This window comes from Sander vitreus, chromosome 8 (assembly GCF_031162955.1).
Source record: "Sander vitreus isolate 19-12246 chromosome 8, sanVit1, whole genome shotgun sequence".
Taxonomy (NCBI): domain Eukaryota; kingdom Metazoa; phylum Chordata; class Actinopteri; order Perciformes; family Percidae; genus Sander; species Sander vitreus.
This window is the reverse complement of record NC_135862.1, coordinates 35,108,165-35,252,343: the sequence shown is the minus strand read 5'-3', so window position 1 is coordinate 35,252,343 and position 144,179 is coordinate 35,108,165. Positions and strand designations below refer to the sequence as shown.

Here is a 144,179-nt window from a genome sequence, read left to right as displayed (position 1 = left end):
TTTCCTTTCTTCAAAATTAATGCTCATGCCTACCCTTCAAAGGCCCAGCAGGTGTGTATGACATGTTAACTAGGGCTGGGTATCTTTGAAAATGTTTTCATACCGGTACCGATTCCAATACCGTTACTTCGATACCGGTTCCTGAACGATGCTTTTTTCTATACTAATTTTCTGAAATCCATTTTAACAAAAATAAATTACAACATTACACATTAAGGCACACATCTTTTTATGTATTTTCCAGCTCCTACTCTGTGAGCCGTCTCTGTGTAACGTAGAGTTTTTCCTGCGTGTCTCTACCACGTGTAACTTTAGACAGCCAAGCACAGACATTATTAGATCTTGGTAGGAGCATGCTGCGTGCTGATAGGCTTACTGTTGTAGATGAGAGTTACTCCTTTGGTCTTCAAATTTAGTATTGAATGATGAGACATTTTTCGATACTTGATACTTTAGAGGCAATTCGGTGGGTGCCTAAAAAGTATTGAATTTGGTACCTAGCCCTAGTGTTACCACACCAACGTCTTGTTAATTTGGTTTTATTTGTCGGCTGCTGACCGGTCATGTCTCTGCACAGCTGCACTTCATCGACAGCTACCTGCGTGAGTCTGATCGAGGGTTCGACAACCTGAGTGAAGAGGACCAAATGAAGCTGAAGGAGGAGATGTATGTGGAGGTCAACAGGTGAGCTGTTCCCCATTAGGATGCTCTCGATGATGCAGGAGGAGAAATTCCTCAGTAATTTAGTCAATACCCACATTTCCCTCAGGCGTGTCAGGTGAAACCATCTCCGCCTTGCCTTTCTTACCACTAAGGGAGTTTCCCTTTGTTTTTGAATGTAGGTTCTCCCTGGCATCACACTTTTTTTGGGGCTTGTGGTCCATCATCCAGGCCCGGCTCTCCACCATCAAGTTTGGATACCTGGTGAGTAAAAGTGGTATTACTATTCTGCTGGTTTTTTAATTGTTTACTTCAAATGGATATAATGTATGAAGGAGACTATAAAGTATATGCTGCACTAGGGCTGTGCATTTAAACCACTTTTTATTCGTGATTACTTTTTGTATTGTCTTTTCATGTATCTCAGTATATATTTGTTGTTGTGGCTTTTTGCCTGTAAAGCACTTTGAATGACCTCTGAGAAGGTGCTCTATAAATAAATTTGCCTTTGCCTAACTGTTTCACTGTTTTTTAACTTCAATTATTGCCACGTCGTGTTAAATAATCGCAATTTCAGTATTGACCAAAATGATGGTGATTAGGATTTTTTGTGTGTGTAGGACTATGCCCAGGCCAGATTTGATGCCTACTTCCAGCAAAAGAAGATCTGGGCTGTGTAATGGAGCCAAATGGTTGGATGCACTTCCAACATTTTCAGCCAAACGGCAGCAGGAGGACAAGCAGGCTGATAGAAGACAGAAGACTCCACCATCAACGCTTTACTTATGCTCCCTGCTTTGAGAGGATTTTGCTGGCTACTGTCGGTGTTGTGTTGAACGAAAGCCAAATCTCGATCACAAGGCTAGGTGCTTATGGTACGTCCCGCAATCCATTGCAGCTCCAAAGTTTACAATGTGTAACTCCCTGAGAGCCAAAAAAAAAACGATGACTTGTACTAACCTTCATCACTGGTCAGAGCTGCTCTCCGCTTCTGCCTTGTTGGAACCATATCACTAACACAAGGGTTACGCTTTGAGCAGAAGAGAGGTGGCTTTCGGTTACAGCTAGATTGGAAATCTTAACATTGCATCAATGTATATGTGTTGATCATTCCCTTATGGAAATGTTCTGTAAATAACCAACATTTGAACTTCTCTTGGTAGATTCCTGCTTACTGAAGGAGCCAGTGGCTAACTATGTATATTATATATAGACCACAATGTGCCAGTAACCTGGCCCTGTCTGTTAATGATGGGCTAATTTGTTGGCTAGTGGAATCACGACTTGATTTTCTACACTTCTATATATTGCACACTTGCTGTTTGTTTGATTTTCTTTTTTTAAATGGTTATATTTTACATTTTCTTCAGGTTAGGGCAAAATACAGTTAGGTGGCATTGTCAAGTATGTGAATAGCTGAGGTACCTTTTTTTTCTGGGTGGCTGGTTAAAACTTGAACCAAATCAAACATCAACCATCAGGTTATAGGTATTTCCATTACAATTAGGTCAGGTTGTTTGTGTCTTCCTAACTAATAATGCAGTTACACTGATCAGCTGGGAATTTTCTCAACCAGTTTAATTCTTACTGACAGACGTTTGGTAGATTTATGGTATTATTATGGATAACTGTGAAAATTAGATCGACATCTCTATGTAGTTAACACATTGGGTATTAACATCTGCATTGTGTGATTTAACCAGAAAGACATTCCAGCCATGCTTTATAAGCCAGTGAAAGTGTTGCTAAGTGCTTGTCTTTTGGACACGAGGGAGCGAACTGACCATATTTCTGCTTTTTTTTAACTTTTATATAGAATCACTGCATTAATGAAAACGTCACACAAACAGTACATATGACAACGGTTCCTTATGGTGTTAGTGGATTCTTTGGTGGTGTCACTGGTTTTTTTTGGCCTACTGCCAAGTTGCCTCATCATCATACCCATAATCCAGAAAAATCTAAGCACAATGCTGCACAGCTGAATGTTGCAGAGATTACTTATTGAGACAAGTTGTAGCTGGACAGCTGGCAAGTAACTCTGTAAAAGGGGCATTTAATACATTTGGCTTTTACTGGATCTATCAGTGAACAAGCCACTCTGCTACTAAGAGCTGAGTCATTGCTGTTAATCACCTTGTCAAACCCAAACACAGTGGCTCACATTGTGGCTATTGTCTGCTGCAGCATGGTAAAAGTCTTACTTAATACACATGTAACAAAGGACGTCAGCACTGGAACAGTGAAGCACTGTGCCCTGTGTGCATAGGCGTAGATTTTGGGGGAGAATGCAGGGGATATGCCCCCCCCCCCCCCCCTCCTATATTTGGAAGACATAGATTTGTCCCCCGTAAAAAAAAATTAGAAAGATAACCCACTGCCCAAAAGAGGTAAAAGATAACCGTTCAGGGGGCTAAAAACATGTATATATCCTTCTTACCTGTAAATATGTTTCCCATTGATTTGAGACACCCCTATAGTGGACCAAACCACCGTAACCTTGCAGCGCACGTGCAGAGGCACAATGCAGCGTCCCTCCGTCTCCTTTCTTTCTCTCTCTCTTTCTCCGTGAAATTAAGCTGCCTTCAAGTGCGGTAGGAAATGTTGAGATCTGTAAACGATCTGATGGATCGGCATCCTACAGCTGGAGAGATAGTCTCTTCACTCAGAGAACCAAGGTTACAACGTAACCGAGTGATCTGAGGACCTGAAAAAAAAAAAAACCTACACATATGTACTTGACTGTTTTCATACAGTATGTGAACCTGTGGAGGGTTGTTTAAATGTGACTGGTATATGTATATGTATACATATATGAAATATGAGTTTTATTGGTCTAGTTTTATTGGAGTTTTATTTTACATGCAAGTGTATTTGATTGTATATTTCATTGTTATATTTCCTTTGGATTGTGTTTTAATGTATAGTTTTACATTTATTCTGACATACAATGGGACTAGGGATGCACCAGCAGAATGTGCAGTGGATTATACTGGAGGACTATTGAAATAAAAAAAAAAGTGTTACTGCTACATTCGCCGTGTAGCAATGGTCTTTACATTAGCACCCATTCAGTGGCTCTTCCTTCTACATAACCTGAATTTGTATTAATTTTGTTGTCTTTCATGAATGAAATATATTTGGCCCGACCTTACACTATTACTGGTATTTCTGTCTCATTTTCCATGATTTTCCATATTACATGTCTATTATTTGTTATATGGAAAAATGGATACCATCATGTGTAACCATAGTACATTCCATAATTGTTACTTCACCTTCAGTATCGTGTACACTTGACCAAAAGAACGAAGTTTTGATCTGATTGGTTCTTCCAAAAAAATTGTAATTTGTCCCCAGTAGAGAACAAACGCCCTCACTTCTGTTTCTACGTGTAATTTAATGTATGTAATATTCACTAACAAAAATATATTCGATATATACAGAATGACAAACTTGTAACCTATCATTCTTATGAATGCATATTGTGTTAATGTAATACACTTATATTTTGTTTAAAAAAAGCATTTGTTTGTGATAGCACCCACAACTACACTATCATGTGACTCACAGTGATAACCTTTGCAGCTGTACTGGATGCATACTGTATGTACTCATAAAAATATACTGTGTAATTAAAGAGGTTTCGGGTGAACTGCTGCAGCATAGAAATTACCTTAGCTGTACATTTACTTTTCTGCTGTGCACAAACAAAAATTAAAGAGTAAACAACTGAATGAACGGTGGTTTCTTTTCTTTCGACATGTAGCCTATTCATGATTTAAAAGAATGACAGACATACGCATGTGACACAGCTTTTTATTATTGGAACCATAAGGGTTAATGGATTTGTAATACTTGACACTTGAGCACTTTGGTAGCCACGGGTGGCCGTGAGAATTGAATATTTTAGTTTTTAGCCACACCAGTGATGTGGCTCTAGAAATGCCAATGTTGATCCACCGCTTTGAACTGAAATATCTTAGCAACTATTGGATGCATTAGCTTGAAATTTAGTGCAAACATGTATTGTCTCCAGAGGATGCTAGTCCATAGCATAGCGAGTCAATATTTAAATTTGTGAAATACTGGTTCTGCAAAACTTATGTTCCCATCAGACTCCCACAGTAGTGGTTTGAGCTAAATGCTAACAACAGTGTGCTACATGCTTATAATGACTATGCTAACATGCTGATGTCTAGCTATGTAGCTAGACATCAGCATGCATTGTACCATGTTCAACATCTTAGTGTAGCGTGCTAGCACACTAGCGTTTGTATATTAGCACTATAGCGGAGGCTGATGGGAATGATAAAACATACATTAAACATTACAGTCAACACAAAAGCCAAACATAAGATATCTATTAGAGAGTAACATTATATGTATGAGTAAAAACTTACCCTGATGACTAGCTAAACAAAGTTCCCAGGAGCAACTACAAACCCCATATGCATAGCATCCTACAAATATGATGTTCTAAGGTGTTTCCCCACTTACTCTTACTAAAAACCTTTTTACAAATTTGTATGTATGTATGTACATAAAGATGGACGACGCGTCTCCACTTCCTCCCACTGTACAAAACTGAAGCCAAAATCTCCCGGATACGGGCGCTGCCATCTTGTAGTTTTGGAGCCAGAATCTGCGCAGGAGTGATTGTGCTGTGGCGCCCATACACCTGCTCGACCAATGACGAATCAATCCCAGCTGTCAATCATGATGTTTCATCACATTTGTATAGCATCAAATAACTAATAAAAACCAAACAGATCAGAAAAATGAACCCTTGAACAAACAGCATGATCAGAACTACCTAAAATGACAGAAACCATCTTTGGGGAAAATGTGTATTTAGATTTTGTAGTTTGGTCGGTCTGCTGATGTGTATGGGGTGAGATTTATGACCTATCCTACAGCCAGACACCAGGGGGCTATCGAGACATTTTTCTTTCTCTAAGGGGACTTTCACACCTACCTCATTTGGTCCAGACTTTCGGACTTTTCAGTTTGATCCGAACCAAAATTATAGGTGTGAAACCTCCGCCGGACCACACTAAATTTGGTCCAACCAAAAGACGTAGGCCTAGTCTCGGTCAACAATGGTCCAGTTCGTTTCTAGTTTGATTTTTTTTTTGGATGGTTTGGACTTTCAGACCAAATACAGGAAGTTCTGGCAATCTATCGTTGTGTTATAAGCTCCTTTAGGGTACAGGTCAGTTCTTAGTGTGTATGTGAGAGAGATTTTTTATTTATGTATTCTTTATTTATCCAGATAAGTTGATTGAGAACAATTTCTCATTCTCATGCTGCAGCTCCTCAAACCCCAAGTAAAGCCTGGGGTTTACAAAAACATGAACCTTTTTAGGTGTGAAAAGGCCCTTATACAGTCTGTGCATCAACCCCTGGTTTCCACCTGCAAATTAAAAATGTGCATTAAAAACAGGTGGATGGAAACGCACCTTTACAGCCAGCTTTTCCCTCCTCCTACGAGTGTAGCCATTTGGAACAACTATGTTTTTGATTTCCAATGTGGTTTGACATTATGTCGTACAAACCACTTACATTCTCATATAAACCCGGCCCTTATAGTGGAGTGAACATACTGGAGTTTATGGACCGTTCCAATACCACGTAATTTAGCCCAGAAGAAAATGTACTTTAAAGTAGTTTATTTATGTTCATACAAACCACTTATTTTCTCACATATGAATTTGTAAACAATACAACTCCAACTTAATGCTAGTGCTATTCTGTGTCTGCTGGAATGTGGAATAGTTTAACATTTTAGGAAATGCGCTTATTTGCTATTTAATAGTTAGTGTTTGTGGTTTGCTCTGCTTTCTTTTTGTGTTGAATCCTCTCCAGGTGTGTGCCAGTGTTGGTGACACCGCTCTCCAAGCTGAAGCCACTCAGCCCTAATGAGGGACAAGCATTCAGCGGCCAATGTGTGCCACGCAGGTCTGGAGACAACTGGAGAAAGTTGAGAAAGCCAGAGAGCGAGCGAATGCGTGCCAGTGCGAGACTCACCGAGCCAGTAGTAACCTGTTCTTTTGTTTAGTTTAGCTTGACAGTAAAATATTTGATTTGTAATTGTACTGCTGCCACCCCGCCCTTGTTTTTCCCCACCAGGTTATTTTCCACCGATTGACGTAATAGAGACATAACAAGTTAGGTCAGAAGATTAATAGTACTCTCAGGTGTGGAGAGTTGTATCAATGGTCTCATCTAACTCCAAGATCAAGTGAATCAACATATTTCCCCAAATTTGAATGGAATGAAGCAACTGTTTGCTGAGGCGTTAACTACAACAACTGTGCTTGTTTTAATGATTTCTTCTGACCAAAAATAGAAAAATACAACTTGTAAAGTAAAGAAGTAAAAGACTACATTCCAAATTCACACAAAACATAGTACAATGTAAAGCCACACACTGGTTTTAACTTGAGCAATGGCTGTTGAATAGAAAACTTAACGCTGTGGCTGGAGTTGCTGCAGTAATCAGAGTGAGTAGTATACACGAGCAAGCCAAAAAATAAATTGGATTAATAGTACAAAACCCTTCAGTATGATATACGGTTGGTGCTTTCTTCATCAGTATCTTTATATAAATGTGTACTCACATTCAGCCACTCAATTAAGCTGCAACAAGTTACCTCAACTTAAAGGCATAGTGTCTTTGAACATTGACTTTTTTGTCCTGTAACAGCAACTACATGGATGTGCACAACATCGTCTTTTTTTGAACAGGACGTAGTTATGTCACGTAGAGTTCTTTAGTGCGCTTGCATAACTGCAGTGTGAAACCAAAAACTAAGGGAACGTTCGGTATTTATGGAATGGACCACCGGAGGAAAATAGGGGAGGGTCATGTCTTTTTATTCTTTGTTGAGGGGAGGGTCATCCATTTTTTTTTAGTCTAGTGGGGAGGGTCATCCAACTTTTGTATTCATCAGAACAGCAACATTTCAAAGTGTCTTGTTTGGTGCAAAAACATCCAGAATTCAGACGCAAGCTTTTATTTTGAAAAGTCAAAGCTTGCGGACTGCACCAAGCCGGGAGGTATATATATATATATATAAAAACGACAGCCTTTTCAAGGCATTTGAGAAGGAAGGAGTGGTAGCATGCAAGCTCCCAAATTGACGCTCATCTGAGAAATGGAGTTTTGGATAATGTTCAGCTTTGCCAGCTTTACCTATATGCTAAAATATACAATGACTGAGAAAGCCTAGTGACGAGTCCATAGCAACCAGTGTTGAATTACCCAGTGTGCTTTGCTGAATGGTCTCAATGTTTTATTGTTTTTCATGTAAATACTAGTTCACTAGAGGAGTAACTTAGTATTTGAAGTAATGCAGTAATGCAGGAAGTGTGCATTTAGTTTCCATACTTATTGTGTTTCCAGAACAATGTTAGTGACTAAATCTACCGAAATGGCCCCCACACCATAACAGAGGAGTGGGATGCGTAAGATGAGAAAGCAGAGGGTTAGTCACCATGGCAATCTGTATGTCTTTACCAAGTACAAACCAGTACAGAAAGCATCAATAAATTACTGGAGAGGGTCATCTCATTTTTCCATGTTATTTTAGAGGGTCATCTAAAATGTATTACTGGTATAGGGAGGGTCAAGTCTATTTTGACTAAAGGTCCCAAAATGTGTCTATATGAAGGCTATGTAGAGTGTTACAGGCTAATGGGGTTGCATGTTATGAAATTGCTTTGTCGTGTTGTCTCTGTGTTGATCATTGTGTATGGATATGGGTGGGTTGCTGTGTGTGTGTGTGTGTGTGTGTGTGTGTGTGTGTGTGTAAAGGTAAAACGAGTGGGTTTCTTTGTTTTTTGCGCTTCATTTTTTTTGCAGTGGTTGTGGTATATGCATGTGTTGATGCTCGAGTGAAGCTGTGAGGCTAGACAGGCAAATGAGGTGGGTTGATAGGTATAAAGATAATAGATAAGTGTGTATAGATTTTTCAAAGATTCCTATCGAATTAGAAAGAGGCAAAGGTGACAGGTGATAGTTAATGGAAAGTAAAAGGGGGGTGTGTGTGTGTGTTTATAGGTGTTTGGGATTGAAAGGAATGCAAAACCAAAGCATGCAGAGACTGGGGGAAGGGACAGATGTCATTGGCCACTGCATAGGGGCTGGAATCAGACAAGGGGGCAAGAATGCAGTGTAGAGGAATGTTAACAGAGAGACAAAGAGTAGTGGGAGGCTAAAGGGTTGGCGTGGTCAGCTGGGGGCGTTTGCTCTGGCACGTTGCTTGTTTACATCTTTTGGCGCCTACCCACTGCTAGTGCCTGCTCTGCTCTGCTCGGCTCAGCTCGACTCAACTCGGCCACGGTGCCCTGTCCTCCATTTTCTATTGCAGATTTTGCACCGCGAGCGTGGCTGGTCGTCTTAGTGACAACGCAGGAAACTGTGACCTAACGCGACTCACACACAGAACGTCGAAGGTGTGTTGTTTTTGATTCTCGGCATGTGGCTGTTTGCCAGAAGACACATTTAGTTTCAAAAGAAGCTGGAGGCAGCAAATAATACACCGCTGGCTAAACTATTTTGTTTGTTCAGGACACCCCTGTCTGTCGCTAGCAATAATGACGCAGTGATTAGTGACAATTCTCTCTGACCAATCAGCAGTCTGCAGGTTTTCACGTTACCTTTTGGTATCGGATCAGCTCGCTTGAACATCGACGAAGGTGATACTAAAAAAAGTACCTGTTAGCAGGTACCAGGGACTTTTTATCATAATGGAAAAACAAAATAGGTGAGTAGAGTCGAGGTGAGTCGAGCAGGTACCATGAAATGGAAAAACGCTATCTGCGACTGCCTGCAGTCGTGCTTTTGATAAGATAAGCACTGATTTTAAAGGAAGCTATGCATAGCATTTTCCACCACAGGGACAGAAAATCGGTTGGAATAAATAAGGAAATTACATGAATAAGCATACTGACAGCTGCCAAGGCCAAATAAAGAATAACATTTTCAGAAAACTTGCAAAAGAGAAAAAGTGCAGTACAAATTTTACAGATGACCATGTTAATGCAACAGAAGTTATGTTCTACTGTATAGTTTTGTATTAAGGGGTCCCTGCTCTTTTTCAGCTAAGGGGTCCTTGGCTTAAAAAACATTGAGCTGATATCAGGCAGTCAACCGAGTAGAGTTGCAATGTGTACCTGATAGAAGTCCAACACTGCCATCTAGTGGCTGGTGAACGTTATAGCCTTCCATCCCAAAATTGGCATGGCACAACAGTTTGAGCCTTGGAGCAGCATTTCTCTAAGAATGGTCTGTAAGCAACCCTTGGTGGTTTGCGAGTAGATTTGATAAAATGTTTTTAATTTAAATGAAACTGTCTGCAAGTGACTCCAACGCCTAAAGTTGAGCTGCATATGTGTTGATTTCAATATTAAATATACTCATATGTAAATTCAAACATTATTGTTTGAATTGGCTGTTGTCGGACTTGCAATGAAGCCGACCTTTTTGTGACACTGCTTCCAATTTACATCACAAATAATCAGTGTGACATTTGAAGGAAATGCGGAGGAATACAGTTTACGGTTAGTGCATTCTCAGCATAAGCAGTGTCCATAGAAATAAAATGGATAGAAAGGTCATTGAACAATTTCCCGTGGTCATTTGATTGGTACACAACAAAATGGTAATTGTTGTTAGTTGTCATAGTGACAATTTGCGTCAGTGGGACCGTAAACTGTGTCACAGCTCGCTGGGAGGAGAACTGCCCGACGCAGCTCGGAAGATGTTCTAGAAGTTACAGGGAGTGAGGAGGGACAGTTAGACCCAGCGGCAGTGGGTCAGCGGACCGCTAACGTTAGACCGAGCGGCAGTGGGTCAGTGGACCGCTAATGTTAGACCCAGCAGCAGTGGGTAAGCGCACCGCTAACGTTAGACCGAGCGGCAGTGGGTCAGTGGACCGCTAACGTTAGACCCAGCGGCAGTGGGTCAGTGGACCGCTAATGTTAGACCCAGCGGCAGTGGGTCAGTGGACCGCTAACGTTAGACCCAGCGGCAGTGGGTCAGTGGACCGCTAATGTTAGACCCAGCGGCAGTGGGTCAGCAGACCGCTAACGTTAGACCCAGCGGCAGTTGGTCAGTGGATCGCTAAGGTTACACCCAGCGGCAGTAGGTCAGCGGACCCCTAACGTTAGACCCAGCGGCAGGGTCAGCGGACCGCTAACATAAGGTGCACAGATTTCTGAGACAAAATCCGGCAACTCACGTTAGCAGTTGTTGTTTACGCTATCCGCCATTTTCTCAGTCAAAAAGAGTCGATCTCCGAATGTGAATGAACGGACCCCATAGGAGGAAATGTCATTCTTATATGAGGCACCTTTTTCAACTACAAGGTCAATATTGTTTTTCACTAATGACAAAACAATAAATTATCCGTGCATTTATATGGAACTAAGCTTTAGGAGCTTTACATCTTTACTCTCCTCCCTCAAAACCTTTCTTTTTAGTAAACTCTGTTTACACAAACAATGTTGTCAATGCTGGAGTTCATGTAAAGAGTACTTTTACTTAAGTAAAGGATCTAAATACTTCTTCCACCCCTGTTCATTTTAGATCAACAACGGTCAGTTTAAAAGATTTTCGAAGTTTTCGAGTTCGACAACAACCTTTTTCTATGTCCACCACCAACATTTAAACCACAGGACTGGTAGTTGTCTACCTCCTACGGAGAACAAAGAGACACTGAGGAACCATATGACTTCAACCTGAACCCAAACCCTGGATAAAGAGGTTCACTGAATGTGGTGTTGAAAGTGTGGAGGTGGATCAGTTGGTCAGAGGAGACTGTGTAGAAGGACAGAGTGCCAGCGGGATAGTCCACATACACTGCTACTCTGTTAGAAACAGAGACAGAGGAGGAGGAAGGAAGGACTTTTTCTCTGTTCTTGTGACAGACAGAGTAACCATCATCAGAGCAATTCAGACTCCAGGACCGATTATTTACTCCAAACATACAGTCAACACTGGGTCCTCTCTTGGTGACTCTTCTGTAACTCACTGCTACGCGAACTCTACCTCTCCACTCGACCTCCCAGTAACAGCGACCAGTCAGATTGTCGCTACACAGCAGCTGTTTCCAAAAGTAAAACCTTTCTGGATGAACTGGATATGGCTGCTCCTCCTCCACATATGTCACCTTCCTGTTGTTTTCAGACAGGTTTCTGTTCACTGTGTTTGTGTCCACCGTGAGTTCACAGAAATCTGATGGAGAGAAAGAGACACACCACAGCAGCAGTTTACCATCAGACACATTGGAAGGGTTTATTACATGTTTGTGTGCTGATGTTCATTTCTATAAAGTGTAATGACACATGTCAGTAATGTTTTAATGTCAAGTTGTTATAACACAAACATCTCAAACAATGCCAACCTTGCATTAAAAATATCACAATTTACCAAATGACACAACATTCACAAAGACTCCTTCATGTGTCATGTCAGACCTGTGCACAACCCTTCAAAGTGTTACCCAGCTTTGTATTTAAAGAGAAACAGTGAGTTGGTTAGCCTTCATTAGTCAAATTTAATCCAAACTTACACTTCTTCAGGCCAGGTTTTAACCTTTGCTCTCCACCATGGTCCACCCTGAAGACAGAAACATAGAATGAATTTTTATCCAAAATGAGTCATAACTGCTGTTCAACATGAAGCAGTCTTCCATCTATTGCCAGAGTGATGGAGAAACAGGCTGAAGATAGGAATTAGGAGCAATAAGAAGTCCTTAATACTATTGGGCCAGAGCAGAAAGACATGACATTAGAGAAATTAGAGGCACCTGCAGTGCATGAGCTATTGTTGTCTGCCCATACCTGAGAGTGTCCAGTCTCCAGTGTGGATCCTCCAGTCTAGCAGACAGCAGCTTCACGGCAGACTCTCCTGGATGATTGTAGCTCAGGTCCAGCCCTCTCAGATGGGAGGGGTTTGAGCTCAGAGCTGAGGCCAGAGAAGCACAGCATTCCCCTGTGATCAGACAGCCTGACAGACTGGAATAAAGACAATTTTACAGATGTTGACCATCTTCTTTAATATGAAGCTAAAACAGGATGCGCAAGACTTTGAAAATCAACTGTTTAACAATCAGCTTAATACTGACCTGAGAGATTCCAGTGTACAGTGTGCACTCTCAAGTCCAGCAGACATCAGCTTCCCTCCGGAATCCTGCAGGTCGTTGTTACTCAGGTCCAGCTCTCTCAGACTAGAGGACTGGGAGCTGAGAACTGAGGACAGAGCTTCACAGCTTCTCTCTGACAGGTTACAGCCACTCAACCTTGAAAGAAATGTTCACATTTTACAACATTGCTCTTAATATTTAATGTGATTAAAATGCATGTTTTCAATTAGGCAATATTTTCAAATTTCTCTGCCTTTGTGTTTATCTGAGCAGCTGTGTTTGTGTTGGTTAGTCAGCCATTACAGAGATGTAAATAACAGACAAATAATAGAGACCTTAAAGGTCTTAAGGTCTTAAATGGTATTCAGATTTTTGCCTGTGTTTTGTTACACACTGTCATGAAGACAGTTTTTAAAAGTCTAATAGATTTAAGAGATTTTTAATTTCCCATTTGATAAAACTACACAACCACCGTGACACTTTAAATCAGCCGCCTGCACATGATAAGAGGTAAACCGTGAGGTAAGGGCGCAGAGCATATTGCAGGCACAGAGGCAAAGCGTAGCGCAGGTATACGTCATCATTGCTTCTGGTTTTGGTTGCGGGCTGACAGGTCAGTGGGAAACAAGGTCAAAGTTGAAATAATATGATCTTTGAGTGCAGTGCTCAGTGGCAATTTTGAGTGGTGCACCACGCCAAGAGTAACACTTTCTCAATTTGTCTTCACGGCTCTCCCCATAGAAAAACAATGGCACAGCCAGCGCAAAGCAGTTTTACCACAGATCATGTATAATTGGCTTAATACTGACCTGAGATTTTCCAATGTACAGTATGGACTCTGAAGTCCAGCAGACAGTAGCTTCACTCCTGAATCGTGCAGGTTGTTGTTACTCAGGTCTAACTCTCTCAGCCTAGAGGACTGGGAGCTGAGAACTGAGGACAGAGCTGCACAGCTGCTTTCTGAGAGGTTACAGCCAGTTAACCTGAAAAGAAAGAAATGTACACATTTGACAACATGTTAATGTGATTGAGAGCCATGTTTTCAATTATACAATCTTTTCATTTTCTTTGCATAATGATTAGTGTTTATGTGTTTATCTGTGCATGTTTGTGTTGGTCAGTCATCCTTATCAGAGATCTAAGTAATAGAAACTACTGGTCATAAATGTTAATCTTATTTTACCTGTGTTTTGTTGCACCCTATTTTTAAGATAGATCATGTGTAATTGGCTTAATACTGACCTGAGATTTTCCAATGTACAGTATGGACTCTGAAGGCCAGCAGACAACAGCTTCACTCCTGAATCGTGCAGGTCGTTGTTACTCAGGTCTAACTCTCTCAGACTAGTGGACCGGGAGCTGAGAACTGAGGACAGAGCTTCACAGCTCCTGTCTGACAGTTTACAGCCAGTCAGCCTGAAAAGACATGTACACATTTGACAACAATGCTCTTAATATTTAATGTTATTAAAGGTGCAGTAAGCGATGCTAATCCAATACACTTTTTAGCAAATTCAGTGAATGTCTCCCCACGGTCACCTATTATAGCTCTCTGTTTTCTGTGTGCGCTGAAAAAAACTCCAGTGTTCCTACACAGCCCTGGCTGTTGGGGGCATGTAAATGTGCTGGCGCCGGCCAGGAGTTATCAAGATAAAGAGATCACTGACAAACAGCAATAGAGGAAAAGGACTGAAGAAATAAAAATTAAAAAAGAAGTATATTCAATTCAACTCACTTTATTTGTCATTTCACTGAGTACCTGCATATAACAAAATTGTTTCTCATCGGCCACAGTGCAAATTAATAAAACATAAATAAATACTTATAAGTAAAAAGAAACAACGGGGAAATGTATGGCCGGGAAAAGAAGAAGAGTCTTGTTAACATCAGTAAGGGGTTTCAACGCTTGAGAAACCTCAAAGATTTCCAAGGAAAACAGAGGAGGTTCCTGTCTTACTGATGGACAAGTGAGTAAAGTTAACTTTGCTGTTTCACTGTTAGCTGTTTTCAATAGGTCAGTTTATCCTCGTCTGTTTGCTATTGTTTGTAATGGCTGTTCCCAACTGGTTGGCTTTACAGCAGAAGCAAGAGTTTGCTAATCCACAACCTAGCTAACATCGATTCTGCCATATTTTGTTTAGTCAGCAGAGAGTTTTCGCTATGGCAATGGGAGTCCATGAATCTGGGGGCCAGAGATTCTGAAGGGGGGGTTGTATTTGTTTGGCAGTTGAGCTCAAATGTCAACAATCTTTGCACAACATTGCTTACTACAGCTTTAAAAGCCATGTTTTCAATTATGCAAGCCTTTCTATTTTCTTTGCATAATGATTTGTACGTGTAGAAGAAAAAATCTAAACAGCATAATATTGTGATATTTTTCGTGGCAATACTGTCTAGATGAGCCTAGAAATCTAGAGGCACCCTAGCGGCAGCAAATGCAATTTGCAGCTAGGGTCAGTCTAGTAACTCTCCGTTGGCTTGCCAGCTGGAAAAACCAAATTCTGGTCAGGCCAATCACATCGTGTATAGAGTCGGTGGGCGGGCTTAACATAAGGACAGCAGAGTTGCGACGGTCCCGCGTGAATTCCCTGCTACTTGAAAACAAGGAAGATGGCTGCTGCTGCTGGCGAACAGCAGTCTTTCGAATCGGCTTTGGCCGTGACTCTGGAAGACTTAGAGTTAAGCACTGAAGTCATTCTTAAAAAAGGAAGATGTGTTTGAAGTTTTGCCGAAGGGATAAGGCAAAAGTTTAATCTATCAACTAGCGTTGCTCTGGTTGGCTATGAGTGCAGAGGGAATTTGAAAGACAACCGTTTATCCGGCCCCTCGGATTGAGCCCTGCCAATGGTGAGTTCCCAGACCCAACATCTTGATGTGGGTCTGGCTTGTCAGGCTAGTCTAGATATGCAAACGCCAAGTATCAATCTTTTATTATATAAATTGCACATGAGAATTGGACTTTTTTGTACTAGAATAATAGTATTAATTGCTGTTTGAGTCCACTAGATGGTGCAGTTGAGTTTACATGATTTGAAGTTGAAGTTGTTTCGTAGGAACTCTGGTGATTCCGCACCTTATGATTAGATTCTTTGTGTTTGTCTTAGCACGTTTGTGTTGGTCAGTCGGCCTTAACAGAGATGTCAAAAACAGAAACCACTGATCTTAAAAGTAAATCTGATTTGAGAAGACATTGTTTAAAATTAAAAGATTTTTCATGTCCAATTTTATGAAACTCTTCAAACCCACTGTGAACTTTACAATCAACTTAATACTGACCTGAGAGTTTGAAGTGTACAGAGTTGATTCTCCAGACCAGAAGACAGCAGCTTCACTCCTGAATCCTCCAGGTCGTTGTTACTCAGGTCCAGGTCTCTCAGACTAGATGACTGGGAGCTGAGAACTGAGGACAGAGCTTCACAGCTTCTCTCTGAGACGTTACAACTAGTTAACCTGGGGAAGGATTAGCAACAAACACAAAAAAAACTTTTTATTTGTTGTGTATAAAATTAGAACTATTTGAAATTGTTCATATACTTATATCCACCTACAGAGCTTTGTTGGAGGCTTTGACCACAGGTAGCAGCCTCAGAAGAGCCTCCTCTGAAGCAGAGTATTGATTCAGGTCAAACACGTCCAAATCTTTTTCTGATGACAGTAAGATGAAGACCAGAGCTGACCACTGAGCAGGAGACAGTTTATCTGGGGAGAGACTTCCTGATCTGAGGTACTGTTGGATCTCCTCCACCAGAGAATGATCATTCAGTTCATTCAGACAGTGAAACAGATTAATGCTTCTCTCTGGAGATTGTTTCTCATTGATCTTCTTCTTGATGTATTGGACTGTTTCCTGATTTGTCTGTGAGGTACTTCCTCTTTGTGTCATCAGACCTCGTAGGAGAGTCTGATTGGTCTCCAGTGAAAGACCCAGGAGGAAGCGAAGGAACAAGTCCAGGTGTCCATTTGGACTCTGTAAGGCCATGTCCACGGCACTCTGGTAGAGATGTGTAGATCTGTCTTTAAATGGATTAGACCACCATTTTGCTTTTGGCAGCAGATTGACACCATAATTGGTGAATGTCAGATGGACATGAAGAGCTGCCAGAAACTCCTGAACACTCAGATGGACAAAGCAGAACACCTTGTCCTGGTACAGTCCTCTCTCCTCTTTAAAGATCTGTGTGAACACTCCTGAGCACACTGAGGCTTCTCTGATATCAATGCCACACTCTGTCAAGTCTGATTCATAGAAGATCAGGTTGCCTTTCTGCAGCTGCTTAAAAGCCAGTTTTCCCAGAGACTCAATCATCTTCCTGTTCTCTGGACTCCAGTGTTGATCTATCTCAGCTCCTCCGTTGTACTTGACGTTCTTCAGTTTGGACTGAACCACCAGGAAGTGGATGTACATCTCAGTCAGGGTCTTGGGCAGCGCTCCTCCCTCTCTGGTCTTCAACACATCCTCTAGAACTGTAGCAGTGATCCAGCAGAAGACTGGGATGTGACACATGATGTGGAGGCTTCGTGATGTCTTGATGTGGGAGATAATTCTGCTGGCCTGCTCCTCATCTCTGAATCTCTTCCTGAAGTACTCCTCCTTCTGTGGGTCAGCGAACCCTCTGACCTCGGTCACTATGTCAACACACTCAGGAGGGATCTGATTGGCTGCTGCAGGTCGTGTGGTTATCCAGAGGCGAGCAGAGGGAAGCAGTTTCCCCCTGATGAGGTTTGTCAGCAGCACACCCACTGAGGTGGACTCTGTAACATCAGTCAGGATCTCAGTGTTGTGGAAGTCCAGAGGAAGTCTACACTCATCCAAACCGTCAAAGATGAACAAAACCTGAAACTCGTGAAACCTGCAGATTCCTGCTTCTTTTGTAATACTAAAGAAGTGATGAACAAGTTCCACCAAGCTGTACTTTTTCTCTTTCAGCACATTCAGCTCTCTGAAAGTGAATGGAAATGTGAACTGGATGTCCTGATGGGCTTTGTCTTCAGCCCAGTCCAGAGTGAACTTCTGTGTTAAGACTGTTTTCCCAATGCCAGCCACTCCCGTTGTCATCACTGTCCTGATCGGTTCATCCCTTCCAGTTGAGGTTTTAAAGATGTCTTCTTGTCTGATTGTTGTTTCTGGACTGTCTGGTTTCCAAGATGCTGTTTCAATTTGTCTGGCCTCATGTTCATCATTGACCTCTGTAGTCCCTCCCTTTCTGATGTAGAGTTGTATGTACATCTGATTCAGAACTGTTGAGTTTCCTGCTTTAGCAATCCCCTCAAACACACAGTAGAACCTTTTTCGTAGGTTGGATTTGAGTTTTTGCTGGCACTTTGAAGAAGAGTCAAGAGTCTCTGAATGAATAAAACAATGAGGGGTTGTTACAGTGAATGTGAATCATTAAATCTATTCAGCTCATTTTAGAACTAGGTCCTGAATAGCGTAAATATTGGAAAGTTACTTAGTATCCCTCAGCTGCAACAACTGATAAATTGTTAAATGGGGAATTGAATATATATGATATTGTTATATTTTGGCACTTGCTGTTTTTTTTTTGTTACTTACTGTCTTGTCTCATTCCAGATCCCTTTACTTACGGTATTTGTTTGCTTTCCCGCTATCTGTGATTACACCTGTCCCCGCCCTAATGTGTTTCACTTATGTCTAATTGTCTACCCGGCCCCGGTGTATAAATACTCACCCTATTTCCTGTCAGATCATCTTGTCCTTTGTGCCATCATTCCAGCCTGATTTCTAGTGTGTTTCCTAGTGTTAGTTTAGACCTTTTGCTATACCCCTGACTTAGAGCTCTGCCTAGTGATTTTGATACCTTCGCATGTGAGTATTTGAACTTTGTTCAAGTAAACTACTCAAATAATTAGAATTTTTAACTGGTACAGAGAACGTTAGTTTCATTCATTATTTATTTAAGATTTATTTATAATTTTGACACGGCAGGGAACAGTATAGTTTTCAAACTATGATAAATGAAACTGGCCATTTCTTTACTTTGTGTTTAAATGTAGGCTATTATATGGCTATTTAAAACATATGTCTGGAATTCTGTAATATTAACGCCCATATTGATACAGTGGGAGACGGTTCAACAGAAATGCAAGCGCTACAACACAAATACAAAACCACAACACAAATGCAAAAGCCACAACACAAACACAAAAGCAACGACGGAAGTGAGCGAAAACAAAAGTGAGCGTCTGCGCAGCGGTGTCAGCTCAGAAAATAAAGAGCAAATCTCTGCTCAAAGTGTATTAACTGTGCTTTGTAAACTGTGCCCACAAAGTTGTAAACTGTGCGCACGGATTTACGATAGGATTTCATTTTGTGCATTTAGTTTTTTCTACACAGCAGCGAATGGAGTTTACCATTCTGCTAACCTAACTAGGGATTTAAGTTTTTATTTTTCTAATTTTGACAGTATAACTCATGACACCACAATGGTTAAGGTTCTAAGGGGTATGACCATTGGTAGTTGTAATTGGTTTTGTTCCAAAATGTCCACTGGCCCTTGTTGCCATAGCTTATTGGAATGCTCATGTGAATATGTTTTTGGTTCCATAGTTTGCATGTGGGATTCTGGGGTATCTGATTCCTAAGCTATACAAACCCTCTGAAAAGACATATTCAGGCACTACGTTCATCAAACCTGTTTACTGTTTTTCTTTCATTTTAAACTTGACTTCTCTTAAAGATGGACACCAACTTCATTTTTTAACAAGTCCAAAGAATAAGACCGTCTACTTTCTCAGAAGAAGAGCGACACTGCTACAAAGCAGAAGTTACTAAATGTAAAGGTGCACTGTTAATATTCATGTTACATTGTATTACATTGTATAATATGGTGTTTCTGTGAGCTGCTTCAAACGGCTGCACTCAATCTCTGTTGCAGAAAATGATGCTGAGGCAGTTTCTGCTCATGAAGCAGCAGGATCAACTTCCCGATTATTTATCTGTCAGAGACATGAAGACCTGGCTGCTGACAGGAAGAAACTTCCTGGAAGAGTGAGTCAAACTGATGATTGATGTGACTCATATGAAAAATTACATTAGAGCTATTTTCTGAATGTGTTCAAGTTGTAGAGTTACCACAATCTTTCTAGGTTTACAGGTTTCGGGAAATAATTGAGAGGACTGGGATTGATCATCTGTTCATGGCTGAACTGGTGAGTAAAATTTAGTGGATCTTCAGATTTACAGTGATATTCAAATGTTAAATAGTTTAAAATGAGTCAGCTACAATCCTGTTGAGACTAACCAAAGAGTGGTGTTGACAGGCCTGGACCACAGCGAGACACTTCTGTCTCAGTCAGATGGAACAAGAGCTCCTGGAAGAGCTGGACAAAGAAAAGCGTCTTTCCCACCTGTTCAACAAGAAGGTCACACTGGAGGGCCTTCAGATGTTTGTTTCAGTCATCCACCCAGAAGCAGAGAGGGACGTACAAACCTTCCTTCCAGCCCTTCACAGCAAGCTGCTGAAAATCTTTGGTGGCATTCAGATCGCCAGCTATCTGCTTGCTGCAGAGGACGCTAAACCAGCAGAGTTCTTGGAGTTCGAACAGAGTGCTGCGGCCCTGGTACCAGAGGTGGTGGACACTGCTCTCAAGTTCCTCCTGGAAGAACCAGAGCAGGTAATGAAGAGTGAAGCTGCCAGTGCTGAGATTGGCAAACACCAAATAAGTCCGATCTACAGGTTTGACAAGTGCTCCAAGTCCTTCAAGCTGATAGACTATGATGAAAGCTACTACCATGCCACGGAGGGCGTCATCTCCGCCATCCAGGACATGGACTATGAAGTGCAGACTGATGCATCCAGCCAGGCTCACCATCATCTGGAAGAGGAACTTCTGGAGAAGAGGGAGGCTTCTTCAGAGGTCTCTTCCTCAGAGGAACTGGAAAAAGAACTTGTGGAGGATAGGGAGGCTTCTCCATGAGTATCTCTGGATGAAGAGGTAGACACTTTCCCTTATGATGTGACGGAGGACACATACAGGAAAGAGGGAACCCTGGTTCAGGACTCTGTCATCCAGGATATGGACCATGAAGTGGAGATTGGTGTATCCAGTCAGGCTCACATTCAGCCGGAAGAGGGACTTATGGAGGAGAGAGAGGCTTTTCCACGAGTCTCTCTGATTGAAGAGGTGGACAATATGCTGAATAATGTGATGGAGGACACATACAGGAAAGAGAAAACCCTGGATCAGGACTCTGTTGTCCAGAATTTAGACCATGGTGCATCCAGCCAGGCTCGCCTTCAGCTGGAAGAGGGATTTCTGGAGAAGAAGGAGGCTTCTCTTGAGGTCACTTCCTCAGAGGAGCTAGAAAAGGGGCTCATGGAGAAGATGGAGGCTTCTCCTCGAGTCTCTCTTGTGGAGATGGCCACCATGGTAAGCCTAGCTGATAGGGACACATCTTCGGTCAAACTGGAGACCAATGTTGCTGTCCACTTGGATGATGAGCTGAAAGTACTACAGCTACAGGAAGTAGAAGTATATGAGAAACAGGACTCCCTGGTTCACTTTTGTAATGATAAAAAGAAGAAGGAAGTGCATGCCTTTTTCTGTGGTTTCCAGAAAATGATGGTATGTTGCTTTCGTATTTCCACTGAGCAATAAATCCAATCCCTCTGCAATTATATTATTTAATACTTTCAATAAATACTATTCATTTTAAGTCATTAACCATTTTCAGTATTTATTGTTTATGTACTGTTTTTATAGGTGTCAATGTCAGTAATATTCAAGAAATCTATTCAACATGCCTCATGAATGCACATGAAAACATGTGAAATGTTACACAAGTGGACATCAGTGTCCAAAGAACCCCCATAATTTTCAAAACAAATTCCGAAAACTGAGCTGACACTGCTGCGTAGACGGTCACTTCCGTTCAAGCTAATTTCCATTGTAGCTTTTGCATTTGTATTGTGGCTTTTGCATTCATGTTGTAGCTTTTGTATTTGTGTTGTACAGTTTGCATTTCTGTTGAACCATCTTGGCCACAGTACATTGGCCATAAAAAAAGCACTCAAGCGTAAACCCTAGCCGCAACAGGAGCGATGCAGTGGGCTCAGCGGAGCCAATGACACAAAACACAAGTTTGACTAACTTAGTTGTGATTGGCCAGAGAGCCCAGTCCCGGACCACGCACGCACAACATAAAAACGTTTTATGACGGTCCACCAGATCAATATTGTGACGGCTAACAGTATGCTAGGTGGCCAGTACACCACTGGAGCGAAGTAAAAACAAAGTAGGATGTTGGCGACATACCACCTATGTAAACAAATGTTGGACAACATCTTGACATCTGTGTTAGTCCCGCCAATGGTGCTGATTGGCAAATCGTTAATCCCCTGGCGGCGCTCAGTGGCTCGATTGCTTCTTCCTTTTGGTCCTGCAAAGAAGGAGAGAAAAAGCCAGTTACACAAAATGACAATAATAGTGATTTGTTGCATTGTGTCAAAATTTTACAGTCTCTCAGCATGAGTTGAGTGCTTATGAAGAGATTTGTTCCTCACCAGTTTCTTCAGCACTTCATGGACAGCGTCATTAATTGCATGTTTGTACATCTTATACAGTTCTTCTGTCTCAGTTGTACACTCTGTGGTACACAACATAGAGTAAAGGTGTGACATTACAGCCAGGCATCTCAAGCTATTATAATTCTGTGCCAGTGCAGTTTTAGTAAGTGAAGAAGTTTCCACACCAAGTGCAGGGGGCCTTCGTTTGGGTATATTGTCCCAGCATCTCTTCATCAGTCCTGTCAACTCTGCCAACCCCGCAGCCTGGCCCCTGATATCGTCCAGCAGTGGACGCTGTCCCTCTGGGATGAGAAGTTGCACTCTGGTGGGCTTCGCATCTACATTGGAGGAATGATTAAAAATGCTGTCAGAGTGGCCTTGGGGTTAGTGAGACCTCGGATATACCTGAAGAGACGGTCCGGAATGATGCTTATATTAAGGTTCAGGTAAAATCCTGCTAAATGGGACAACTATGCTAACTGCTGATGTAAATGTGTACCTGCATTGTAGCATTAAAAATCTTTGTTTGAGTTATCTGATATTGATTGATATCTGAAAATCGATCTTTTAATATATGCATTTTCACCATGGATGTATAAGTAAAAAATATTTGAGGGTTGCTTCTTACAATTTACATCATTTACATACATTTTCTGGGAATATCTTTTATATCCAAGCAAAATTGCCATTTTAACTAAAAATTTCCATAACCTAATTGATATCAAATCCAAAAATGTAATCGAATCGGGACATTTGTGAATCACAATCAAATCGATTCGGGACGTCATTGGTGATACCCGGCCCTAATGGGTAATTCTCAAAGCAACAGACGATTCACTGCAAAGTCTGACACTGGACAAAATAATGTGAACTTGAAAAGCACAAAAAAGTTGAGATGGCAGTCTATAGTAATATTTTAAACATGCAGAGGATGTATTTTTGATGGTTTCCTTGCCGTGTTCTTTTGTTCCGTGTCCTCTATTTTCTTTTCCTAGATCCATTCCTTGTGTATGTTCACATGCTTTACTACCTGTATTACTTTGTAGTGTTGTGTTTTATGTGTCTTTCTCTAGCTTGTTTCCTGTTGAGTCCCTAATGTGTTTCACCTGTTCCTCTTCAGCCAAATTAATCATGTTAGTGTTCTCTTGTTCAGTGTCAGATTGTCTGGGTTCGTTCCAGGCTGCGTAGTCCTAGTGTGTAGTATCCTCCAGTTAGTTGTTTTTCTAGTACTTCTGGATTTCCCCTTTTGCTTGTCTGATTTTGGATCCAGCTTAAACCAAGTTTAACTAGCACTGCCAAAACCTTTCTTGATAAAGCTCGCACTTCAGAATTTCTGTTCCGCGTGTGCGAGTAGACGGCATAAATAGACTTTTATGACGTGTTTGGGTCATAGGGCACACCAAACCAATGTTGCATACCATTCCGAACATCCTATACCAAAACGGTTCGGAATGAATACACGTACCGATACAGCCCTACTAAAGATACAACAGTCACTTACTTCCATATGGCTGTTTTCCTGTGACAATAGACCATAGGAGTATACCATAACTGAAAGACAGACAGAGAGAGTTACATGTCAGGATTACTATTCATATTATAACAATCACAACCTGGTTTATTGATGGCTTGAGTTGGTTTTCATTCATTCAGCATTCAATGACAACAATAAAATTTGTCCCAGAATGTTAGTCCTGTTCAGAGTGGAGTTGGAGTACCTCAGTACACTCTTCCCTGGAAACAATTCCCTCACCTGTTAACTACATTTTTTGAGAAAGTAGTCCAATATATTTTCCACCTGACACAATGATCTACAGTTTTTGAGGAAGTAGGCCATTCTGATACATAGTTCCTATTTGTCATGATGAACTACCCCTACTTTAACTACCTTGTTTTTAACTACATTTATAGAGGAAGTAGTCCATTCTTATATGTCCTACCTGTCATAACGAACCACCCTACTTTAAAGGACTATGCCACTGATATTTTGACTTCCTGTTGAGACTGAACCTTTGTTAAACAAGTGTGCATAAGTATATAAAGTGTATTCCTTACGCCTATATTCCATAAGATTCAGGGTTAAGTTGCAACACAAAAGTCACAGTTTTTATTTGGTTGGGTTAGCATTCACACTGCACTTTCTCAAGTGCACCAAACATTGTAAAGAGATGTCACATGGTCGAAAATGTCGCTTGTCTATTTGACAGACTATCCAAATTAGTTTTTTAGTAAAGAAATTAGTTTTTTAAACTAAAATATGTTTACTATAATCTTGCATATTGATTAATCAATTATAAATAATGTGTTTTGGTTTACTTTCTATATTTGGGTTGGATCATGTTCTCCCCTAAAGTGAAGCGAAATCTAATAGCCTTTATAGCAAACTGAGACCCCTTTTCAAGCGGACCAGCGTTATAAGCTTTTACATCTCCCCAAACGAAGCGGACTATCCAATGATACGCTCCAGGGTTGGGTTAAAACAGACCAAACTGTTCAGGTGCACCCTTAGTGACACTTCAAAAGTGCTTGCTGCTGATAAATGACCCTTGCTATATGTTTAATCATACTAGCTTATGTTCAATCGTACTATTACTATTGTTACTACAAGCAATTTGTATTTTCCCTTTAAAAAAAGTCAAAACTAGATCTGTATGATCATGTAAAGCCTGTTAATCTAAAATTTGGTGGGACAGCATGTGTGAGTGAGTCGGTCTGTCCATCTGTCTGTCTGTCTGTCTGTGTTATTATTTACTATATGATGAATAAAACAGTCTTATTAAGTGCTGGTTCGATGCTCTCTCACCTGTAGATATCAGAGGCTCGGTTGGGTTTGTATGATAATTCAAACGCCTCCGGTGGCATGTAGTTGACCGTCCCCCCTCCCTCTTCATCATCCTTCTTGGAAACCCGTGAGATGCTGCAGGAAATCCGGGCAAGGCCAAAATCTGTAAGCTGCAGAGCGAATTAGCAAAGAGGCTAAGGGGAGGTTTACCTTACTTGAGTATTTTCTTTTAATGCCACTTTCTTCTTCTACTACACTGCATTTATCTGACCACCTTAGTTACGTTTGTCAAGATGTTTGCACACAAAACATACTAAGAGCTTATAAAACATGTTTTGCAGTTCATACAAGTACAGCTGATCAATTGACCAGTGATTCATTGGCAGCTATTTTGATAAGCAACACTGTCTGAAAATGCCTAATACGATCCCTTTAATGATCTTAAGAGGACATAGAAGACGGAAACAATCAGAATCAGAAATACTTTAATAATCCCAGGGGGAAATTATTTTTGTTACAACTCCAGATATACAAACAACATATATTATCCAGACTTTAACATATGTATTAAAAACAATATACATTAATAATATATAAAAGATCAAAACAGTATGTTTTGTCCAAAAAATTATCCAGAACTTTTATTACACTTTTTCAAATTATTAGTAATGCTGCAAAACAAATTACATAAAAAGTTTCCACTGGATTTGATAGTAAAAATTGTTACTTTGAGTGCAAAATGAGACACAAAAGTGTGAATATGCACAATATGTACAAATGTGAAATAGGGCTGGGTTTAAAAAATCTTCATTTGAATGCTCCGATACTGACTCATAAAATCCGGAGATCAATCTTTTATTATTTACCTTTTCCCGTACATAAGTGAAGATTTAATCCCATCAGTCTCGCCTGGCCAACCAGATCTGGCCACGTTAATCTAGAGTAAAACCCTTTCACCAAATGTCATTTCTGCCTATTATCAAGTTGCAACATTTTTGGGAAAACGGCTTGCTATGCTATGCTTATTCGTCTCCATAAAGTGTCCAAACTATTATAACATTACAAAGTAGGCATTAGGCCCAGCCTCCCCTGAAAGCCTGGGACCCACTGTAGTCTATATTAACGACATTTCATTTCCGGGATTGCTCCAGTGCCGACTGAAATTCCGCCGGATGTCCCTCAACTTCAATTTTCTTTGTGTTGGCATTCTCAACTCCGGTGGATTTATGAGGACTATGGCTACAATTACATTGCTACGTTTTGGTTTTCAAGCAGAGCCAAGAGTGAACTCTGTACACAAGTGTTTTTAGCTCCAGTAGAAGAACTAATCTGTGTTTAAACTAACAAGCCCAAACCTCATATCTGATCAACAATCTCGTATACTGGGCATGCGTGTGCCGGGGTAAACAAATGTCAGCATGTATACTCCGCCTGCTGCTGGCAGCTGCTATGGTAACGTTAGTAGCTTAGTCTCAGAGAACAAGACGTCATGACCCAATCAGGTGGCAAAACAGTGGCATCAGTGTCAGTGTTGCCAAAGGTCTCAGTTTGCGGCCGTTGAGACTGCAACATAACCCTGCAGATTCCAAACCAAAACGGGTCAGAAGTGTTTCCAAATTTCTCCAGTTTAGGGGTTCGGAAATGCCAAGCAGGGAGAATGAGAGGGAGAAACGCCAGAGCAGGGGGAATGAGAGGGGGAAACGTAGCAGTAGATATTCATTTTTAAACTAAAAGGTAGCAATGTAAATGTAGCCTGTGATTAACTGCTCCTCAGATCTCTGCAGGGTAACTCCAGACAGCTAGCTAGACTATCTGTCCAATCTGAGTTTTCTGTTGCACGACTAAAACAACTTTTGAACGTACATATGTTCCACCAAAACAAGTTCCTTCCTGAGACTATTTTGCAGCGGCACCGTGGCTCCGTCCGGTGCTTAGAGCAGCCTAAGACGATGATTGATTTAAAGAAATGCCAATTAACCAGAGCACGTTTTTCTCCCATCCTGGAATGCTGTGTGGACTAGCCAGACCTTCCTCCATAGCACTGTGGAGGAAGGTCTGGCAATGCGAGACTATATACTGACCTTGGCATTGAGAGTGTCGTCCAGCAGCACGTTGGGGGGCTTCAGGTCCAGGTGGAGCACAGGATGGGGCAGACTGTGGAGGAAGTTAATACCCAGAGCCACTTGGTGAGCTAGTCTGAAGACCAGCGGCCAGGGTGGTGGAGTTTCACTCAAGGCCTCCTGTAAGATTGTTTCCATAGTTACAGATCGACAAATAGTGGAGATTGTGACATCGTTTAATCGTTTGTTTTATAAAATGTCAGAAAATTGTGAAAAATGTCCATCTTAGTTTCTAAAAGTCCAAGTCTTTAAATGTCTTGTTTAGTCAGTACAAAACCCAAAGATATTAATTTTAATATGGTATAAAACTGAAAAGAGCAGGAAATTTACATATGTGAGAGGCTGAAAATGTTCTGCCATTTTTGTGTGAAAGATTACTTTTAACGAACGAATTACTTTTAAATCGATTATCAAAATATTTGCCGATGATTTTTTTGTCGACGGACTAATGGATGAGTCGACTAATCGTTGCAGCTCTAAATTTAGACACCAAATGTATGACTCACATCTGATGGTATTACTATTGTGGAAGTAAAAGTTCTCTCAGGTCCAATACAGTGGCTGGTTCAGATGAGTTTTATTCACTGCGCAGTGGAGACAGAAGCTCACTAGAAGCTGTAAGATTTATCCAAGGTTACAGGAAGCAACAAAATATGAAAGGCTGAGAAGACATTCATTCAGAAGACTATCTGGGTAGATTTGCATAGACCCAGCCACCTAGCATACCCACAGTCTGCTCAAACTATTGAAAAACGGTCCTTTGTTTAACCATCATGTTGTCCTCGGGTCAAATTTTACCCATTTTTCAAAGTTTTTTACATCAGAAATATGGGACATCGAAATAAGGGCCGAAGATGTAAAAACAAAAAGTGACAAGATGTTGGGAAAAGTGTCAATTTTTTTTTTTTTAAAACAATGATACAAACTCAAAAACTCAGTAAGAAAACTTCAAAAATGTCTAAAAAAGCATCAAAAACCAAAATGACAAAAACATTGGAAAAAGTGACAACACATCAGACAAAAAAAATGATAAAATTGTTGAAAAAAATGACCATAAGGTTGAAAAAAACCTACAAAAACATAAAATAAAAACTTTGAAAAATCCAACAAAGAAAACGTTTTTTTTTCATGGTTGATGGGAAGACAGCACAAGGGTTAAATGAGGTGTGAATCCCGCTGGAGCCAACCTGGCATCTAAACAAAAGGTCTCACTCACAGTGACCAAAGTAAAATGCTTTGTTTTAACACTAAGCTAGACCAAAGGCAGACTGACTTAATTAACACAGGAGACACTAAAAGTAATAGAAACTTAATCAGTGAACAGGAAAGAGGATATCAGGATATAATGAGACTAAAACTGTTAGGTTATTCATATGCTTTTACACTACTGTTAAGTAAAAGATATGACTACTCCTTCCACCGCTGGATACCTGTAGGTTGGCCAGTGATCCTCTCTCCATGAGCTCCATGACCACACCAAGCTGCATTGATGGGCCAGAGTGGGGCGGTCGACCCTTGAAGACCCCTCGGACGCGAATAACATGCGGGCTGCTCGCCTGACGCATCATGTCGATCTCACGCAGCAAAGACGCATTGGTCCTGTGTGTTTGTTAGCATGAGTGATTCAGATAGGCCTGTAACCATTATTACAATAATTGTCTTTTTGTCAATTCTTTTGCAACAAAGTTTCTTTATTTAATTAATTGTTAACATTAACCAAGGTCTTAAGGCGTATGACTGGTAACTGTTGATTTTGTTTAGATATGCAAAATTGTAATTGTATAAGTGATTATTGGTCGTACTATATATTTTTATTATTATTTCAATTGTTAGTTGTTGGCACTTGATCCTATACACGTTCATAGAAACAAAAATAACATGGGGAGGATACAGTTAGACAAAATGTTTTATGATAATAAATAGCTGTGGTATACTTTATAGGCTGTGTATTTGTGTTACTACATTATCTGGGTCACATGACAGTGATTCATAACAAAAGATTTATACTGAAAAGTCATTCATAACTTTAATATTTTTTTTAATTAATACATTAATAAATCTTTTTAAATTTAACTGAAAGGGACAATGAAATTGTTAATCGCAATTATTTCTGAGACAATTAATTGTACAGCAAAATTTGGAATTGTTACAGCTCTAGATTTACACAACTTTAAACAGAATTTTATATTGTAACCAACTTACCCGTCGTCATGACGAAGCAGTTTAATGGCCACATCACAGGCCCACCGACAGTGCCTGGCTTTGTAGATTTGTCCGAAACCCCCAGAGCCAATCACCTCCCAGCGCTCCAGGCTGGAGTCTTCAACAAACGTTTCCATAGTTCACTGGAGGAGGAGATTATTCATGATAACTAAACCCTTACAGGCCAAAAGAATGAAATGCATTGCTCCTCTAAAATAAAGAGGATCTTATCAGTCACTTAGTCAAAGCAAGGTTGCTTCATAGACTGTTTAAGTGAAGCCAAAACATCTGGATCGCCCCCTGGTGGCTGGCTGCAGTATAGGTCATAATGATCGCCCCCCCCCTCCACGTTAAGATAAGATAAGACAGACTTTATTAATCCCACACTGTTGAAATTCCATTGTTACAGTAGCTCCAAAAAATTCACACCCATCAGAATAACACAAATACATATTACATAGACATAGAAAAAATAGAATAAGAGTTATAATAATAATAATAATAATAATATGTACTCTGTAAACACCACCATTATAAACAGACAAAAAATATACAGTATATACACAGATATACAGATGAGTAAGGTGCGGATGAATAGAAATGACATATTGCACAGTATAGGTGACAGTAAATGCAGTGTGCAGAATATTATCAAGTGATGGCTCATGTTGCTGAATCAGCTAGCAGTGCTACATTATGTTGTATTAAAGCAGGAGTCTTCAACGTTTTTCAAAGTGCTCATATTATGCTCATTTTCAGGTTCATAATTGTATTTAGCGGTTGTACCAGAATAGGTTTATGTGGTTTAATTTTCAAAAAACACCATATGTTTGTTGTACTGCACATTGCTGCAGCTCCTCTTTTCACCCTGTGTGTTGAGCTCTCTGTTTTAGCTACAGAGTGAGACATCTCACTTCTGTTCCATCTTTGTTGGGAGTCGCACATGCTCAGTAGCTAGGTAAGGACTACTAGCCAGTCAGAAGCAGAGTATGAGGGCGTGTCCTGACAGTACCTAGGTAAGGACTACTAGCCAGTCAGAAGCAGAGTATGAGGGCGTGCCCTGACAGTACCTAGGTAAGGACTACTAGCCAGTCAGAAGCAGAGTATGAGGGCGTGCCCTGACATTAGCTAGGTAAGGACTACTAGCCAGTCAGAAGCAGAGTATGAGGGCGTACCCTGACAGTACCTAGGTAAGGACTACTAGCCAGTCAGAAGCAGAGTATGAGGGCGTGCCCTGACAGTACCTAGGTAAGGACTACTAGCCAGTCAGAAAGAGCATTATAACGTGTGTTACAAAGTGCCGCACGTTCATCATGGAAGTAAAGGCTGGACTACAATGGAGCTGTTTGCAGCAGTTTGTGAACAGTGCTTTCTGTTGGAGATGGTAAGTCCCTTTGGGGGGACTTTGGGCTTTTTCACTTTGTAAACCTATAACGTGCACAAAAAGGATATATAACACAATAAAGGAAAGGGAAAAAGCCAAAATGGATAATATGAGTACTTTAAGCCAAGGAGCCCTTAACTGCGAGATAGACAGAGCAGGGACCCCCCACTACAACTTTTGACCTACTTATCCCCCTCTGATGCACCTGTCTCACGTTATAGATGTGTGAAGTATTTACCCCCCTGCAGTAACTCTGAGGACCCCCTAGCGGCCCCGAACCTCCTGTTGAAGATCTCTGTATTAAAGATTCTGACTGCTGCAGGAATAAAGGACCTGTGGTAGCGCTCCTTGTTGCACTGAGGGTGCAACAGTCTGCTTCTGAAGGAGCTGGAGATTAGTGGATGGGACATGGGCCGAACTATAAAAATCAATAATATGCTGTCAGTAATGTCGTTAATAATAAATAACTGAATAGGATTTGAATATAGTAAAAAAAAAGCCTAAAAGTTTGATGAAACGTGCGTATGACCAAAAATAGGCGTAGGACGGGTGTACGCCGATTCCTACGCAAAGCAAGGGATTTATCCATTTGAACGTGAGCATAGGCTGCGATGAAATCTCAGTTCTGGTCTGAACTTGTGTACGCAATTTTTCGAGTCAGTGTGGACTTGCGGTGCAGCATATAAAAAGTTTAACAGAAGAAAGAGCCATCAGTTGATCACTTATCAGCAATGGCAGATCTGGCTCTTTTAAAAGACCTCTATTCGCCGGTACAACAGTGCACACGTACGCGCACGGGCCACGGTGGAGCGCTCCATCGGATTGATTAAGGGCAGATGACTCATGGTCTTGCATCAGCGGGGGGACCCTACTATACACGCCAGAAAAATTCTGCAACATTGTTTTAGCCTGTGGGGTTCTGGAGCCATATGACCCGATGCCCAGAGAGCAGAGTCCATCCAGCACAGCCCCAACTGGGGCTATACAAATGAGACAGGATATTATTCCTCACTTTTAAAAGGTATAGTGTTATGTTTGGCAATGATAGCCTACTCAATACAGGAAACATGACGATGCACAACGTTTTTATTTATTCTTCAGGTTTTCGTTTCTCTTTTAAAGTTTTAATGGCCACAAGTGAACGATTTATTTCTGCCATTGACCGACATATTTCAGCTTGTTTTTCCAGCCCCTCTGCTGTCAGGAGACAGGGTCGGGGTGGTGGTCCTGCACAGGGGAGCAGAGGACACGCGCTCTCCCTCACAGCTGTTGCCTGGCTCTGACTCATGAAAAAAACAGTAAAAGTAAAATAAAAGACACTGCATAAACTCCGCTACTGTGTGTTTATTTAAATATAGGTAAACCATATAGGCCTAAGAGATTGCAATATAAGCCTATATATTACTATTAGGACTAGGCCTATAAAGGCCTATAAATTAAATAAACTTCAGCTGGAGTCTGATTTACCACGGCAACACTGCATCAGTGATCTCTTTCCATTCCCCATTCTTTCTACAGCCTTTAATACCAGTTTTCAGGCTGCCAAATCTACAAACGTAAGTGCAAATGAACCTGAGATATCAGGGTTTCAATCTCCACCTCTGAAAAGTGCCGCTTCTTAGCTGGATTACGTATCTCCATGTCGTAAATTGTAGGGGCGAGGCCTCAAAACCGACAATATATAGGGGCGTGATATTTAAATTACAATCATTTCCAGCCGCTGCATTTATCAATGTACGACCAGTCTTACACTCTGATGGTGGTGATACGAACGTTTCATGAATTACACGTGAAGCCTGTCGTAAGATGATTTCTGCGCTCATATCTGCGCTGGTTTCTACGTTAGGTTGATAAATGAGGGCCATAGCCTCTCAAAGATGATGATGATGTCAGATAACACTTGATATCAGGTCATGACTCATGTTGCCAGAAGCTTTCAGTTTGCTTTTCAATGGGAGCAGCTGCACTGTTAATGGTCTCTCACTTCCCGCACTCACCCAGAGTCACTCACTTTGCTTATTTATTGCTTACTCATTCTGTTTGGGGTGTGTTCACTGCAGCAAGTCATTCTGAGATCATGCAATGAAAAGAAGGGCAAAAACAACAGAGCACTAAAAGATCTTGGTTTGTGTTTGTATGAATAAGTGCTCTTAGGTAAGCTCTGCCAACCAATGTGTCCATCAGTACAAACAACGCCGTACAGAAATACATTTCACCCATTTTTATTTAATTTGTTATAGTTTTTTTATTTCGTTTTTTGTACCATTTTTTTCCAGGGTGAATTATGGAGAAATAATGCACAACATATATGTAGTCATTAACTCGTGCTGCAGTCAGAAATGTCAATTTTGTATGCAAGTGTAAGAAATGTTCAGCTTAACTTGGCTAAGTACACTTTTTTTTCATTTTGGCAGCTTTAATAACTGTAACTTTGAATAGTTAAAATAAATAACTGATTTGTTGATTGAATGTTTCAAACTTTATGAAGATGGTAAAAATGTTTTAAAATCAGACAATTTTGCAGATCATTTTGAAATATTTGACATGTAAAAACAAGCAATTGTGGACAGTTTGTATGATGACATGTATATTGATACTTCATTTACTTATAGGATAATGTGCTATTTTTGTAAAAATATCCACCAAATATAATTTCAATATATTAAGGTATATCTAAAATACAACTTTAACGTATTTAGTTCACTTGAAATGATTGTAATTGAATACAAAGTGTGCTTATTTTCAGCACATGAAAGCATACTCAAATGCTTTTAGAAAATATACCTAGTATACTTTTTTCATATTTCCAGAATGCACTAAAATGATGTTAAATTGCACAAGTTTGTTTTCTTCAAAATATATTGGTAATAGACGACACATTCAAAATCAGTAGCCTTTGTCTTTTGTACCATTGCAAAATTGTACTGCTGATACTTCAAGTATTTTTCAATCAATCACTTAATCTTTGTTTATATAGCACTTTTCATGCATGTCAATGTAGCACAAAGTGCTTCATACAATATATACAATACACACACACACACACAGATATACACACATAACACAATATTCCCCCTCCCCAGCCCCATTCACCCACCCACCCCTAAATCGATAAAAACCAAAAGATAGGCTGCCTTATTATATTAATAAAAGCTGTAAACGGTGACTAAAGAGTACATAAACTGTAGATTATTAAAAAATGATCCATAAAATACAGATACATAAATAAGTAGAATAAAAACAGATAATAAAAGACTTTTTATTATTTATTTTTAAAACAAGTGTACTATTTTGGTAGGTGAAAGTACTCAAAAATTAAATGGTTTCAAGACCTACTCACCTGATCAAACAGGACCCATCTATTCTCCACTTGTTCCATCAACTCATCAAACCAGCCAGACCCCGGAACCGACAACACCGACTACTCCCCAGCTGCTGAGCAGCTCTATTCCTGACCGGATGCTTACTCAGATGGGTTTCCTTGAGCTGCTGCTTCTTCTTCTTCTTCTTCTTCTTCTTTGAAGCTTTATGGCAGTTGGGCATCCACAATGTTGCATCACTGCCTCTTTCAGGTTTTGCTCTGTATTGATGGACAGACTGACTCTTTTCACGGTATTGGTTCCTTCAACTTGATATGTGTAAGTGTATCGAGTCTTTCGACTTTTGATACTTTTTGCAAAATATTGCGTCAGTTTCTCTGTAGTCTAAAATTATCAGCTCTATCTCCACAGCGCTGTGGAGGAAGGTCTGGCTAGTACACACATACATTCAAGCAAAGGAGAAAAAAACTCTCTGGGTTGTTTGCATTTCTTTGAACCAATCAAAGTCGTGGGTGGCACATAGCTTCGGACGCAGCGACGGTGGCTCTGCAAAATAGTCTTGGGAAGGAACTTGTTTTTGTGGAATATTTGCAACACCACATATTAAATTAAAGGTGCTGTAGGTAGGATTGTGAACAAATTCTCAGTACCTCCCCCCCTTTCTGCTAAAGTCCAAACGGTCTCCTCAGCCCCTCCCCCCACAAGGGAGAATGAATGCGCGTGCATGAGCAGTGATTGACACACAGTTAGACACCCCCCCTGGCCCTGATTAGTGTATCTGAACAGGGAGCTGTGGATTTTTGCAAATCTCACTACAGGCTGTAGGTGGAGCCAGAGGAGTTGGATTTATTTTTTTATTACCTGCTTCATGTAGTTCTACTGGAACATAGGGTCAGTTTCAGCAGATATGACAGAAAGTTAGTTTTATAAGTCTTACCTACTGCACCTTTAAGTTAACTGTTACAATAACACAATACAGTAACGTGAGCTATTTAAATTAACTAAATACATGGTTAAATGCCATTAGCTCTTACCAGTGTATCGCCAAATGAATGAGGTCTCTATTCAAAATTTTGAATCGACCAATTGGTATTAGTGCATCCAATTTTAGATTACTGTCTTTCCAAGATTACTTTTAACAGAAAGGGAGGGACAGAAAGTGTACGCCAATCCTGAGAGCGAGTGTTTTGAGTATGGTGTCTTTGGCCAAGGAGTGATCACAGGTAGGGGGGCAATTTTTGTAACACTCCCTTAAAGATAAATAGGTAAAAGTGCTGATCTTGTCTGACAGAGAGGAAGGGCCATCCTTCCCTCTGATATAAAACACAGTGATGAGTGCCATATGGGTCCCAAGTTATAAATCTAAGAGCTGAATGGTAAACAGAATCTAGAAATTTGAGGTTAGAGATGGGGGTATGCCTATAAATAATGAAAGTAATCATTAATTGTACCTGCGAAGAACGTTGTATGGAACCGATACGACGTGCATCCATGCTTGCATAATATTTTTGGGCAATTTGGTTGAAAGAAACACATATTTCTGATATAGAAAACTTTTAAAACGGGTCAAATTTGACCTGAGGACAACACAAGTGGTTCATTAACTTAATTTGACTGGTGTACCCAAAGCTGTGGCCATTGTTGTTGAAAAAGCTGAGTTACAGTATGTGAACACAAACACCACTTCCTTCTGTTTCCTGTGAGAACTGACCTTTGACCCCTACATCTTGCTCCCAGCATCGAGTCAGACACATGGACTCCCCCGGGAGTTTGACGGCATGTGCTCTACAAGGTCCCTGCTTTCCTCTGCCTCGACTCTCTGTGTATTTTTTTTACTCTTAAAAGTCTAAAAATACACCCGAGTGCGGATGTTGCTGCTGTGTTACATAAGCTTTTGGGGACTGAAGTGTCAGGAATAAGAGGTTGTACAGAAAGTTTCTGGATTTCAGTTCTCACAAAGTAAACAAATCATGGAAGAAAGGACAGTTTCCTGGAACGGCTTCATAGAGGAATTTCTACACAAAATGAACTTTCAAGCTTTATGTTTTGGTCGCCTTTTTAATATACTTGATGTTTCCTGGGCTCCACTTTTAAAAGCTAACATAAGTCAATCACTCATATTGTATTTAGTCTATTTTCCAGAGTGTTATGTATCATAGCAGTGTGATCCTTCCCACAGTAAGAAAGAACATCCCTTCATCCCCAGAAACATATCCTGGATCTGTCAATCTTTCTTTCTTATACAGTACATTCCATATGCAATGTAGAGTACAGGAGAAATGATTATCATCATTTGGATTTCTTGTTATGTGATCTAATAAATATAGACCAAAATGTTTCTGGTCCTAGGAAACAGCACTTAATATATTCACCATCATTTTGATTCATTTTTGGTTGAGGAATATCCATGCTGTAGTTCTAACTAGACTTTTTCATTATATTTCACTTAGACCTGTAACAATTCCAAATGTTACTGTATAACAAATTGTCTCAGAAATAATTGCAATTAAGTAAATAAATCCAGTTTCTTTATATAGCACTTATCACAGACAGAGTCACAAAGTGCCGCAGAGGCAAAATCAATAAGTGCATTAAATCAAATCGATAATCGATAATCAATCAAGACACATAGTAATATAGTCAACAATGTAGCTAAACGAACGCCTGACTGAAAAGATGCATCTTTAGCTGCTTTTCGAAGATTTCAACAGAGGCCGTCACTCTTAAAACATGTGGCAAACTATGTCATCCGCATTGCTGTGTTATGAAATACCTTTACTGATAATGTGTCCAAAAGGAAGCATATAAATGGAGAATAAAATCTGTCCCAGAACCGAACCCTGGGGCACCCCACATGATAAGGCAGCGAATTCAGACATGTAAGGACCAACAGCCACAGAAAAAACTACCTAACAAATATGAAGAGAACCATAACAAAATAATTGTCTCCTTTAGTTGAACACAGGTACACAGCTTATGAAATAAAACACACCTCTTTTTTTCATAAAACATTGTATTGTTTTCTTAAATGAACATATTGACAAACCCATCAACAGTCATACCCCTTAGGACCTTAGCTAATGTTAGCAAATAATTGTGGTTTATTACTAAAGAAATATTGCAATTACACAATTTAATTGTTACAGGCCTAATTTCACTGTCCTGGGGCCTCATTCATAACACTGTGTGTATAGGATCAAGACCAAAAGTAAACTGCACAGCCGCGTTGGCTGGCATCCCACCAGTAACGCCGATGTGCAGGAAGGTATTTTGAGGTATTTTGTCCATAGCGAATCCCTACCAATAGGTCCCAAAACATCCCAGTTAGAGAGTAAATGCTGTAAACGTTTTCTTTGTAAATCTTTACAATCATTCCCTGAAAGAACCAAGCAGGCCTGCCTTGTTGCACCATCCAAAACTTTCTTCATAGCTTGCCAGTTTCAGCGTGTAACATTGCTCAGAGGTTCCAGTTAATGTTGCTCGATGCAACCAGAGTTTAAAGTAAACTTAAAGAAAGCAAATAGTTTACTCAAGTACTGTACCTAAGTCCAAATGTTGAGGTACTTGTACTTTACTTGAGTCTTTTCTTTTCATGCCACTTTCTACTTCTACTCCGCTACATTTCAGAGAGAAATATTGTACTTTTTACTCCACTACATTCATCTGTTCCAGCTTTAGTTACTAGTTACTTTAGTTACTCCACTACATTCATCTGTTACAGCTTTAGTTACTAGTTACTTTAGTTACTCCACTACATTCATCTGTTACAGCTTTAGTTACTAGTTACTTTAGTTACTCCACTACATTCATCTGTTACAGCTTTAGTTACTAGTTACTTTACACATTAAGATTTCTGCACACAAAACACATGTAGTTTATAAAATCTGATGTTTGATTCTAAAGTAAACTAGCCAACAACATAACGGCTACAAGTCCAGCTGAGATGATCAGACCATTAAACACACAACATGTTGGATCCTTTACACTTTCTACAATGGAGGATTGATCTTTACTTTTAATACTTTAACTACATTTTCCTGATGATACTTAAATACTTTTACTTAAGTCAAATGTTTAATGCAGGACTTTTACTGGTAACAGAGTATTTCTACAGTGTGGTATTAGTACTTTTAGTTAAGTAAAGGATCTGAATACTTCTTTCACCACTGAGTAATACACATGCACGGACGCACACACACACACACACACACACACACACACACATACACTTCTGTTGACTTACGAGAGTGTTGTTTGGGAATGTTTTCAGTTTGGGTGCCATGTTGTCATTTGTTTTACATGGAATGCATCACATTTGATTAGTAGCCGTTGGCAGAGAGAGAGAGAGAGAGAGAGAGAGAGAGAGAGAGAGAGAGAGAGAGATGTTGGCTGTGTGTTGGGGCGGCTGATCTTGTGTCGTGATTACAGTTGAGTAGAGACTGAGAGAGTGAGAGAGGGCGCCTTGCGTTCATCAGAGTTTTATCGTTGTCTAAGTTTAGATCTTGGCTCACGGACGGCTTCTCAAGTAACAAGGCTGCAGGCTTGCTCCGGCCACTCCACATTGACACAGACACAGAGCTCCACACATAGCTTTAAAGGGAGCAAAAGCTACAGAAAAAGTGGCAAGTCACAAGAAAATAATAGGAGAGGCAGGGGAGAAAGCCAGATACTTTCATGTAACATTTCAAACAGGAGAAACCCAGACAGAGAGACAAATCAGACATATTCTGTTTGGAAACAAGTCTTCACCACATCACTTCATCTCTGCCTTTTACCTGCCGGGACTGGACAATGACAGAGGAAGCAGAAGTGTCTCCCACCTCTAGTTCTGACCAACAGGCTCCACATTTTCTACAAGATGTCATCTTCCACGGCAAGTTTAAGGTGAGTGTCTCCAAATGAGACTAACAGAGTTAGTTCCCTGCCACAGTCAGACTGATGGCAAAAACATATAATAAAATACTGAACAATTCACTGTGATAAAATGTGCTATAATCCTCACTACTTCACTCTACTGTCAACTACTGAGCAATATTAGCAATATTTATTCTCGTGACAAATGCAATATCCTCCCCATAGTTGTATCCTCCAGTTGCAGTATTCATAATTTCTAATACTTTTGTTGCACTCTTTGTACACTATCTACGTTTTTTTTTGTTGTCTCATTTTATTTTGATTTATTTATCTTGTAGCCTATACTCTTTTTCTATTTTAGTCGGTGAGCTTTTCTTTGCCCTTTACTATCTTTACTTGACTCAAACAGCATGCACAAGGATTCTTATGTGCCTGGACTGTTTAGTGTATGCACAAATTGCAAATACAAATCTTGAATCTTGAATCAGCGCTGACAGAGACTGACAGCGTTGGAGTGAAAAGAGAAGAACACACAAGAAAAACTGAAGCTACTGAATGAAGTCTGTTCAGAGATGTAGACAGTACTGCAGATACTTGTTACAGGTAACACTATTACAGGAAGGATATTGTAATTTTGAGGACAAAAATCCCCCTGTCAAACATGTAGATTATTTTAAGGTAAGAGCAAACACATTTGTTAGTTTTACAATACATAAATGACTTGACGTGAATCTTTAAACCTCACTGACCTGTTGTGTCAGTCAAAACACACTCATATTGTTCGAACTCACAGAACTTGTGAGTAGAGGAAAACGTTTCCAAAGATACAAAATATGTCAGGCTGCATTTAAACATATCAATGAAACATAACATTAGATAAAAAAAATTCTGTTTATGGAATGATGCAGTCAAAAAAAACTAAACATGAAGTCTTCTGTTTAAATATTTCACACACAGATTCAGACTTTATTGATTCATGATTACGACACAGGCAGTACAAATAAGAACAAAACATTTAGGACAACGAGGATACATTTAGGATTCCCGCTGCCCTTTTTGCTCACAAACACAGCCTTGTAATCCTAAAGTCATATAATACCTGATTCATTGCACAGCATTGATGATCTGTCACCCATGCACCATCACTGCTAACCCAACTCATGAGGAAGATCAAAAGAAAGTTCAACGTACATATCGACGGGGGAACTCCCACTGCACTCAACTGCAGCTAATGTACGACTCTTCTCTGGTGGTCCGGGCAGCAGAGAGCTCATTAAAGAAGAGCTGGATTAGAACGGCGAGAGATAGGGCCTCCTTCATGAAACAAACCTACACACAAATTTTTTCTTAACTTGTATGTACGCAGGGGCAGGGCCAGAAGGGGGGCACGGGGTGGCACCGCCAATACAGTAATGTAAGCTGTACGTAGCTGGATACATGGTTAAACCTCATTGGCTCTTACCAGTGTATCGCCATGTGTATTTCGTACACAGCAATCCCACCAATCGTTCCCAAAACATCCCAGTTAGAGAGGAAATGCCGTAAACATATTCTTTGTAAATCAGTTGAGACATCAGCTGGTGTGCTGGCTTAGGAACTGTCAGCTATGAGCTGAGATAATAGCTGCAGCTGAGCTTGACTCCGTGACCTGCCAGATTTTACACTATGCTTCATTTGAGTTGCTGAAGATCTGACTGTGCTACCTGGTATTTGCAGTGGAAGGTTCTCCGGTGCTGCAGGTGTGACTCCATGATCAGTGTCCTGTTCCTGTGTCCTGTACGCTGCCTGACAGCTGACAGATGTTTTCAGTTGCTAATTTTATATATAACACTGCTATTTTCACTTCCAAACATATGATAGGTGCACAGGCACGTCGGCCTACTGCTAGTCTCACATTGCCAGACCTTCCTCCACAGCGCTGCAGAGGAAGGTCTGGCTAGTCCACACAGCTTACCGTGATGGGAGAAAAACATGCTCTGGTTTATAGGCATTTATTTAAACCAGTCACAATCGTCATGGACGGAGCCACGGCGCCTCTATTAAATAGCCTCAGGAAGGAACGTGTTTTGGTGGAACATGTACGTCAAAATTTGTTTTAGTCGTGCAACAGAAAACTCAGATTGGACAGATAGTTTAACTAGCTGTCTGGATTTACCCTGCAGAGATCTGAGGAGCAGGTAACCAACCGCTGAAAAGAGGTGCATCTGGTGGAATTTCCGGTAGCACCGGAAGTGGAACGTGATGGATGTGGACTAACCTACTGCTAAATATCCACCGATCCAAATAGTTTATCTCGGTCAGGGTTGTTTGAAAAGCTGGCATAGAATGTACCGTCAGAGTTATAATCTTATGTTTTGATGAAATTGTAACTGCTTGTGTTCACATATTTAACATTTAACTTCCTTTAGTTAAATAAAAATAAAGAGTTTTGTAGGTTTTTCCTATGTAAGGCATAAAAAAATCGTTTTGGTACCAATACTGAAACTTGGACTAAAATGAAATACAATACAATAATCAACCCTATTTAGTGCTAATCTCGAAGGTTTGAGCGGAGGCTCTGAGAATTTAGCACACCTAAGTAACTGAGGTGTCAGAGCTACTCTCAGAATCATGGCCATGTAGTGAGGATGAGATCAGTTTTCCAGTGGTTTATTTTTGCACTTCACAGAGTCAGGTTACTCACAAGAGACAAAATAAGATAAGCGAATGATCAAAATTAAAGCAGCAGAGTCCAATATACATGCATCTTGACTTTTAGTACCTACTTTATTATGGATCAAAGCCTAAAAACCCTGGATCCTACATTTCCCATAATACAACCAATAGCATTTTTAAATTACACCCTCTAAACCATGTCTTTCAAACTCTTTGTTTATAACACAGACTTTCTGTTAAAGGTCCCATATTGTAAAAAAGTTACTTTTTATTATAAAGCAGGTCGAGGTGCTCCATAAACACTATGAAAGTATCAAAACGCTCAATCCACAGAGAAATGCACACAGCCTGAAACTTTGCCTTTAAACGGACTTTGGATGGTTGTGGTGTCTCAACTATATCATATGTAGGTCGAAAGTGCCATTACAGTCATTCCCCCGGCTGCTGCTCCAGCTATTGGAACCCAACCCGACCCGGGACTAGTAAACTGATTCAAGTGTCTTCAACTGTAAATTGGGTGAAGTTCCCCTTCAAATATGGTTGCGTGTTCTCTGTGTAGTTTGATCTGTAGACACCTTCCGTTCAGATCTGCAGCCAGAAGTACATCTCACGGAGAGATATCGAAGGCTCATGTCACGACACAGCTCAAGCTATTTATGTCTCCAATAGAATTTTCTATAAAGCACTGGAGAGTCTCATTACTGTGCATTTCAATAAGCTCCAACTGAATGCAGGTTTGAGAACAGGTTAAAGAGCCCCTATTTTGCTTTTTTGAATTGTTCCCATCTCCCACAGACAGCACTTTTTCTCAACCTGAAACGCCTCCCCCACATTCCTGTTTGAAATTCCTCAGTTAGTGATGTCCCTGATTGAGAACTCCGGCCCAGTTTTTCATATGTGCTGCCCATAGGTGCTGCATTGAGCAAGCACAGCCCGCCCAGTGGCACAATGGAGTGGGCCAGCTGACCAATCAGAGAAGACTGTGCTTTTCAGGAAGGCGGGCCAAGAGCTCAGACAGAGTGTTTCAGACAGAGAAGCTGCAGCGATGGGCAGTATTGGAAACATAATGTGTTTTTTGAACATCAAAGCATGTTAACCTATTTTGGTAAACCCCACGAGTACAAATATGATGCTGTAAAGGAGTACAATAGGGCTCTTTAATGGTCTTCTTAGTGGCAGCAACATCTTTAAAGTGCTGGTTAAATTTTGTAATCAGTGCTGTGAGCACAGTCACATATTTTTTCACAGAAATGTTGGCTTTTGTAAAACTGGAGTTCCTGCAAAGCTGTGTGCAGCATTGCCGCCTCACAACTACCTGTTTTATTTGAACAACCCACCCTTGCAAGCTTTTGTTTAATGTGTTCAGTGTTCAGATGGCCAGGGAGATACAAAACTACACAGCAAACTCAAAAAAGAAGGTCTGACAAGCACTCAGGCATTTCAGTTTCAGATCTCACAGGGTAGAACAAGAAGGCTCAAGAAGGCTCAAACATTGGTTGACCTTTGTGTACAAATCAATAACTGGACACACTCCTTCATATTTAACTATACTTTTAGCACCTAGTAGCTCTGAATACAATCTAAGATCAAGTAGATACATACTGTATGATGTTCCACAAACTAAAACAGAGTTTGGCAAAACTGCTTTTAGTTACAGTGCTCCAACTTCATGGAATGAGTTGCAAAATCAGCTAAAACTGCAGGTTTTTATTTCACATACTGAATTCAAGTCCTACCTAAATCAAATATATCAACATGTCTGTGCTTGTTTTTAAAATGTGATTTTCTGTTTTTATTTCTTATTCCTGTCCATCCCTGGCCCCGTTATTTGTTGTCTGTTCAAGTGTATCCTCTATGTGCTGCCTTCTTGGCAGAATCACATTGAGATTACAATCTCAATGTGATTCTCTTCCCTGGTTAAATAAAAAAATAAAAATAAAAAACACTCCAGCAAACATCTGAGTGAATTACATGTGAGTATTGAAATAAGATGTTGGGCTGCACCTGGCCACGCGGGCCGTAGTTTTGACACCCGTAGCATAGAGTATATTACACCAAAGACATTAAGATGTAATGTTGTAATGTGAATAAAATGTTTGATGTGTGGGCTATGTAGGCACATTCATGGATTTTGTTGTAGAATATTGCTCAATAATACTATAAACAATTGCTGCAAACTAAGCCTCTATATCTGAACAAGAACAGTATATCTTAGACTTGATTTTTACACACATGTGATGAAAGCTATTTAATTATCAAGCCACCCTGGTAAATGTAAATGGACTGTATTTATACATTCATACACTGTGGCTGCCATACAAGGTGCCACCTGCTCATCAGATAAATATTCACACACAGTTACACTCCGATGGCGCAGCATCGGCAATTCAGGGTTCAGTGTCTTGCCCAAGCACACTTCTACATGGAACTGCAGGCCCAAGGATTGAACCACCAACCTTTTGATTGGAAGGCAATCGCTCTACCACCTGAGACACAGCCGCCCCGGGTGACCTAGGGTCCCTGGTTTGAGTCTGAAACTTTTGTTGGATGTCATTCCCCATCTAGTTAGTGTTCAAATGTATTTATTTGATTACACCAGTGGACAGATGCTGTCGTATCAACCCTTCATTTAAAAGAGTCTCTATCTGCTGTCTCTTGCTAGTTGTCCTTGATGAAAAGTTTTTACTTACTTACTTACTAGGTAGGAGACTGGAAAATCTTGCGGGATGATTTTTATATATGCAGTAGCCCTTTCATACAGGAGATGACAGCTTGGTATTAACAAAGCTTAATTTGGCTAAGTGACTCATTGCTAAAGTGTTTCACCTCTAACTTGTCCGGCCTGGGACAGTCGAGGTTTCAGGGCATCTGCCCAGGGAACTCCTGGTGACCTATTGAGTAACACAGGGGCAGCTTGTTTTCCTTTGACATGCAAACTGAAATATTACCAATGAAATAAATTTAAAATAAATACATTTTTATCAAATTTCTATGATCCTACCAAAATGTTGTAGGCTAATGCAACATGTGTGTTAATGAGTGAAAATAAATAATAGTACTGGTGGATTCTTAAATGAGATGAAATACAATGATACAAGATGGTTAAAATAACTGTTGGGTCTCAACGAAAGCTAGGACTACATCCAAGAAACATAAGAGATACAAAACTGCTCACAAAAAAACATCTTCCTCCCTCCTCCCTGTCTGTCCCCATGTGCATGCTGCAGCTGCTGAAGGCTCTAACCCCCGAGGAAAACACCCTCTGCCAGCACGGCCTCTACTTCGAGGACGGTCAGCGGCGGGTCGACTACATCCTCACCTACCATGTGAAGAAGCCGGCCGGGGGCCGCTCCGGCCGACAGTCATCGCACCTGCTCACTGAAAATGCTGTCGCCCGCAGCCTACGCCGGGGCCCCCAGAGCTTTGGTGAACATTTCCGACATCAACAAGCACAAAGGGCGAGAGGCGCGTCGTCCCTGCCATCATCACCGGTGGCTGACGTGGAGCTGGGCTGTCCCGGAGAGACCTTCAATGGTCAGGAGGATCACAAGATGTTCAGGAGGAAGGAGTTTGAGGGGAAACTGAGAGACATGGGGCTGGAGCTGGAGAAAGATGAGGATGTGAGTTTACATATTTATCCATTTATTCTTTCCAGACACACTCTCAACGCCACCTAAAATCTATTTATGATAGTATTTGGAAACTACTGTACAGAATGTTTCTGCATGAAAGACATTCCATTTGCAAAGGTCACACATTTAGCACAAGTCAATGTAGCAAAGTAGGAAACACTGACCTTGTTTACATGCAAACACATTCTGGTTTTGCCCCTATTCTGAAAAAGACAATATTCTGACTAAGCTGTTTACATGTTAAATAATAATAATATATAATTTTATAATAATAATAATGGAATAATATTCCACCAATATTACTATTAACATGCAACTGGGCAAAATAGGATATTAGGATAGAAGTTTTCCACTTGTTCGACCGTGCGAACACAGCCTCCCTCCTTCATTCCTTCAACGACGTTCTTGGTTGGTGTTGCATTGTCTGCTCATATTCAAAAATCTATTGATATTTAAGTATTGCGAGCCGGCATATAAGACGACCAGCCACGCTGAGGCGGTACTAAAATCTGCAATGGAAAGCGGACGCACAGTGTGTCGAGTTGAGTCGAGGCGAGGCAAGTCGAGCAGGTACCATGTAATGGAAAAACGCCATTAGACACAAAAACATAGGAAAATAGGGTCCAGGTTGAAAAAAACAGTACTTGCCCTAGGTAGGTGTGTTTCTTTTTCCAACCATAGATGTGGTCTTTTGGACATGCATCTCTACTGCAGCCTTAAGCTGTAAACAGGCAAGAGGCCTAAACCAGCCTGTACACTGCAATAAAAACCCAGATTGAGATGCATATTCCGAATGCACATGTCCAAAGAATGCTTCTAAAATCGCAATAACACCTGCATATCCCACGTGTCCTAATCTCAAAATGCTATAATCGACAAAAGGCCTTATTTGGGATATCCAACCGGAATATGCTGTTTACATGACCCGTATCTAATTAGGAATATTGTCATATTTGGAATAATAGTGGAATATTAGTGTACATGTAGCTAAACATAATCACTGTTGCTTAGTAACTCCACACAGGATTTTCGAAGGAGGAAAAAACTAAGTTGCACTGGCCTCTGGAGGGTTGAAGTCTCTTGTACCCAGCTGTGATGTTGGGTGTTGTGGTCTGTTGTGAAAAAAAAAGCATGTTCTCACCATTGATTGGCAGTGCAAGCCAAATGATTACACTATGCGAAGGTACTTTTTAACCTCGGATGACTACAAGCTCAGCTAAAGACTGACATAGCAGAGCAATGACAAAAGGCCCTGTATGGCTATGATATCAAGGAGCAAATCAGATGTAAGCTAATCAGAGAAAGGATAAAAGGGAAAATAGAAAAAAAGAAGAAAGTGGGGTTGTGCATCATAGGTCACAATGCATACAGTTTAAAAAGTAATTTTCCATGAAACTGGAATTATACACTGCTATTTCAGGCCAATTTGGGTCCCATCCAGACTTCCTGTGTTTAGATGTTTTTTGTAAAGCTCTCCTCTCCTTTTTCCTCTACTCTCTCTTTTCCTCTCCTCTTCCATCTTCTCTTGTTCCCTCTACTGCTCTCATCTCTCCTCCTGCTGCACTCTCTCCTCTGTCTTTCCTCTCTTGTTTTAGCAAGCAATGTATTAAGGAAGTGGATCAGAAGATTAATCGTAGACTGTCGGAATATGTTACCAAAGGATCCACTGGTACTTTACTACTTGTGAAGCTGTTTTATTACAAGTAGCCTTTTTACTAGTAACATTTTGTTTGGATGTGTCCTTCAACAATTAAGGAGGCAGCCAATTTTTATAAAACTATTTGCAGGGTTGCAGCTGGGATATATCTGTGTATCAGGCGTGTAAAAGTGTAAACTGATATTCTGTCTATGTATTAGGTGTCCTGATGCCAACATATAAATAGAAAATACGGCTCTCCACAGCAGTGAATTGCAATGGCTGACCTGAGGTTGCAAGTACCACATAGAATGGCTTGATTCCTATTTTCCTGAAACTGTGCTCAAGGACAAACACAAACTCCCATTGCAAACACACACACATGTGAGCAACTCTTCTATGATATTTTGGTGCCTATCGGTGGTAGCACAAACTATGCTGAGTCCAATGTAATGCTTAGAGAGGCTGAATACATTATTATTAGGAGGTATACAAAATCAGCTGGTTGATACAAATTTCAGAGATGTCCAATCACATCAGCTCCTCTCATTCCCTTTAATAGGTGAAACGTGGAGGTCTCTGAATAGCATCACCAATAACCAGGGTCGGACCAGGGTTATCTGACCCTTGATCAACCCTTCTTTTGTCAATTCAAACCAAGCCAGTCAACACGGGTTGAACCCTGGTCCAACACAGTCTCACTCCCAGTGCATCAAAAACCGACGCTTGGTCCGTTGCCTTTGGTGTTAGTTACTGGCGCAAAATGTCTCTTTTAGTGTCTCAGTCCATTGCAGGGGGCTTTTAACTAATTCCAATGCAATCCATGGCGATATTTGACGCTCTGGCTACCCCTTTGGCGTAATTTTTCAACGTGCGTGGTCGGGACCCTTTGCTTCACTTGACGGGACTTGAGGCTGAGCTCCTGGCATTTGTGGAATTGCGGCTATCTGGCACAGATAATTGACATCTCTGGACTGAGACCTGACTTGAGACCATCGTCACTCTTTCCAACCAGCAGGTGCATTTAAATTGGCAAAAATAACTTTAAATGTGGAAAAAGCAGGAATGCTTGTAAATTAGTCTGCATTTATTCATACATTAATATGGGTGATCCTTATAGTATCTGTTATCTGCAGCTGCTTATATTTATTATACTATATACTTAAAAAAAACAAAAAACTTCTCCTTCAGGTCATTAAATCCCTGCAGCTGTCTGAAGGCAGCAGGACGCATGTTAATAAATCTGCTACCATTAGGTGCTTATATGCAGATGACACCAGGCTGCTACTAAATAAACACACACATCTCTACACACATCAGACTGGTTGGTTTTAACTCAGTATTCTAACTCTACTTTGGTACAAACACTGCTGTGTCACATTTTGCAATATGATGTGACAATTTACATGTCCTCAACATAAAGTAGAATTAAGACTGCTGAATGACGCCCACCTACCCAGCCCAATAGCTCTTGTGTACCACCACTGATTTTCAGTCTCCCCTGGCATGATGTTCTGTGCCGGCTTTAATTGAAGTATTTCAAATTATGTGGCTCTGACAATATTCGCAGTGAATGTGGCACAAAAGGAAGTTTGACTCTGTAGAACTTTATCCAGTCATGGTCCAGATTGCCTAGAGCAGCGGTTCCAAACGTTTTAGGCAACGCAACCCCTTCCTCATCCTGACTGGGTTGATGCACCCACAATTTGTTTTTGATCTTTTCTTTTTATGGCCAAATTAAAGTAAGGGGCTTTTGACTTACATTGGCATGCTTTGTGTTCAGGTGGCGACGTAGATAAGAGGGCTTCATACAACTGTTGAGGCAGAACCTCACTGCACACCACCCACTGTGGTTTTGGACAATCTGCATTGCAAGAAAGTGAAGCCCAGACCCAAATAAGTTTCATCATATTCCCTTTGTTTTCTTCCAGTCTGATGCTCACTCTTGTTGCCTCTTTTCCCTACTTGCCTGGATGATGAGCATATGTCCTCTTGATTTGCCTGTGCTCTCCGGTCCAGGTCCTTCCGGCCTAATGCATCTCTCTGTTTCTCTTGCCTCCGATTCCTCACTCTCTCTCTTTCTCGCTCCTCTTTCATGACTTATAACTTTAGATGTTCCACCTGACAGTTTCCCTGTTGTTAGTCAGTTGTGCATATTTGCGTAATAAACTATTTCAGCTAGTAGGTCTATATAGGTAACGTTAAAGCTAGCAATGTTACGCTACACGTACGTTACCTAAAGACAGGCTGACTGGTAGGAACTGAAGTGCATTTTGGGTACATTTATTCATTTATTAAAATGTAAGTTTTTAATTTAAAATTTATAAAGCAAAGTTTTCAATTTTAGGTTTTTATTTCATGAAAACTTCCACTAAAAAGTATTGGTGTAGTTATTACACCATTACATCTTTCCTCTCACGCACCCCCTAGAGGCACCTAAAGCACTCCAAGGGGTAGGTGCACCACACTTTGGGAATCGCTGGCCTAGAGGGTTGTCCACAGTGTACGTAGGTTTTTGCTCGCCCCACCTGGTATGTCATTTTCTTGACATGCAACATTCTAGTCTAAGTTTCTGTTTTGTATTCATAATGACATCAAAACATGATAGTTGTATACAACTGAGTCATATTTGTTTGTTGTATGTCTCTTAGACCAAGATTGCAGGGGTGGGCTTTGTGAAGATTCACGCTCCCTGGAACATTCTTTGTCGAGAGGCCGAGTTAATGAAGCTAAAGATGCCCACCAAGAAGGTAGTAACTCATGTCTCCGTCTTTTGCTCTGGGTAAAGAATGAAGAAGCCATTTTTCTTCTAATGCTATTTGAGTAACCCAACTTTGTTACTGTCTCTGTATGTGTGCAATGTTAAAAGAGCCTGTTTCAAATTGCATTGTTGCTGTGAACAACTGGAGCTTTGGTGATCGCAGTGACTGTGCAGTAAATTAGGGCAAGCCATCGTTTTCACAGTCAATTCTGTCCAAAAATGACAGCAATATACTTACATCCATTAAGTGGGCCTATAAATGGTGGCACTGAGATGCAAAACACAACATTTAATAAAAACACAATAACAAAATGAAAACCCAAGAATATTACAGAAAACAGCCATCATGCCCCTCTGAAATTCCTGCCCTGGTGAGCAGTGAAGTTTATATACAGTATAGGAATCGCCTGAATACATATGTACTTGTTTTGGTGAAAACCATAATAAGTTGCTGTTACCTAACCTCCACAAGCATGCCGTTAAGCCGAGTAGAGCTAATCTGTGTGTGTGTGTGTGTGTGTGTGTGTTGTGGGGATTTCTAGGTGTATGAAGTCAAGCAGTTGAGTGGTGTTGTGGAGAAGATCAGCTCCCTGGTCAGCAAAGTTGTGGAACCTCTCCACCCTCATGTTGAGGAGCATCAACCCAAGAACTTCAAACACCTGTCACACACTTTTTCCAGGGAAAAACAACACCTGTAAGTGCACCGTTTACACTTTGATAGAAAAAGGTTGGACCCTTGTAGCCTAACATGGGTGTACCGGCCACACAACAGTAAAGAGGCCACCTGCAGTGAAGGTTTTGTCCAAAGAAACCACACAATTCATCTGCAAAGGGTGAAATGCACCCCTATCTGCGCTGCCAATCAAACAGCATTTCTGTACTCCTGTTCTATTTGCACATATTTAAATGAGGTAACATGCATACACTTGGCAAAAGTGGCACATTTTATGCAAATGAGTAGCATTGCAAAAATATATACAGGTTCTGTAGAACCCTGGATTTTCATATTAAAGGTCTACCAGATATGCCCATTGAACTGCTGGAAGATATTTAGTTGGAACATGGCAGGAAATGTTTATTTCCTTTGGCTGTATCTTAACAGTGATCCAAAACTGGCTGACTGGAAGCACCATGAAGTTATTTTCAAACTGTACTAATACTGTGGTATACACAATATTAAGATGTCTGACCTTTAACAGACAGTAACAAGTATGTGTGTGTTTGTGTTTTTAATTAACAGGTTTGACCTCTCAGATAAAGATGACTTCTTTGACAGCAGAACCAGGAGTTCAATAGTAAGTCCACAGAAGTTTTCTACCAGGGGTTGATGAATAGACAGTCCTTCTCCGAACTGTCAACTGTCAGAACCATTTTTTTTTAACAGAAACCACCAGGAATTTGGTTAAGGTTAAATATTGCGACTGCAGAGAAGAGCAATATTTCAATGAATATTTTCTTCAGGAGCATGGTAAATAAAGTTAAGTTCTTCTGGTTTTTAATTTCCTTTCAGGTTTTTGAAATACTAAAAAGAACAAAATGCAAGGCCAAGTACAGCATGGGTAAGTCTGGATCTCTGTCAAAGGCCACCAGGCCTCCTTTTGTAGAGTGGCCAGTTTTATTCTCAGTGTCTTGTTTTTCCAGTAGAATTTGGAGATGTAGGATGAATCTAACGATTGGACCAGGTGAGGGAGGGTTAAGTTGAAATAACTGACAATAGTTTATTTATTTTAGGCTGAAGCTGTTCTATAGCTAATGGATAGTGGTAGGTTCATCCAGTGCTGAGGTCGCCATTTATTGTTTGGAGTAGTGGAGTGAAGTTGAGTTTGAACAGTTCTGACAGCCTGGGGAAATATTAATGCCTAAATAAGTGATGTGACATGTGCATAAAGGGATAGAAGGTGTATGGGCTGGCTCATACCAGCTGTTGCTACGTAGTGGAAGAATGGAAGAGTAATTCCGGTAATTAGAGTAGTCTGTAATATTGGAGTATAATTCAATAAGTTTACTTGTACCTTGTGGTGATGAGGTGAGGTTTTGTAGGAACACCAATATATCATTTGTGTAGAGACTGATGGTTGGATTCCTTTTATGTAGATGTTGTCAAGAGTTTGAAAATGGTGAATAGATAGGGAGAGAGTGGGCATCTATAAAGGGCTGTTTAGGACATATATCAAGGATGCATGCACATACTCCACTTTTACTTCACACACACACACACACACACACACACACACACACACACACACATACACACACACACACACACACACAGACACACTCACACACATAAAAAGCATGCACGTACACTGACAAGTACAATACTTTTTCTCTCACACAAAGACATAAAGAAAGCATGCACATACACTTCTTTTTCTTGCCCACACATAATAAGCATCTACATATACTACTTTTTCCATGCACAAACACCACTTTCACCTCGCACACTTTTTGTGCAAGCTATAAAGTTGTCTGTGTGCAAGCTAAATAGTTCTCTGTGTGCAAGCTGAAATGTTATCGGTGTGCAAGCTACAAAGTTGTCTGACTGCGAGCTAAAAAGTAATGTGTGCAGTTTATATTTCCTTCCAGTTTATAAGTGTCCTTGGGCAAAACACTGAACCCCAAATTGCTCCTGATGCTGCCCCATCAGTGTCTGTGAATGTAAAAGTGTGCTCTTGAGTACATGAGAGAGGGTGAGTGCGTGCACCATTGTGGCTGTCTTGAGTACTGTAGAAAAATGTGACACAGGCAGGGCTAACATGACTGCTAGGATTATTTAGGTTATAAAAAAAGGACACATGTAGGGGCATAGTTTATTATCATGAACACATACTTATAAGAAACATAATTCAGACGCCTGCAAGCTACAATAACTCTGCCGTGGTCACATTTACTGAGCTAGGGTGTAAAGATGTGGAACCCACATTAACACCTGCGTCTGTGTTTGTTTTCTCTCGGCAGGTATCACCAGTCTCCTGGGAAGTGGTATCTATACAGCAGCGTATCCTCTTCACGATGTGAGTAGTGTAACCCTGGCAATAATAGCTTATTATTACTATTATTATAGGTCGTAGTAGTTCCAAATCATGTTTATATGCTAGTGTTTTGGAGCCCATATAATCAGTCACATTTTTGTAATCACTAAAAGGTAAAAAGATGCCAGCACTAGAAAACTACTGTAGAGCCACCTTTTCTTCAAACTAGTCTTGTCTCGTCTCGTCTCGTCGTAGTCTTTAAACCCATCTCAGATGGTTAAACCCAGTTTACAGTCTCCAGTCAGTGTTCATTGTAACTAGCTTCAGTGTTTCTCTTTCCTTTTTCAGGGAGACATTAATCAGGAGAGCTTCAATGACAGAAAGGTGAGAGTTTTTCTAAACTTATCAAAGCCACTAACAAGTCTTCACAGACATGTTGTTTTATGTTTTGGATTCACATGTACAGCTTTGTACATGTACAGTCCACAAACAGTTGACATACACACACTAGGACCACAAAATCTGTAACGCATGTGAAACACATGCTGCTGGTGTCCACAGGTACACTATGAATGTATTTCTTTTTAACATGTATGGAATCTCCCATTGTATAGCTCCACACACAAGTAGCCTCTGTTTTTTCTCATTTGTGAAAAACTAATCCCAATTTAAAAGTGTAATTACTGGCTTTTTCTGAGCTAGAACTCTACCCAACCATTGTATTAAAGACAAATATGGCAGTAGAAAGGCTTAAGGCATGATCAAATTGTACAAACAATTTAACAAAATACTGTTGAATGTCTTCCATAGCTTTTGAATGACGAGTGGGCAAACTACAGTGTCTTCTACAAGTACCAGCCCATCGGACTTGTGCGGTAAGGACATATCTCTTTAGATATATCATTTACTGCCAATCAAGCAACTCTGGTCATCCTACTATTCTGCCAAGGCTTTTTTTTTAAGGAACGTCATTCTAGCTTATTGATTTGTACATATTCAACTTGTGCTGTATCATATTTTTTAATATGACCATAATTAGCAGTGGTGAGTGGGTGCTGTGTGGAAAAATATTTTACTTAGAAATACCTTAGACTGATTTTTAAGCATGTAAGCATTTTTCTGTATGTTGTACTTTTGCAACAATACAAACAATTATGAGCACAGTTGTAACATAAACCTTGCGAATTATGGCCATCCCGCATACCACGCTTTCCAATCAAGTGTTGGTTGTGTGCGTCAAATGAACGTTAAGGGGCCATTTACAGATACAGACTCCAAAGCTAGGAGTGTGCTTCTGCTCATTGTAAATGGGACCTGGGGTTTCAGTCCAGCGCTGCATGCTGAGCTACAGAGATTTAAAAGGTGCTCACCAACACTACAGGGAAAAGTTGAGAAAAGCTTAACATTTGCAAACTTGTGTCCCTTTGACACAATGCTAGTAAAGTAGGAATTACTTCTAGCGCATATACAGACCGCAATACCAATCTGTCTTGCCAGCGTAGGCACCATCGTTTCATCAACAAGTACCACATTAAAAACAGGCTGCAAACAAAGCTATACTGCACTTGGAAAAGTGTAAAAGAAATTAACTGCCTTGTGTGTAGTACGGCGGCTATGTCAGAGCACAATTGTCCAATTGAAGCATTGTATGTTAAATTATGGCAACACACACATTGCTACAGCAAGGCCAGAGAATGGATTTTATCCTTAAAAAAGTACGGATCGTATTATGAACTGAGCATTTATATATAGGATGCAGATGTTGTGTTTGAATGCAGCAAGAACTTCTTAATCAAGATCGTATTTCTCAAGAAAGCCATTTCAGTATAGGCTAAGATTGATCAGCTTTGATCGGTCCCCTATTGGATATACTTTTGAATCCTCTAGGGACACACAAAGTAGGTATGTTAATATTTAATACTGCTGCTCGCATCACAGCTGCTTGTCTATTATTACTATTATTCTTATGTCTAGTATATCGTGAGCCTTATAGATATGATATGACGGGATGATGGCTCCTAAAATAAGAAACATTTCTTGCTTGAAGTTCTTGCTGTTGTTTCTGTACATACCACTGTGACACTAGAATAATTTCCTCCGCCAAGGTGGTTATGTTTTCGGCTCGGTTTGTTGATTATTTTTTGTCTGTTTGTCTGTGTGTCAGCAGGATTTTGGAAAGCTACTGGCTCGATTTTCATTAAACCTAGTGGAAGGGTGTACAGTAGCATGGGTCAAGCAAGAACCCATTTAAGTGAATCTGAATCACAGGGCGGATACACAAACGTTTCACGGGCATTAGTAACCAGTGGCGTTGGTAGGTGGGGCTACGGCTCTATAAGTAGCTCTGTGTATTTTGGCCATCTCCATCATGCTAACTTTTGCAGCTGCGACTCGGGACGCTGCAGACAGACAAAGAGTTAAGTCTCCAACGATCATAACAACTGTCGTTAGAACAGCCATGAGCACTAACAAACGAAACGCTATTGATCATTTTGACAGGGGGTTTAATAGAGGAAAGCGGTTAAATAGCTGGGTTTCCCTACCTTTCAGTCAGATCTGAAGAAGCCCTCGGATGGGAGACGAAATGTCTTTGGAGCACCACTCACCATGTCTAGTTGCCCTTGAGTTTAACCCTTCCCTGGACACCAGTACCTTAAACAACATGCACCCAACAATGCAGCCCCCTGTGCTGTTTAAATGCAAGGCTGTTTTCATTATGAATCTGTGCTTACATTTTACTTTAAGATTTGATAACCCTGTAATAAAACTTATGGCGGAACAAGGGAGAAGAGTAGATGAAGACGATAGCGAGGGGAAAACGAGGTGGCGTCCGATTACGGCTGAGGAAGCTGCGGCTCAAGCAGACTCCGCTGCCTTCGATGATCCTGGGGAACGTTCAGTCTCTAAGGAATAAAATGGATGAACTCCAGGGGAATGTCCGTTTTCAAAAGGATTTTAAAGACTGCTGCGTGATGGCGTTCACAGAGACGTGGCTCATCGGGCGCAACCTAGATTCCGACCTGCAGATTGAGGGCTTTGGAGCACCGCACCATCTAGGAACGCAGAGGTGACAAAGAAATCCCAGGGAGGAGGGGTATCCTTGTATGTGAACCAAAGATACTGTAACTCTGTTACTGTCAGAGAGTCTATCTGTACTCCAGATGTGGAACTCTTATCAGTGTCTTTGCGTCCTTTCTACCTGCCCTGCGAGTTCCCCCAACTCTTTGTCAGAACCGTATATATTCACCCCAAAGCCAATGCTTCTTCTGCATGCAAAATTATTTTTGATGTAGTACAAAAGTTACAGTCAATTTCGCCTGACGCCCCAAACTTATAAATATTGGGTTATTTTAACCACGCTTCCATCAAAACGACACTTCCAAAATTCTATCAATACATATCCTGTCAGACAAGGCGGGATACAATTTTTGATCTGTGCTTTGGTTAGTAAAGGAGGCTTATAAATCACGCCCTTTACCCCCCCCCCTGGGCTCTGGAGATCACAACTGCGTGCACCTTCTGCCCACATACAGAAATCTTCTAAAGAGGGGAAAAGTAATGTAAGCGGGTCAAAATGTACCCTAATAATAAACCTTGGGTCAATAAGTCTGTTAAATCTGGCATACAGGCTAAGAAACGTGCCTTTAAACATGGAGCAACTTCTGAATTGCAAATAGCCACTAAGGAATTGAAACTAGAGATTTTGAGAGCAAAACATAACTATAAATGAAAATTGGAAAACAAGATGGCTTCAAATAACCTTGGCTCACCCTGGTCAAGTATGAAAGCCATTGCAGGCCTCAGTAAACCAAAAAGCCGTAGTACTGTCACTTTAGACGGCTTTGATTCAGATTTTGGTCTCGCGAATGCTCTAAATTGTTTTCATTCTCGGTTTTGCACTTACATCACTCACATTTGGTGAGGTCTCAAATTTTAAAGAAAACCAAGTATGTTTTGGATCCAATGCAGTTTGCCTATAGGCCACTCAGGGGAGTCAAGGACGCCTCAGTCACTTTAATGAATTTGCTTCTTAAATATCTGGAAGGAAGGGGAACACATGCCAGACTTTTATTTATCGACTTTTCATCCACATTTAATATAATTCAACCCCACATTCTAACAGAGAGACTTTTAGAACAATTTGATCTAAGTCATAATATTGTTGGCAGGATTCTGGACTTTTTAACTAACAGAACACACAAGTGAGAGTGAACAGAACACTGTCTGACGAGGTATGCTCCTCCACCGCTCCCCACAAGGATGTGTGCTGTCCCCTCTCTTGTTCATCCTCTACACAAATTTGTGTCGCAGTAATAGAGGGAATAGAACAATGTTAAAGTATGCAGATGATTCTGTAATTGTTAGTCTGCTGCAAGACCATGAAACTGGCCATGGCTCAGTCATCCAGGACTTTGTTGAATGGTGTGAAAAATCCTTCCTCCAGATGAATACCTCCAAAACAAAAGACATGCTTATTGATTTTCGAAAACTCCCCCAGGCACAAGAAGTCTCCAACATAAAGGATCAAATAGTGGAGTGTGTTCAAACCTACAAATATCTTGGAACGACCATTGACAGCAAACTGACTTTTGAGGCAAACTGTGACACTGTGTATAAAAAGGTAAACCAGCGATTGTTTTGCCTGAGAAAACTGTCCTCCTTCCATATTGACAGAACCTTGATGACCCTATTTTATCATGCTTTTATTGAATCCGTTTTGTCTTTTTGCCTGGTGTTATGGTTTGGGAACTTGTCTCTTAAAAATAGGAATCGTCTGAATCAAATTGTGAAGTGGTCCAGTACGCTGATAGGAAAGCCACAGCTCAACCCAGAATCCCTGTATTCTAAACAGTTACAAAGAATAGCTGGAACTATTTTGAAAGACCACTCCCATCCTTTACATAGTGAATTTCAGCTCCTACCGTCGGGACACAGGTATAAAGTACCACCCTGTAAAACGAAGCGATACAGAAACAGCTTTGTCCCAGCGGCTATACGTATATTAAATAAGTATTAGCAATACAGGTCTGCTGCCTCGTTTATTTTTATTCATTTATAGATTTTTATATTTTTCTTTGTGTCTGCGGAACTATTGATTTACTGTATTTTATTAGTAATGAGCAATGATGTCTCCTTTGTCACGTTACATTCTACAGTCTGCTGCTGATTGTGTGTATGTGTGTGTAAAAGGAGGCTGACCCACTCAACTCCCACTGTAAGCCAAATCTACCTTCGGGTATTAATAAAGTTACCTTGACCTTACCTTGAGCTTGACCTAATTTTGTCTGAAAAATCTAAATGATTTGCGTCTTTTTGTGGGTTTAGGAAGTATTTTGGCGAGAAGATTGGTCTGTACTTTGCCTGGTTGGGTCTGTATACCCAGATGCTGATTCCTGCCTCTGTCGTGGGAGTCATCGTGTTTCTGTATGGATGTGCAACAGTTGATGACAACATACCAAGGTAAACACACACACACACACACACACACACACACACACACACACACACACACACACACACACATTTGATTGTCAGCCTATTGTGGTTAGGGCTAACCCTAACCCTTCTTTAACCAATTATTTAGTGCTGCTGTTTGTCTCGCTGAAGCTAATTTGACATGTCTTGCTTTTGGGCATCAATCTCATTAGTTATGGCAATATTGTACTCTACAATCCCAGAGATCTGAGGATCTGCAGAGAAATCTTTTATGACATCCAGAGACATCACAAGAAGGTTTAGATAGTTGTAAAAAAAACCCTCTTATTATAACAGCTTAAAGGAACAGCTTCACATTGTGGAAAATGTACCTTTCTTGCTGAGAGCGAGTTGAAAAGATGGCTTTCAATCTCACGTCCGTGCATTGAATAGGAGCCGAAGTCAGACCATGCTTAGGCTAGCTTAGCATAAAGACTGTTAGCAGGGGGGAAACAGCAAGACTGCCTCAGCCCAAAGTCAAAAAAATACACCTACCAGCCCCTCTGAAGCTGACCGATTAACATGTTGGATTGTGTTTGTTTAATCTGTACACAAACGTAAATGTAAAAACAGGAGTTTGGGGGTTTGTCAGGAGGTGCAAACTAATTCTTGTTGAACAACAGCCGGGCACAGAGACACAGACTCTGTTTGCTTTGGGAAACAACAACCAGAACATCCAAGCTACCAAGCTACACGCTGAAAATGTCAAGTTTTTGAAGAAAGTTTTGATCGTGCAACAAGACAGGCCTGCTTGGTTCTTTCGGGGAATGATTGTAAAGATATACAAAGAATATGTTTAGGGCATTTCCTCTCTAACTGGGACTTTTTGGTGGGATTGCTGTGGATGAAGTACACACAGAGATACACTGGTAATTTAAATAGCTCACATTACTGTATTGTACGAACAGTTAACTTAATTTCAACACGTTCAACCTCCAAAACAAGTTCCTTCCCGAGACTATTTTGCAGAGCCACCGTCGCTGCGTCCGGAGCTTAGCGCCGCCTAAGACGATTGTGATTGGTTTAAAGAAATGCAAACTGTTTTTTTTCTCCTGTCCCAGAATGTATGTATAGTGTAGCCAGACCTTACTCCTAAGCGCTGTGGGGATAGGTCTGGCAATGCAAGACTAATGCTTTACTGACCACTTACAGCGCATCCTTATACTTATCTTATTGCCATGAAAGCCAATGCGAGACTAATGCCCTAACATAGGCTCCTCAAACACAGACGCTAACCTAAATCTTGTTGTTTTGCAAGTCCAGTGTGTGTGGCCCTCTAGCCTGTGTTCTGCTGACTTCCAAAGCAGACAGTCCCGGAACACAACATTCCCTTATCATGCAGCTGCCTAGACTCCCTCAATCTCTAGAGACACACAAAAATTCATACTTGAACACAGGACAGGTTTAGTGATGGAGTATGGCCGAATAGATGTTCTCGTCCCCTATCCTGTGACCCGGCAGTAACCTGATATTACCTAATTCTCCCCCTTGTCTTCTAGAAATTCCACCACATTGGTTAAACTACAATTGTGTCTAAGAGTTGCTATGCAGGTTTAAAATATAAAATGTCACTGTGATCGTAGCCTTAACATGCTGTCGGAAAATTAGACTCTGTATGTAACGCACAGACATGAGATTAATCAAAATCAAATAAGAGTAATTTCCAAAAGGTTAGACCATTCTTTTAGGTAAATCATTTTTTTCCTTAGGTCTGTAGAAGACGTGGCGGGGGCTTTAGGGGTCCTCCATCAAGAAAATGTTTGTTTCACATAATTTCGGACCATTATTATTACCATATCTGTGTCTAAAACGTTGGGAAAGCTAGAGCCCATAATAAAGAAATAAAGCTCAAAAAGCTTAAAGACAAAACTTGCTAAAGAAGTCCACTGGGGACCAGTAAATAAAATAATGGACATAATGAGTTGCTAATATAAACTGTGTAAGCTACAGGGTTAGAGCTAAAACAAATCAAAGTGGATGGAGAAATGAGAGAGGACGAAGAGGGAGACAAAGGAAGAGGTTTTGATGAATATGTTGTAAACCAGGGTTTCCTCTCCTTCCTCAACCTGCTTCTCATCATCCACAGGATATTATGACACATGCTGCCGGCACACACTCATGCAGACACACACCACACACGCTCAGTGCAAGTGTTAATGTCAGAGTCTCACCCGGACTCCGAACCACACAGTAAGACAAACCAGACCCCCTGTCTGTCTGTTTCACAATAGGCCCATTGTGTTCATTCATTGTGTGACTGCTTATTATAATTGAATCAAGCTGAATCACATGACGTAGGCCATGCCATTTTCGCGAAAGACTTTCTTCTTTCTTCTTCTTCTTTTCATCAATGTGCAAAACCTACTTTTTCAAACTCCTAGTGTTTTTACCTGATCAGCCTGAAACTTGGCACATAGCATACTCAGATGGCCCTGACAAAAATATATTAAAAGAATCTTGCTCGGTTAACAAATGCTTAAATTACAAACAAGCTAGCGTCTAAACTTCTAAAATGACCTTATCTTGGCCGAATCAAATGCTATGAACTTACAGTGTGATATGGGCTGTGTGAATGTGTGATTGTGTACAAGGGTGTAGGCTTTGTTTCACATTATAACAGGGGTCCTTCTTCAATTCCTGCATCTGAAAGAGTTGGAAAACATACCTTACTAAGCTTTGCGGTGACGACCACATCGAAAATGATAAGAGTATACTAAAGGAAAAGCTTCTGTAACTATGGGGAATGAAACCTCAAAACCATGCGAAGCATCTGGACCCATAGTGGGTGAGATGGTTGGAAAATACGGACCGGATTGCATGAGATGTCTGCCATATTGGTAGTGACATTCTCTTGCAGAAACGGATATATCTCTGATTGTTTCTCTGATGCAGGCATGGAAATAGAGTGACAGAAGAGACAGACGTTGGGCTGGTCAAAAAGTTGGTTAGCAGAAGGCCTAAATAGAAGAAGAAAAAATTGTCTATCAACACTCTGAGCGAGTTCTTGACTATTTAGAGACAGACTGCAGAAGAAATAAAATAGTTTAAGAATACGTTCTTGGCTATTAAAAGATTTTTGTCTGCAGGGCTGTACCGGGTTTTACAAGGTTTGCCGAAGAAAAGAACTAAGCTTCTGTAACTATGGGGAATGAAACCTCAAAGCCGTGCAACGCATCTGGACCCATAGTGGGTGAGATGGTTAGAAAATATGGACCGGATTGCATGAGATATCTGTCATATTGGTCAAAAAGCGTTGGCTTTCCAAAAAATGGATCACTGAGTCCAGGAAAGTTATTTTATCTGCTTTTATATATTTAACTGTTTTAACTGCTATTCAATGTTTAATTTCTTATACTGCACTGTAACTTTTAATTTTTTAATCTGTTTTCATGTAAATCTGTTTTTAATTTTTTAATCTGTTTTATGTAAAGCACTTTGAATTGCCCTGTTGCTGAAATGTGCTATACAAATAAAGCTGCCTTGCCTTGCCTTGTTAAAAAGTAGGGCATGATCCAAATATTTGACTATATGGATATTCGTTTGTTTGGTAGGTGTTCGATTTTCAAATTTCTGTAATGAAGTTGAGACATATTCTAAGAAATAGCCTAAAGAAGGATATAAACTGTTAGGATATAAGAAAGTTTTGAGCCCTCTGAATGGGGTGTGGGTTGTCTTATATATTTTTTGTGTGTGTGTCTGTTGTTTTCCAGCATGGAGATCTGCCACCCAAAGAACAACATCACCATGTGTCCTCTGTGTGACAAAGTGTGCAGCTACTGGAAACTTAGTACTGCCTGTGCAACCGCCCGGGCCAGCCACCTGTTTGACAACCCTGCCACCGTTTTTTTCTCTATATTCATGGCTCTGTGGGGTGAGTGAACACACATCAGCTCGCCCAGAAATGCATAGATACAATCAATCATCCACTTTATGAGGTTAAACTTTGTGGTCAAAATGGCCTTCTTTATTTTGCCAGCTGAGATGTCACTGGCGGATTTTCCCACACAGGGAATATTCAGTCATGAACTGAGTGGTTCCTAAGGTAACCTGTGATACAAAATAGTTAGCTAATGTTATGCTAACTCTTGGTATCACTTGAGCCCCTTTCACACATGCACTGCAACTCTAAACTTATCTCGACATTACCCAGAGGACCTGTATGTGAAAACAGATTTCTGAACCAGTTGGACCAGACAATAAACGGTCTTTACCCTGCCTGCTCCAGAGTGCAGTCTGTGTAATGTCCGATTGAGCCCGTGTGTGAACATAGCAGCTTGCTGCCTGGAGAATTCAAATAGCATGATGAAATTTCTATCATGCGGCTTGTGCCAAACCGGAAGAATAAGCACAATTCAGACATAAGATTTGTGACGAGACAAAACCATTTTAGAATATCGCAGAGAAAAGTTTCAGCGGTCTGAACCGGCCCGTCTCAGCTCGACTCAAACCAGCTGATGGTGTCACTGCGACTCAGCTGGTCGAGTCTCTAGATGCTGGTTTTACAACGTAAGAGACGTTATCTTCTAAAGTCAGCTACAATAAAAATGATCCAAAATCCATTTCATTTCTGTTACAAACTGCAAACGGAGGCTTAACATAGGCCTGCAGCATGTACGGTGGAGCGAGCTAGAGACTGAAGAGAGGGAGCGCCTAGGACAAAGCTGTCAATCAGAGAAATAAAATGTGTTTTTCAACGATTCATCACTAGAAATGTGACTGTAGCAAGCATCTCACTATTACTAACGTTGTCCACATTCATATTTATACACAACAAATTATATATTTAGCTACAAAAAAGCCTGGAAGTCGGAAGTTAGGTCGTTTTCTGTGTATGAAATGATACACCGTCTCGTCTCGTCTCATTGGTGTAAACCGGCAGGTTTTAGAACGCTGCAGACCGACGCGTTGCAAGTTTCAACTCGTCTTGTCGTAAATCTTTGGTCTGGACTGGGCTTAAGGTAAAAGAAGAAGGGAGATTTACACATAGACATCAACGACAACTTCTAACTGGACAGTTTAGCGGTCCTAACAGTTAAATTTAGCCGAGAAAAGGTGACTGTGAGCTGGGTCCAGGGCACTGGCGGTCCTTTTAGCGGCTGTTGCAGTTGAGTTTAGCCTACTAAAGGAGAGCATCATGTGGTGACGACAGTTAAGTTGAGGCAACAAAACGACTGGTTAAGATGAGAAAAAAAGAGTGTGGTTTGGGTTAAAACACCGGTCCCCATGAGTAGTACTTTTGGGGACACTAACAATCGTTTCCTGGGTGAAAATTTTGTTTGTTCCCCTTAACTTCTTCCGGGACATGAACACCACTCCCCGGCTTGAAAGCCCTGTGTTTTAGGACCCAAACATCCACTGTCATCTCCTTCCATTACAGTGCTTTACTTTTCATAGCAATATGTACGAATGGCTCATGAGAACTGCCTGACCTATGACCACTTACTCCTTTACCCAATGCACCTGGTAACCCAAGTGCCAAAGATTTAAAGTTGAAGCGTGATGAAAAGTGTAACTTTCTACGTTTAAATCCGATATAAATTCAGCTTTTTTGTTTAACTGTGAGCATGAATTAAATGAACTCAAACCTCGTAATACATTTGAGTGTCTGGGCGCCTCTGCGTATTTATCTAATTATATTCTGGTTCATAGCTGCCATGTTCATGGAACATTGGAAGAGGAGGCAGATGAGACTGAACCATGAATGGGACCTGACTGGATTTGAAGATGAGGAGGTGAGTGCTGCCCAGATAACATAACTGGAAAGGAAGAGGTGAGCTACACCTGTGTGAAGAACACCATCAGCTGTAATATACCATATAGGTGTGATATATTTTGATACACGTCAAAACTTGCTAAAGAAGTCCACTGGATACACGTCAAACAAGCTGGTGCGAATTTAAAGCTGGTTCATTTAAATAAGATTTAAGTACTAAATTGCCCCGGAAAAAGCAACCACAATACACAATGTCCCAGCCAGGTTTCTAACGAATGAGAGAAATGTACATTCATTCTCATAATAATTAGTTCTTTTTAGGTTTTCAACATATTTATGCTGCTTTCATTGCATTTTCGTCAAAAGCGAGTTTTTTTTCTTGGTTAAATTAATGAGTATATCACCATTAGTAATAGTTAGTTGTGGAATATGAAATCAGTTGTGTTCTGGGGCATGTGTCAGCTTTTCAAGATAAATGAATACGTTAATAGATTTTGTGCAAATTGGTCAACTTCTGTAATGTTTTCTAAAATGTATACACATGTGGCCATAACCTCTGTACCAAATGTGGTCTGCTGTCACTGTTATGGTCGCTCTACTCTCGCTTTGCCAGACCTTCCTCCTCCACAACGCTGCGAAGGAAGGTCTGGCTAGTCCACATGACATTCTGGAATGGGAGAAAAATGTGCTCTGGTTTACTGGCCAATCGTCTTGGGCGGCGCTATGCGCTGAACAGCACCACGCTGCTGCTTCAAAATAGTCTCAGGAAGGAACTTGTTTTGGTGGAACATGTGGACGTTCAAAAGTAGTTTTAGTCGTGCAACAGAAAACTCAGATTGGACAGATAGTCTAGCTAGCTGTCTGGATTTACCCTGCAGAGATCTGAGGAGCAGTTAACCATAGTCCTCACAAATCCACCGGAGGTTAGAACGCCAACACAAAGGGGACGGACATCCGGCTGAAAATGAGGGACATCTGTCAGAATTTCCGGCGGCAACAGAGCAATCCCAGAAGTGTAACATCGTAGATATAGACTATGGTCACTGGTTCCATTCGCCTGTGTTTTTTCCCCCAAAATAAATTTGACTAACTGTCCGACTGCATGTCTTTCTTGTTGTACGGGGGCAGCAAAAACATATTCTCTGTATACTCTGTAGACTTTTAAACACTTAATAGGAAAAATCACCCCATATCAGCTGGACAGGTCTGTGGTGTGGATTTGCACCGGAATGGTAGTCAAGAAAATCGTTAAAATTGGAAGCCAGGTCACCAAATTAAAAAACAATCCAGTCGGGCAATAACCTTGTTATTGACTTTATGTGTGTATGCTTTTGTGATCCTCTTTAATCTATAGTATTTTCAAAACATTAACATTTCTCTTCAACACAGTAAAAACATGTAGTGATATGAATGTAATAATCTGAAGTCATCTTGGCTGTTTTTACTAACAATCCCATCTCTCTCTCTCTCTCTCTCTCTCTCTCTCTCTCTCTCTCTCTCTCTCTCTCTCTCTCGGTTTATTTTCCCAGGAAGCTCTCAAGGTTTGGATGAATTCCTATTACTAGATAAACTCCTCTCTTTACTCTTGCAGCCTTCCTGCTGCTGCTACCAACCTCTGATCATAACACATCACACAAGACTTATGTGTGTTACTATGAATGATTTCTGCAAATGGAGTTTTTGTTCTACTCACGCAGCGTACAACTCATGCAAACAGTTCTAAATAATTTCATTAATAAATTGTAGCCCTTAAAACAAAAAACAAAAAAACAATTCCAAATCTAGACAAACTGAACCCTAGGACAGACCCAGGCCACAGAGACACTGCTACAGATATGGAGAAATATGTAAGCACTTATATACAAGTAACAAGCAAACAATTGAACAAGTGCAAAAGACACAACACAGTGCCATTATAGCACAGTGTGATGCTGTACAAAATAGTAGAAAAGAAAGAGATTCTCAAAAAAACCTGTATTTGAAATATATTTAGTTGAAATACTGCCCATCTCTGAGACGCACACGGCAGTCCAAATTCCCCCAACCAATATATATATAATATAATAATTAATAAATAAAAAGTGAAATAAAAATTGTTAGCCCTTTTTTTTGTTTTAAATCGCACTGTGGTTGTGAGAGCTCATACTAGAGAGGAAAGGACTTCATGTTTGCTAACTTTATCACTGTTGCTTCTCTCTCTGACAGTCACACAGAGTGGAGCCTGGGATGGATGCCAGAGACCATTTACTACCACAGGAGATGGACAAAATAAGGCAATTAGGATCACCTTAAAACATATTTCTGTCAGATACAACAACACACAAACTACAACCTGGAATCACACACTCTGACAAAGTAAAAAAGAGAAAATGGATTTTTACTTATTGTCCGAAATTATACAAACACATTGACTTACCCATATAAAATACATATGATATTTGGATTCATTTACCAGTAACAACACCTTTTTTTTAGGATAAGAATACAAAAAGTTTTATAACATTGTTCATTCCAGAAAAATCCCACTCCCAGGTTCCATAAGGTGCTGTTATCATCCTTTCCAATATGATCATTTTTCCTGTCTCTCTCTGTGATTATTTCCTGGCCTTTGACGCCTCTTTATTTTTAGCTTCTTTTTTCTTCTGATCACTTTTACTCTGAGTACACTTTAAATAATGTGGTCTTGCACATCACATGTGTGTTATGTGATTGGTGTATTTTATTTCAAATCCTTTTTTAAAACAGCTCTAAGACACCCTATCCTCCTCTACCATGGGCTTACATCGATCTGGCATTCCACTTGTGTTTCACTCTCTGTCATTTCTGTTTGTGTCACCATCACAGGACCACCCCAGGGCGGAATATGAGTTCCGGGTCATGCAGAAGTCTTTGAGCAAAGATAAAAAGTCACATCACAAGGTAATTATATGGTAGGCTCTACACATCTTTCAAGTTGTATGTGTTACAAGTTCATTCACCTTTTGTATAGCCTTTAAGTTGTTTTTCACCCCTACATTATTTCACAGATGGGGTAGTACAGATAGTGTTTAGTAGTTACTGGGCTGTACATATCTAATTAATACATTGTTTATCCGGGATAGGCTCCAGCCCCTTTTGGCCTTGTAAAGGTTAAGCAGGTAAAGATAATGAGAACTGTAATTTTACAGAATTATTATATTTTATTTGACAGGTTTTTCCATTATTTATTAATAACATGAACATTTCCAAACATTACAAAAATAGACTGTTGATTAACATGTCTAAGGTAAAAAAAAAAAAACTGAAAAAACCTGTAACTGTGAATAACCATAACATTTCCATTTTTTTAAAGAAAATTCATTTGTTTTCACATAACAAAATATTTGCAAATGTATCATTATTTCACAAATATTTATCTTTTATATCAAAGATACAACTGTAAAATACTAGTTTATATTAGGGTAGAGGTAAATAAAATTAGTAAATAGAGAAAGAGTTTTTAAAGGTGTAATTATATTTCATTTAACATTAAAAAGCCACAACAAGATTTCTTGTCAAATGAAAACTACAAACTGTATATATTTACCAATATTTTACTGTATTTTTTGGCACGCCACTGCCACACTGTATTATTTTTCACAGGGTATTGTACTGCTAAAATACTGCACAAGGCGCATGAATTAACTCTGCTTTTGTTGATTTCCACAACCCATAAACTCTCAGATTAACAGTTAAATGTAATGCTAATACCAGGGCTGTAGTCAAGTCCACCTTTGTCGAAGTCCAGGACTAGTTGAGACCGAGTCAAGACCGAGTCCAAAAAGGATTAAAGTCCAAGTCAAGACCGAGTCCAAATGAGAGACAGTCAGTCGACCAATGTCAATGCCTGTTCTAGATGGATTCTGAATTAAACTAATACCTGTTTTCTGAATGAGCACGCTCATCAATGGTTTTGTTTTGAAGTTACTTTGGAAAAAAGCACATAGTGTTAGACTCGGTCGAGAACAACTAGAATATTTGGTGAGTCCAATGGCCGAGTCCGAGACAAGTCGGAGTGTAAATACTGACGAGTCCAAGACAAGTCCGAGACTAGGCCTAGTCGAGACCGAGTCCAAAGAGGTATAAGTGCAAGTCAAGACCGAGTCCTAATGAGAGACAGTCATGGCCTAGACAGAAAAAAAAGAATCCTGAAAATGATTGATGGCTGATGATTTTGGTATATGATGCAGCCAGGCGTATCTCAGGCAACCAATCTCGACGCCTGTTCTAGATGGATTTTGAATTAAACTAATATCTGTTTTCTGAATGAGCATGCTCATCAATGGTTTTGTTTTGAAGGAGGAAGTTACTTTAGAACAAAAGCATTTATTGCTGGACTCAGCTGAGAACAACTAGAATATTTGACGAGTCCAATGGCTGAGTCCGAGACAAGTCTGAGTCTAAATACCAATGAGTCCAAGACAAGTCAGAGACAACAGAAAAACGTATTGAGTCCGGACTCGAGTCCTAGTCCATACTCAAGTACTGTAGCTCTGGCCAGTACTAGAAGTTCAAGAATCAGGTTTCCATCAGGATTTAGATTTGCATTCAGTTCTACTGGAATTTAAGCTGCACAACTTCTGGTAGGTTTTCTGGTGAGAAATTGACATGCTTCTGCTTTAATAGTGTCTGTTCAACACTTCACAAAAACATATACAGTTACAGTGCACTTTACTACAATTGCATATTGCAGTTGTAGTGAATATGTTTTTAATATGATTTGTTTTTTAGACTGAAAAGCTCACATGTCAAGACCGCTTTCCAGCCTACATGACTAACGTTGTCATGATGCTATTAATGGTAAGTAGAACCCTATACCCTGCATATTGTACATCAATGATGATTTCCAGAAATGTTTTGGAATGATTGTCACATCACTTTTTCTGTTGTAATCTGTTTATAAATGTTTGCAAACCTTTTTTAAATGTCAGATTGGTGTTACGTTTGCCATTGTGTTTGGTGTGATCCTCTACCGGATCTCCACCAAAGCCGCTCTTCATATGAGCTCCAATCCGGTCACCCGGAGCCATGTTCAACTGACGGTTAAAACCACTGCAGCCATCATCAACCTGGTTGTCATCCTCATTCTGGATGAGGTGTACGGAGCTGTGGCACGCTGGCTCACTGTGTTAGGTAGGTTAGGTTTATAACTGGCTCAGGCAGTTAACAAGGTCAATAGGTCTGTTATAACAGTCATCTTAGTTCTTTTTATTGGATGTGATAATGTACATAGATTAAGCCAAGGACCCCCTGAGATAGAGATGGAGCAGGGACCACCTTAAAATTAAGTTGCATATTAAACTGGGCCTAAAATAAAAGCCTAAAGCCTTTATACTTACCTTTTAAGTGCATAGAAAACTAAAATATAAAACAATTGTTGGCATGATAACACATGTTTTAGTGTTAAACATACATGTGACAGTGAATACTTAGTGAACTGTATCTGCGGATGGCTACCTTGGTGACTACCTCACCTATAGACCAGTAAGCCTATCAGTTTTTTTTTCACAAATAGGCTGATTGATATTTGCTAGAAATATGTTGGATTCATGTTAAGACATTTAAATTTTGAAAAAAACTTTCAGAAGTTGCAAAGGAACTCCCTTCATTCATTTTGCCAGATGATGGTCTAGTACCGAAACATTGCCTACTATTACATTTATTTTTTGCAAGTTAGACAGTGTGCGTGAGTTTCTCTGCAACTTTTCACCTACTTATCCCCCTCCGACGCACCTGTCTCACATTATGGATCTGCAAAGTATTTTTCTGTACTGACAAAAACTTTTAAAAAATGAACAATAATTTTGCGACCCCCCTGCAATAACTCTAAGTACCCGCTAGGGGCCCTGGACCCCCTGTTTAAGTTCTCTGGTGTAAACAATGTGTAACCCACACAGAATTACAAAGCAATGAACAACAGCAGACAAATACTATCAAATTACACTGAGTATGACAGTTTGAAGCGGTAGGTTTATAGACGGAGCTTCAGGTTAAACAACACATCCCTTATCCGGTGGGAATATTGAGCCTAGTTATCAGTAAAATTTGAAAACTATTGTTGTTAATAAGACCAGGTTAAAAGAGGACCCTGCAAATACTATAGGTTCCCTTTAATTGCCTCGTACCCCCACAAAAGGACAGCAAATAGAGGAAACTTATGAGAGGACTACTGGATGTCCATGAGTCCTCTTTAAAGAGCAGCTTTTATACTACTTTTCTGTTTTTACTTTTTGATTAAGGACTTCTATAGAGCAACCTGACATGATTCACCACACAATAAACTATGGAGATCTTCAGGAAACTCTTCCCGTCATCGGTGCACTTTCTGCAGCTCCTCTGACAGCTTGGTTTAGGATAATACTGCCCCTGTGTTTTTTAATCGCAAATTGCAAAAATATCTAATGAAAGTGTCCGTTCATTTTTAGAGGTTCCTAAAACAGACAAGAGCTTTGAGGAACGACTAATCTTCAAGACCTTCATTCTCAAGTTTGTCAATGCGTTCACCCCCATCATCTACATTGCTTTTTTCAGGGGAAGGTTAGTAACTTCATTGCATTTTAAAGTGCCATTTTGTAGCTTTCAGCTACTTTGTTTTTAATTCTAATGTTTAACCACATCATTTTAATAAATAGCCAAAATGATAAATAAATGTTTGAAGATGAAGAACACTCTATATCTCTATATAGTCATTATTTTTCCTTCTAGACTGGTAGGCAGACCTGGCAGCTACCTGTATGTGTTTGAATCCTACAGAATGGAAGAGGTAAGGTTTACACTTACACAAATTATCTAAAAACAAAACCTTTTGTAATCTCACACTAATTCGACTCAATAATAAGTACCCTTGTACTCAACTTTGTTTACTTTAACATTGTTCACTCTTATCTTGGTGACCAACCTTTGAAATATTTCAGAAAACACATACTTGCTACTGCCAAAATTAAATACATGCAAATTGCCCGCTTCGTAGTCTATATCCATGACGTTCCACTTCCGGGATTGCTCCGGTTCCGCAGGAAATTCTGCCAGATGCATGTATTTTCGCCGATTTCCGTTTCCTTCTGTTTTCTTTTTTGTTGGAATTTTAAACTCCGGTGGATTCATGAGGACTATGGTTTACTGCTCCTCAGAACTCTGCAGGGTAAATCCAGACAGCTAGCTAGACTATCTGTCCAATCTGAGTTTTTACAGCGGCTCCATCCGGCGCTTAGCACCGCCCAAGACAATTGTGATTGGTTTAAAGAAATGCCAATAAACCAGAGCACTTTTTTCTCCCATCCCTGGAGTAGCCAGACCGTCCTCCGCTTCGCAGCATGTGGATGGTCTGGCAAAGCAAGACTACCTGCCTTGTCACTGCAACACTGTTCCACGAAAACACTAAAGCTTCACAATTTGACATTATGAAGGCCAAATTTAAGAAGGATAATTTTACTTGCCCAAACACAGAGTTTGCTTTCCACAGGCAAGCGTTTATGTCAAGGCTTGCATTGCCGCGGACACATGCAGCCACTCCCACAATGGAACTGCATGCGCATCCGCATGATCGGTAAAAGTCTGCAGCTGTAACGAATGTCTGAGCCTGTTTCCGCCACATCCAAATGCAAGGTTTTTATCTGTGTGTCTGCCTGATGTACTATGTGTGTAGGACCACTGATTTAACCCACTAGTCCTCATCGATATAGTGGCATGTGTCACGTAGCTGGCCGTTGTGAGTACCGTCCAGCAATCAGTCGTGAGGGCTGCAAACAAAGCAAACAACCTAAAAGTTAGTTAAGACATTTTAACCAGAAAAGTTAATTTAAGATTTTGGGATGTTAGGATTAGGGCCGCAACTAACGATCATTTTTATTGACGATTAACATGTTGACTATTTCCTCGATTAGTTGTTGGGTCTCTCAAATGTCAGAAAATGATGAAAAAATGTGGATCAGTGTTTCCCAAAGCCCAAGCTGACATCCTCAAATGTCTTGTTTTGTCCACAACTCTATGATATTCAGTTGACTGTCACAGAGGAGAGAAGAAACTGGAAAATATTCACATTTAACAAGTTGGGATCAGAGGATTTAAAAAAAAAAATTAGTCAAACGATTCATCAATTGTCTAGTTAGCATGCTTGTGTAATACACTTTTAGGACACTAAGTTAGGATACGAACATGGATTTAGGAGCAGTTCAACTTTGATGTTTTTTTTCCTAAATCAGGTCATACCCTAATTAACACGGTTACCAAACATCTGCAAGTTAAAAAGTATCTGAAATACAGCCCCAGATACCCAAATGTATGTGCACAAGCACTGAAAAAGTGAGTCTTTTACTCAAAATACTGTGAAAAAAAAACATTGTAAACTTAAAGTTCTCTTTACTTCCCAGTGGTTCTGGAATAGCTAAGTGGTACTTGGGTTAAGAATTTACTTCAGAACAGAAGTCAGCGCATAGCCAAATGCTGTCATTAATAAGCCATTATACGAATTAACAATCCTTTAAACCCTTACATACTGTATATGTTGTCATTTTGCATTGGGCCTACATGTTAAAATGTATTTTTGCTGTGGTTGACTGTAGTTTTGGACTGTTTTACAGTGTACTCATGGAGGCTGTCTGATGGAGCTGTGCATCCAGCTGAGTATCACCATGTTGGGAAAGCAGCTAATTCAGAACAATCTTTTTGAGATTGGAGTACCGTGAGTACGCATCACTGTCGTTTATCATCACAAATCACATTGTCATTAGCCTTGCAACTTAATTATTTTTGTTAAATACATTACTTTGTTTGATCCTTTAAACTTGTGCATCTTTCACATTTGTATCCCGGACGAGCCCCCATTTTGTCATAACCAGGCTCTTTGGCCGTGCCTAAAAATAAGAGATGCACAAGTTTAAAAAATCAAACAAAGTAATGTATTTAACAAAAGTAATTAGGTTGCAAAGCATAACAAAGGAACACATAACATGGGATGTGAATATCAGTAATATCAGTATTGTATGGTGTGCTTGTTTGTTGTGGGTGTGCATGTTGTAGAGCACATGTGTCAAACTCAAGGCCTGCGGGCCAAATCCGGCCCCTCGCAAATTTTGACCCGGCCCGCATATCAGTTTAGGTTCACAATGCGTTTTGGCCCTCCTAGTTGTGGGCCAGACCAAAAAGACAGGAAAACTGTTTTTTTAAAAGCTGGAATTACCCAACACTCAAAGCAGAATTTGATGGCGTTGCTGACTTTCACTTTTGTTTTGTGTTTTTTTCACTTTTTTGTTGACTTTTTTAGGGATTTATGTCAAACAAACTGTAAGTGAGAAGACTATATGGGACATGCAATAATGCAGTCAAAGATTGGTACGTTAAACATTAAACATACATGTATATACATGTCTGGCCCTGGATGTGATTCTCATTTTCCAGTGTGGCCCTTAGTGGAATTGAGTTTGACACCCCTGTTGTAGAGGGTACAAAATAGGCACAAAAAAAAACAATGATAAACTAAAGAGAGAAGAAGTAGCAGAGCCTACATTTATAATATCGACCACTGAGGCCAGGGGCCACCAGAGGCACTAATAACTAGCCTATCTCAGAATCGTAATAATAGTAATACTTGTTATAACCCCCTAGGAGGGAAGCCTAGCTCAACACAAAAATCAGACGCCCCTCTTTTCAAGCTCCAAACAACTATTAATCAAGAAGATCCAGCCATAGTGGGTATCAGCAAAATAATAAACAAAACACAATGAATCCAAACTGGCTACATATGACAGAAGAGAGAAAAGGTCTGCATGCTTGTGTGTTCATATTGTGTGTGCGTGTGTGTGTGTGTGTGTGTGTGTGTGTGTGTGTGTGTGTGTGTGCTCCTCAGCAAGCTGAAGAAGCTGATTCGCTACATTCGCTCCAAGCAAGGGGCTTTTCAAGAAGAAGAGAGACAGAAGAAGCTGCAGAGATACGAAGCTGACCACTTCCTGGAACCATTTGCTGGGTTAACACCTGAATATATGGAAATGAGTCAGTACCACACTTTGTGTCCTCAGCACTAGACAGAAACACAAGCAGAACATTCACAAGAAGGATTTGATGTTAACCTTTTGGGGATACAGACCATCTATATAATTAATACCAGACTTACACCTAAGAGAGAATCAAAGACCACCAATGTTTTATTAGTCTTTTAAGTCAGAATGATGCAATCACAGATATAAGTCTGACGGTTAGTAGTGATGCCTTTGTAATATATTATTCTCTCTTCTTCTTTGTCCAGTCATCCAGTTTGGTTTTGTGACATTGTTCGTGGCATCCTTCCCCCTGGCTCCGCTCTTTGCTCTGCTCAACAACATCATTGAAATACGACTTGACGCTAAGAAATTTGTGACGGAGTTGCGAAGACCAGTGGCAGCAAGAGCCAAAGACATTGGTGGGTTGTATTCAAACATACTGTAGCTTGCTTCCTGCTTTCTTACAGTGCACAGAATTTGCTGCTTACTCTTGCCTCTGCTTGTATATTTCTACTGATAATCTTGCTTTTCCTCTGTGAGAAACTATGAGCAGCGGCTCCTGGATACTTATAAATCACTGGACTATACATTTGTTGTCGACATAGTAGGCTATCGCCACATTTCAAAATTTTGCTGACCTCCTCAGTACTGCGTGAGCGTGGCTTACCAATAGCACAAGCCTGTCTTAAAGTGACTGGAAACGTGGTACTTAGCTAAAGCTAATTTGCAGCAAGATGCTTCCCTTCTCCGTGCATGACTACTACAAAATCTGTGATATGACTGACTGGCCTGCATTATCATCCAGGCAGAGCAGGCCTCTTTAACCCCTGTACTTAGTAGGACACAGCCGTGGACAACTGCAAAAGGGAGAATTAGCAACAAAATGCCTCCCCAACAACCAAGTGTGCAACTGGATAACAGATTTGCTGCACTGCTGTAGGACCCTGGATCTCCGTGTGATGACCTGGATTATGTCTCATCGTCACACAGCAGGGTAAGGACTGAGAGCAATTCAAAAAGTAAAAAGCTACAGGGAAAGCTAACGAATGGGCCTCAAACTCTGATTGTGGGTGACTGCTGTAAGAGATGTAAAAAGCATGTTCAGTAAAAACACCAAAAATACTCTCTCTCTCTCTTTCGCAAAGACATGGTGTCTGACTTGGCCCAAAGAATCCCAGAGCAAACCCAACTGTGAAGAACATTATACTGCATATAGGGTCACATGATGTTGTAAAGCATCAGTCTAAATTGCTGAAACTGGACTTTATGGATCTGCTGAACACAGTCAGCTCCCTAAACGTGGAGGTGTTTATCAGTGGCCCTCTACTGCCAGTCAGAAGAGGAGTTGAGAGATTCAGCAGAGTGTTGGCACTGAAAACATGGTTTTTAACTGCATCTACTGTCCATTCTCTGCAGTTCATTGATCATTTTAACTTTGTCTCGGACCGCAGATATCCTTTTAAGGCAGATGGACTTTTCCTTAACAAGCCAGGAGTAAAGCTGTTCACCTCTAACCTACTTTACTTTCTGCGCAACACATCTGCTCCCTCAGCCAAGGACACAAGACAAGACAAATCTAAACAAGAGGAAGACATAACAAAGCACGGCAGTGATCCACCACAGCCCCCTGAGCAGAGATTTGACCATGGGAGACCACAGAGCAGAGACGAGAAATTTCAACCCCTCTCTTCACCCGTCCAACAAACCTCGAACCCCCTCACCAACCCCTACGCCTTTGAGGATCCGTATTCCCCACCAATGCCATCGCTCTCTCCACTCACCCTTTCCCCATGCCCCATGTTGGAGTTCACTGACCAGATGAAGCAGCTGGTTAATGCTGGGACCAAATGTACCCCCCTTCCTTCTCCCATCATTCGCCCCCGGCATGAAACTGCCCCAGTTTTGACATAATCACCAAAAGTAAAACGCCAGTCACCTCTGCCCCCTCAAGGATGGCAGCTAACTCTGTCTCCCCAGACTGATAAGGATGCTTGTGTACAAAATGCAGCACGCTTTAACTGCTATGTGCCTGGTCCAGGTTGCACGCCTAGTGGCACTCATGACTCTTTCCAGGACAAGCCCAGGCCCTGTGTATTAAATTCTTCTTTAATTTATGTTGTGATAGGTTATACAAAAAGAATGGTGAATCTGCTAAGTAAGAAGAAGCACTTAACTGCAAATTTAGCAAATTTAGCATCCATTCCTCGTCAGCCACAGCCTGTCCTAAAAAATGAGGCAGATAATTCTTTTACCACACTAACACTAGCCTTACTACACTACTAATCAACGATTTTATTATTAAGCACAATCATAATTTTTTGTTTTTAACTGAAACCTGATTAGACCATAATAACAGTGCTGCTGTTCTTATCGAGGCAGCCCCCCTAACTTCAGTTCTCTATTAGTAGAGTGAATAAGAAAGGAGGTGGAGTCGGCATTTTGTTTAATGACTCACTCCAATGTACGCAAATATCTTATGGAAATTTTGCTTCTTTTGAATATGTGGCTCTTCATCTGAGGTCCTCCCCTCAAGCTATAGTTCTAAATATCTACAGGCCACCTAAATACTGTGCATCCTTCTTTGATGACTTTACTGAACTGCTGTCTATAATCTGTATTAACTTTGACTGTTTAATTATTGCTGGTGATTTCAACATTAATTTTGACAACCCCCAGGATAGAGGGACCAAAGAACTGTGCTGTGTTTTTGAGAACTATGGACTGACTCAGCATGTGACAGAGCCCACACACAATAAGGGGCACACTCTGGACTTGGTTATCTCCAAGGGTCTGAACATTTCCAAGGTTATGGTGACTGATGTTGCTCTCTCTGATCATTCCTGTGTTTTCTTTAAAGGCACTATCTCTGTGCACAAAAGTGTCCAAACAAAGGTACTCAGAAAACGGTATATCACCGAAAACACCAGAGAAACATTCATTTAGCTTTTCTCCTCCACACCCGCCCTCTTTTGGGTCTCAGTCAATGAGCTTGTAGATAATTTCAATTGTAAAATTACAAATGTTATTGATGCCATTGCTCCCACTAAGGGCAAAGCTGTCTCTGGTAAGAAAAGATCTGATGTGGAGTTCCCCAAAGCTCCATTCTGGGCCCTCTTCTGTTTAACATCTACATGCTTCCACTGGCTCAGATTATGTAAAACAACAAAATAAATAACCATAGTTATGCGGACGACACACACATTTACATAACCTTATCGCCAGGGGACTATAGTCCAATAAAAAAACTGAGTAAGTGCATTGAACAAATTAACGACTGGATGTGCAAGAACTTTCTTAAATTAAATTAAGAAAAAGCTGAGGTGGTTGTTTTTGCAGCAAAAGAGGAACAATTAAAAGTGAGCGCTCAGCTTCAAACAACAATGTTAAAAATAACAAAGTCAGAAATCTTGGTGTAGTCATGGACTCAGACCTGAATTTCAACAGCCACATTAAGACAATTACAAAGTCAGCCTATTATCACCTTAAGAATATATCAAGGGTTAAAGGACTTATGTCTCAGCAGGATTTGGAAAAACTTGTCCATGTTTTTCTTCAGTAGACTTGTGTACTGTAAAAGTGTCTTTACAGACTCCCTAAAAAATCAATCAGACAGCTGCAGCTGATTCACAACGCTGCGGCTCGAGTCCTCACTAAAACCAAGAAAGTGGATCACATCACCCCAGTTCTGAAGTCTTAGCACTGGCTTTATTTCCCTCAAAGAATTGATTTCAAAATACTTTTGCTGGTTTATAACCACCCAGACCTCTCAGGTCATCTGGGACACTTCTGCTTTCTGTCCCCAGAGTCAGAACTAAACAGGGAGCAGCAGCATTTAGTTTTTATGCTCTATGTATTTGGAACAAACTCCAAGAAAACTGCAGGTCTACCTCAACTCTCAGTTCTTTTAAATCAAGGCTGAAGACCTTTCTTTTTGAAACTGCCTTCATTTAAATAGTTGTTCATTTATTATACTGCACTGTAACTTTTATTTTCTTATTTTATCTGTTTTTAATTTTTTCATTGTTTTGAACTGCTCTTTATTGTTTTATGTAAAGCACTTTCAATTGCCCTGTTGCTGAAATGTGCTATACAAATAAAGCTGCCTTGCCTTATACAAAGGTGTAAAATGCATAAAAGAACCCAATAGTAAAACATACATTGCATGTACAATGCTGTAAATGTATCTGTAAATATATTCCTGACAACGAACAAACTGTACCTTCGAAAACTTCTTCCAGCAGTTGATACATATTGTAATGTTATGTCTACAGGTATATGGTACAACTTACTAAGAGGGGTAGCAAATGTGGCCGTCATCATTAATGTAAGTAAAACACGAATGTATTAATTGATTGTAATGCATGTACTGTACTCCAGTAATTCCCAACCAGGGGTACTTGTACTACTATATAATACTACTGTAATTTGAAAATGTATAACTCAAACCCTAACCATATTAACATTAAGTCAACTGTAACACTTGACTGTTCAAATGATTACTTATAATTTCTGGATAAATAATTAAAATAGTTCGACAAAAGAAACTATTAGTAGTCAAATATTCAGCCTCACTCCAAGTAGTAGTAGCCTATTATCTTTGCTGATCAAACCCAGCCTAATCTTAACAGTTCAATTGTATTAAAAAACGTAACAATATCCACTTTTATATAATGAATAGCGTTACCCATTTGGAACATACATTTGGGAACCGATGAAGGGTATGTGAGTTCATCTGACAGGGCTGTGGGGATACCCCTGACCAAAAAGGTTGGAGGAACCAGTGCTGTACTCCATCACTTTGATTTGAAACAATGCAGTGACACACTTTAATGACCGTGACATCATTTGACAAACTGCATACATACAGGAGCTGTGTGATATATCAACATTTGGAGTATTCACAAAAAGGTGCCTTCCTTACTATGCATCATATCTAATATTTCCAAATGTTGTATGACCTAGTTTGTTAGTTTGTTTCAAGCATACTGAACCCAGGTGTATGTCCAGGGACAACATGAATGTAAGAACCTGTAATGTTAGTAATTAAGTAGATATGGGTAGTGCATACCGAAATGATACATGAATGCTCGCCATTTGCTCAGCAAGGTTTAAACAATGTTTAAGAGAACAGGATGATGAAGCCTCTTGTATGAGTGATGACACTTCTTCAACTCAACTACTACAATCCAGTGGATTGTATCATTTCAACTTGACACTGGATGTTGTTACATTCTGCGCTGTCTTGTTTACACATTCTAACTCCCATTTCTGTCCCCTCTACCACCACCACCACCTCCCCAACCCAACCACAATTCCTAGGCATTTGTCATCTCCTTCACTTCAGACTTCATCCCTCGGATGGTCTACCAATACATGTACAGCCCTGATGGCTCCATGCATGGATTTGTCAACAATACGCTGTCCTACTTTAATGTCAGCCACTTCCAGGAAGGCAAAGAACCCATGGATCCGTTGTACCTCGGCTACACTGTTGAGATGTGCAGGTGGGAAATCAATCTCAGTTTACAATTGTTTAGCATTTTAAACATCAATATACCACTGTCATTTGAAATGTGTTACTTAATATAATCAGCGACGGTTTAGAACCGAGACGCCTCAACTCTGAGTCATTTCCTGTATCCGGTCCTGAGTGTGTTGATTCCAACGGGAGAAGTGAACGTGAACACAGATTATGAGCGATTCTTTCGCCCCATAGTCACCAAAGTAAATATTGGAGACATTCTTCAACAAGCCACATATCTCCAGAACATTCTGACACTAAAATGGCATTTTTCAGACGGACACATCAGGAGAAAATTAACTTTGTTTGAGACCTGTTTGTGTCTCAGGACCAAACTCTCGCGAGATCTGGCAACACAGAGAAGCTAACGTCAGCTAAAGTTCGTGATCGCCCTAACAAAACTAATTATAATAACGTGATGCTAAATATGTCTTTTAGCTGTGTAAATATCTAACGTTAGCAAAATTAAATATTAATAAATTATACAAATATGACTTTTCATCCATCCACACATCGTTCACTACACTTTCAAACGAGGCCACGCCCCTTTAGGAGACAAGAAGTCTGTACCGTTTCATACCATTGGAGCTGCTTGAAAAGCTCTATCTTTAGTATAGAGGATCTTTGGTATAATTAATCAAGTGAGACCAATGTTGAGACAAGCCATGGCCTTTGTCTCATGCCAAAGCATGTTTACTGTCAGCTTGTGAGGATAGTTATCTTATCTAACTTGACTGCAAGTGCAAAGACAGAAAACGTGTTGTAATAATTATTTGCAAGGCATTGTCATAGAACGGCTTCATATGATATCGTACCACAGGTTATGCACAACAATTCGTATGATATCCTGGGTGAAAGCTGTGGGTTTTCCCTGGGACACCAACTCTGCTCCTCCGCTGCCCTGTGTTTTATGACCCAACCATCCACCGCCACCTCCTCCATACACAGATCTTCACAGTCTTATACAGCAGCAGTCAATGCAGTGCTGACAGTAATAAATATGTGGAATACATAAGAATTACAGTGCATTTGCTATATGTACGAATGGTTCATGAGAACAGCCTGCTTCTTGACATAACAGAAATAGTTGGACTCTCCAGGGACAATTACCTTTAGATTCTGACGCCATGCAGGGAGGTTTAAATAATCAATACAGTTCTGTGGATACTCGTCGATATTATTATGTGGATAATAAAATTAGTAAGAATCTTTCCTCAGAATGGAAGACTAAACCAAAAAAAATATCTGTTTGTCTCTAAAGGTATAAGGACTACAGAGAACCCCCTTGGTCAACCACTCCGTACGAGATCTCAAAGGAATTCTGGGCAGTGCTGGCTGTCCGACTAGCCTTTGTCATTGTTTTCCAGGTAAGGTGACAGATGCAGAAAAGTATAAAATAGCGTACTAGAACTGTTTGCTGGAATTTATCAGAAATTCATTATTTCATTCTTTATTGAAAATAAAAATTTTATTCGGTATGTAAATACTGATATAAACACGGCACTGATGTACTGAGGCACACAATAACTTTTTAAATGAGCAACGGCGACATTATTGAGGCTGATTTAGGGCCCGTCTTGTATAGTCTTTATCCACGACGTTCCACTTCCAGTATTGCTCCGGTGCCGCCGGAAATTCCGTCGGATGTCACTTTTTTCAGCCAGATGTCCGTCCCCTTCCTCTTTCTTTGTGTCGGCGTTCTAACCTCTGGTGGATTTGTGAGGACTATGGTTAACTGCTCCTCAGATCTCTGCAGGGTAAATCCAGACAGCTAGCTAGACTATCTGTCCAATCTGAGTTTTCTGTTGCATGACTGAAACTACTTTTGAACGTACACATGTTCCACCAAAACAAGTTCCTTCCCGAAGTTATTTTGCAGAGGCACCGTGGCTCTGTCCGTCGCTTAGCGCCGGCCATGTCGATTGTGATTGGTTTAAAGAAATGCCAATAAACCAGAGCACGTTTTTCTCCCATCCCGGAATGCTGTGTGGACTTACCAGCCCTCCTCCACAGGGCTGTGGAAGAAGGTCTGGCAAAGAGAGAATAGGGCCCAGTCAGAACAACATTTGTGACGTTATTTCTTTTTATCATTTTTTTTCCTCAGGGTGGTTTCGTTCTGGTTACAAGCGAACCATCGGACCAATACTGTAATTAGAGAAAACAATGAAATTACATGATTGGTTTCCATTTATCTCTACCAGAATGTTGTGATGCTGATGAGCGACATTGTGGACTGGCTGATTCCGGACATCCCTAAAGACATCATCCTCCAGATCCACAAGGAGAAGATTCTATTGGTAGACCTCTTCTTGAAGGAAGAGCAAGGCAAGATCAGTGTTCTTGAAAGCAGGGCCTCTACAGGGGGTAAGGAGAACTGCAGCAGGAGCAACAACAACAACAACAACAACAACAACAACAACAACAACAGCAGCACAACGGCTCCCCAAGGCTCGGGACTGCACACCAACAGCACTAAAAACCTCTAATGTTAGCAACAATGAAATCTGAGTTCAGTGGAGTAGTTAGCATTAGAAAGTCTTGGTTAGCAAGTCTTGCTAGCAGCCTACTAGCTCAGGCTACATTTACATTGCTACATTTCCCCTCTCATTCCCCCTGCTCTGGTGTTTCCCCCTCTCATTCCCCCTGCTCTGGCGTTTCCCCCTCTCATTCCCTCTGCTCTGGCGTTTCCCCCTCTCATTCCCCCTGCTCTGGCGTTCCCCCCTCTCATTCCCCCTGCTCTGGCGTTTCCCCCTCTCATTCCCCCTGCTCTGGCGTTTCCCCCTCTCATTCCCCCTGCTCTGGTGTTTCCGAGCCCCTAAACCGGAGACATTTGGAAACACTTCTGACCCGTTTTGGTTTGGAATCTGCGGGGTTGTGTTGCAGTCTCAACGTCTGATTGGGTCTTATCGGTCACGACGTCTCGTTCTCTAACACGAAGCTACTAGCGTAACCATGGCAACTACCAGCAACGGGCAGACCATGCCCGGTATACAAGAATGTTGATGAGATATGCGGTTTGGGCATGATAGTTCACTTTTGGCTCAAAACTCTGCTTAAAAACCAAAACGAAGCAATCTAAATGTAACCTCAGGCTTACCTAAACTGTGTTTGTGTCCTTTTGTTCAGAACATTCCAACAACTGGGAGAGTAGCTGGCTGATGAGGTGTGAGGGAAGTATGTCGCAATGTGTGTGGAGAGTTGTGAACCTGTTTCTCAATTAATATGTGTGTACTCAGGATCTGTAAATGTGTTTTTAGCTTTACACTCATAACAGCATTTGGAAAGTGTATACAAAACTCAAATGTGCATTAGATGTTAGAATCGGAAAATGTGTGCTCAAAAAACTCAATGTAAATGGCTTTTTTATGAATAAGTGTAAAGTTCAAATACCCCGTGACAATTTGTCAGTGGCACAAATATTGCATTACCAACACATTTGTAGCGCAGTATTTCGCAAGATGACAGATATAAATGAGCCTAGCCACAATCCATTTGATTCCCTCAAAGTGCCACTAAACAAATGGAGAAGAAATTATTTTCTGTTGCTGAACTTGGAATTTTCGCTGTGACGCATTTGGAACTGCAAGTGTGTACTCATCTTGCAGGAAATTTTGTAGCGTCGCTGCTCTTTTGTGTTGTGTGCTCACAGTTTGGACTGGTTATAGTCTCTCATCCTCTGTGTGTATGACCAATAAAGGTACTGCATATGTTACATCTGCTTTTCCCAGATGTTGAATTTCCTCTGCTACCATCTGTAATGATAAATAATTTGCATCGATTGGCTTTTCCTATACGTTTCCATTCCCTACTCTTATATTCTTCGCCTCTGAACAGGAACCACCTTAATACATGTATTGCATGAGACCAAACATTTTACTTTTGCTACACTCTTGTTGTACCTACAAACAGCTTCCATGGCTGACCCTTTTCATGCAGTGTAAAATAACTTCCACTGCCAGAGGGAAGCATCCAAAACACCGATGGCATGTTGCAGTAGAGCTGCAAATGATACTGTACTGTTCCTAACTGCAGCAAGCAGAAACAGGCTTACCTCCGTTACTGGAGGTCTTCAGATGTGTCACTGGCACAGTCTGAGTGGCGGGCTCAAAACACAACAAACACAATGAGATAAGATTCAGTATTTACTATATATATATATATATATATATATATATATAACCATTGAAGTTGCCTCATCAGAAACACTGCTTTGCAGCGCTGTCTGTTAGCTTGTATTAGCAGTTTCGAGCTAAAGCATTAAGGCCTTTACACACGGCCTTTTTTTCCTTTCCTCATGAGTACTTTCACACAGAACGCGAATATTATGCGGCGATAAAGCAAAGTTATTTTTACCAGATCAAAGTTAATTTTTCAGAGCTTTCGCACCGCAAATAAAGACATTAACCAACTACGTTGTGTTGTTTAATTCAGATTACAACACTAGCAGTCTGGATCAATGGAAGTACATTTCCAGGATAATTGCCTGATATGCTGGATGTTCATCACATTCCGCTCTCTGTGTGTTGTCGCTTTGGGAAACAACAACCAACTTACAAGCTACATGCTGAAAATGTCATGTTTTTAAGAAAATTTGGTTCGGGCAACAAGGCAGGTCTGCTTGGTTCTTTCTGGGAATGATTGTAAAGATTTACAAAGATTTCCATGTATCAGCTAATTTAAATAGCTCACGTTACTGTACTGTGTGAACAGTTAACTTCATTTAAAATTGTATGTGACGTTTTCTTTTGCAGGGTGCAAATGTTCCACCAAAACAAGTTCCTTCCTGAGACTATTTAGCAGAGGCACCGTCGCTGCGTCCGGAGCTTAGCGCAGCCCAAGACGATTGTGATTGGTTTAAAGAAATGCCAATAAACCAGAGCTTTTTTTTCCTATCCCAAAATATGTTATGTTGGCAGACCTTACTCCGCCGTGCTGTGGAGGAAGGTTTGGCAATGCGGAGTATGACACTAGCAATGCTACCAAGCACGGAAAATGGTATAATTAAAAAAAGGTGTACTTAAAACAGGGTTTTTGTATTTGTAATGGTAGTTTTGTAAACTTGTTTACTTGATTCTATCCATAATCATAATTTTGTAGCTATGTACATTTAGTTTTATGCCTGCAAACTCCATTTTGCAAGTCTGTGCGTTCAGACAGGCTGGCAAACTCACTTTCACTCACAGACTTTTGACACGTTGACTATGTGGTAATATTTTGTAGACAAGGAAACAGCTTCAATTATTAATAAAATGCCATTTACATTGAGTTTATGAGTACATACACACAAACATCTAGAAATATGCTGACATATTCACAAAGCTGAGTACTCATTACAAAATTGTGGACACATTGCACCAACTCTGCACATACATTACCATATTATTTTGGTACATATTTGACTCCACACAAATGTCCACTGCAAATTGTATGAATACATGCTGCCAGTGTCACAGCAGGCACACAGAGGCATGAAAAAGATAGGCCGTATAAGTATGTGCCTGTAGCTACACAGTGTGATGTGCTCAACACAGATGCACTCTTTCATTTAATAGATCATTGAAAAAGATCTCATTATTGCAAGCGTTGCTTCATTTGCTATTTCATTTGTAATACATGCATTATCAAGCTGTAAAGTGTAGCTTTGTATTAGTTGTCTATTCTTGACATCATATGGTTTGCCTGCAACTGTAGCTTGGCATTTTAGCTAACATTATTAAAAAGAAAATACTTGCTTTACTATAATTATTTCTAACTATTTAGAATTTGAATTGTTATTGCTGACGTTGCTTACATCGTCTTTACTGTGAGCGAAGGAATGATTCTCTCTCCTGCTTAACTAAATGTGCAGTGGAGGAACGTGAGTTTCCATGTATACTATGAATAAATATTGTATTTCTATAACATACATACTCATGAAAGTTTGATTCCCTGACTCAATTATTAATGTAGGCACCCACCACAAATAGACACCTGAAACCATTGTATAAACCAACCTTTAAAGGTCCCATATTGTAGAAAATGATCATGTCTTTTTTTTATTATAAAGCAGGTCTAGGTGCAATATAAGTACAGTAAAAGTATAAACGCTCAATCCACAGAGCACGTATTCAGAAACTGTGCCTTTAAACGAGCCGTCAGGACTTCCGTATGGTTGTGATGTCCCAACTATACTTCATATACGTAGAAAGTGCTGTTGAAGTGCCATTACAGTCATTCCCCAGCTGCTGAGAGTGCAGATGTGGAAGACCTGGAAAGTCTGACCAATCAGAGCAGACTGGGCTTTTTCAGGAAGGGGCCTTAAAGAGACGTGCGGAAATGCAGTATTTCAGACAGAGGGTAAATACAGGTATATCAAGGCAGACAGTATGAGAAAAATGTGTTTCTGAACATTAAAGCATGTGAACATGTCCTAGAAGAAACTCAAAAAACAAGTATGAACCCGAAAATGAGCATAATAAGGGACCTTTAAAGAATGCATTTAAACCGTTGCCAGTGGTAATCAAATATTCATTGTTGTAATGGCAGTTTAAAACTGTATTCACTTGTGATGAGTTATACTGTCTTATATTAGGCCTATACTGCCTAAGACCTTGTCTTTTTCTGCTTCCTGTAGAATTTCGCCTTCAGCTTTCCAGCCAAAATTACATGAAGCAAAGTCATGAAATTCAGCCTTCAACTCTTTATTCTTGAGCAGACAGAGGCAAAAAAAGATTTGCTAGACATAAGGTTTCGAGTATACAGACAAGTCAGTGTGTTTAAAGACACCTTCATTATCATTCAGTTATCTTTTCCTAGCTCTGCATTTGCAACTGTGAACCCTGTTTATTGCAATAAAGATCCCAAAAGATTGATGGTCTCGTGAACTGTTTTCATTTCATCAAGAAATTTCACAACAATTCAGCACTGTCAGCACGATCCCAACAGAGATGGACCCTGGGGGAGTGAAGAAAGTATGGAGTCATATCAGGCTCAATAATAATGAATGCACACTGAAGGATTCACTAATGTATGTCAGGATTAAAGTGATCATATTATGCTCATTTTCAGCTTCATAACTGTATTTAGAGGTTATATCAGAATAGGTTTACATGTTTTAATTTTTCAAAAAACACCATATTTTTTGTTGTACTGCACATTGCTGCAGCTCCTCTTTTTCACCCTGTGTGTTGAGCTCTCTGTTTTAGCTACAGAGTGAGACATCTCACTTCTGTTCCATCTTTGTTGGGAGCTCGCACATGCTCAGTACCTAGGTAAGGACTACTAGCCAGTCAGAAGCAGAGTATGAGGGGCGTGTCCCTGACAGTACCTAGGTAAGGACTACTAGCCAGTCAGAAGCAGAGTATGAGGGCGTGCCCTGACAGTACCTAGGTAAGGACTACTAGCCAGTCAGAAGCAGAGTATGAGGGCGTGTCCTGACAGTACCTAGGTAAGGACTACTAGCCAGTCAGAAGCAGAGTATGAGGGCGTGCCCTGACAGTACCTAGGTAAGGACTACTAGCCAGTCAGAAGCAGAGTATGAGGGCGTGCCCTGACAGTACCTAGGTAAGGACTACTAGCCAGTCAGAAGCAGAGTATGAGGGTATTAAAAAATGTTTTTCGATGCACAAAAACTATAGTTATTGGTGTATATAAATGTAAAACAAATCCACAAAAAATAACGTTCGCTTGAAATTTTAATTTCTTCCAAAACACATGCAATGCACGTTTCTATACTACTACTATGCTACTGTTGGGAATAGGTATGGGTACAGATTAAATTATTGAGAAATTATCAAAGATGTTATATCAGTATTAATAAAGTTATGAATATGTGTATTCACAACTTTACCAAATTGACAAGCAAAATGGGGCACCGCCCTGGAACTAGGAGCCAATAATTGTGTGAAATAGTCTCATAGGTGGTGTTCCCTTTAAAATACAGATATTAATTAAATTTGATTAATTTATATGGTATCTCTGAAGGAACAAAAGAAGGATGAATTTGAGCACAGGCTTTAGGTTTAACTCAGCTTGTTATTACAATACACACACAAATAATCACAAACAATTTTCTATTGAAAGTATAGTAGAATTTATTTAACTTCAAAATTATCAATGGCCAATTCTTCAATCATCAAAACCTATATACCTTTTACAAACTACAACTGTGTGTGTGTGTGTGTGTGTGTGTGTGTGTGTGTGTGTGTGTGTGAGAGAAAGAGGAGGGGGAAGGAGATGAGACAGCGGGGGTAGCTAAACCACGCGATATCAAGATGGTTAGCTAGTTAGATAATCCAGATTATTTTGGTCAATACTGACATCATGATTATCTAACATAATTACTCACATTACAGTAAAATAGGAAGCTGTAATTTACATTTATTTACCACTTAATCCCTTTTCAAGGTGGGCCATTTCTCAGTTGTGGTTTTATTAACTGCTGCTGCTCTTAGTAACACACTTATGGTTTTTCACACGTGACTGTCTAGTGAATGTTCTCCCACAAGCACGGCAACTGAAGGGCGTGTCCTGTGTGTGGAGTGTCATGTGTTGTGTCAGGTGTACTTTCTGTGTAAATTTTTTATCACAAACTGAGCAGCTGAAAGGTTTCTCTCCTGTATGGATCCTCATGTGTATTAACAATGACCGACTCAGAGTAAATCTTGCGTTACACAGTGAGCAGCTGTAAGGCTTCTCTCCCGTATGAACTCTCATGTGTCTAGACAGAATTCCGCTCCGGTTGAACCGTTTGGGACAGAGAGAGCAGCCGTACGGCTTCTCTCCTGTGTGGATTCTCACGTGTGAGCGCAAACCTGTGCTCTGTGTGAATCCTTTACCGCAAACCGAGCAGCTGAAGGGCTTCTCTCCGTTGTGAATTCGGATGTGTCTCACAGCATCTCCTTTATAGCTAAACTCTTTCTTACAGTCTGAACATCTGAAGCTTTTCACCCCTGAACGGGTTCTATCTGTGACTACACGTGCAAGCTGTTTGGATCTTTGAACACAAGCTGAGCAAACAAACGGTTTCTGTCCAGGACGACTTTTTCTGTCCTTGGATTTAAATGTTTTACCACACTGACAGCAGCTAAAAGACTTCTTGCTAGTGTTACGTCCTTTACCAACTTCAGGAACGCCCTTGTTTCTTCGTGTTTTTAAATACGACCGAGGTTTCCTTGACTCCTTCCAGTCATCATCACTATTTGCAGCCTCAGGCTCAGAAGAGACTGATACACCTTTCTGAGTCCCCTTTAATTTTACAGTGTCAGCTTGATTGGAACAGTCTGGAGTCTCATCATCATTAGCTGGTTGTAAAGAACTATCTGGATCGCCTCTGCACGCCTCTGCATCACTCTCTATTTCCATTGGTTGAGCTGAGCTGCTGGCGTGAGGCTTTGCCTTTTTGTTCACTCCAATTGGCCTTTGATGAAGCTGTGAAGACTCATCATCATCATCATCATCATCTTTACTCTTCTCGGGGGCCGGTCCTTGAAGCTGCTTGCCCTTCCGACTTCTCCAGAGCCGCCCCTGTTCCTCTTCAGTGTGCGGGGGATCTGGGTCCTGCTGAGAATCTGCAGAGAATACTGAAATACAAACACATTTTGGAGGAAAAAAAATGAATAAAAAAGTAATTATATGGTCAACTCAGCTCAAACACATCAAGTACAGCATGAATGCAGCAAAGTGTATGTGAGAAGGGGAAACACTACAGAAGCAGCCTGTTCTTATTAACCATGCGTTTATATAGGTATGAAAAGTTAAGCACTGAAATTTGTCAGCATACCACCTTTGTTTTTTTTTTGCTGTCAGCACCACATTAGTCTATATCGACGGTGTTTCATTTCCGGGATTGTTTAGGTGCCGCCGAAAATTCCACTGGATGTCCCTCATTTTCGGCCGGATATCCGTCCCCTTCCTCTTTCTTTGTGTTGGCGTTCTAACCTCTGGTGGATTTGTGAGGACCTCTCAGGGCCTGTGCCTTCCAGCTAGCACTAATCTTCACACAAATATTCAACAGATCACTGGAGCTGTTGAAAGTCCCCTCGTGCTTCAAAAGCTCCACCATCATCCCAGTCCCAGATATTCTGCTGATGCCCCTGGTGGAAGGTATAAAGAAAAAATCTGTTTTCTGGAATAAGGGTGTTCTTTAAAAATTGTAAATGAAATACAGGGTTCCTACGCAGTCTTGAAAAGTATGGAAAAGTATGGAAAAAGGAAAATATGGTTTGGGGAAATATTGTGATCACTCAACGTTTCCCACACCTGCATATTCTAATTTGCTCTGCCATAGTTTCATCACACACCAAACATTTTTTGACACTGCTTACTGACATACAATAAGGCTACTTTGTTCGCATTGTGTTCTACTACTGATTTGATGTAGTAAGTTAATTCGGTATTGGTCTTAATGATGACCAGCTCAATACATTTCTAACTGGAATGCTTTAGATTAGGCCTACCTTATGTGTCCTTAACAGTTGGATGTTTACATCTATAAAAAGTGTGCACCGATGTCCACTAGGTTAAAAATAAATGAGTATAGAAAAAGTATGTAATTTTGAAATGAGAAATGTGTATGAACCCTGGAAATAGTATGTGCAAAAAAATACCATTAATTAATTAAATAACCAAAAATTACCCATATACCAGAAAGGTTCTGCACTGGTCTGTGGTGTTTGAGTCCCATAACATGGAAGCCATACATGGATTTCTCTGCAACGTCATCACTGCTTGCGCACGCAACCAGGGGGCAGAAAGAAGACGTGTTTCGTGTAGCTAGTAGTAGTAGCAGCATAGCGTAAGTCATAATGCCAAGGAGTTGTTGCGTGGTTGATTGTACAAACAGAGACAGTGATGGGTTCCTGATGTTTAACATACCTAGGGGGGAGCATGCTTTTGCCAAAAACCGGCGGAGGTTATGGCCTCAAGCCATAAGAAGGGCAGATTGGGGTCATAGGCAAGAGTCAGGCTCCCATTGTATCAATCAGAAAAGTTGCAGCTTGTTCAGTTGTTCAGCTAAGTGATATCTACCTGTCAGGGCTGTAGTTGTAGACAGTTAAAGGTCTGGACTCTAGATAAGTTTAGACTGCTAGCTAAAGCTATGCCGATGTTTTGCTAACGTTAGCGCAACAGCGTTAGCCTAGCCTGCTAGGTAAATATTACGACTGCCTTTGGAGTTTCTTATATGTGCGTCCACGTTGTCAACATAAGACCTGTGGCATTAGTGCTCCTTTTGTACCATAATTTTATTGAATGAAATATTACCATTGGGTTTTTATTACATTACACACAAAGCTAACTGGCTATAGTTAGCCTGTACGTATGCTAGCAGACATTAGCTAACGTTGCTGAGACAGCGGCAGTAGAGTTTCGGCGAGCTAACCACGACAGTGTTGTCGCCCTCTCGCCCATAACCACCGCTCATTTTACACACAGTTTAACAACAAAACGCTGAGTGAATATTACTAGCTACATTTTTCATGTTGGTTTTGAGCGGTATGCACCCCCACTAACCTGGAAAATGGTTTTAAATCAGTAACGTTACTACAGCATGTCGGAGGAATATACACAGACTCCTGCAGCGGCGAGTCAGAGGCAGAGGGGCCGTCACAGCAGTGTGGCTAACGTTAGCTTCTTGTCTCATCTGGGGTCTGATTAAATTGGGGTCTGGGACAGTAAATTCATCACAATGTTATTTTCCAATAAACTGTAGCTGTCATATTTCACAGGTGCGAGTGTGGATTTCATGTTGCGGCTTTCGTCGCTGTTAATCACTTATTGAGTGAAGTAGTACTCGCCCTGTTGTTTATTTGGTTGCTATAACTTGGCGAGTGACGTCCTGTCACTGTTCCAGTTGCTCCAGAGAGAGCTCACCCTAGGGGGAGAGAGAGCGGATGACAGTTCGCTTGAGTTCAGTAGAGCAGACGGCGCTACGAGTTTATGACTTTTCATAAACAGCTGAAGGAGCGGTGGTGCGTGGTGTACATAACGGAAACCCTGTTGTGCGTCTGCCCTATTTCTGATACCGTGGCGCTGGAAATTTTACCGTGGTGGACCACCACTATGCTATAAACATAGAGGAAACACTGATATATATCACAGTAACAATGCAAAATCAAAGACAAACAGATCCAACTAAAATCAGGTTTTATTGAGTCAGCAGTTATATACAAACAATAAGACTTCAATACTTCAGGTTGTTGCAGTAGCGAACCAGCTCACCAATCTGGCTTTCTGCCCCTGGTATGCGCACGCACCCTGTAATGTTTGGAAACAGGAAACCTGTGTATTGAGCAAAAAGCTGTTTTCAATGGGAAATTAATGTTTTCTTTAAAAAACAAAAAATTAAATAGGAGGTGCAAAATAGTAATTTATAGTGAGTGTGTCTTATTAGTACCGCATAGCAGAACAGGTCTGCATTGGTCCGGGGTGTTTGGGTCCCATAACTTGGAAGCTATTGAGCAAAACGCCGTTTTCAATAGGAAATGAATGGGATTCTTTAAAAAATTAAATAAAATAGTTGGTAAAAAATATTATATTTTATTGAGGTGTGTCCGATTAGTACTACATATCAGAATATTGGCCTGGGGTGTTTAGAACATCTGATATACAAACTCTTGGAAATAAATGAAGTTCAGAACGTAATTTATTGACGGTCCCTAGTTAAAAACCAAGCAGTTAGGAGCAAATGGGTGTCGTATTGTTTTCTGCCAAGACTGAGTGGAAGCACAACCCGAAATGAATATCTGAATATCTGTCGAATATCCAACACCAAACTAACTTCACCACGGTCTTGAACCAGCCAGGGACCTACATCAGGATCCTGTTTGTGGACTCCAGCTCAACATTCAACACTACACATACCTGAAATTCTTACCGCCAAACTCTCTCATCTCCTGCCATCTGTCAGTGGATCTCCAGCTTCCTGACTGACAGGAGTCAGCATGTGCTGCTGAGAGATGTCACATCTGGAAAACGGACAATCAGCACTGGTGCACCACAGGGATGTGTCCTTTCCCCACTGCTCTTCTCCCTCTACACAAATGACTCTACCTCCCAGGACAAACGGACTCGCTAGTGAACAGCATGCTAATGTGCTGATGGATATAGATTTGTCTTTAGCTGAGCTAGACCAGAGAATATTTGGTTGAAACAAATTGTACTGTATCCCTGGTATGTTTTATGTGCACCATACTCTGTTTAAACATTGCCCTTTTAAATGCTACATTTCTTGTCAGCTTCAGCGTGCAGTCATGCAGTTTGTTTAAATTATAACTCAACTCCTGGCATTGGCTGTGTTCTTCACCACTGAAGAAGGAAGAAGGAAATATTGGGAGTTATCAAAGCAACCCACAAGACATTTCCCAAATAACGTTTTCTTTAAGACTACTGGAATATTATCAGGGATCAATGATCCGATACTGATATAGGGCCGATATTGAATCAATAAGCTGGATCAGGTATCCGTGACAACAAGATATAGAGAAATATTCAGTTCATTCTATGTTTACTGATATACAGGAATTTCCTGTTTAAGTTTTGGCCAATTTGTTGTTGCATTTAAAAGGTTTACAGTGGCAATACATGCTTGCTCTTGGGGGAATTACTGCAATTGTTGGTTCTTTGTAAATTATAGAATGTGGTCTAGACCTACTCATCTGTAAAGTGTCTTGAGAAAAATCTTATGATTTTATACTATAAATAAAATGGAATTGTTTTGTGTACAGAAATCTTAATGTGTAAAGTAACTGAAGCTGTCAGATGAATGTAGTGGAGTAAAAAGTACAATATTTCTCTCTGAAATGTAGCGGAGTAGAAGTAGAACGTGGCATGCAGTGCTCGAAGTGGGCCGGTACTCACCGGTACTTCTACATTTTGATCTTAAGCGTACCTGCACTTTTTCTTGCATACAGTACCACTGACAGAGAAAGCGTCAGTGTCAGAGAGATTGACCCCAACGTTACATAAACTACACTACCCAGAGGGCACTACGTGACTTACCTCAGTTCGGAAAAGCTATCTGATGCCTGACCGTAACTGATTTTTCACTGCTGAAAACCTAGAAACTAAAAAGAAGTGTGTGGAGTTTGTAAGTCGTTATTTTAGCCTGGCTTCAGAAAGCTACTAAAAGAACATGTGTGCCAGAGCCAGACACATCAACAGAGGTCCAAATCCAACCAGAAACATCAGGTACGATTCATGAGCTTCAAACTAACGTTAACGTTGATGTGAGCGGAACAGCTAGCGTTAATGAGGAGTCTGCTGCTACCACCAACTTTAGCGTTACCTTAGTCAATGACACCGACGTCAACAATAACATGAGTAACGAAACACACGGATGGCCTGACTGTTGGTCAAGGGACCAAATGATGCATTTTTGCTCCACGAACAGCTGGCTCATTTTTAAAGATAACAAACTGGGCTGCAAAACATGTAGCAGCATCCCGTCACTTGCTGGCCATACACACACACACACACACACACACACCTTAAATACATTTATGTTGTTAATAAATAACAATAAATTGTTGTTGTACCAGCAATATCTCCAAGTTTTGTTTTTCACTGTAGAAATCTCTAATGTCATAATGATTTGCCAATGCAAGAGAGTACCGGCACCTTTTTCCCCACTTCAAGCACTGGTGGCATGAAAAGAAAAGACTCAAGGAAAGTACAAGTACCTCAACATTTGGACTTAAAGCAACACTAAAGAACTTTTCCCGCTTCGGTCCCATACAGGTTGGAAGCGGAATTGTCCATTACATTACATTGTCCAGTTCATTCGAACTACAGATCCGCTACCTGTTGGTCCATTATATACTGTCTATGGAGCTGGCAAACTTGCATAATGTAATGTAATGGACAATTCCGCTTCCAACCCGTAAGGTGACCGACGCGGGAAAAGCTCTTTAGTGTTGCTTTTAGTACAGTACTTGAGTAAATGTACTTAATTAGCTGCATTCCACCACTGCAATTCCGTACATGAATATCTGTGCATTCATTCGTTACATTTTGTCCTACAAAGGTAGGAAAGCAATGTTTAAGTCCAGCCTGATGTTGCCAAAAGAATTAGCCACAATCAAACAAAGTATAGCATTCAGCTTACTGATTAAACACTGGTATCGGTTCGGTGCTCGGTATACCCAAAGCGCTGGTCTCTGGTTTTTACATAAATGACACAAGAATAAACTAAGTTATGAATATCGGATGTTTAAATACTAACCTGCTCTGTGTAACCGAACCTGAGGCTTCAAAACAGCGTCCAATAGTTTGCGTTGCCGCTCGTTCTTCTGCTTTGAACGAAACAGTTCCTCTTCATACTCTGCTATGGTTCTTTCAAACAGCCCGAATATCTCTTCAGCAGCCGCAACTAGACGCTCATTCACCGCCACTCTCAACACTTCTGCTTTAGACATGTTTAAATTGTCAAATAGACACCGACGTGCTATCTAATGTGCTAACTACGTCCAGCTATAGCCACTGCTTCCGTGTTCTGCCCATAGACAGCAACACAGGGCGACTTCCGGCCCGAGTCTTTCAGAATAAATGTCCCCTTACTTAAGTGTGAGTCTTTCAGAATAAAACTCTCCTTACTGCAGTGTGCAATTCAGGGTGGTTCTCAATGTATGCACAGTGATGGAAGACGTTTTCAGATCCTTTACGTAAGTAAAAGTACTAATACCACACTGTAAAATACTCTGTTACAAGTAAAAGTACTACCAGAAAAATTTACTTAAAGTATTAATTTAAGTAAAAGTACTCAATGCAGAAAAATCCTCCCATTTTAAAAATTAGAAACGATCCAAACAGTTGTGTGTTTAATGGTTTAATCATTTCAGCTGGACTTGTAGGCCGTTATATTGTTAGCTAGTTTAATTTATAATAAAACATCAGATTTTATAAACTACATTTGTTTTGTGAGCAGAAATCGACAATCTGAGTTTTCTGTTGAACGACTAAAACTACTTTTGAACGTACACATTTTCCACCAAAACAAGTTCCTTCCTGAGACTATTTTGCAGAGGCACCACATGGCTCTGTCTGGAGCTTAGCTCCACCCAAGACAATTGTGATTGGTTTAAAGAAATATCAATAAATCAGAGAGTTTTTCTCCCATCCCGGAATGCTGTGAGGACTAGCCAGACCTTCCTCCACAGCGCTGTGGAGGAAGGTCTGGCAATGTGAGACTATGGCTTGTGTAATGAAGAAAAAAAATCAAGAAGGTTTAGAAGGTTTTAATGACTGTACTAATACATATCATTTCTTCTTTAATGTGACGTTAACTGCCTCCTTTAAAAGTACAGTACTAAATGCTACCTGGTGAATGCAGAAACATTTATTTATAGTGACATGAAGTTTAAAAAAGCTTTGCAGCAACAAGGTTTAAAGATACCGATGCAAACATTAACATGATGATCATGAGAAGACTGATATTACTAGCTAAGAACATTGAACGTTTTAATTGTGGCCGTAATTACACTCAGACAACAAATAAACTAATAAAGGGAGGGGGTGTCATTTATTTAAACATTGTTGAGACCACCATCTACGGTATGTCACCATATTAGAGCTCCAATATAAAGTATAGTACATTTTCTATAGTCTGAAATGTCTTAACCCTTGTGTTTTCTTCCCGTTGACATGAACTTGTTGTCCTTCAGGGTCAAAATTGAAAAACAAAGTCAAGGCTTTTGGCGCTTTTTTTAAACTTTTTTTTTTAATTCATTGTCAATAAAACTAAATTATAAGAAATTTTACCTCATTTTTTTGTTTAAAAAAGGCATACATTATGAATTATTATCACTAATAGTTAAGATCAGAGGATGTTGAATGGATCATAGACTGGTATATGTCAAAGTTTAGTCTGGATACTGTTTTGAAACCATTTAAACATTTTAAACACCCAAACATCTATGGAAGTAATCATTCATTTTACCTGCGATGAATGTTGTATGGGTTCCAAACCATACAACATTCATCCATGTTATTTTTGGGCCATTTGTTTGAAAGAAACCCATATATCACATATAAAGAACTTTGAAAACGGGTCAAATTTGACCCGAGGACAACACAAGGGTTTTAAAAAACATCTTTAAAAGTAATCTAAAGTGACAAAGCCCTAAAATTTAAGGAAAGACAGCAGGGAACAATGTCCATTGTTCTTCTGTAGTTGAGGCTGGGACAAGTGTTGTGGGCATTTCCATCACTGAGGACAAAGGGGAACATCTATTTGCATTTCATCTCTTCTTTGTAGCTATTTTCCCCTCACACTCCCATCAGTATAGAACTGCCACATCTATCTGCAATGGCCTATCTGTACCACACGGGGGAGCCTTCACTTAGAAGTAAAAGAGTCAGAGCAAAGCTGCAGATGACCGCACAGCTAATCTGACAGCAGCTCTTTGTTCTGTTCGCCATCATGATTGAGATGAAGACCTCAGAGGACAGACAGAGGAGGAAGATGGGGACTCCAGATGCTGGATCAGTGTCCTTGCTGTCTGTGCTGACGATGCTGGCAGCAGAGAGGCCTGCGAGGAGGTGTTGGGAGGAGGGAGGGGGAGGACGAGGTGGAGGAGGGAGACCAGGAGCAGCAGGTTGAAGACGATGGAGACGATGAAGATGAAGTGAAGGAGCCAGAGAGACAATGAGTCCAGGACACATGTGGACGGACCTGCAAGTGGACACAGGTGAGGGAGTCTTTCTCGTAACATCTCTAAACACTGAATATTAAAAACACCTTGTTATCAACATTAATAATTCAAATAGTTTCATTTATTTTAAAAAGCCAGTGTTATAGCCAGGATTTTATTATATATCATATTAAAATATATTATAGTGTGTTTCATTTATTTGGTTTCAACCAGATCATTTTACACTCGTATTTATCATCAGCTCATAATGTTCAAATTCTCTGATGTGCTAAAAATAAACTTCTTAAATTCTGACTAAAGAAATGCTCCGCTTAAGGTCACTTAGAGTATCTAGCCTACTGCCAACTGTATTTGATAATCGGTTAATCAGTTTGAAAAATAAATAAAAAACATTCTCTGATGTCAGCTTGTTAAATGTGAATATTGTTCTACTTTCTTCTCTCCTCTGGGACAGTAAACTGAATATATTTAACTGGTGGACAAAACGAGACATTTGAGGAAGTCATCCTGTGTTTTGGGAAACACTGATCCACATTTTTACCCAATTTCTGACATTTTATAGACTAAACTAATTGATTAATCGAGAAAATAATCGACAGCTTAATCAATAACAAAAGTAATCGTTAGTTGCAGCCCTTCCCTAGCGTACATGAATCGGCAAAAAGGAGCTGCAGAACCTCGCCCGGAAAAGGGAAACTGGGTCCCCCTTCTGGGGCTAGACAGGGGAGGGGAGCTCAGCGGCGAAAGTCTGGTAGTCGGGCCTTGACCAACGGGGCTCGGTTGGGCACAGCCCGAGAACAGCATGACGGGGCCGCTCCATTGGCCCACCATTCGCAAGGATAGGCATTAGGGTCGGATGCAATGTGAACTGCACTCGGGCAGGCAACACACGGCTTGGCTCAGGCCGTGTTCAGCAAGGGAGGAGAACTGCGAACCCCAACCCTAAGTTCAGCTCCTGTGGTTCTTTAGTTTCTGAAACTATTTGGTCTAAAACCAGAAAGTGTTCCTTCTTCTCTGGGTTTTTTCTCCCTGTATGATTGTTGAGTGCTCTATACCCTAGACTCCATTTAAACAGAATGAAACATAGTTGTCTTACTGTTGCTGTCCTCAGAGCTGGTACACTCACAGTGAAGAAACACACAGGTAAATGTGAACAGCTGATCGGACTTCCTGCAAACAAAACACAACACAACCGATTAATAAGAGCGTGTACACAGAAAGTCTTACCAGAGTCTGTGCTGTTACCTAAGTCTGTGCTGTTACCAGTCTGTGCTGTTACCTGAGTCTGTGCTGGTGTTGGTGGGAGACTCTTAGCTGCAGGTGTCCAGACTGTTTCAGGTGAGTGAGACTCATCACAGAGACAGAAGAGAGGCAGTTGGAGGACAGATCGCTGATGGAGACAGTTTGTGAAAAGATGGATCTGAGGTTTCTGCTTTGACCTCATATATGAAGTTATGACATGTTATTCAGGTCTGACCTGAGTACAGAACGAAGCAAAAGAGAGAAATTAAACACTTACATGTTTTGTATCTTTCTGCAGCTGTTGAAGCTGGGCAGACTATGGATCAGGTTGTGGGACAGATCACTGCAGACAGAGACAGACAGACTAATGTGCAGCAAAATTGGACATAGACTAACAATCACTGAGTCAAAAATTGACCCAGTGTGGGTCAACAATGCCCCATGGGTTACTTTAACCAGCACTGATGTGAGTGTGTTACTGGGGTTACTGGGTCTGATTGATCTTTTAGTTGTTTCATGACAGCATTCACATCAGCCTTAAAATGTTAGTGTAGATGAATGTACGATGTCCAAACAAACAGGATAAATGAGATGAGATGACTCTTACAGCCTCTGCAGGTGGGGCAGCTCCTCACACATGTTGTCAGGTAAGGTGGAGATGTGGCTGCCTGTGATGGAGCTGAACAGAGTTGTTCAAATCAGTGACCGAGAACTGAACAACATGACGAGGGTTTTAAGAGCCTCTATTATGCTTTTTTGGATTTTGCCCTTTTTCTTGTGTGTTATAAAGTTGTTTGTGTATGTAATAGATAGTATAAAGAATAAAAAAAGAAACATGAAAGAAACATTCACTGGAGCTTTCTCTCCCACAGACAGCACTTTTTCTCAACTCCACTGATTGAGAATGCCAGCTCAGTTTTTCATATGTGCTGCCTATAGGTGCTGCCTGAGCAAGCTCAGCCCACCCAGCGTCTTGTTTGAATTCAGTTGACCAATCACAGCAGAGTGGGACAGCTGACCAATCAGAGCAGACTGGGCTTTTATAGGAGGGCGGGCCAAGAGCTCAGGCAGGAGCCGTCACACAAATAACCAGCGCATGTACTGACGCAACAATGTTTTTAGTGAGTGTTCGAAATCTGGTTTGGTCGATCCTGATATAGTTCACTATTTAATAAACACTATATAGGGAATAGTGAATGAGGGAACGGTTTCCAACACAACCAGAGTGTTTCAGGTAGAGGAGCTGCAGCAATGGGCAGTATGAGAAACATGATGTGTTTTTTGAACATCAAAGCATGTAAACCTATTCTAGTAAACCCCAAGAGTACAAATATGATGCTGGGAAGGAGCATAATAGGGGCTCTTTAAGGTAGAGTATTGGGATTGCGACTGTTGTTAATAAACTGTTAATTAAATGGGACTTACAGGGTTTCCAGTCTGTTGGTCCCAGTGAAGTCTGGGAACTCTGTGATGCTGCTTCCACTCAGCGACCTGACACAAAAAAACACAGGAACAACAAAGAAAATGTATTTTGTATTTGCTTTGTCATTATTCCTTATATTGGTCTTGTTTACAAGCATTCCTATCATTCTTTGAAATGATTTAAAAAAATGAAATGACTAAAATCACAATTCATTCGACACATGCTGTAGAGGACAGAGAAATCCAATTAAAGTAAAAATAAATAAATGTATGTACAGTGTTTCAGAAAATAACACGGTGTGTTTGATGAGGTTCTGTCCTCATTATAGCTGTATCTATACACAGTTCCCATGTTACTGGATTACCTAAAAAGTCTATAAGAAAACTACAGCTAGTGCAGAATGCTGCAGCCAGAGTCTAAACTAAAACCAGGAAAATGGATCACATCACCACATTGCTTAATGGACCCCATGTTCCTATGTTTTTGTGTCTAAGTGACTGATGGGAACAACAATAGATCGCTGCAGTCGGCAGTCGCAAACAAGCTACAATCAAAGTTAATAGGACAATTGTCCAGCTTGTATTTACCTTCACAAAAGTGCTTGTTTTGCCGCTGACAGGCTCAGATTATGATTCTAAGTGTCTGACAACATTATGGAAAGGATTTCTGAGGAGGTCGACCTTTCTGTTAAAGAGTAAGATCCTTTTTTAAACATAAAAACATCCGCAAAATTGTGTTCGCTAAAGCCACCAGACTCCACCATGTTCTTTTAAGTGATTTCACTCTTAAATGAAGTCTCTCCTTATGAAACTGCATTAATACAGTCCTCATTCTATCTGTGTTTCTATAGCGTGGATACATACAGAGTGTGGAGGTCTGGCAGTAGCTGGAATGACGAGTGTCCCACAGTGTGAAGAGGATTATTCTGGATATTTCTGTCAAGATCAGCAAATATGTTGAAAACATGAAATCATACATTGTCACATTTCATTTGAATGAATGAAAAAATTAATGAATGAAATATTTATTTTGAACGATTAAAAGAAATAAAAACATATAAAATGTATAAACGAATTACAAAAAAAAAAAAAAAATATATATATATATATATAACAAAAAAACTAAACTAAATTTCAACATAACACTCGACCCGTTCAAAAAGGGACTGGTAGAAATCCCGGGCTTATCAGGTCCGACCTCCAGTCCAACTAGATCACAGTCAAACAAGGGCATAGGTTAAGTTTCAACATTGAGGGAGAGGGTGGGGGGGGGTCTATGGGTCGTCCCCCAGAAAACCGACCCAGCCTTCATGACCATAGGTGAGGGTAGGAACGAAAACTGACCGGTAGACTGAGAGCTTTGCCTTCTGGCTCAGCTCTCTTTTTGTCACAACGGTGCGATAAATAGAATGTAATACCGCACCTGCTGCGCCGATTCTCCGACCAATCTCCCGCTCCATTGTCCCCTCACTCGCGAACAAGACCCCAAGGTACTTGAACTCCTTCACTTGGGGTAAATTCCCTACCTGGAGAAGGCACTCCATCGGTTTCCTGCTGAGAACCATGGCCTCCGATTTAGAGGTGCTGATCCTCATCCCAGCCGCTTCACACTCGGCTGCGAACCGATCCAGTGAGTGCTGAAGGTCACAGGCCGATGATGCCAGGACCACATCATCTGCAAAAAGCAGCGATGAGATCCCCAGCCCACCGAACTGCAACCACTCTCCACCCCGACTATGCCTCGATATCCTGTCCATAAATACTACAAACAGGATTGGTGACAAAGCGCAGCCCTGGCGGAGGCCAACTCTCACCTGAAACCAGTCTGACTTCCTGCCGAGAACCCAGACACAGCTCTCGCTTTGGTCGTACAGAGATTGGATGGCCCTGAGAAGGGACCCCCTCACTCCATACTCCCGCAGCACCTCCCACAGTAACTCCCGGGGGACCCGGTCATTCGCCTTCTCCAGATCCACAAAACACATGTAGACCGGTTGGGCATACTCCCAGCCTCCCTCCAGGATCCTTGCGAGAGTAATGATCTGGTCCGTTATTCCACGACCAGGAAGGAATCCGCATTGTTCCTCTTCAACCTGAGGTTCGACTATCGACCGAATCCTCCTTTCCAGCACCTTAGAATAGACTTTACCAGGGAGGCTGAGAAGTGTGACACCCTTGTAATTGGCACACACCCTCTGGTCCCCCTTTTTGAAAAGCAGAACCACCACCCCGGTCTGCCACTGCTTAGGCACCGTCCCAGACTTCCACACAATGTTGAAGAGGCGTGTAAATCAAGACAACCCCTCCACACCCAGAGCTTTAAGCATTTCTGGACGGATCTCATCAATCCCTGGGGCTTTGCCACTGTGGAGTTGTTTAACTACCTCAGCAGAGGTAGAGGGCGTATTAGTCGGATTTAGGAGTTCCTCAAAGTGCTCCTTCCACTGCCCTATTACCTCCTCAGTTGAGGTCAACAGCGTCCCATCCTTACTGTACACAGCTTGGATGGTTCCCCGCTTCACCCTCCTGAGGTGGCAAACGGTTTTCCAGAAGCACCTTGGTGCCGACCGAAAGTCCTTCTCCATGTCTTCTCCGAACTTCTCCCACACCCGCTGCTTTGCCTCTTTCACGGCAGAGGCTGCAGCCCTTCGGTACCTTGCAACTGCCTCCGGAGTCCTCTGGGATAACATATCCCGGAAAGACTCCTTCTTCAGTCGGACGGCTTCCCTGACCACCGGTGTCCACCACGGTGTTCGTGGGTTACCGCCCCTTGAGGCACCTAAGACCCTAAGACCACAGCTCCTCACCGCAGCTTCAGCAATGGAAACTTTGAACATTATTCACTCAGGTTCAATGCCCCCAGCCTCCACAGGGATGCACGAAAAGCTCTGCCGGAGGTGTGAGTTGAAAGTCTGTTGGACAGGGGCCTCCTCCAGACGACCCAATTTACCCGCACTACCCGTTTGGGCTTACTAGGTCTGTCCAGAGTCTTCCCCCACCCCCTGACCCAACTCACCACCAGATGGTGATCGGTTGACAGCTCCGCCCCTCTCTTCACCCGAGTGTCCAAAACATCGGCCTCAGATCAGATAAAACGATTATAAAATCGATCACTGACCTTTGGCCTAGGGTGCTCTGGTACCAAGTACACTTATGAGCATCCCTATGTTCGAACATGGTGTTCGTTATAGACAATCCATGACTAGCACAGAAGTCCAACAACAACCACTCTGGTTTAGATCAGGGAGGCCGTTCCTCCCAATCACGCCTCTCCATGCGTCTCCATCATTGCCCACGTGCGTGTTGAAGTCCCCCAGCAGAACGATGGAGTCCCCCACTGGAGCCCCATACAGGACTCCACTCAAGGTCTCCAAGAAGGCCGAATACTCCGAACTCTTGTGTGGTGCATATGCACAAACAACAGTCAGAGTTTTCCCCCCCACAACCCGCAGGCGTAGGGAGGCAACCCTTTCATCCACCGGGGTAAACTCCAACGTAGCGGCGCTCAGCCGGGGGCTTGTGAGTATCCCCACACCCGCCCGGCGCCTCACACCCTGAGCAACTCCGGAGAAGAAAAGAGTCCAACCCCTATCCAGGAGTATGGTTCCAGAACCGAGACTGTGCGTAGAGGTAAGCCCCACCAGATCTAACCGGTAGCGCTCCACCTCCCGCACAAGTTCCGGCTCCTTCCCAGAGAGAGACATTCCACGTCTCCAGAGCCAGCGTCTGCTGACCGGGTCTGGTCCGTCGAGGCCCCTGACCTTCACTGCCACCTGTGTGGCAGTGCACCCGACCCTACAGGTGGTGGGCCCATGGGATGGAGAGATGGATGCCACGTAGCTTTTTCGGGCTGTGCCCGGCCGGGTTCCGTGGCAAACCCGGCCACTAGACGCTCACTGATGAGCCCTCCATCTGGGCCTGGCTCCAGACGGGGGCCCCGGGCTTCCTCGGTCACTCATAGGGTTTTTGAACCATTCAAAACAAAACAATGTTTGTTTGTTTTTTGGTTATCATGTACATCTACAACTACCAATCTACATAAATGTATCTTTATTTTTGACTTCCGGTTGTGTTCTTTAACCCCTGGATGTAGCAACAGTTATTTTTACCTCCACCGAAATCTACGCATATGCGGTCAAACAAGACACAAATTAAACAGACCATTTCAAAGTGTGTAATGCATATACAAAATCAGAACACTTAAAAAGGCAAACAAGCATTGTGGGTGATCAGAGACACTCCCTTGCCATCTCATTTGAACTTTTGCCTTTTGTTCTGGTTTCTTGTGTTTTGTTGCCAAAAATACCATGTGATTTCTGCTGCAACCTAATTTCCCCACAGGAACAATAAACTTACTAACTAACGAACTAACTAATTAACACTGTTAATTGGCATCGAGGACCCTCAGCTATCACAACAGGTGTGAATTATTTCGGGTTTTACCCACATCGCCTCGATGGAAGGATTTCCAGAGAAGCTGTTTCCTGGGACGACTGAGATGTTGTTGTTCTGGAGATTCCTGCGGGAAATACATTTGACAAGTTTTATTTATCCATTTTTAAAATGAATGTTAAATAAAAAAAAAATAATGAACTGTGTGTTTTCCTCACAGGTCTCTCAGGTTGTTCAGGTGTCTGATGGCTGCAGGGAAACTGCTGATCCTGTTGAAGCTCAGATCTCTGCAGACGCACAAAAGACATCAACACGGAAGATACAAGCATCAGTGTAAATACCATCAATCAGTAATCAATGTAAATATCATCACTCATAGTTAAAGTAAAATACAAATATCTTTATATATTTTTATATCATCCATGTTGGTGACGTCAGGTAACATGAGGCTCGGTAAATATTAAACATGTTATTGCATCGTTGCTAGTTACTAATGTCCTTTACCGTACATCAGAGATCTTCAATATGGGGGTCCAGGACCCCTAGGGGGTCCACAGAGTTACTGCAATTACTTCAAAAATTAAAATGTATCAACATGAATCCAACATATTATTAGAAAATATAAATCAGCCTACTTGTGAAAACAACATTAAAGTGCTCATATTATGCTAATTTTCAGGTTCATAATTGTATTTAGAGGTTGTACCAGAATAGGTTTATGTGGTTTCATTTTCAAAAAAACACCATATATTTGTTGTACTGCACATTGCTGCAGCTCCTCTTTTCACCCTGTGTGTTGAGCTCTCTGTTTTAGCTCTCACTTCTGTTCCATCTTTGTTGGGAGTCGCACATGCTCAGTAGCTAGGTAAGGACTACTAGCCAGTCAGAAGCAGAGTATGAGGGCGTGCCCTGACAGTACCTAGGTAAGGACTACTGGCCAGTCAGAAGCAGAGCATGAGGGCGTGTCCTCACAGTACCTAGGTAAGGACTGCTAGCCAGTCAGAAGTAGAGTATGAGGGCGTGTCCTGACAGTACCTAGGTAAGGACTACTAGCCAGTCAGAAGCAGAGTATGAGGGCGTGCCCTGACAGTACCTAGGTAAGGACTACTAGCCAGTCAGAAGTAGAGTATGAGGGCGTGTCCTGACAGTACCTAAGTAAGGACTACTAGCCAGTCAGAAGCAGAGTATGAGGGCGTGCCACGCTAGCAGATAGGCGAGCATTATAACGTGTGTTACAAAGTGACCACGTTTGTCTCTGAAGTAAAGGCTGGACTACAATAGAGCTGTTTGGAGCAGTTTGTGAACAGTGTTTTCTGTTGGAGATGGTAAGTCCCTTTGGGGGGACTTTGGGCTTTTTCACTTTGTAAACCTATAACGTGCACAAAAAAGATATATAACACAATAAAGGAAAGGGAAAAAGCCAAAAAGCTTAATATCAACACTTTAATGATAGGCTTAGTGGCCTATAGGTAAGGTAGCCATCCACAGATACAGTTTAAGGATTCACTGTGCCTCATGGATGTTTAACATTAAAACATGATTTATAAAATCATGCCAACAGTTATTATTTTAATAGCTTAGTATTCTATTCTATTCTACTAAAACAGTATTTATAAAGGCTTTAGTCAGCACACACGTTATTGTAGGCCCAGTTTAAAGCTTTAGTGTGTAACTTTTTGACATTAATGAACGTCTGCTACATTCAAGCCATTGCCAAATGTACAAAGCTAATTAAGACTATCAGCTCCACACAACTATCTCTGTATTTCTCAGTATGACTATGTTCAGAAGAGTGGTGTCGTCCGGTGACTTTTGCGCGCAGACGCTCAAGTGAAGATATTGACCTCTTCTGAAGAGTCCATCATGTTTTATTAATCCTCCGTGTCCTCCTTGGCTACTAGCAACTGTGCAGTCACGGAAGGCTTGTATCATGTGGATGCGCCGACAGTGTTGTTGTTGTTACTTAGAATTCCTCATGGGGGCGGCAGAAACTACGCACTATCGCTGATGTTAAACTGTGCATGTAGAGAATGATTGCCATAGAACTTTCTTTTATTATCTAGTTTGACAGTCAGTCATAATGGAAAAAAAACATAAATTAACTACTTTAAGGTAGATTTTTTTCTGGGCTAAGTTACGTGCTATCGAATCAGTGCAATACTTGCATACTCGCCCATACTGATCCTAACCTACCACTACCCTAACCAAGTAGTTCTGTTTAAATTCACAACATTATCCACGTGTCTAAAACTGCAAACGTTTCACAACGTGCGCCAGTCGCTGGTACGAGGACGCGTTGAAACGAACTAAAATGAAAAATACGAAATGTAATTAAGAATGCAGTTCAGTTGTATGGGAATGTAATTCTTAGGAGACAGGGTTGTGCTGTATTATCAATTATTGCTAGTGCATCATCGATATAGATGTTTAAATTAAATAACATTTCTAATGATTAAAAGAGTCATTATAGTAGTTAGTCAGTCAGATTAAAGCTCCTCAATAGAATTTAGGAAAAACAAATAAAGTTTGAAATTCAGTATTAGTGAACTCCAAATACAACTCTGATATATTTCATTTTAAACTTCTAAAGTCACTTTGTTTATCTCTGTTAAACTGTTGTTGTGTTCGACATATATGGAACTTTTGATGAAGATTTGTAGGAAGTATTTTTATAGTGACCTCAGAGTCTTTGATGTGTGTGTGTGTGTGTGTGTCTATAGACGTGCCTTAATGTGTACGTCTGCTGAGAAACAAAGAGACCGCAGGCGGATCTATCTCATACAGTTCTACGTTGTAATAGACCAATCTAGATAAATGCCAGCCAGATGCATTCATGCTGTAAAGACGCCACAGTGAACCCAGGGAAGGGTTAAAATCAAGGGCAACTGGACTTAGTTAAAGGTGCTCTGAAGACGTTTTTTCTCTCATGCGAGAGGCTTCTTCACTTCTGGCTGAACAGTAGGGAAACCCAGCTATTACCCCGCTGTGGGGTCGCTGTCAAGATGATCGATACTGCTTCATTCGTTAGTGCTCCTGGTGTTGTAACAACAGTGGTTATGGCAGGGGCAGGGCTAGAAGGGGGGACCTGCCTGAAATATGATTGCCTGGAATCGCTACTGGGTTTGAAGGCATTGGAGACACCTGAGGCCAAGTCTGATCAACCATTGTTGGCATTCTCACGAGGCCAAATGTGAGCGTTTGTTCCTAGGAAGAGATCAAAGGACAGCGGGGAATAAGTGTTGCAGGAAACTAAACGAATGCTGCCATTTGGCCTCGTTTGGCAACGCTAAGCTCCGCACAGAGCTGCTGCAAAATAGCCTCAGGAAGGAACTTGTTTTGGTGGAACGTGTACGTTCAAAAGTAGTTTTAGTCGTGCAACAGAAAACTCAGACTGGACAGATAGTCTAGCTAGCTGTCTGGATTTACCCTGCAGAGATCTGAGGAGCAGTTAACCATAGTCCTCAGAAATCCACCGGAGTTTAGAATTACAAAACAAAGAAAGAGGAAGGTAACGGACATCGGTGAAAAGACATGCATCCGGCGGAATTTCCTGCGGCACCGGAGCAATCCTGGAAGTGTAACGTCGTGGATGTAGACTAGACTGCAGTGACCCATGACCCTCTGTTTTCATCACAGGTCAGAGGTCATGTGATATGCGAAAAATAAACATACATTGGAATACTATTCAGCCAGGGCAATTACGATGACAAAATAATAACCTCACTGTTTCACTTTACAATTAATGCATGTCGTTGTTTAAAACCAACAGACTCAAGTGGGTGTGACTCTCATAAATACAATTCAAATTCTTGGCACAACAATTTAAGATGGCTACACATGGCTACATTTTTCAAAAGGTGACATAAATAAATTGTGACATGATGTTTACAAAATAGATCAAAAACAGCAGTTTAAAATAGGGCTTGTTAGGATGACGAAAACACTGGCCTCACTGCTGCACTACAGACAACTAGAGTGTCAAAGATTAAAAATAGTTTCAATTTGGTGCAAAAGACAGTGTCGAACCAACAGTTGAGGCAGCCACTCTTTCCACTATTCGTGGTCTGTGCGCTCATTTCTTATGTCTCTATTGGCCGATTACAAGTGAGTGTGACTCTTACAGCTCATAGTCAGAAGACAATTTAAACATCATTAATGTCAAACTCAAAGATGAGATAATACTTAAAGGAAAGGGACAATCTCAAAGTCCTCATTTAGTCCTCCTGTTTGAGCATTGAGCTCAAACTTTACCTCCTTTGAACAATCACTTTTTGTCCTGCCCTACATGTACAACTACATGGATGTGCACCACATCGTCTTTTTGTATTATTGCATAAAGCCTTCTCACTTACAGTTTTGATTGACATAAAGCCCTAAAAAAGTCAGCAAAAACATTCCTCAGCCATCATAGAGTTTAGCAAATCAATGATTACAGTCTTTAAAAGTAGGCTCCAGCGACCTGTTTCACAGCCTGAATATGCAAACTCTCTGGTTCTGTGGGAATGTCCGAGTCTTAAACATTCAGAAAATTCTGCTTTCAGTGTCATATCATTGCAGTTTGAAAAACACTTTCCCATCTTTTTGGTTTGGAGCACAACTAGGGGGGCCACAATTTATTATGAACCTACAGTGCTTAGCATAAGTGAATACACCCATGCTAAAGTGGACTAAAAAGAGGAATACAAAAATAATCTTTTGGAAATTGATCTTAATGCCTTAATTAAAACAATGAGGAAAAATCCAACCTTTAAGGACACCAATTTTCTTTGTGAATGAATAATGTATCGTACCCATAGAGACCCATAGAGATTTTTATTTTTAAAGGCCAGTTATTTCATGGATCCAGGATACTATGCATCCTGATAAAGTTCCCTTGGTCCCCACATCATCACATACCCTTCACCATACCCCCCCATCATCACATCCCCTTCACCATACCTAGAGATTGGCATGGTTTTATTTCAGTTAGCCCAGTAGCTGGTTTGATTTGCATTGAGAGATGATCTTATGGAAAGTACCCCATGCCAATCTCTAGGTCCGGATTTGGCCCACGGGCCACGAGTTTGACACGTGTGCTCTAGTTTCTCTTTTCTAGTTTTTGGGCTGAGATGGGAGCGTGTGCAGTAGATGCTGTGACCACACACGGCGAGGCTGTTTGAACTGCATTGGTGGCTCAATTAAAGGATTAACCCGCTGAAGAACAACATGAAACTACCCTTCATCCTAAATCCTCATGTTGTTTACAGGGTCAAGGTATCCATTTGAATAAATACAAATTGAATGGGATTGAATGTGATGTTTTGGAGAAACGCTCAGAGATATTTGGTCTCAAGTTCTTTGAAATGTCAGATATGATATGATGAAAATTAAATGATGTTGTTACATGAATGGTTTGTCCTACATGTTTATTCATTTTAATATTAAGTCAGTTCATCTTTAACCCTCTGAGGTCTAAGGGCATTTTCACACATCTTCTTAAATTCACCTTTTTAAGGTATTTGCATATAACTGATCCCAGTGTGTTTCATATTTAAATGTTCAGAACAAACTCAGCTTTCCGGATAGTGACGCCCACATTTTTTCTAGAGCAATGTGTGAAGAGATAATTTGGCGCTAAAGCTGAAACGTTGATGTTGGCTTTTTGAAATTCCTCAAATCTCTTTTGAAAACAAACCTTAACTTATGATGTGTTGTGAGAATTGTTCCGGTGTTTGAAATGAGTTGACCAAGTCTTTAGGTGATTAAAATAGTAGATAAATGTCTAAAATGAAATCGCTTAGAGTGGGAGTTTTGCTGCTGTTCGTTGGAACAAAAAAGTATCCTGAGTAAACTTTGATATAAACCAGTCTGTGATCATCCACTCATCATCCTCTGATATTTTTTATTTTATTTTATTTATTTATTTTAAGGCATTTTCGGCCTTTATTTTTAACAGGACAGCTGAAGACATGAAAAGGGAGAGAGAGGGGGAATGACATGCAGCAAAGGACCGCAGGTCGGAGTCGAACCCGGGCTCGCCGCGTCGAGGTGTTAACCTATATATGTATATGGGCGCCCGCTCTACCAACTGAGCAATCCGGGCGCAACATCCTCTGATATTTTTTAACTAAAGAACTAGATATAATTTCATATAGATGAGGTTTATTTATTCCAAGAATTGTAAAACTGGTGGTAACAAGTTGGTGTTAGTGGTTTATATAATGGTGGTAGTGGGGAAAAAAAAGCCTAAAAAAGGGACAAAAAAGCATTTCAGAAAAAGCATTTCAAAAAAGGCGTCAAAAAAATGTTCATTTTCATTTGACCCCAGGAGGACAACAAGTTCATAGTCGACAGGAAGACAGATATTAAACAAATATGATAGCAGAGCAGGGGAGAATGTGCCACTTTGTAATAGAGCATAACAGACAATAAAGTGTGTAATACTGCACAAATAATGGAAGAGAGTTAAATGCTAATATAATAATCAGCGTTGACTCACAGCAGCAGCAGCTGTCCGAGGGAGCTGAATGCTCCGTCAGGGACGTGGCGGATGTCGTTGAGGGCGAGAGTCAGAGCCTGCAGCGCCGGCAGGTCCCTGAGAGCCAGAACGGGAACCTCCGTCAAGACGTTGTCATCCAGCCGCAGGTGGCGGAGAGACCGCAGGCCTTTGAAGGAGGCAGCCGGCAGACGGGACAGCAAGTTAGCGTCCAGACGTCTGGACAAGATATCAGGAGAGAGACGCAATATCAATAAAATGTAAAATTGTTACTACTTATTATGTTGCCTTCTTCTTGTACGGAAGCATATTGCTGCCATGCAGAACATATCATAATCACGTTATTATGTGAAAAATGTATGGTAATAACAAGATGTTTTTCACATTATGACAAGTGATTTTGACATTCACATTTTTTTCTTCACATTATTACAACATATAAACTAATCAAGTTATAACAAAAGAAAGTTCTTGCTATTATAATGTACTACTTATTGCGTTGCAACGTGAAAAGTTTGAAGTTATAACAATAAATGATGCTGTAATTAAGTGAAACTTTTCATGTTTTAACGTGAACATTTGTGTTGTAACATGTAACGTTTCATACGTAACATGATCATTTATCCTGTTAGAACATGAAAATTCTGTTTGAATGAAGACACGGTCTGCCGGCAGATAAATTGTGAAGTATGGCCCATATATACGATTTGATTAAGTTCTACTGAGAATTCTGCTGCTATTGAGGACAGTGGATGATACTGTGATAAGTATGTGTACACCACAGAAGGAGTTTGAAATGGATGGGGCTGTACAGAAGGAAGAATGAGTTCAGCCCAAGGTATTTCAGACATGGAAGCCATTCACTTCCGTAGTTTTAATCTTTGTTTTATTGTAAATGGTTATTTGTTTATATGTGGAGCACATTGTGCAAGAGTTGTGCTCATCCCTGTTCTCAGAGCTTTGCACTGGCTACCTATAAATAAATAAATACATTTCAAATTATTGTTATGACCTACAAAGTAGGTCTCCACGATATGAGAAAAATATGCGATAGCGTTATTGAATATCATGATAACGATATTATAAACGGTTGCTCATCTGAACTCAACAGAAGCAAGTAAGACCCCGGTCTCTGTCGATCAGGGAGGTCCACACATTCTTCCGCTGCATGGTAGTAATTTCTGGTGTTGACAGTCTGACAAAGCCTCCTGGCACAACCACAGACGGGCAGCTGGCTCCGGGCCCACACCCACCACCACCTGTGTCTGTGTGTGTGTGTGTGTGTGTGCGTGTGTTTGTGTGTGAGGTTGGCCCTTCTGAACAACATAGAGGTGTTAACTGTCGGTCAGTTAGAAATCTCTGGAGGGAGATCAGATTGTCATCCACACGCATATACAGTACATATACATATATACTCAGCAAGAAAAGAAACATCCTCTCACTTTCAACTGATTTTATTTTCAGCCAATGTAACGTGTAAAACTTTGTATGAACATAAAAAAATTCAACTACTAAGAACTAAACTGAACAACATTTCACAGACATATGACTAACAGAAATGGAAAAATGTGTCCCTGAACAAAGGATGGTCAAAATCAAAAGTCACAGTCAATATCTGGTGTTAACACGTTCATTTTACCAGCCATATATATATATACACCTACAAGGCGTAGGTTTTGTTTCAACATGGGGGGGCGGCACATTATAACTGGGAAGTCTGGGCGGGGGGGGTCCTCTTCCATAACATCTGGAGCATCAAACATGACATTTCCAGCATTCTGGTGAATTTCAAATGCAACAATTTGTGCCTTCTCTGCATCAATTTATGGTGCAAAGGTCTTTATTCATGTTAAGGAAATAATGATTATCCTGTATTGTTCAAAACCTTCTGCATATTCAAAACACATTTTATATATACACATATATATATAAGAAACGATGGACGCTGTAGTTTTTCCTGTGTTTCTACTCTTCTAGCTCAGGGTTAAGTTATTCAAATGTCTCATGTTTAGTTTATGATCATAACTATAAATGTGTACGTGCAGTCTCTTGATAATCATGGGGAGTCACTCACAGAGAACGCAGGTTCTTGAGGTTCTGTAAAGCTTCAGACGGAACCTTCTTCAGATGATTGTTCTGTAGACTTCTGTGTGACGACACGCAACAACACAACTATGAATACCATTTATATCAATACAAAGATATCAAACTTGTTTCAGGGTGTTTCCTGTAAAACCCTCACTGGCTTCTAACAGACGACTTATTAAACCAGATAGTGATGATTAAATCTGGAGAGGACAAGTTAGTTCTATAATCAATAATCAAATGCTGATGAATAGTAAGTTACAATCAAATAATATCCATTATTATATCATGATGTCATGCAGGAGTTCAGATTAGAGAATAATTCTGTTTTATTAGGTCAAAAAAAAAATTGTTTATAACAAGACATTTTTTTATATTATTATTATTATTATTATTATTATTATTAATTACTTTTCATACCAATTCATTCTGTTTTCTGCTTCTCGCATTTGGTTTTATTATATCCTGAAACTTTTTGTTCTTTCATTAAAACTAGACTGTGAGACGTGAGAAGTTGTTTAACGTGTTTGTAGCCACAACATTTGGTGTTTTAATGAGACCCTTCTGACATTATAACTAAATACTTACACATACAGAATTTTTCATTATTACTCTTCATACCAATTTATTCTGTTTTCTGCTTCTCACATTGGATTCTGTTACATCCTGAAACTTTCTCGTTCTTTCACAGAAACAACAAATCTCAGAAAACTTTTCTCCTCATAACATAATGAGTTGGTGCGTTTAAACATATATTTATGAAGAGAGGAAATATTTTGAGTCCCGTTGGCAGCAATCAGCTGCCGTAATTATGGTTTTATATTTTCCTGGCAGAAACCATTCAATAAGAACAACATTAAAGGGTAACTACTGTTTTTTTCAACCCTATGTTCCTATGTTTTTGTGAAAATATGTTGGCTCTATACACGCTAAAAGTATTGTTTTTTTTAAATGGAGTCTGGTGGGTTTAGTGCTAGTGACCTCAGAGCTGTTTCTGGTTAAACCGAAAGGTCTTAAAGAGGTTTTAAAAAGGCCTATCTAGGGATCCTTTCCATAATGTTGTCAGACACTTAGAATAATAATCTGAGCCTTTCAGTGGCAAAAACAGAACTTTTAGTGGACCAAACTGACGCTGAACATTTGCCCTGTAGGGTTACATTGCAGCCCGGTGTGCGGCTGTCAGTTACAGAGTTCACGCCTAATACTGGACCAATTTCAAAGATTGTTGTTCCCATCAGTCACTTAGACACAAAAACATCCAGTTTGAAGAAAACATTTTAGTTTTTTTTAGGTTAGCCAAGGACGGCCGTGCTTGAAGTTCTTTTTTTATTGCCGTTATCTCGAGATAATGAGATAATTAACTCATTACCTGGAGGAAACAAAAGATCTTTTTTCTCTTATTTTTATGAAGTTTATCAGAGTTCCATGCCGTCAAACCACCCAACTCGCATCTCTGTGGTCCAATCAGCCCACCCTAAAACTAAAGTGCAGCCAGATACATTTCTGTTAAATACATTCAAACAGCCCAGATTGAATCTTACTTTGGAAATTAAACAATAAAAATAAAAACTGCCCCATTTTGTGGGTGGTTTTAGACGTCAGAATAGTTTTTGTTTTCCAGCAACCAAAAAAATATCAAAGATGAAAGACATTTCCACAATTTAGTGGTATTTTCTTTTTAATTTATAAGGGACACAGTCAATATCTTGTCAATATAATTCATGTAACGTTCATGTTGTAGCCATATTTGGACTTTGTTAACACTTTATTTTGAAAAGCAGACGTAGGTGTATCCTTCCGCTAACCTCACCAAGTCCGTCACCACCAGCTCGATCTGGGCCGTTTCAACTTTTGATCTCTGATAAACATAGTTATAAGTAATAAGAGGAAACGATCTTTTGTCATCTCTTGATAACGGGTTAATTATTTTGTTATCTCGAGATAACGGCAATAAAAAAAAAAAGGAAGGACAGCCGTTTTCGGCTTCCGTAACATTTTAAAGTAATGCCAGAGAAAATACATTTAAAATAGAATCCCTAATAATGAATTGTGTGTGCATGTGTGTGCGTGTGTGCATGTGTGTGTGTGTGTGTGTGTGTGTGTGTGTGTGTGTGTTTGTGTGTACATACAGCAGCTTTAGACTGATTAGTCCTCTGAAAACTTCTTTAGAGATCTTCGTCAAACTGTTTCCTGCCAGCCGGCTGCAGGAAATACAATTAATACAGGTTAATAAACAAACGCACACACGCACACACGCACGCACACAGGTTACTCACAGCTCGAGCAGGAGGTGGAGGCTCCCGAAGACGTGGTCAGAAAGCTCCGACAGCTCGTTCATACTCACATCTCTGAAACAAACAGCACATCTGTCCAGATGTTCGTCTCATCACTCTGCTTGTACTGCTTTACACTGGTGTATATATTTTTAATTCATTCATTTAATTAACAAGAAAGAAAGACTTGACTTTTTTATTACTTTTGATGTTCTTTAATGAGACATCTCACACAAAAAACATTACAGCAAAATTACAACCTATACACTTAATACACTTAAATTCACCCAAACGCTCACAGCGCCTCACTCACCCACCCACTGAGAAACTAAAACCAAAGAAAAGAAAAGAAAGGAAGAAGGAAAGACTGAATGAAAGAAAAGACAGATAGAAAGAAAGAAAGAAACCAGAGGAAGGAAAAGCAGAATTAACTTTTTCCGAATTAAAGTGACGCAGTTATTATTTATTCATCAAGACAACAAGTCCCATTAAGAAAAAAATACGTACTGTTTTTTATAAGTTAGATATATACTTTATTATCATAGATTTAACTAATTACTGAATGAAAAAAAAACTATAATCATCATCTGTTCATCATAATGAACGTAAATGAACGTAAAAAAAACGTAAATCAACAAATAAAGAATAAATCAATTAACGGGTTATTATTACTGTCTTTGTTCAAACAGAGAAGTGTTGCAACACTAAATTAAATTGGAATATAAATCTTTTAATACATGAGTTTTGATCAGCATATCTTATGAATTGTATGAGAAAAGGAGAGTTTCAGCGTTGATGTAAAAAAAGTTTTTTTTTTAACTGGATTTTATGAAGAAACATTTTCAATGAAAAATCTCATTGATTTTATAGAAACTATTCAAAAAGATGAAAAACAAATGATTTTATCACTTCTTATAGTTTTAACTGTCTCATATATATATCTTTATTATATTTTACAAACCTGCAACTTTATAACACATATACATATATATATATATATATATATATATATATATATATATCACTTTTCGTGTTTCTTTGTTTTAAAACAGGTAAACATTTGAAAATGTATTAATTGCTTAAAAGATAAATTTTTCCAAATGCTGAATATGACTTTATGTACCGAATATAACAGTCTCTCTAACTGTTACTGACATGATTATGGCCTCTGTTTTCTTCATTATGTCTTTAGTTAATATTTATTTATTCTTGTTTTCAGTCTTTTTCATTACCTTTTCTTTTTTAACTAAATCAAAATATTCAAGGATGTATTTATGAATGAGCTGTTAAAAATAGAATTGGTTGGTCTTGTTTTTAATGATAATACAATAAAGAAAAAAAATACTTTGTCTTGTTTGGGGTTCGTTATTGTTTCTTTTAATGAGCGTGATAAAAAAAAAAAAATGTTTAATTGGAAATACAAAGAGTTCAGGATAAAAAAAACTTGATTCATCCCAACTGGATTTTATTGTGTCGACACGTTTCAAATACACATAACTGTCGGCTTCAGGCTGCCTATATGATATTATATATCATATTATAGTAAACATACGTGCATTGCTTCTCTGTGTGCTCTGATGAAGAAACATCGCTGAGGTTTACAAATCTTCAATCAATAAATATTTCATTTTAAAATAATTGTGTGTCACAATGAATTATTAAGTCATAATAAAAACATCAACTTTACATGAACATCATGTCTTTGTTCAAATGTTGGTGATACTTATATTATTTACATTTCTCTTTTGTTTCATATCTCTGTTAACAGAAACTGACGTGATGAAGATAAGATAAGCCTTTATTGTCATTGCACAGAGAACTGTACAATGACAATGCATTAGAGATAAATAAAAAACAAGATAGACAATAAATAGCTAAAAACAGGAATAATGTAAGACATTCAAAAACAACAAGCAACAGCAACAAGTATTTCTTGAATGTGACGGAGAAAACATAGTGTTTCTCTTTTCTTAAACAAGACTTTGACCTGATCAACCCTGTGAGGTCGAAGGACATTTTTACATATCTTTTTAAATGAACCTTTTAAGGGTATTTGTATATAACTTGATCCCCATGTGTTTCATATCAAAATGTTCAGAACAAACTCAGCTTTCTGTAAAGTGAGGCCCAAAATTGTTCCAGAGCAATATGTAAAGAGATAATTTGACCATAAAGCTGAAAAGGTGATATTCGCTTTTTGAAATTTCTCAAATCTCTTGTGAAAACAAACCTACACTCACTTGTTTTGATGCTTGAAATGAATTAAGAAAAATCTTGGGTTCACAAAAGTAGCGTAATATATGAACAAAATAGTAAATAAATGTCTAAAATGATGAATGAATAAAAATCGCTTTTTGAATACGAGCGTTGTCAAACATCACTTGGACTCATCGGTGGGTCTTTTGTCCTCAGAGAGTTAAATATTGAACGTTGATCATTGATTATGAGTGAGCGTACAGATTCAGATTAATTAAACGTAAGAATACATAGACAAAAAAAATATAAAAACCAGATTAAAAAAAACACAGAGAGTTGTACTCACAGAGAGGAGGTGAAGCTGCTCAGGTTGGAGGGAACTGATGTCAGCCCGACATCCACGCAGTCCACTCTCTGCAGCGTCCCGCCGCTTTCACACCTGCACACAGCTGGACAGCCGCCACCCACCCCCCTGCCTTCAGTGCCCCCGGCCGACATGAGAACCAGAACCAGAAGGTGCATCGTATACCTGGGGAGGAACCCAACAGCAGCTCGGCAGCTTCCTATTTGGAGTCGGAGCTGCAGTGAAGCAGCTGCAGACAGATGTAATGGTGGGGTTGGGGTGGGTGTCTCAATCTGATTGGGACGCCGTGCTGCCGCCTTCTGCTGTCTGATGGGTACTGCAGAGCTTTAAAGGATCATTCCACTATATTACAATTCAACATGTCAATGTCAATCTCTGAGATCTGGATGTTTAATTCAATTATAATTCAGTTAGTGTCATATAACTCAAGTTATCTCAAGACACTTTACAGTAAGAGTAGGTCTAGACCACACTCTATAGGTGACAAAGACCCAACAGTTCCCCACAAGAGCAAGCATTTGGTGTGCCATTGGCAAGGAAAAAGGGGGTATACAGAAATATGATAGCTCACCTGGTAGAGCATGCGCTCCATTAACTAAGGCTCAGTCCTGGGTTCGATTCTGACCCGAGGCCTTTTGCTGCATTTAATCCCCCCATCTCCCACTCTTCTGTCTTCAACTGTTCTATCCATTAAAAAAAACCCAAAAATAATGTTAAAAATAAAATAAAATAATAGTAGCAGTGCAGGGTGTTGAGCAGGACCACGACAGCAGCTGCAGCCACGATCCAGGTGCGACCACAATCCGAGGAAATCTGCAAGGCGAGAAAGCACAAGGACACACACAAGAAGCACAAGAAGCTAAGTTAGTAACACGCATTAGGGACATGAATGCAACATCTTTATATCTTACTATGACACGTAAGTAATATAACCACAGGATGAATTGTAACAACTCACAAATGGCGTAAGATCATGAACTTTGTGATTTTCTTCTTTAAACAAATTTAATTAGCCTGAGACCGTCTCCTTCTGTAATTATTGTGCATTGGATAATAAATACCTGGAAATTTGAATTTGAATCATTACATTGTTATTTAAAAGGATTCCTATCATAGCCTCAAAAGATTAGCTGCAACTGGAAAATTACACACTATGTGCTTGTGTGACTGTGAGTTTTTTTTTTTTTTTTCAGGAATCAGATTATTTATTTTTTCAAAAAATAAGTTAGCATTTTGTTGAGAGTATGATGAAGTATAAAGTTTGCCATACAAATCCCCAACTTCTTTTGCTATGCATATTTTTTTTCCCTTTTGGCTCTGGGTCTGAGAGAGAGAGAGAGAGAGAGAGAGAGAGAGAGAGAGAGAGAGAGAGAGAGAGAGACAGAGAGAGAGAGAGAGAGAGACAGAGAGAGAGAGACAGAGAGAGAGAGAGAGAGAGACAGAGAGAGAGAGAGAGAGAGCTGTTCTGGGAGGGACGGAGTGAAGGAGGGGTCAAGGCGGCTCACCCAGCGGCAGGAGCGGCAGACAGAGGAGGAAGAGACGGCCACACACACAACACCGCCATTCCCCGCTCACTGTCCGGTTGTCTGTGTGAAAATGTCCACGATTCAAACGCTGAGAGCTTTTGTTAATGAGCGACTGACTGTGGCTGTAGAAGAGATCTTCGGGCTGCTGGAAACAACCATATCAAACTACGAAGAGGAGATTTATCGCCAGCGCAAGCTGCTGGAGCATGTTGTCATACTTGACACCCACAGAAACAAAGCAGGTCCGTGAAAAGTCGCTACGTTATGCCGAAGTCACTGGTTTCAGGAAAGTGACAGGTTAACACGTTTAAATTGCTTTATACGGCGCTAAAATGGCTGAGTGCAGGCTGTCTGTTAGCAAAAAGGCTGTTAGCTTCCTGCAGCGGCGTATTATTATTAAACCAGGCCGGAAGTTAGACCTTCATAATAAAAGCGCAAAGCAAGGCGTTCAAATAAATTAATGAAATGGAAGAGAATGACTCACCATGCAAACATAATGAATTGTGTTGTTAGATTAATGTGTAATACCGAGAACATTTGGACCCTAAGCTCAAACAGTTACTTCATTAATTCATAAGTCAAATGACAAAGTTAGGCAATTGTTTTTACACTAAATTAGGCTAATTGTTATTATTTTTTAGGGCAACATTAAATTCAATTTCCTAGTTTCCCGGCTTTTCAAATGTGAATACTTTCTGGTTTTAAATAGGGCTGCATGATATGAGGAAAATATCTAGCTGGGATTATTTTGACTGATATTGCGATTGCGATATGATTCATGATATTGGAGGCAATGGTCATTTTTGTATCATTTTTCTCATTTTCATTGAAAACTATTACAATTTTAAAAATGTAAATGATTTCTGCGAGGATCTGTACTAAACAAAGTTTACCAGAATGGTTTGCCACATATTTTGCCTTTAAGAAAATATTGAGTACTTTTACTTGTAATACTTTACATCTTTCTGATTATACTTCCATACTTTTACCTAATCAACATCATTGCAGGACTTGTAGCAGAGTATTTTTTATAGTGTGGTATTAGTACTTTTACCTAAGTAAAGGATCTGAATTCTTCTTCCACCACTGATAAAAACCTAGTTTTCTTAGTCTTCTATGATGGTAAACATCTTTTCATTTGAATCATATCTTGAATGAAAATAGGACGTCACCATCTGAGAACTTGTGATGGGATTTTCTTTTCTATTTGCTGACAGTCCGTGGAGCAATGAGTCAAGACTACAACCGGCACGTTAATCAATAATAAAAATAATCCTTAGTTGCATTCCTACCAGCTGCCTAGTCTGTCATCAGAGGTTGATTTGCTTAAATACTTGGTTAAACATTTCTGATAAAAAGTAGCTTTCCACTGCTCCTTACAAAAAGCATCAGAATCACATTTCTTTTCAGTGGCTGCGATCCAAGGAGCCTGTGTACGTTATGTTACAACTAGTCTCGCATTGCCAGACCTTCCTCCTGCAGAGATCTGAGGAGCAGTTAACCATAGTCCTCAGAAATCCACCAGAGGTTAGAACGCCAACACAAAGAAAGAGGAAGGTGACGGATATCCGGCCCAAAATCCAGCGGAATTCTCGCACTTGAGCAATCCCGGAAATGAAACGTCGCTAATATAGATTATGTTACAACATCAGTTTGTTGACAGTGAGTGCTCTTTACTTTGGGATGTCTCGGTGGTGATAAAGGAAAACCGTCTTTATGAACCTCTGCCATTAGCAGATGCTACAGTACAGCACCCTGTGATATTCCAATGAAAAGCATGTTTGCCAATTAGTAAAATATCGTTATGGTTTAAATTGTCCCTGTAATAAAGATCCTCTTTATTACAAATATTTAGCATTAGTATGCTGTAGCTCATGTTATATTACCGGTAAATGAAATAAGACACAAGCTCAAAGTTTTTTTATGTTTTATTTAAACATATTAACAATGTTTCTTGTAGATGTTGTAGCTATTGATTGTCCTGTCAAGAGAAACAAATACAATCAGTTGCTAGTTGTGTTACCTAAACATGTGATCAGTATGGTATAATCGTATCCTGATTAATTGAATGCATCGGATTGTGCAATAGTAAAAGGTTTGTGTCTAAGTCACTTACCTCTGTGTGTCCTCTCCAGAGTATTTGGGCTAAAAGAGTCCCCAGGCTATCGAGCACCATTTTAAAAGTTCCGGTAGATACCATGTTTTAATAAGTGAAGGGGGTTTGAGTGCTTTGAATAGTTGTTCAGGCTATCTATGATTGTTTGTACTAGGCAACATAATGCAGAGTAGATAGAGATTGTGGGGTGATGTCAGCCAAAGGCGGAAATCGCGTTGGGGTCTGGGGGGTCAGGACCCAGTCCATCTGAGGGTTGTCCCCCCCCCTCTATAAATATAATTAAAACCATGCTGTGTGTTGTAAATTATATATACTTCAAATAACTGTAAGTAGTAAAACAATACAAACACAAAAAATGCATTTTAAGTTTTTAGAATTAACCTAAATATTAGCATAATATGGGACCTTTATTTCGTTACATTTCTTGTTTATTTCAATAGGGACAGATGCTACGACATAGACATTTGTACAAATCTCTAATGTACAGCATCACAACATTTATAGCTGTTGCTAGGTTCCAATGCCCGTCCCTTTTAAATTAATAGCTGTGTGTCTGTATGTTAATTTTAACCTCCAGATGTCCGGAAACTGATTGTCAGAAAAGAAGAGCAGCAGGAGTGGAGGCCCAGTGTGGACCGGGAGGAGCCAGAGCCCCGACACATTAAAGAGGAACAGGAAGAAGTCTGGAGCAGTCAGGAAGGAGAGCGGCTCCAAGGACTGGAGGAAGACGATATCAATAAGTTCCCATTCGCTGCTGTCTCTGTGAAGAGTGAAGATGAGGAAAACAAAGCTCAGTCCTCACAGCTTCATCCGAGACGAGCCGAGGAGAGCCAAGAGGCAGAGCCTCCAGCCTGCGGCTCCGCTCAACAGATGGAAACAGAAACTGAATCGTTATACTGCTCTCAATCCGAGACTGAGGACAGTAATGATGATTGGAAGGAGACAAAAGAACAAGAGTCAGGTTCAGACACCCTGAAAAACGAGAGCACGATGAATCACGATCAGTCCCACGCCCACGAGAGACCATTTAGTTGCACAGTTTGTGACAAAAGATTTAGCTGCAAAGGGAATCTGCATGCCCACATGCGAAGCCATACAGGGGAAAAGCCGTTCACCTGCTCAGTTTGTAACAAAGGCTTCAGCGCAAAGGTCAATCTAAAGACTCATATGAGAAGTCACACCGGGGAGAAACCTTTCAGCTGCTCCATGTGTAGCAAAAGCTTCAGTCAGAAGAAGACGCTAGTTATACACTTGAGAAGTCATACAGGGGAGAAACCGTTTAGCTGCTTGTTCTGTAGGAAACGTTTCAGTGAGAAGGGAACGTTGAAGAGACACATCAGAGTTCACACAGGAGAGAAACCATACAGTTGCAGCGTCTGTGGAAGGGATTTTAGTTTGCTGTCGCATGTGAAAAGCCACAAGTGTGCTGGTGCGAGCAGTAACACGTGAATGTGCCTGGTTTTGTGTTTTCGGACGTGATATTTGGGTTCATGCCACAAATGGCACTGCGTTTGGAAACAAAAGAGAGTGCAAAAAGAGTGCAGTGGGGGTCAGCCCTATGGTCCCACATTTCTAGGACATTTTCAAAATGAGGTCTTGTGTTCCTACATTTCCCTTCAATTTAAGCCCTATCCTCCCACAAAAAAAATGTATGGTTAGGGGGATAAAATCTGATACAAATTTATGAAAAAGGAAATTCAAGTCAATTTTATTTATAGTATCAAATCATAACAAGAGTTATCTCAAGACACTTTATAGACAGAGTAGGCCTAGACCACACTCTATAACATACAAGGACCCAACAATTCCAGTAATTCCCCCAAGAGCAAGCATTCAGTGTGACAGTGGCGAGGAAAAACTCCTTTTTTAGGGAGAAACCTCAGACAGACCCAGGCTCTTGGTAGGGGGTGTCTGACGGTGCTGGTTGGGGGTGTGATGAACAGTGGCAATAATAGTCACAATAAAGATAATGGAACTATGACTAGAAATATTAGTTGTAGTAGTTCATGGCATAGAAGGGCACTGCAGGGTGTTACAGGACGTAGCAGGGCACAGCAGAGCACAGCAGGGCGTAGCAGGACGTAGCAGGGCACGGCAGAGCGTAGCAGGGTGTAACAGGGCATAGCAGGGCAGCAGGACCACCGGGACAGCTGCAACCATGATTTTGGTGCCACCCTAATCCAAGATAACATGCTGGGCGGAAAAAAAAACATAAGGACTCCGGGGAATAAGCTCCCCAGAGTTAGGTTAGTAACAAGCATTTCTGGGACATGGATGCACATTAGGTGCTTTCCGACCAGATAGTACTTGTACTTTTTAAAGGAAAAGTACACTTCTAAGCAGTTCTAAGAACTACTCTCCCCCAAAATCTTTTTTTCCGTTTGCATTCCCACTGGCCAAGTGGCCATAAGGACTGGTAGGAGGGGTAAGGGAGTGACGCAAGCACGGCAACGGTCTTTATAGCATCGTCACTAGACCTCAGCGCCACATACAACAACAACAAAGCAGCATTCAGTCCATTCTCGTAGTAATTCACGTAATGTTTTGCTCAACACAGATGGGGCTTTATTATACTCGGAACAGACCCCGCTTCTGCCTGCTGCGCTGTGTGTGTGTGTGTGTGTGTGTGTGTGTGTGTGTGTGTGTGTGTGTGTGTTTGTTTGTGTCTGACGGCCGGCGAGCCGTAGGACACACTTCTGGAGTTTAACTCCGAAAAGACAGTTAACCACAGGTTCCCGTTAATCTCATGATGGACACGTGTTGTGATATTTAAACAAACGAACCGTCAACGGCGAAATAAAAGCCTCTTATTTACGAGAGCGGTCTGAGAGACCTCCAGCTCACAGCGAGGTGTCTGGCGCTTGCTGGCTGTCGCCTCACTTCATGGAGCTTCTCAACTCCGAAAACTTTGAAGCAAGTTGTCAATTCGGCATCAATTTTCGCAAGACTGCCTATATTCGAAATCTAAACAGTTAATTTCTCGCCTAAAACGTTGTCAGAAGTGAATTTAATGATTGAAATTAAATTAAAATTTTGAAATTGAAAATTGTTAAAAATGTCCCGTTGTTGCTCTGTCTGCAAGTTCCGAGTTGGCAGTGGGCGGGACTTATAAGTTCGACCAATCAAGTACACCTAGGAAAAGGGAAAAGATCCTGCTGAAGTTTGAGCTAAAAAAGTACGCTACAGCAGCCAGAGGAACTTAAAAATCCCCAAATTTTTCCTGTCGGAACACGACGAAAAAAGTGTTCTACGAACGTTTAGTTCTAAGAACTGCAAAAATCCCTCTGGTCGGAAAGCCCCTTTGGTGGGAAAATAGGGCCTAATTTTGGAAAGAAATCTTAGAAATGTGGGAACATAGGGCTGTGGGAACATAGGCACGCTTCAGTGCAGTGTTTCCCACAGGTTGAGAATTTACTTTAGGATGTGACGGCTGGATTCAGTAATAAACTAGTCAGAGCTTCAGGAACTATTTATTGAAAGCAATGACTACATGATATTAACAACTAATTTAGAAACAAATAACTACTGTATTTACATTTTAAACAAACCAGACTAAAAGGTGATACTGTTGAAGTGTTGCCTGATGTCAATGTCAAATAAATGTTATGATTCAGCAGATAAAATACCTGATTACCCGGAGCCAAAATGTTATATGTAACCATACTATGTATTAACAACTTAACATTAAAACCATACTATGATCCATACCGGAAGTTACATGTTATTCTAAATCTCAACACACAGCACAGCATGTGTCCTCCTAACTCATGTGATATCATATTAGACTAAGGCTATCCAAAGTTAATTTGTGATATTTTTGTTGTAAATCATCGTTTGTTAATTCATTTGTGTTTTTGGGACCCTGTATGAAACGTTACTCTACAGGTGTCTGTGTAGCACTCTCATCTGAACAGATTTCTGTCATTCAAACCACTCTGGATTGTAGTTTTAAAATTACTAATGTTGTCAGACATTTAGAATAATAATCTGAGCCTGTCAGTGGCAAAAACAAAACTTTTAGTGGACCAAATTGACGATGCACATTGGGTTACATTGCAGCCCGGTCTGCAGCTACCGGTTACAGCATTCACGCTTAAAACTGGACCAATTTCAAAGATTATTGTTCCCATCAGTCACTTACATACAATAAAATATGAAAATAGGGTCCAGGTTGGAAAAAAAACAAAACTACCCTTTAACGAGAAGGTGTACCTAATAAAGTGACCACTGAGTGTACATACTGGCTTTCTGATAGCTAATGTGTTTTTCAAGGAGGCCGTAGAAAAAGTGAATTACACGACTGCAGAGGTTTGCAGGGGCACACATGAGATTGAGAAGTCTGGCCTTACATTCTGCCACACAAAGGACACATTATTGTCCTCTGAGTGATGCATTAAATCAGGTACAAAACCAGGCTGCAGGTCTCTCCATCACCACCAGATGTCACCAGACATCCATTAACCACAGGGACTCGTCACATCTCAGCTTCACTTTGGTGCATGCTGACCATGTATACCTCTGACCTATATAGCAATTGTAAGTCGCTTTGGATAAAAGCATCAGCTTGTATCACAATGTAATGTAATATTATTAGTAAAGATATTTATATATATTAATGTATACAACATTGGTGATAGGCTTACTGGCCCACAGCTAATGTAGCCATAAGGTAGCCATCCACAGACACAGTTAAACTTAACGATTTACTGTGCCACATTTTAACATTAAAACATGATGTTTAAATATATGGATATGCCAACAATTTATTTTAAAAGCCAAGTATTATATGCACCATAAGAAGGTTTGTGTAAAGGCTTTAGGCCGCCCTACATGTTATTGTAGGTCCAGTTTAATATGCAACTACATTTTATACAATATACTGTATGTAGTTCAATTCAATTTATTTATATAGCACAATTAAAAACAACCATAGTTGACCAAAGTGCTTAACAAGCTAAAAAAAAAAAAAAAGGATAATACACACAAACAATATACAATACAAAATAACCAACAGTAAAAAAAAGGTCAAGGTGTCAAAGCTCAACTTGAATTGAATGCCAACGAAAGGGAGTGGGTCTCAGGCAAGGGCTTGAATGTTTCAGCGGTCCGAGCAGTTCTTATATGAATATGTAAACTATATCAGAGTTTGGAGCAGCCACTGAAAAGGCTCGGTCACCTTTATTTTATAACCTGGTTCTGGGAACATCGAGGAGCATCTGATTGGACGACCTCAGTGCTCTGACAGGTGTGCAGACATGTAAAAGCTCCGATACACAAGAAGTCCACCCATTTAAAATCTTAAAAACAAGCAATACAATTTTAAAATCAATCCTGAAACAGAAAGGAAACCAGTGGAGCGAAGCTTAAACTGGGGTTATGTGGTCACGCTATTTAGTCCTGGTTGAAAGCTGAGCTGCTGCGTTCTGGACTAACTGTAACTGACGAAGAAAAGACTGATCCAACCCAACATATAAAGAGTTACAGTAGTCTAATCCAGACATAATTAATGCATGTATAACTCTTTTGAAATCTTTGCTTAGCAGGTAGGGCTTGACTTTAAAAGCACTGTCAATTTTCATAAAACTGCCCATATTCAAACTCTACACAGTTGATTTCTTGCATAAAAAAGTCTCAAAAGTGAATTTTGTGATGAAATAGCAGACGAAAATTGAAAATGAACTTAGAAAAATAAAGGTGAAAATTAGTTGAAGAGTAAAATTTAGAGGCAAAAAATAATTTACATAATTTCAATGCATAAATATTTAGTGCTAGAAATTCAATGGCTTTTTAATTTCAAAATCCAATGAAGATGATTTACTTCCATGCCAGAACACACATCAGCAGCCGGGCACAGGATGGAATTCATCTCTCATGGAATTCTTAGTTGTTGTATCCAAATCAAACTGTAATTTTCACCTATGTTAGCTTTCAACCAGACAGAAATAAGTGTTCTTCTGGAAGGAAAAGCATTTCGTCTACACATACTTCTCCTTTAAACAATAAAAAGTGACTTGGCAGAAGATTGCGAACAGTGTTCTGTGGTCCTACAGCCTCTCTAATGGCTGACCAGCCAACAGAAGCAGTAAATTTCACTAATGACTTTCCAATGGTCTTTAATTCTCCATTTAGGAGGAGAGGAAATGTCAGGGCCGATGGAAAGGTTAGTATGACTTTCACCCACTAATAAACATGCCTTGATCAAAGAAGAACGCAATTAAAAGCTTTCTTTTATTCACTGGACACACGCACTCTGACACATACATATCCACACACACATACGCATATGGCCAGATATCACAACGATTTCCCAATTAGATTTCCAATTTCGAACTAAATGGATAAAGTTAATGAAATGGTCTTTAAGAAACAGACTGATTTTCAGAGCAAGAGAGGGTGATGAATTTGCCTAAAGGAAAGTTCTGATTGGTCTGAAAATGTAACGTACTTAATAATTTAACAAGTTTAAGTACATCAGATTAAAGAGCTGGTATTAAAGATTGGCCACAAAATAGAATGATCACAACAAAACAACTGCAAACTGATGAAGGGGCTGATGATGATACGGAATACTAGACTCCTGTCTCTGCAGCTTTCTCAGCCAAAGAAGATAAATGTATACTGTAGTTTTTAATGCCTATAAGACATTGAAACATACATGTTATTGTTTTGTGGAAACCCAAAAGAAAGCAGTTGATTTGGGGTTTTGGGTCTAAAAAGATTTGATGTGATGTATGATTGCATGTTTTCATGTTTTATAAAAGGATCTAACTCTTTAACAGAATGCTTAGAAATCCTTTCCATAATGTTGTCAGACACTTAGAATATTAATCTGAGTCTGTCAGCGGCAAAACAAGCACTTTTGTGAAGGTAAATACAAGCTGGACAATTGCCCTATTAACTTCATTGTAGCTTGTTTCACCGAGATCTCGCTTAAAACTGAACCAATATCAAAGATTGTTGTTCCCATCAGTCACTTAGACACAAAAACATAGGAGAATAGGTTAAAGATAACAAAATTTACCCTTTAAAAAAGACATTTTAGAGGTTGTTACCTCTGTAACGCTTTGTTGCAGGCCAAGGCCAGAATGAGATAAGAGGAAGGAGAGTGTCTGAGACTGCTGACAACAGACTGAGGCAAGTTGCTGAGCTGTTCCACATTAACTGAAGCATGCCATCCAATCCCCCACAATACAGTACACACACACACATACACACACACACACACACACACACACACACACACACACACACACACACACAAAAACGCACTCACGCAGAAACCCTGAACACATGCAGAACACCAACAGAGGGACTGCTGGAGCAGCTGGAGGCCCACTGACCCAGAGAGAGAAGACAGGACAACACAGAGTCAGTAAAGAGCTGGAGTGTGTGCCAACACACAGTCTCAATCTGCCGCCATCTTTTCATATAGCTGTTTGAATGCTAGGCATTATTCAAAAGGAACATGAATAATCTGTACTTAGTTTGTTCTTACCATTTAAGTATTTGTGTTGTTTTTCTGCATCCAATCCCTCTTCTGGGGTCACCATTTATGCCTACCGTACACTAGAACACTTTGAACAGACTTTGAAAAGACTGAAGCCGGACACCATCTCACATCTAAAGACAATCATCTCACATCTAATCATAACATGTAAAGACTGGGGATCTTGGAGGGTCACAGATTGCAAGACTAAAAAAACTAGATTTGTTTTGAAAAATGTAACCAAGCTAGCTAGCTACAGCTAGCGTTAGCTGGTAACTTAAGGTAAAGTCAGCAGATTTTCTGTTCTGCTGTACATGCAGATGAATGTCTCCAGTACCCTGAGGTCTGTGTTTACCCGGCGGTAAAACTCCTGTTGGATGACTGGCTTCAGAAGGGTTGAAAATCTGCAACTTTCCCTCTTTAGCGTGGCCATAGCATCAATAAACAATACTGGCTCTAGCTGTTGCTGCTTCTTGTTTGGTGCTGGAGGGAGTGCCTCCATTGGTTGTTGACAATGTTCACGTGATTAAACTTCACTACCAAGACTTCTTTAAACCAATCACAATCGTCATGGGCGGCGCTACGAGACGCAGGGCGCTCCTCTGTTTGAGCAACTCGTGATTGAAGGCTATAGATAATATATTTAATTATATTATACATCATTTACCGACACTACCAACAGTGGCAATGGGTGTAGGAGATATGGAGAACTGCAAATCTGCGTTTGCAGACGCTAAAACCCAGTCTGCATCAAGTTATGAGAGTTTTGATGGGACCATCTCAATCGAAAAATCACAGATGCATCTATGCCAGAGCGGACCTTCTGAAGCTACAAGCTTGCCAGTCAATAACAGGCCAACTGGATCTTATACCGAAAATCCTGTTGAGGAAAAGGATACGGAGGAAACGAGAGGAGGAATTAGGAACAGGTTTAGAAGATGAGGAAGTAAGCTACCATTACCTGCTTTCACTCTGTCAAATGTGCGATCCCTGCGCAAAATATTTTTTTCTAACATGGCAACATATTAGACAATAAAGCTTTTTAAATCTTTGAATCTAAACTCCGGACGAAGCCGCGGTGCCTCTGCAAAATAGCCTCTGGAAGGAACTTGTTTTGGTGGAACGTGTACGTTCAAAAGAAGTTTTAGTCGTGCAACAGAAAACTCAGATTGGACAGATAGTCTAGCTAGCTGTCTGGATTTACCCTGCAGAGATCTGAGGAGCAGTTAACCATAGTCCTCATAAATCCACCAGAGGTTAGAACGCCAACACAAAGAAAGCGGAAGAAAACAGACATCCGGCTGAAAAGAGGGACATCCAGCAGAATTTTCTGTGGCGACGGAGCAATCCCGAAGGTGAACGTCGTGGATATACTCCTTTCAACACAAAGGAGCAACAGTTCTACTCCGAGATCCTGCTGGATGGCTGAGCTCCTCACTGAGCTCACTGAGCTGAGCTTCTCACCCTTTCTCTAAAGCCACAATGACCGGAATCTACTTTTTCATTTTTGGCTTCTTGCCTTTGTGATCCCATTCATTTGGTCATCACCCAAAGCTCATGATCAAAGCTCAAGCGGTGGCACGGTGGATCAGTGGCTAGCATTTCTGCCTCACAGCAAGTTGACACTGCGGAGTTCAATCCCTGGTCTGGGCAGAGTTTGATCCCGGATCCGGGCAGGGTCTTTCTGTGTGGAGTTTGCATGGTCTCCCCATGTTTGCATGGGTTTCTCTGGGAGCGCTGGTTTTCTCCCTCCATAAAGACATGCATGTTAGGTAAATAGTACTACAGTTGGAAATTATCCATCTGGCATGTGCATTTTCCTAATCAAAAAATAAATACATCTTAAATCTTAAATATAGGTAACAGCTGGAATGTAGATTAACCTGTAAATCACCACCACTACAGTATGGTACAGCATTGCGGCATCAATCCACCTGTCGATCTCACACTGCCTCTCATTCTACTCATAAATAAGTCCCCATTAATCCTCAGCTAAGCCTAGAAATGTTGTCCATGAAAGTCAACCATGGTGGAGCCTAATGCCCCCTGAGAATGTGCTTGACTTCCATATAAGAATGGAAGCCCATTAGAAACCCATTAAAAACTTAAAATCAGACTATTTTTTGTAGTGCCCAATCATCCCACATCCCTAAAGTTTCTCTCAGTTTACGGTTTAAGATTTGAAAATCAACATCACTCATAGTTGAGTTTATCAGCTTAATAATGAAGAAGAAAAAATACAGAAACAACATGCACATTTCATTTTCAAGAAATTAAAATATCCGGTTTTTAAAAAACTTCATAAGCTGATCCTCCGCAGTCACAGAGATTGTGTGTGTGTGTGTGTGTGTGTGTGTGTGTGTGTGTGTGTGTGTGTGTGTGTGTGTGTGTGTGTAATAGTAAATTGCTGACTTCATTAAGGCAGGCCTCCTCTTCTCACTCATTTAATTACTAGAGAAAAGGTTAGTGCCACAATGCAATTTACAAAATGTGATTTCTTAGGGGCTATTAACTGTGTGTGTGGGTTTGTGTGTGTGTGTGTGTGTAGTGACAGAGAGGGGGAGGGGGATGCCTGCTATTTTTGTGCTCTGTGTAAGCTCACGTCTGTGCGTGTTTCAAATCTCCAAATGCTATCAAGTTCACGACCACCATTCGATGTTGCAGGTAACTGTCCCTTTGCTCGGCTGTATTTGATTCATTAAATTAATTTATTAATTAAATTTCAATGTTTGGAAATAAAGAAAACCCAAGTTGGGGAAAGTGGATACAAACAGCTCGGTCTCAGTTGGGTTGGATGTTTCAGGAAAACATCACTGCACAGCCACAGGAGCACAGTAGACACTCAATGTTTGATCATCATCATCAGCTGGATTCATGTTTTACCCAACAGAGTGTGTTCTGAGCCTCTGCCAAGCTAATTTGCAGTGCACATCCCTAGATGGACCTTTTTTCTTTTCAATACAATAAACTCAAAACTTACATAAAATACAGTACAGACCACAAACTCAACAATAGATACATACATAGAAAAAGGATATTTTTTCAAGTTTTTAATGCTCAAGTGACTACTCCATTGGTAACTTAATTCACATCGACAGTACATGCAAATAACTTCAGTCTTGTAGAGAGAACCATCTGGAAGGGCTTTGAAACTCAACTATTCAAAAGGCCCTTTTCTTTATCCATTTTTGCTCAAGGAGCTTTGTTTCTGCTAGTCATCCACTTCCATTCATAAGACCAGTAAGCTCCCATTTAGTCTTTTAATTGTAAGTGGGAATTTAATATAAGGTGGAGATATTTGACCTCAGAGACTTGTTCGATATGTTGCCCATAAATCTTTAGATTTAACTAGTTTCTATCAAGGACCAAGCCCTGGAAAAAGCAAACTGACACAGTTTTCCATTGATTGAAAAACTTGTTCAAAAAGAATGTTCAAACCATGCTGCTATGGCCTCTAAATGATCTGACAGCTGGGTGTAAACAGACAGTAGTTTTATCAGGTACATATATAACTTTATTGTCTGCATACATCTGACAACCTGCCCCATGACATGATTGCGGGAAGTTATTTATATATAAACTAAAGAGAAGTGGACCACAAACAGAACCCTGTGGAATTCCTGTATTAGTCTTTAAAAAAGATGAGTTCACATTATTAATGACAACACATTGTTGGACAAACAAGATTTAAACCACTGTAAAGTTTTATCAGAAAAGTAGCCCTGTTACCCATTCTGTTAACAATCACACTAAAAATAACTGTCATGTTTTCAGTTTTCTTTCACATCCACTTACTTTGCTTTTTAGTTTTATTTTGATACTCACCGTTTGTGTTGCAGGTCACTTTCCTTCTGGTCTTTGTCTGCCTTCCCACCTAGTCTAATCACCTTCCCAGCCCTAATGTCCTGCAACTGTGACTAATTGTCTCCCCTACCCCCTCAGGTGTATACATTCACTCCCTTGCTCTTTGTTCTCTGCCACTTTGTCTTATACATTTGAGTTTAGCGTTCCAGCCTTTTTTCCCGTGAGCTCGTAAGTGTTTCTGATCCTCTGCCTGTTTTTGATCCGAGTCTGTGTTTAGCATTTTTTGGATACCGTCGCCAAATTTACATTTTGTGTACTGCCTGCCAGTGTTTTTTGGAGACAGTTGCCTGTTTTGTTTTGTACCGGTGTGTACAATAAATACATTGTGTTTGACTGTTACTGCGAGTCCTGCATCCTGAGTCCGCTGTTTGCCCCGCCTGACAATAACTGTATGAGAAATATATCAGAAATATAGGTATAGTCATTTTTTTGACATTTTAATGCAGAAATATTACATATAATATTTTTAAAGGAAGTGTTAATTTCCAAAGAGGCATATCAGTCGTCGGTAGCTGATGCAGACAACATGCTTGACTCAGTCTGACTCAGACTCAGCTGCTGAACACAGTGGTTGCTTAGTTTTATTCCGCATTTTTTATTCTTGTGTTATGCATAGGCATGTTGAGAGGATTCTTGGAGGATTTTGGCACCTTCAACGTGTTATACATGCAGCAATGAATTATGAAAGAACTATCAAATTCGTTGTTTATATTTCATGCATATACAATGTTTTTTGAGCTCTGTCGTTTAAACATCTGCATTTAGAAGAAAAAATGCATACATTTGAAAATGTTCTGTGATGTGGCCCCACAGCCCCCTTCTCTGGTCATGTTAGTGTGTCAGGGTCTTTATCAGCTAATTGTTAATCACTGACCTGCAGTAAGCCTTTAATTGAGACTCTGCGAATTAAAGATAATAGTTATTAGAGCGAGGAGAGAATTCAGCCATCACACTGAGACAGGAGATGTCTCGGCTCCAAAGATGAATGATGGCTCTCAGTGTCAAGAGCCCGACAGAACAGAGCATGAAAGAAGGAAATGGATGAAGATGGCAGTACACTGTTGCAGCTGCTTTTCTGAAGGAAGGTACAGCAAATAAACAAATGAATGTCCCGTGCAGTAAAATAATTGAATCATTGTCTTATTTGCACAGAGGCAGGTAATGATGACACAGACAAAAGGCCTTCGTCAGGCATAAGTGAAGATTACATTAATTTATTCGCCATAATTCCTTGTAACATACATCAAGGAAAAGGAAAAACGTCTCCACCAGCCACTTGCAGTGGAAAAGACAACAACCATACAGACAAACACTATGTAGACTAAAATATATAAAATAAAACATTAAAAAATATTTGAAACGGTTGATGGCACAGTGCTGTAGATTGTTAAAAAGTTAGCAAACTGTACACTGCAAACACAGAATATGTAAAGTGGTGACGTGCATTTAAGGACAGTCCATTTAGTTCAGATTATGGCCCGGGGTTTAGGGCTGGGTACCACATTCAATACTTTTTAGGCACAGACAGAATTGCCTCTAAAGTATTGAGTATCGAAAAATTCCTCGTCATTCAGTACCCAATTTCAATACCTAAGGAGTAAATCTCATCAGCGTCAGTGACCCAATAAGCATGCAGCATGCATCTATGAAGATATAATAATGTCTGTGATTAGCTGTCTAACATTACACAGCCTAGAAACATGCAGGAAAAACTCTACGTTACACAGAGACTGGGTTCACATAGTAGGAAATGAAAAATAAAAAGATTTGTGCCATAATGTGAAATGTTGTAATTTCTTTTTGTTTTATAAAATTGGTATCGAAAAAAAGTATCGTTTAAGTTCTGGGGTATCAAAGTCACGGTATTGGTATCGGTATCGGTAACGGTATCGGTATTGAATATTTTTTAACAATACCCAGCCCTTCCGGGGTGTGGGGCATTTGCAGGGGGCACAGTTCATTTGTAATCCTCACCAATAATTTAACTGTGTAGCCGTTGTTTTTCATATTCCTTGCAGCTACCAAACCAGGAAGGTGGTGAGGTGTAAGGTGGGCAGACCTGAGTTTTTGAGTTTCCAAAGGGTGTGAAGCCGCTGCAGGGCTTTTTTGATGATGGCTGAGGCGTTGATGGTGGAAGTCATGTCGTCTACTAAGTGGACCCCCAGGAACTTTATGGTGTTTACCCTCTTCACGGTGGCACCACTGATGGTCAGCGGCATGTGATGGAACTTGCCAGCTCTCCTGAAGTCGATCACCATCTCTTTTGTTTTTCCACATTGAGGAAGAGACTGTGGGAACTGTACCATGAAGTTAGATGCTCCACCTCCTTCCTTACCATTTACTGTATATGTATATACAGTATATATTAGGGCTGCCCCCTCTTAGTCTTTTTGTTTGCATTTCTTTAAATGTTCATACAGTTATTTAAATTAACTGGATCCATGGTTAAAGTAAATATGCTTGTACTATACCAGTGAGTGTATCACTGTGTGACTTTGTCTACAGCAATCCCACCAATCGGTGCCAAAACAGTTAGATGATAAATGCCGTAAACATATTCTTTGTAAATCTTTACAGTCATTCACGAAAGAACTAAGCAGGTCTGCCATATTGCCCGATCCAAATTTTCTTCAATAGTTGCCATTTTCAGCATGTAGCTTGCTAGCTCAAAGTTTTTTTTTTTTCAAAGAGATTTTGAGAATGGCAACACACAGAGAGCTTAAGGTGAGGGACAAAGCCTGAAATCACACATTGGATGTTAGGCTTTATCCTGGAAATGTACTTCCGTTGATCCAGCCTATCTTTTTAATAACTCCCTGTTAGAGGACATTTCCCTGCCATCTTTACACTTTGCATGTGTAGCAGTAACAGGTAAAGTCGTACTTAGGGTAAAACATGAACGTGACTGTATTTCATCACCTGCAGAAAAAAACAGGCTAACCATAATTACATTAAAATGTATTGAACGCGGGTGATTCAATCATTAAAGCCCTCTCTGTCATGATGATTTGAGTTATTTTCATGAATGATATTCATTTTCTAAATTATGGCATATAAATCCAAAACTGTACTGTCTTCAGATGACGACGCCGGTAAGCAATTTACATTAATGGTCCAATTTGACCTCAAGTGACTCCTATTCATAGTCATACAGACTGGGTTTAACACACCTATTTGATCATGTTTTCACTCAGGAAGTATTAGCAACACTAATATCACATAAATGATATTAGTAATTGACTGGGTGATTGCATGGTAATCCTGTCTACAAAGGAGGGACACCAATAATCCAATTACTTTTCTGGGTAGACTTGATTAGGCTCATATTTCATAGACCTTGATGAATATTAATATCACTATATATTTTTCTAACTGTAAGACATAAAATCTTGACAGCACAGTATGTAAAAAGTATGAGAGGCTTGATTATCTGATGACAGTTTTGCATATTGTAATGCCTTTATAATCTAAGTCAGATTGTATTAACCAGGACACAAAAAGTAAATGATGACATTAATAAAATATTTTCACATAGAGTAGTGGTCTTCAAACCTTTAACATTACATTATTGCTTTGGTTACCTTGCACACGTAGCATATGTGGACTGTTCGCGTAGCGGATGTGCGGATGTTTTGGACACTCGGGTGAAGAGAGGGGTGGAGCTGTCAACCGATCACCATCTGGTGGTGAGTTGGGTCAGGGGGTGGGGGAAGACTCTGGACAGACCTGGTAAGCCCAAACGGGTAGTGCGGGTAAATTGGGAACGTCTGGAGGAGGCCCCTGTCCGACAGACTTTCAACTCACACCTCCGGCGGAGCTTTTCGTGCATCCCTGTGGAGGCTGGGGGCATTGAACCCAAGTGGACAATGTTCAACGTTTCCATTGCTGAAGCTGCGGCGAGGAGCTGTGGTCTTAGGGTCTTAGGTGCCTCAAGGGGCGGTAACCCACGAACACCGTGGTGGACACTGGTGGTCAGGGAAGCTGTCCGACTGAAGGAGGAGAATTTCCGGGATATGTTATCCCAGAGGACTCCGGAGGCAGTTGCAAGGTACCGAAGGGCTGCAGCCTCTGCCGTGAAAGAGGCAAAGCAGCGGGTGTGGGAGAAGTTCGGAGAAGACATGGAGAAGGACTTTCGGTCGGCACCAAGGTGCTTCTGGAAAACCGTTTGCCACCTCAGGAGGGGGAAGCGGTGAACCATCCAAGCTGTGTACAGTAAGGATGGGACGCTGTTGACCTCAACTGAGGAGGTAATAGGGCGGTGGAAGGAGCACTTTGAGGAACTCCTAAATCCGACTAATACGCCCTCTACGGTAGAGGCAAAGCTGGAGGATGATGGGGGATTGTTGTCAATTTCCCTCGTGGAAGTTGCTGAGGTAGTTAAACAACTACACAGTGGCAAAGCCCCAGGGATTGATCCGTCCAGAAATGCTTAAAGCTCTGGGTGTGTCTTGGTTGACACGCCTCTTCAACATTGCGTGGAAGTCTGGGACGGTGCCTAAGGAGTGGCAGACCGGGGTGATGGTTCCCCTTTTCAAAAAGGGGGACCAGAGGGTGTATGCCAATTACAGGGGTGTCACACTTCTCAGCCTCCCTGGTAAAGTCTACTCCAAGGTGCTGGAAAGGAGGGTTCGGTCGATAGTTGAACCTCAGGTTGAAGAGGAACAATGCGGATTCCATCCTGGTCGTGGAACAACGGACCAGATCTTTACTCTCGCAAGGATCCTGGAGGGAGCCTGGGAGTATATTTGTGGATCTGGAGAAGGCGTATGACCTGGTCCCCCGGGAGATACTGTGGGAGGTGCTGCGGGAGTATGGAGTGAGGGGGTTCCTTCTCAGGGCCATCCAATCTCTGTACGACCAAAGCGAGAGCTGTGTCCGGGTTCTCGGCAGTAAGTCGGACTTGTTTCAGGTGAGAGTTGGCCTCCGCCAGGGCTGCGCTTTGTCACCAATCCTGTTTGTAGTATTTATGGACAGGATATCGAGGCGTAGTCGGGGTGGAGAGGGGTTGCAGTTCGGTGGGCTGGGGATCTCATCTCTGCTTTTTGCAGATGATGTGGTCCTGATGGCATCATCGGCCTGTGACCTTTAGCACTTACTGGATCGGTTCGCAGCCGAGTGTGAAGCGGCTGGGATGAGGATCAGCACCTCTAAATCGGAGGCCATGGTTCTCAGCAGGAAACCGATGGAGTGCCTTCTCCAGGTAGGGAATGAGTCCTTACCCCAAGTGAAGGAGTTCAAGTACCTTGGGGTCTTGTTCGCGAGTGAGGGGACAATGGAGCGGGAGATTGGTCGGAGAATCGGCGCAGCAGGTGCGGTATTACATTCAATTTATCGCACTGACAAAAAGAGAGCTGAGCCAGAAGGCAAAGCTCTCAATCTACCGGTCAGTTTTCGTTCCTACCCTGACCTATGGTCGTGAAGGCTGGGTCATGACCAAAAGAACAAGATCCAGGGTACAAGCAGCCGAAATGGGTTTCCTCAGGAGGGTGGCTGACGTCTCCCTTAGAGATAGGGTGAGAAGCTCAGTCATCCGTGAGGAGCTCGGAGTAGAGTCGCTGCTCCTTCACGTCGAAAGGAGCCAGTTGAGGTGGTTCGGGCATCTGGTAAGGATGCCCTCTGGGCGCCTCCCTAGGGAGGTGTTCCAGGCACGTCCAGCTGGGAGGAGCCCTGGGGGAAGACCCAGGACTAGGTGGAGGGATTATATCTCCAACCTGGCCTGGGAACGCCTCGGGATCCCTCACATCGGAGCTGGTTAATGTGGCTCGGGAAAGGGAAGATTGGGGTCCCCTGCTGGAGCTGTTACCCCCGCGACCCGATACCGGATAAGCAGACATAGATGGATGGATGGATGGATGTTACATTCAAGCATTGCCAAATTAGTTGCTACAAAGCTAATTAATCATTTCCACACAACTTGTTCAGAAAATTGTGTCGTCTATCATGTGCAGAAACTGGAGTGAAGATAATGACCTCTTCTGAAGAGTCCATCATGTTTTTTATATCTTCCATGTCCTCCTTGGCTACTAGCAACTGTGTGGAGGAAGGGTGGAGGTGGTGCACGATCACGGAAGGCTTGTATCATGTGGATGCAATGACAGGGTTGTTGTCATTACTTAGAATTCCTCATGGGGAAGACAGAAACTACACTCTATAGACATGGTTACCCATTTCTGGGTAAAAGGGCTGCACATGCCTTGCATAAAATATGACTAGAAAACTGTCAAATTTTTACGCTTGTAGAGTGGATCTCCACAGTACATACGCTTACGCTTTGCTCTCATGCCCGGTGTAGGCAGTCATTGATCGTAGTGAAAGCGTAGTGTTAGTGCAAACAATACGATACGATACAAATGAGTAGAGATGCACCAAACCCAGATTTTTGGGGTTCAGCCGAATACCGAACCCACTGGTTAAGATTCTCCCGAACCCCGAACCGAACTCTACTCCCATCTTTTATCTTTATTATTTTATTTTTAATTTAATACATACTGTATACATATACTTATACTTTACTTATATTGTTTATCGTTGACAGATCAGACCCAAGCGCAACGTTCAAAATCAGGTTTATTTTGAACAAAGGAAGGGGGGAGGTGTGGGGTGGCGAATGCCAAAAAACGGGAGCGGAGACACCAGTGTTGGGGAAGGATGACGAGGGCAGGAAATGGAATGATGAGGGACTCACTGGGATAAGATGGCGAGGGGGACTCAAGAGGAAAGCCTAGAAGGACGAGGGGCTCAGGGGCAGAAGCTAGAATGGAGAGGGAAGACAGGGGATAGGATGGCGAGGGGCTCACTGGGATAGGAAGGCGAGGGATCTCGTGGAGCGTGGGGAAACCAGGGCCGAGGAAACCGAGGAGGAGACACAGAGGTCCGGGGAACAGGGAGAATCCAAGGAGGGAAGGCTGGAAGCGGAGGTGAAGGTAAGATGAAGTGGAGAGCCGTGGGGAAAGAACCGAGTGGTGAAGCCAGTTGACTGGGGACGAGGCATGGAGCCGATGGCAGAGTGGCAGAGACAATGATCCAGCGAAGATAGTGAGTGGAGCCGGTGTTGAAATACTGAGCTTGATTGTAGATGGCTGGCAAGTGTGTGTGGCGGGAGAGCGGTGATTGTGGAATGAGGAACAGGTGTGCCTCGTCAGCTGGCAGTAGCAGGCAGGAGCAGGCAGGAGGGGGGAAAACACAGGAGACAGAGAAAGGCAGGGCCAACAGAGAAACACACAACAAAGAACTAAAAAACCCCAAACCACCACAGTTTATATTCTATTTAGAGAATGTGTGACAACAACACCAAAACAAATTCCTTGTATGTGTTAAAAACGTACTTGGCAATAAAGCTTTTCTGATTCTGATTCTGATCCTCAGTCCATTAACACAGTAAACACATTAATGAAGTAAACAACATCCACAGCCTCTAAAATAGTTAAATGTAACAACTTAATGTTGAATTCACACGTTCTTTTCACAACGTAGGAAAGCAGATCACTATCGCCAGCTGAGTGACTATTTTGTTTGGCAAATTTTCACTAACCAGTGTATGATGAAGGCATGTTGGGTGGATGAAATAAGAAAGCTAGCGTTAGCTAACGAGCAGCAGTCGCTCCACTCCCACTGTAGGGAGACTCATTTGCAGAGAGAACATCTGACAGCCTGGGAGAAGCATTGTCTGGTTAACACAAGTTTCTGTGACTGTCCTTCCTTTGCCGTACCTGAAGTTGCTGCATTTTGGCTGCAGTCTGTAGATTCCTTCATGCACAACTCATACGCAAATGTCTTAACAGCGGCGATTGTTTAGGGTCCTTGCCCCCATGAGACAAATCGGCATTGCAAATTGAACATGTAGCTCTACTTAAATGGCCTTCTTTTGACTGAAAGTACTGCCAAACAACACTTTTTCTGCTCACAAGTTCCATTTTCACTTTCTCACAGCCTGCTGCATTGAATGCTCCACCTACGTAAACACCTTCCTGTAATCAACGGCGCCGTCATTACATCGACCAGCGTAGCGCACATAGTGCAAGCGTAACTCTACAAAAGTATAGAAGTAACAAGAGGCTAAACTCAATGAATGAATGTTGTGTTGCGTTCAGTCCAAGATGGCGGGCTGCAGCTCGGTCATGGGTGCGTTTGTCGTTACTTCTATGCTCTTTGACGAGAGCAGAAACTCAACACAATGTTCGCCTCTTTTTCTCGAGTTTCGCCTCTTGTTACTTCTCTTTGGTAGAATTCGGTTCGGTGGAAAAAAATTCTAAAGTTCAGCCAAACCTGAACTCCTACAAATAAATATAGTCCACCTCTCCCTGAATGTGGCAATAAGTTATTTTCTGCAAAGTAGGTACAGCATGTAGATGTAGTTTTTGGAGTAAATTGAGTGAGGTTACCTGTGTAAAAGATTCCCCAACCCATCAGTGAATGAATATATGTGAAAGAACTGTTCATGAGAGTGACACAATCAAGCAGTGTATGTGTGCGTGTGTGTGTGTGTGTGTGTGTGTGTGTGTGTGTGTGTGTGTGTGTGTGTGTGTGTGTGTGTGTGTATGTGTGTGTGTGTGTGTGTGTGTGTGTGTGAGAATTATCATTTTTTGAAAGAAGCAAATAGTCTTTGTTGTGAACAACCCCCTCATTAGGTGAAACGATGGGCACAGACAGTTTCAGACATCGCTCAAGAAAGCAAGTCCCCTCTCAACAATTAAATGACCAGAAACAGAAGTCCACACCTAGTGGGTGCAACCCGATAGTCCACTGTATGCTGGCAATATAGGAAAAGTGTGTGTGTGTGTGTGTGTGTGTGTGTGTGTGTGTGTGTGTGTGTGAATTATAATTTTTTGAAAGAAAAGTCTTTGCTGTAGTCCCTGTACAGTCCCAGTATATGGACGTCCCCTCTTTCAGATGTAGACATTGTGTGTGTGTGTGTGTGTGTGTGTGTGTGTGTGTGTGTGTGTGTGTGTGTGTGTGTGTGTGTGTGTGTGTGTGTGTGTGTGTGTGTGTGTGTGTGTGTGTGTGTGTGTGTGTGCGCGCGCACTGCTGCTGGGTTACGGACTCACAAAAGCAAGTTCAAGGGCTAGGCTTCAACTCACAATATTGTAAAGACAAACTCCAGCCCCTCCCTCCTTGAAGTAATTACTGTCCATTTGTATGATTACCTGTAATTACTTGTTAGCTGTCAGTGTCAGACAGAAACTCAGCTTCTGAGACATGAGGAGGAGGACGTGGAGGTGGAGGAAGGTAGAATTGGAGTAAAAGTTGGAAGGGGCAGAGGTGGGTGGAGCGGAGATGACAGAAGGAAGAGGACAAAGAGGAGGAAGTGATGGAGGATTGGGAGGGGGTAGAAGGAGGTGGAGGAGCCGAGATCAGAGAGCAGAGTGTTGACATGTGTTTCTGTCAGCCAGGGTCAAGCGGTGGCTGTCTCTTCTTTCAGCTGCTGTCCATCAGAGTATGCCGGTGAATGGATCTCCTCTTCATTTGCAGAGATGAAGCAGATCTCTGACAGCAGCAGTAATTGCAGGGTTACTGATCTGCTCTCTGATGACAGCGATGCCGATTTTTTTTCCTCAAGTCATGAGACAGTCGGGTGGCAATGTTAAGAAGTGGCTCACTTAGATCTTTTCTGTTGCTACAAGCAATCGTTGCCGTGATGGTGATGCGTGTTGAGCTACAATTCCCTATATCATAATTAGTATAATAAAAGCATTTGGCCCCTAAAGAATTGGTAAAAAAAACCATAGAAGGGGATTGGGATTATTTAGCATCCTACAATGTGATTTTCAGGATTTTTTTTCTCATTTTGTCTCTCATAGTTGAAGTGTACCTATGATGAAAATTACAGGCCTCTCTCATCTTATTAAGTGGGAGAACTTGCACAATTGGTGGCTGACTAAATACTTTTTTGCCCCACTGTACATTTGCAAAGTCATGTCACACTTACCTCTGTGCTGGAATAATTTAAATTTTTAATAAAAATCCTGTCTTTTTCAGAAATTTATTTCAAGTGCTTCTTCTTTGTCGTTCTTTTGTACGATGAGTTACTATCAATAAAACTTCCTAAATATGTTTTCAAACTGATTGATCTGCATATAAATGTACAGTATGTAATAACTGCTAGTAATATAATGACAAAACTGATAATGTAATAACCTGCCATTCATAATTTTTGTTGGCATATTTTGGAGGCAATTTCTTTTTACACTGAAAAAAAAAGGTCCAATATGTAATATATTTACTGTAATAAATCCAAAAATGACCCCAATGCGTCATGAGATATTAAGGAAACATGCGAAGTTGAAGTACTATCTTTTCTGACAACAATGCTAATGCCAGTATTTTCTCCTTTTGAAATGTCTGTCTGTGTTTTGGTCTGTGTGTTGTTATCAACTGCCCAGTTTGACAGCCAGACCGGGTTGCCATCAACACCAATGACTGACACTCCAAACTTCCCTAAAGTCGTGGGAGTTCTAAGAGACAGAAGTCTCTCAACAATGGTCAGCATTGAAGCAGCTGAGGCATATCCAGACTTCCAATGCCCATGTCAAGCCCATAAAAACATGGCATCCTACATTTCCCACAATGCAACTTGATAGCAGCTTCCCTTAGACCCTACCTGGTAAACATTCACATCTTTCCAATGTAACACTCGTAATGCAGGCTTTCTGTTCCAGAGACATTTATTTTTTTACAGGCTTAATATGAATGTCCATCAGTTGTGGAAGAAGTATTTTTTAGAAGTAAAAGTATACCACACTGTAAAAATACTGCATCCTGCCATGCATTGAAAATGTTACTTAAAGGAACATGCCACCGTTTTTTGAAATAGGGTTATTCACCGTCTCCCCTAGATGTTGATAGGTGGGCATACAGTGGTGTGAAAAAGTGTTTGCCCCCTTCCTCATTTCCTGTTCCTTTGCATGTTTGTCACACTTAAGTGTTTCGAACATCAAACCAATTTAAACAAAAGTCAAGGACAACACAAGTAAACACAAAATGCAATTTGTAAATGAAGGTGTTTATTATTAAAGGAGAAAAAAATCCAAACCATCATGGCCCTGTGTGAAAAAGTGATTGCCCCCCTTGTTAAAAACATACTATAACTGTGGTTGTCCACACCTGAGTTCAATTTCTCTAGCCACACCCAGGCCTGATTATTGCCACACCTGTTCACAATCAAGGCATCACTTAAATAGGAGCTGCTTGACACAGTAAGGTCCACCAGAAGATCCTTAAAAGCTACACATCATGCCGAGACCCAAAGAAATTCAGGAACAATTGAGAAAGAAAGTAATTGAGATCTATCAGTCTGGAAAGGGTTATAAAGCCATTTCCAAAGCTTTGGGAATCCAGCGAACCACAGTGAGAGCCATTATCCACAAATGGCGAAGACATGGAACAGTGGTGAACCTTCCCAGGAGTGGCCGGCCGCCCAAAATTACCCCAAGAGCGCAGCGACGACTCATCCAAGAGGTCACAAAAGACCCCACAACAACGTCCAAAGAACTGCAGGCCTCACTTGCCTCAGTTAAGGTCAGCGTTCATGCCTCCACCATCAGGAAAAGACTGGGCAAAAATGGCCTGCATGGCAGAGTTCCAAGGAGAAAACCACTGCTGAGCAAAAGAACATCAAAGCTTGTCTCAATTTCTCCAGAACACATCTTGATGATCCCCAAGACTTTTGGGACAACATTTTGTGGACCGATGAGACAAAAGTGGAACTCTTTGGAAGGTGTGTGTCCAAGTATATCTGGCGTAGAAGGAACACTGCA

At 40.7% G+C, this 144,179-nt stretch overlaps 8 protein-coding genes across 14 annotated transcripts in view; 4 read left to right on the top strand and 4 right to left on the bottom strand.

The window, feature by feature from the left end:
- The window catches only part of chka (choline kinase alpha), a 26,138-nt gene extending 21,741 nt beyond the window's left edge, over positions 1 to 4,397 (top strand). For both annotated transcript variants that reach the window (XM_078257961.1, XM_078257960.1), the window contains 4 exons: positions 1 to 51; positions 578 to 684; positions 843 to 924; positions 1,281 to 4,397. The exon at positions 1 to 51 is cut by the window's left edge and continues 58 nt beyond it. In XM_078257961.1, coding sequence (XP_078114087.1) covers positions 1 to 51; positions 578 to 684; positions 843 to 924; positions 1,281 to 1,340 — 300 coding nt within the window. In that variant the 3' untranslated portion in view covers positions 1,341 to 4,397. The remainder of the gene's footprint in view (positions 52 to 577; positions 685 to 842; positions 925 to 1,280) is intronic.
- Positions 4,398 to 11,247: 6,850 nt separating this feature from the next.
- On the bottom strand, positions 11,248 to 18,379 carry LOC144522776 (NLR family CARD domain-containing protein 3-like). Its single transcript, XM_078258076.1, has 8 exons — positions 18,367 to 18,379; positions 16,361 to 18,155; positions 16,089 to 16,262; positions 14,055 to 14,228; positions 12,795 to 12,968; positions 12,511 to 12,684; positions 12,240 to 12,286; positions 11,248 to 11,902 (listed from the first exon to the last, which is right to left on the bottom strand). The coding sequence occupies exons 1-8, from the start codon at positions 18,377 to 18,379 to the stop codon at positions 11,364 to 11,366; spliced, it is 3,090 nt and encodes a 1,029-aa protein (XP_078114202.1). The 3' UTR covers positions 11,248 to 11,363.
- A 1,333-nt stretch (positions 18,380 to 19,712) lies between these two features.
- Positions 19,713 to 22,811, top strand: LOC144522689 (uncharacterized). Its single transcript, XM_078257959.1, has 3 exons — positions 19,713 to 19,821; positions 19,920 to 19,982; positions 20,094 to 22,811. Exons 2-3 carry the CDS (start codon positions 19,971 to 19,973, stop codon positions 20,748 to 20,750), a joined length of 669 nt encoding a protein of 222 aa, XP_078114085.1. The 5' UTR covers positions 19,713 to 19,821; positions 19,920 to 19,970; the 3' UTR covers positions 20,751 to 22,811.
- On the bottom strand, positions 22,018 to 29,580 carry LOC144522774 (receptor-interacting serine/threonine-protein kinase 4-like). The gene is made up of 8 exons (XM_078258075.1): positions 29,444 to 29,580; positions 28,672 to 28,840; positions 27,203 to 27,361; positions 25,143 to 25,291; positions 23,841 to 23,890; positions 22,525 to 22,677; positions 22,337 to 22,419; positions 22,018 to 22,212 (listed from the first exon to the last, which is right to left on the bottom strand). Exons 1-8 carry the CDS (start codon positions 29,578 to 29,580, stop codon positions 22,018 to 22,020), a joined length of 1,095 nt encoding a protein of 364 aa, XP_078114201.1.
- A 9,028-nt stretch (positions 29,581 to 38,608) lies between these two features.
- Positions 38,609 to 83,493, top strand: ano1b (anoctamin 1, calcium activated chloride channel b). Its single transcript, XM_078257957.1, has 24 exons — positions 38,609 to 39,031; positions 44,884 to 45,276; positions 49,576 to 49,674; positions 50,228 to 50,379; positions 50,926 to 50,980; positions 51,196 to 51,244; positions 52,644 to 52,699; positions 53,006 to 53,041; positions 53,468 to 53,532; positions 57,983 to 58,117; positions 61,843 to 62,003; positions 63,782 to 63,864; positions 66,690 to 66,764; positions 68,595 to 68,663; positions 68,795 to 68,996; positions 70,289 to 70,400; positions 70,569 to 70,626; positions 72,443 to 72,543; positions 73,708 to 73,850; positions 74,104 to 74,256; positions 78,109 to 78,161; positions 79,157 to 79,341; positions 80,620 to 80,725; positions 81,560 to 83,493. The coding sequence occupies exons 1-24, from the start codon at positions 38,939 to 38,941 to the stop codon at positions 81,842 to 81,844; spliced, it is 2,919 nt and encodes a 972-aa protein (XP_078114083.1). The 5' UTR covers positions 38,609 to 38,938; the 3' UTR covers positions 81,845 to 83,493.
- Positions 83,494 to 86,686: 3,193 nt separating this feature from the next.
- LOC144522686 (uncharacterized) lies at positions 86,687 to 94,829 on the bottom strand. 4 transcript variants are annotated; one of them, XR_013502429.1, is made up of 4 exons: positions 94,558 to 94,648; positions 92,199 to 92,302; positions 89,122 to 89,431; positions 88,833 to 88,918 (listed from the first exon to the last, which is right to left on the bottom strand). XR_013502429.1 is itself a non-coding variant. In XM_078257956.1 (2 exons), exons 1-2 carry the CDS (start codon positions 94,748 to 94,750, stop codon positions 87,771 to 87,773), a joined length of 1,341 nt encoding a protein of 446 aa, XP_078114082.1. In that variant the 5' UTR covers positions 94,751 to 94,829; the 3' UTR covers positions 86,687 to 87,770. The 4 variants fall into 4 exon arrangements, 1 of the variants encoding a protein (XP_078114082.1); XR_013502427.1 differs by lacking the exon at positions 92,199 to 92,302; XR_013502428.1 differs by lacking the exon at positions 94,558 to 94,648 and having other exon boundaries at positions 92,199 to 94,551.
- Positions 94,830 to 95,554: 725 nt separating this feature from the next.
- Positions 95,555 to 119,030, bottom strand: LOC144522684 (uncharacterized). 3 transcript variants are annotated; one of them, XM_078257951.1, is made up of 16 exons: positions 118,940 to 119,030; positions 118,006 to 118,117; positions 117,417 to 117,758; positions 114,878 to 114,949; positions 114,731 to 114,802; positions 112,591 to 112,662; positions 110,520 to 110,735; positions 104,260 to 104,328; positions 104,097 to 104,168; positions 100,514 to 100,585; positions 99,653 to 99,718; positions 98,835 to 98,906; positions 98,505 to 98,570; positions 98,265 to 98,375; positions 98,082 to 98,155; positions 95,555 to 97,005 (listed from the first exon to the last, which is right to left on the bottom strand). In XM_078257951.1, exons 3-16 carry the CDS (start codon positions 117,590 to 117,592, stop codon positions 96,752 to 96,754), a joined length of 1,464 nt encoding a protein of 487 aa, XP_078114077.1. In that variant the 5' UTR covers positions 117,593 to 117,758; positions 118,006 to 118,117; positions 118,940 to 119,030; the 3' UTR covers positions 95,555 to 96,751. The 3 variants fall into 3 exon arrangements, with proteins under 3 accessions (XP_078114077.1, XP_078114078.1, XP_078114079.1); XM_078257952.1 differs by having other exon boundaries at positions 118,006 to 118,112; positions 118,940 to 119,023; XM_078257953.1 differs by lacking the exons at positions 98,835 to 98,906; positions 118,940 to 119,030 and having other exon boundaries at positions 118,006 to 118,266.
- Positions 118,914 to 124,781, top strand: LOC144522685 (uncharacterized). Its single transcript, XM_078257954.1, has 2 exons — positions 118,914 to 119,202; positions 121,654 to 124,781. Exons 1-2 carry the CDS (start codon positions 119,031 to 119,033, stop codon positions 122,523 to 122,525), a joined length of 1,044 nt encoding a protein of 347 aa, XP_078114080.1. The 5' UTR covers positions 118,914 to 119,030; the 3' UTR covers positions 122,526 to 124,781.
- Positions 124,782 to 144,179: the final 19,398 nt, after the last annotated feature.

Coding starts and splice junctions, on each gene's coding strand:
- LOC144522776 (XM_078258076.1), bottom strand. Junction 12,685..12,794: donor TGTACACTGGAATCTCTCAG/GTCAGTATTAAG, acceptor TCTTTATTCCAG/TCTGTCAGGCTGTCTGATCA. Junction 12,287..12,510: donor TGGAGACTGGACACTCTCAG/GTATGGGCAGAC, acceptor TTCTGTCTTCAG/GGTGGACCATGGTGGAGAGC.
- LOC144522774 (XM_078258075.1), bottom strand. CDS start 29,580: ATGGAAACGTTTGTTGAAGACTCCAGCCTGGAGCGCTGGGAGGTGATT. Junction 27,362..28,671: donor GATCACTGGCCAACCTACAG/GTATCCAGCGGT, acceptor ACAATCTTACAG/GAGGCCTTGAGTGAAACTCC. Junction 22,213..22,336: donor ATGAAGTGCTGAAGAAACTG/GTGAGGAACAAA, acceptor CCTTCTTTGCAG/GACCAAAAGGAAGAAGCAAT.
- ano1b (XM_078257957.1), top strand. CDS start 38,939: ATGACAGAGGAAGCAGAAGTGTCTCCCACCTCTAGTTCTGACCAACAG. Junction 66,765..68,594: donor ATAAAAAGTCACATCACAAG/GTAATTATATGG, acceptor TTTGTTTTTTAG/ACTGAAAAGCTCACATGTCA. Junction 68,997..70,288: donor ACGCTGGCTCACTGTGTTAG/GTAGGTTAGGTT, acceptor GTTCATTTTTAG/AGGTTCCTAAAACAGACAAG.
- LOC144522686 (XM_078257956.1), bottom strand. CDS start 94,750: ATGTCTAAAGCAGAAGTGTTGAGAGTGGCGGTGAATGAGCGTCTAGTT. Junction 88,919..94,557: donor GGTTCGGTTACACAGAGCAG/GTTAGTATTTAA, acceptor TTTGTATTTCAG/TATTCTCTGCAGATTCTCAG.
- LOC144522684 (XM_078257951.1), bottom strand. CDS start 117,592: ATGCACCTTCTGGTTCTGGTTCTCATGTCGGCCGGGGGCACTGAAGGC. Junction 100,586..104,096: donor AATCCTTCCATCGAGGCGAT/GTGGGTAAAACC, acceptor TGATCTTGACAG/AAATATCCAGAATAATCCTC. Junction 97,006..98,081: donor CAGCTCTGAGGACAGCAACA/GTAAGACAACTA, acceptor GTCCACTTGCAG/GTCCGTCCACATGTGTCCTG.
- LOC144522685 (XM_078257954.1), top strand. CDS start 119,031: ATGTCCACGATTCAAACGCTGAGAGCTTTTGTTAATGAGCGACTGACT. Junction 119,203..121,653: donor CACCCACAGAAACAAAGCAG/GTCCGTGAAAAG, acceptor TTTAACCTCCAG/ATGTCCGGAAACTGATTGTC.